At 46.6% G+C, this 141,053-nt stretch overlaps 5 protein-coding genes across 13 annotated transcripts; 3 read left to right on the plus strand and 2 right to left on the minus strand.

Moving 5' to 3' along the window:
- Positions 1-3,504: 3,504 nt before the first annotated feature.
- Foxo4 (forkhead box O4) lies at positions 3,505-11,522 on the plus strand. The gene is made up of 3 exons (XM_070040281.1): positions 3,505-4,350; positions 8,678-9,731; positions 10,031-11,522. Exons 1-3 carry the CDS (start codon positions 3,898-3,900, stop codon positions 10,036-10,038), a joined length of 1,515 nt encoding a protein of 504 aa, XP_069896382.1. The 5' UTR covers positions 3,505-3,897; the 3' UTR covers positions 10,039-11,522.
- Positions 11,523-12,005: 483 nt separating this feature from the next.
- CUNHXorf65 (chromosome unknown CXorf65 homolog) lies at positions 12,006-15,207 on the minus strand. The gene is made up of 7 exons (XM_070039127.1): positions 15,013-15,207; positions 14,827-14,913; positions 14,482-14,616; positions 13,340-13,408; positions 12,721-12,881; positions 12,453-12,568; positions 12,006-12,122 (listed from the first exon to the last, which is right to left on the minus strand). Exons 1-6 carry the CDS (start codon positions 15,050-15,052, stop codon positions 12,470-12,472), a joined length of 591 nt encoding a protein of 196 aa, XP_069895228.1. The 5' UTR covers positions 15,053-15,207; the 3' UTR covers positions 12,006-12,122; positions 12,453-12,469.
- A 383-nt stretch (positions 15,208-15,590) lies between these two features.
- On the minus strand, positions 15,591-20,113 carry Il2rg (interleukin 2 receptor subunit gamma). The gene is given in 9 exon segments (XM_070040282.1): positions 15,591-16,007; positions 16,010-16,165; positions 16,577-16,646; positions 16,875-16,971; positions 17,430-17,592; positions 18,527-18,666; positions 18,834-19,018; positions 19,224-19,377; positions 19,946-20,113. Coding segments are annotated over 9 exon segments (1,155 nt in total). The 5' UTR covers positions 20,061-20,113; the 3' UTR covers positions 15,591-15,932.
- Positions 20,114-26,913: 6,800 nt separating this feature from the next.
- Med12 (mediator complex subunit 12) lies at positions 26,914-56,825 on the plus strand. Of its 6 annotated transcripts, none has more exons than XM_070040288.1 (46): positions 26,914-27,217; positions 27,710-27,814; positions 28,009-28,197; positions 28,275-28,434; positions 29,780-29,961; positions 30,369-30,479; positions 30,588-30,842; positions 31,640-31,786; positions 32,351-32,450; positions 32,568-32,704; positions 33,597-33,725; positions 34,852-34,978; positions 35,422-35,651; positions 36,267-36,347; positions 36,816-36,986; positions 37,196-37,340; positions 37,509-37,559; positions 37,887-38,005; positions 38,216-38,359; positions 38,780-38,943; positions 39,233-39,364; positions 39,723-39,950; positions 40,126-40,270; positions 40,443-40,563; positions 42,777-42,878; positions 42,978-43,091; positions 43,335-43,510; positions 43,697-43,876; positions 45,162-45,233; positions 45,689-45,822; positions 45,963-46,124; positions 46,811-46,922; positions 47,193-47,282; positions 48,048-48,157; positions 48,410-48,545; positions 50,188-50,349; positions 51,414-51,788; positions 52,232-52,382; positions 52,517-52,719; positions 52,879-52,956; positions 53,046-53,100; positions 53,176-53,263; positions 55,288-55,528; positions 55,887-56,027; positions 56,226-56,307; positions 56,549-56,825. In XM_070040288.1, exons 1-46 carry the CDS (start codon positions 27,119-27,121, stop codon positions 56,590-56,592), a joined length of 6,480 nt encoding a protein of 2,159 aa, XP_069896389.1. In that variant the 5' UTR covers positions 26,914-27,118; the 3' UTR covers positions 56,593-56,825. The 6 variants fall into 6 exon arrangements, with proteins under 6 accessions (XP_069896389.1, XP_069896390.1, XP_069896385.1 ...); XM_070040289.1 differs by having other exon boundaries at positions 52,517-52,710; XM_070040284.1 differs by having other exon boundaries at positions 53,046-53,263.
- Positions 56,826-58,788: 1,963 nt separating this feature from the next.
- On the plus strand, positions 58,789-90,913 carry Nlgn3 (neuroligin 3). 4 transcript variants are annotated; one of them, XM_070040290.1, is made up of 8 exons: positions 58,811-58,905; positions 61,749-62,408; positions 63,072-63,131; positions 67,982-68,041; positions 69,890-70,039; positions 78,830-79,015; positions 82,677-83,466; positions 84,413-90,913. In XM_070040290.1, the coding sequence occupies exons 2-8, from the start codon at positions 61,952-61,954 to the stop codon at positions 85,254-85,256; spliced, it is 2,547 nt and encodes an 848-aa protein (XP_069896391.1). In that variant the 5' UTR covers positions 58,811-58,905; positions 61,749-61,951; the 3' UTR covers positions 85,257-90,913. The 4 variants fall into 4 exon arrangements, with proteins under 4 accessions (XP_069896393.1, XP_069896391.1, XP_069896394.1 ...); XM_070040291.1 differs by lacking the exon at positions 58,811-58,905 and adding an exon at positions 60,063-60,524; XM_070040292.1 differs by lacking the exon at positions 63,072-63,131 and having other exon boundaries at positions 58,789-58,905.
- Positions 90,914-141,053: the final 50,140 nt, after the last annotated feature.

Below are 141,053 nucleotides of genomic sequence, written 5' to 3' on the forward strand. Positions count from 1 at the left end.
TAGAATAGAGCTCTTTGGTACTTAGTGCCCACCAGACTCTCTCCTCTACCAAATTCACCACTCATGAAGCACTTAGCAGGTGCTCTAGGCTGGGTTGCAATAGGAAAGAGTATATGCAGATGTTTACAGGCATTGAAAACAACCATGTCCCACCTCTCTAACATGGAGCTCAGATAGAGTTGTATATGATCTTCTGTACATCATCTAGGTGGCCAGTAAAGGAAAATTGCCATATTGGAGTCAAAGGACAAAGACTATGGAAAATCAAGATGGTTATTTTTAATGAGCAGGTCAGTATCACTTTAAATCTCAATGTGTTTTAAATCCTGGTTTCATGGATGTCTTTCCACAGAACAAGTGCCAAGCAATATTTCAAATGATAGACAAACTTGCTCCAGAAGCTTGTTGTCTAGCAAGAAAACACCAAGTAGAGCAGCATTTATTTAAAAGTTGTTCAATGAAGGTGGGTACCAGCAACTTACACCTAATCCTTCGCTACTCAGAAGGCTGAGATCTGAGGACTGTGGTTCAAAGGCAGCCTGGTAAGGACATTCTGAGAGACTTTATCTCCAGTATACTACCAAAAAAAGCCAGAAATGGAGCTGTGACTCAAGTGGTAGACTACTAGCCTTGAACAAAAGAAGATTGGGGATAGCACCCAGGCCCTGAGTTCAAGGCTGAGGAGTGGCACAAAAAGGTTGTTATGTGAGTGTAATAACCATTCATTCATTCATTCAACCAGCATTTCCTGTGTATTATGAGACTAAGAGCAGAGGTCACAGAAATACATAAAACTTGTCTCTTCCCTCAAGGAGCTCTCATTTTGCTGGGAGAGACAGACAAGTAAACAAATATGGTATGCAGCTATCTAACATGAGCCTGCCTGAGGCACATTGGAAAAGGGACATCTGACTGTAACTAAGGGAAACAGGGAACACTAAATGGGAGTTTTTCAAAATAAGAGATTTGAGGAGGGGATGACAAGAGCGATGGCATCTCATGAAGCAGAGAAAAAGCTACTAAAAGGGCGTGGTATTTTGGGGTGGGGGGAGGAGAACATGGGAAACAATGACTACTTAGAATATAGTGTATCAGGGAAAGGTGAAGAGGGAAAAGTGTAAAGTGACATGAAGCTGAACAGTTTTGTCAGGGAGTTATTAGGATTTGTTTGTTTGGTTGTCTGATTGGTTGGCTTTGTGCAGGGATTTGTGTGTGTAGGGGTGTGTGTGTGTGTGTGTGTGTGTGTGTGTGTGTGTGTGTGTGTGTGTGTGTGTGTGTGTGTGTGTGTGTGTGCGCGCGCGCGTGCTGGTTCTGGGGCTTGAACTCAGGGCTTGGGCACTGTTGCTGAGCTCTTTTTGCTCAAATCTAGCTCTACCAATTGAACTATGGCTCCACTTTTTGGTAGTTTAGTGGAAATAAAAATCTCATGGACTTTCCTGCCTGGGCTGGCTTCAAACTGCAATCTTCAGTTATCACCTCCGGAGTGTGAGTCACTATCACCTGGCTTGTGGGGGGTTTGGGGCCATACTGGGCTTTGAAATCAAGACCAGGCATAGGCAATGTCCCTTAGCCTTTTTTTTTTAATCAAGTCTGGCCCCATACCAGTTGAACCACAGCTTCACTTCCAGCTGTGTGTGTGTGTGTGTGTGTGTGTGTGTGTGTGTGTGTGTGTGTGTTAAACTGGAGATAAGAGTATCTCAGATTTGCCTGCCCAGATGGGCTTTAATCCATGATCCTCATATCTCGCTTCCTGAGTAGCTAGGATTACAGGCATTAGCCAGTAGCAAGCACCCTGAATTTCATCACATAGGCAATGGACAAAATCAGAACAGGGAAATTAAATGATCACATGTGACAGTTCCCAGTTCTCCTGTTGCTTGATCTCTGAATATGTTTAGATTATTCATCCATAAAAATGCCAGTAGAGGCCCTGGGTTTGATTCCTCAGCACCACATAAACAGAAAAAGCCAGAAGTGGCACTGTGGATCAAGCACCGGTAGCTTTGAGCTGAAGAGCTGAGAGACAGTGTCCAGGCCCAGAGTTCAAGCCAACAAATAAAAAAGGTAGTTACCACAACTACCTTCAGATTTGAGGTAAGAAATAAATGAGTTAATACAGGCAAAATAATTAGCACATTGACTGACATACAATAGGAGCTCCATAAATTTAGCTGTAATTAGTAGGTGTGTTTCTTAGAAAGGTAGCTTTGTTGGCAGCATGGAATATAAACTGTAGTGGGGAAAAGATTGATGACAGAAGGTAGAATTAAGATATATTGTGGATTGGAGGTGTGGCTCAACTGGTAGATGACCAGAAATAAGTCCCGAAAAGACTAGCCAGGCAGAATGCAAGCCCCAGTACCGACACAGAAAATAAATAAATAAATAGCTATTTAAATCCATTTATAAGCAATGTCTTCAACTGGATTTTGGAAGTATAGCAAGTTAGGAGAAAGAGTGGTGAAGGTTAAGGGCATCTCTCGAGACCAGGAAAAGCAACAACTAAATTCATAGATTAAAAGTAGCAAAAGGAAAGGAGTGTGGGTGCAGAAACTGATAAAAAGTTCAGTTGGGGACCTGTTGAATGAGAAGTGAAGCCGTTTGAGGATAGGAACAGGGAGAATATCAGTATTTAAGGAGAGGTCAGTACATTTGGTGAGGGAAACTAAGTGAGAGACTAAGAGATCGGCTCACGTGGAGAGCGAAGAGGGGTCAGAGGGGTCGAGTGTGGGGGTGGGGGGACTACCTCCATCAACAAAGCTTGGTTTATATTGCACCAGCGCCCACATCCAACGCACCAGCGCCCACATCCAACGCACCAGCACCCACATCCACCTCCCAAACGTGCAGTTTCTATTTTCCAGTTAATTCCTTGCTTCTTGCCTCTAGGCTTCTGCTTTTTGTAAGGACAACATGTTTTCTTTTCTTTTTGCTTTCTTAACCAAAGGGAGGGAAAGGTCTGGAATCCGTCAACACAATGTCCTAGGCGATCCAGAATCATAAGGGAGTGGGTGGAAAGAGAGGTGGGTAAAAAATGATTTTTAACAAAAGAAAAAATAGTCCGCGACGACCTCTAATAATTAAAGTTCCACCTCCCCATATCCTGCCACGCCGTCTCCAGCCGCTGGTCTTGGACTCCTGGTCGTGAGGTAGGACGGGAGATGTAGTCTTCAAGACGGACCAGAGTGGCACGACTGAAGAACTCGGTTTCCCAACTGGCTCTCTAGGCGCGTGCGCAGATGGCTGCCCCAGCGAGTGGTAAACAGAGACGTCAGGCGGGGGCTGCTGCTTGGAGCAAAACAAAAGGGAAACCCGGGGGGCGGGGGGTGGGGGGGGTCGGATAGGGGCTTCGGTGCGGGAATCAGGGAGGCTGGGAGCGCGAGAACCTTGACCCTGTTACGCGGGACGGGAAGGGAAGAGGAGGGGGGAGGGAGAGTCAGGGGAGGGGCGAGTGACGCGGGGGAGCGGGGCGTGGGGGAGGGCAGTGATCCGGGTGGAGGAAATTTGGGAGGAGTGTCCGGGGGGCAGCAACTTAAAGGGGGTGGGAACTGCGGCTGAAAAGACGTTCGGTGATGGGAGCGCAATGTATGAGGGGATACCGTGCCTCAGGTTTAAAAGAGCAGGAAGCTGAGTGAGAGGTTGCAGAAAGTGTCTTCGCTAGGTGGAGGTTACAGGTGGTGTGTCGAGGAAGAGCTTAGAGGCTGCAAGCTGCAGTCGGGAAAGGGATCAGAGAACTGTTGGGGGCTAGCGTCTTGGCACTAGAGAGAAGTTCTTGACTTTGAGGACTAGAGGGGAATGTGCCTTCTGACCCTCGGTGCTTCCCCCGTGAGGGGAGGCATGGTGAGGGACTGTGGCAGACTCCTCTGAACGCCCAACTGCTGAGGTTCAGCTCCACGTATGGATCCAGGCAATACGAAATCAGCCACAGAGGCTGCCGCGATCATAGACCTCGATCCCGACTTCGAACCCCAGAGCCGTCCCCGCTCCTGCACCTGGCCCCTTCCTAGACCAGAGCTCGCTAACGAGCCGCCTGAACCGTCCGAGGTGGAGCCAGGTCTGGGAGAAACGGTACACACGGAGGGGCACTCCGAACCGATCCTGTTGCCCTCCCAGCTCCCAGAGCCGGCAGGGGGCCCCCAGCCGGGGATCCTGGGGGCTGTAACAGGTCCTCGGAAGGGAGGCTCCCGCCGGAATGCCTGGGGAAATCAGTCATATGCAGAACTCATCAGCCAAGCCATTGAAAGCGCCCCGGAGAAGCGGCTGACACTCGCCCAGATCTATGAGTGGATGGTCCGCACTGTGCCCTACTTCAAGGACAAGGGTGACAGCAACAGCTCAGCAGGATGGAAGGTAATAATGACCCCCTTACTTTCATCCCAACACCATCTACATCTGGGCCCTTTCTCCCTCTCCATACTTCTACTCCAGGACTCCCTTTATTGCCCTCACTCCTTTGAGAAGCCTTAGAGATCCACCTTCAATCTTCAGTTAGGCAAACATTTACTTAGTACATAGTATATGCCACACTCACTCCGAGCTTGATGCTGGAGGATCGCAGATGAATAAGATACTGTCCCAGTCCCGGAGAAAATTGAATTCTGCTGCTCGCTGCTCAGCACTCCCAGCACTTTGGCTTGGGCTTCCCCAAACACTTATTCCCACAGAGAAGTCTTTATCTTACGCACAGCAGGAGCTGTGGATTCCTTGCTTGAACCTAGCTGCTTCTCCTCCCCCACCTCCCACCCCAACACCTTTTCTCCCATTCCTGTGTGATTACTTGGATTCTCTGCTTGCCTTCGAATAACTCAGCGTAGAGGTACGGTTCTTGTATAATTCTTCTACCCAAGATGAAGGGTAGAAGCAAAAGATTTTTTTAAAGTGATGTTCATAGGGAAAGTAGTTGATTTTTTGCATCATGGAGAAAAAGAGCTGTGGGTGGCTGTCTCCGTTTACCCTCTTAATTACCAAGAGACTCTCCCTTGTAGGGCAATCCAAGCCTTGAGGAAGAGTCTTGATTTACTTTCGAGGAATATTACTCGTGAAAAAGGAGGTAGGGCTTTCATTTTAGAACACAGGTTGGGAGTTTCCTTGGCCTTCTGCAAATAAAAGTGGGAAAAGATCTTACAAGATCCTCTGAAAGGGGCTGAGAAGGTGGCTCAGTGGTAGAGCGCTTGCCTTGCATGCATGAGGCCCTGGGTTCAATTCCTCAGCACCACATAAGCAAAAAGAAAAAAAAAGCTGGAAGTGGTGTTGTGGCTCAAGTGGTAGAGTGCTAGCCTTGAGCTGAAGAGCTGAGGGACAGCGCCCAGGCCCAGAGTTCAGGCCCCGTGACCGAACCAAAAAAAAAAAAGATCCTCTGAAAAACTCAGTCAAGAGAAATCAATAACTAAAGACAAAATTAGGGAGCTTCAACTCATAAGAATGCCTTGTACTTTGGTAGGTGGTGTGGTTAGCATACAACAAAATGCTGAGGGCAGAATGAGCAGAGGGTCTTCCTTTTAAGTATCAGCATTTGAGGGATCAAATTTGCAGTATGTGTAGGGGCTGGACAGAACATAAGACAGGACAGCTGAGACCCTTGGCACTATTTCTGGGTAGACTGCCACGCCACAGTCTCAGCTCATAAAGAGAGCTCCACTCCTCGGACTCAGCCTACCCAGCTGTTTTTCTTTTTTCCTAGGTTGATTTTCCAGGGCAGAAGAAATAACTAGGAGTTGTTAGTTATGTTGTGGGAGTATGGCCCCTCTTTATGATTTACAGTTACATGGGGCTTTGTAATTTATGAAATCATCTAAATTGCCTTAATTTTATTAATCTCCACAGCAATTCTAAGATTCCACAATTTAGATATGAAGAAAGTAAGGCACAGACAGTAAGATTAGGAAACCTGCCTCCAATTAGAATGAAGGCTTGAACTGGTCTCACTAGAAATTTTACTTATCTAAAGAGAGCACATCCAATGAAATGATTGCAGAAATAAATGAAGCTGGGCCTAGGACTTGTGAAGCCGCCCCCCACACACATACACACACCTCTCCCAGAGGTTTCATGCCTGAGTTGGCTTCCCTGGTGCTATGCCAAAATCACTCCCACCCCACCAGGGGGCGGCACTCACTTAGAACCAGAAAGCTTAGGTTAGGTGTGTTAGGGAACAATTAGCAGCTAACCGCATTCCCCCCCCCCCCCAACACCTAAGAATTGCAGGTTCTTAGGGAACCAACCTCTCCGGCTTGGATTGCTCTAAAGCCTCAAGAAGAGAGGTTGTGAATGGGAGTAGAGCTCAGTGGTAAAGCACTTGGATGGCATGCTTTTGTGTAGCATGCTCAGTCCTAGGTTTGACATACAAGTACCACAAAGAAAAAAGCCAGTAGACCCAAAGATTGAGAATAAGGAAGGGGAAACTCATGGTGTCAGAAGTCACCTCAACTGTCGTCAGTTACTAAGAACTCAGGCTGGATGGACAAGTGTGATTTCTTGATGGAGCTACAAGCATTGATGCAACCTTATCAGGGTGATAAAGAGTTATATAGCCTGGGCACAAGTAGCTTCTCAAGCTATGCTCCCTAGGCAAAGGGTCTGCTTATCTGAAAGCACTATGCAGAGACACGAGTTGTTTCTGACTGTCCAGAGCTTCAATCTATTACTGGCTCCAAGCACTTTTTGCCTCTCCCTTAGTTTCTTAACTAAAGAACAATCTATGTAGAGGATCAAATGTCCCTAAAGGTAGAGAGAGATTATGCACAAATTCCTGAGAAATGGGAGGAAAGTACAGGGAAATAAGTAGGGAAGGGGCTGGGCACCAGTGGCTCACGTCTGTAATCCTAACTACTCAGGAGGCTGAGATCTGAGGATCACGGTTCAAAGCCACCCGGGCAAGGAAAGTCCGTGACACTCTTATCTCTAATAAAGCACTAGAAAACCAGAAGTGGCTCAAGAGGTAGAGTGCTCGCCTTGAGCTGAAGAGCTGAGGGACAGCACCCAAGCCCAGAGTTCAAGCCCCACGACCGACCAAAAAAAAAAAAGAAGAAGAAATAGGGAAGGAAAGGAAGATGGGTAAAATTGGTGTAACTACCCTACAGCTTGCAGTGGAAATAATCCACACTACAGGTTGAAGTGCTTGCTGATCTGTCTTTTTCTCTGGGTCCCTGGAAGAAAAGGTATTCCTAGTGTGGCTAGTGAAGGAGGAATGGTGCAATACCCACAGCACTCTAGAGCTGACAGAGCCTCAAAATGGAGCCACAGCATAGTCACCCTAGGCCACCCACCAATCGGGCAACATATATTGATCATGCACTGTAAGCTTGATGTGCTGTGGGCTTACTCCAAGGGGGCACTGTTGGGGACTATAGAACTGTCCTTTCCCTTCATGCTTACACTTAATGAGACTAACTATATGAACTATAAACCATACCACATAGCTTGGGTAAAATTAATGTAGAATCAATCGAAAATACTGTGCAAGAAATTTGTCAAGACAGGGGCTGGGAATTTGGCTCAGTGGTAGAGCACTTGCCTTGCATGCCTGAGGCCCTGGGTTCAATTCCTCAGCACCACATAAGCAAAAAGAAAAAAGCCAGAAGTGGCGCTGTGGCTCAAGTGGTAGAGCACTAGCCTTGAGCTGAAGAGCTGAGGGACAGCGCTTAGGCCCAGAGTTCAGGCCCCACCACCGGACCCAAAAAAAAAAAAAAAAAAAAAGAAATTTGTCAAGACAAGCAATTACAATACAAAAGAGGTCAGATTTAAGCTTGGACTGTAGTGGAATCTAGAGAGAGAACATCTTCTTCAGGCAAGAAAGGGAGAGATAAATTGTATCTCATGAAATGTGTGGAGGATTTGTATCCTGTTGGCAGAAATAAAACTGGGATTCAGCAGAGGTGGGGAATGGGGGTGGGGAGGAACCTTCTGCAGAGCTAGTTGGGCTGCCTGAATGCCCAGTGGGGAGTGGAGTACAAGCTGTACAAGGCTCCAGCCCCTCAGCCTATTCAGAGAAGAGGTTCAGGACAGGGGTCAATTCTGGGCTGATACGAGCACAGTCCTATAATCTCCACCCAAGCCTGCACTCAAGGAAAGGAGTAGAGCTATGCAACCATTTTCATTCCCATATCAACAGTAGTTCATGCTGAGTTAGGAGTACTGTTTCTCCATGCCCATATACCCCAGGATTTGGGAACTGAGTATGGTCTCTTCCCTCCCCCTTTTTTTTCCCTTTCTCTCCCCCCACCCCTGAGGGGTGTGTGTGTGTGTGTGTGTGTGTGTGTGTGTGTGTGTGTGTGTGTGTGTGTGTGTGTGTGTGTGTGTGTGTGTGTGTGTGTGTGTGTGTGTGTGTGTGTGTGTGTGTGTATGTACACATACTGGAGCTGGAACACAGGGCCTGGGTACCATCCCTTAGCTATTTCACTCAAGATGGATACTTTAACTACTTGGGCCCTGCCAGAGCTCCATGTTCAGCTTTTTGGCAGTAAGAGTCTTACAGACTTTCTTGGGCTGACTTTGAACCTTGATCCTCAAATTCCAGCCTCCTGAGTAGTTATACTTACAGAGGTGAACCACCATTGACTTTCCTTTGAGTTTCCAAGAATACCCCTGCTGTATCCTGGCCTCTCCTTAGACTTTGGCTAGTCACCTTCTCTTACATACCTGCCTCATGCCCCTTTCCTGCTGTTTCTGCCCTCTCTAGAACTCTATCCGCCACAACCTGTCCTTGCACAGCAAGTTCATCAAGGTTCACAATGAGGCCACCGGCAAGAGCTCCTGGTGGATGCTGAACCCTGAGGGAGGCAAGAGTGGCAAGGCACCTCGCCGCCGGGCTGCTTCCATGGATAGCAGTAGCAAGCTACTCCGGGGCCGCAGCAAAGCCCCCAAGAAGAAACCATCTGTGCTACCAGTTCCACCTGAAGGTGCCACTCCAAGGAGCCCCATGGGCCATTTTGCCAAGTGGTCAGGTAGTCCTTGCTCTCGAAATCGTGAAGAAGCTGACATGTGGACCACCTTCCGTCCACGAAGCAGTTCCAATGCTAGCACCGTCAGCACCCGGCTGTCTCCCATGAGGCCAGAGTCTGAAGTGCTAGCAGAAGAAGAAGTGCCAGCTTCAGTCAGCAGCTATGCAGGAGGCCTCCCTCCCACACTAAATGAAGATCTTGAGCTTCTGGATGGGCTCAATCTCACATCCCCCCATTCCTTGCTGTCTCGGGGCAGTCTCTCTGGCTTCCCTTTGCAGCATCCTGGGGTTAGTGGCCCCTTACACACCTATGGCGCCTCTCTCTTTGGCCCGGCAGAGGGGTCCCTGTCAGCAGAAGGGTGCTTCTCAGGCTCTCAGTCTCTAGAGGCCCTGCTCACCTCTGATACACCACCACCCCCTGCTGATGTCCTCATGACCCAGGTTGATCCCATTCTATCCCAGGCTCCCACACTTCTGTTGCTGGGGGGTATGCCTTCCTCCAGCAAGATGGCCTCAGGAGTTGGCCTATGTCCCAAACCCCTAGAGGCTCCAGGCCCCAGCAGTCTCGTTCCCAGCCTTTCTATGATGGCACCACCTCCAGTCATGGCAGGTGCTCCCATCCCCAAGGCCCTGGGAACTCCTTTACTCACACCTACTGAAGCTGCAAGCCAAGACCGAATGCCTCAAGATCTCGATCTCGATATGTATATGGAGAACCTGGAGTGTGACATGGATAACATCATCAGTGACCTCATGGATGGGGGTGAAGGACTAGATTTCAACTTTGAGCCAGGTACAGCAGCCCACCCCACCCCCCACCATCACTATAGCATTCCCAAAGCCACATCCGCTCCTAATTCCATGATCTGAGCCTAGGAGAGAGAACAAGGGGGTGGTCAGAACTCCTGAGGAATTGAAGGGAGGATGTCACATTAAAGCAGTCCAGTTTCGAATGAGGCCTTAGATAGCACAGAATTGGGAGGGGAGGGAGGAAAGGAAACTGTTTTTCTTGATGTGACTCTGGATGGTGGTGGGACATGAGCCTGTCCCATGTGAATCTCCTCTTACCTTGTTCTCTATTTTTTCCCACAGATCCTTGAGTCACAGCCGGAAGCTTTGCCCTCTGCTTCATAGGTGGAGCCAGGCGTGTCCATATGCAGTTTTTTTTCCCTTGAGCCCTCCCCAGGAATTTGGGACCCTGCATTAGAGCTAGGGTGGGGTCTGGTCACACACACACATACACACACACAGGTGTTGAAAAAATTATAAAGATAAACTGCACCATATGGGAAGTGTGGAGGGAGGGATATGGGAGGGAGAAATGGAAGAGGGTTTATTCTCACTGTGCCAATTAGGGGGTAATTATGGCCCTTTCTCAGGAGCCATTCTCTGCTTCCCCCATTTGTACCCCCTAGGCTTTTGTAGCAGGAACCAGCAATGCTGTTGGAAATGTGAAGTCACCAGTGGCCTTACCCCTGCCTTTAGGAGCAGGATTATTTTTTTTTCTCTTTCTTTCTCTTTCTCTCTCTCTTTCCTTTCTTTCTGTAGAGAGTCATAATCTGAGCTGAGCCAGGCTAGGTAGAGCCTGGGATTTTTATGCAGTGGCCCCTTAGGCCAGTGGGGGGGTGGGTTGGGGGGAATGTGGGACCTTAGAAGGGCCAAGGTCTGAGCACTGGAATAGCTCACCTGGCCAAATTACTTTTGGAAGGCTGCAGATAATGGAAAGGCTTTTATAAACTTTTAAAGAAATATAAACACAAATATCAAGATTTTTTTTAAGTGGCAAGTTGTTAGTGATGGAGAGATTTTCTTTTTCTGAAGGCTTTGTCATAATTAAATGATGTGATACAAACACTACAGACAATATTAAGGGAGATGGGACATGAGGGAAGAGGTGGGAAGCAATAGTGAACTTGGGGAAGAGCTCCTATTTGGACCAGGTCTAGAAAAAGGTCTTTGCATAAATGAGTTGGAGTTTCCCTAAGACAATACCCTGCATTCTGTGAATTTGTGCCTAGAAAAGTGTGGTATTGAGGTGCAGCCACATTCTTGTATAACCCAATGCAGGTTAGTGCTACTAGGGAAGAGTGCATTGAAGGCCTAGAATTAGCTCTGGGCCTGAGGGGGAAGGGAAGAAGAGGAGGAAAGGATTTAGAGTATTAAAGTTAGGTACAGAGACCTCCCTGTTCAGGCCCCTGACAGCTGTCTCTGCCCTTCTTCCCCTTCCCTGACTACAGAGGTTATGTGGAAGCCTGTGTGGTGGCAGGCAGTTGGGGGGAGGAGGAGAACTGGAAAGGGGGAGGTGGGGAGCTTTGGCTGAGGGTCTGGGAAATGAGCAGGGATGGGGGGAATGTGGATCAGGTTTACTAGCACCTGCCAGGGAGGCCATCTGGGGCTCTTCCACCCCAGTCCCCGAGGCAGCCCCTCCCCCAGTGCCCTTTGCATTGTCCCCTCCCCCACCCCTGCTGTGGGTTCCCATCATTTCCTGTGTCAGCGCCTGGCCTACCCAGATTGTATCATGTGCTAGATTGGAGTGGGGAAGTGTGTCAAATCAATAAATGAATAAATTCAATAAATGTCTATAACCAGCTCTGGTTTCTGCTGCCTTGCTGCCCCTCTCAGCTTAGGGGGAGGATGGGGAGGAAAGGCGAAGGGCAGTTGGTTGAAGGGCGGCTGGGGAGGGACTGCCCTGAGGCAGCGAGGTAGCAGGGCGGGGAATTTCAGCTTGGGAGGTAGTGGAGTGTGGTGGGGGAGGGACACCTAACCCCAGCAGGAGTTAGGCGGCTGCTAGATAGGCCTCTCTAGGGGAGGTAGTCTGGTTTGAGAAGACCCCACCCCCTACTCTGGCCCTCAAAGGCTCATTGTACTAGACTTCACAGCCTTTGCCTCACCCCCACCCATGTTCTGGCTTCAGCCTGGTCCCTTCGTTCTCCTGTTCACCCAGAGCCTCCCTGGTGCCTGGGGCCTACTTGAGCCTTTGTGTGGATTTTGGGAGAAGGAGTCTTAATGGAAAAAAGGAACTTCATGTTAAATTCCAAGAATTTCATACCCGAAGTTGCTGCTCTTACTTGGTCACTTTATTAACTTAGCGAAGTCTCTCCAACCTATCAAAGTCTGTTCTGGTCTTAAGGATTGATCTGGGTGGGAGAGGAGACCCATTTTCATCAGCCCGCACTATCTTGGACTAGAAAGGGAAAGCAAGTCAATTTACAAAGAGGTCCTGCTTGGACAGTTTTGTTGTCCGTTGTGGGGCTTGAACTCGGGGATTGGGCGCTGTCCCTCAGCTCTTCAGCTCAAGGCTAGCGCTCTACCACTTGAGCCACAGCGCCACTTCCGGTTTTCTAGTGGTTTATTGGAGATAAGAGTCTCACGGACTTTCCTGCCCAGGCTGGCTTTGAACCGTGATCCTCAGATCTTAGCCTCCCGAATAGCTAGGATTACAGGCGTGAGCCACCAGCGCCCGGCTTGGACAGTTTTTAAAATGTAATTTCATATCTGAATTTGCTGCACTTACTTGGTCACTTCATTAATTCAACGATGTCGATCCTTCCTGCCAAAGTCTGATCTGTTCTTAAGGATTGGTCTACGTGGGAGAGGAGTCCCATCTTCATCAGTCCGCACTATCTTGGACTAGAAAGGGAAAGTAAGTGAATTAACAAAGAGATCCTGCTTGGATAATCTCTAAAATGTCAAAGGAAGAAGCAAAAGGGTTAGAGGTACATCTTGGGTATACAAGTGGGATTCTGTAAGAAAATTTAGCCTGGGGAACCCGGTAGAGGTACCTTTTGCTGGCTGAGAGAAAAGTGCTGGGATGTGCTGCCTTTGAGGAGTCTTCCTGAGACGTTTGTGGAAGATTCAGCGGCAGCTAGTTTCTTGGCTTCCAAGGCTCTAAGCATCTTTAATCGGCTCTTCTCCAGTATGTCACATTGTGTTCGAAGAGCCTCTGAGAACAGGAAGAGGCCCCCAGTGCTCTGAGGAAGAGACATCTTCCCCATCTTGACCCTCCCATATTTCAAACAATCAATTGGAGTAACTTGGCATTAGGTAGAAATTATGGCTATACAGAGAAGATGGCAGAAAAATCGGGACACATGGTTTAAACTACCCATCCTCCCCACAGTGGACCTAGACCCTCCTAACTGTCTAAGGCTCCCATGATCCCACCTATCCTATATTTTGTTTCATTCTTTCCTTTCTTAATTTCTTAATTTCTCTTGATTTATTCCTGCCTTTTTTCCATTCTGTTTTTCTTTCAGATACTCTTGTTTTAGGTAGTCCAGACTGACATCAGATTCACAATCCTCCTGCCTTCTTAGCCTCCCAAGTACTGGCCTGTGTTGTCTATCATGTAGCTATGTACAATACTCTCCATGTTCTTCCTTACCCCATCACACTCCTTACCAAGCAGCTCAAGTTCCGGATGCTTCAGGAGAGGCACAACAACTTTGTAGGAATTCTCAATTCTGGTTCCTGTGAACATAACAGTATGATATCCCCAGTCCTCCCTTTGTTACCCAGACTCCACCCTACTGAAGCCCAAGATTTCAGAGCTTTTAAAACTAAACACTACCTGGAGCTAGTGTACCTTATTTCCTCCCCTTCACTTTGAACCCAAAGGTGAATAATGGACTCCAGGGGGGACATAGGATTCATGAACTTAATCCATTTTCATTGATGCAGTGCCCTTTTTCCTCTTTCTTTTCTTTCTTCTTTGTTTCTTGCTTTTTTTTTTTTTTGTTCCAGTACTGGGGATGCAACTCAGGGCCTCAAACATGTTAGACAAGTACTCTTATCACTTAAGTTATGCCAGTCCACAGGCAGTGTACTTTCAAAATTAGACTGACTAGATACGGACAATTGGGATATCTGGTTTAGTATGCTCTAGTTTACTTATACATCTGAGGGGGGATCGTTTTTCTTATTTGATTTGTTAATTTGTTTGTTTCATTATATAGCATAGACTATCCTCAAATTCAGGATCCTCCTGCCTCAGTCTTCTAAGTGCTAGTGAAGAGTATCTCTCTTTTTTTTTTTTTTTTTTTTTGCCCATCCTGGGGCTTGAACTCGGGGTCTGGGCACTGTCTCTGAGCTTCTTTGGCTCAAAGCTAGTGTTCTACAACTTGAGCTACAGTTCCACTTCCAACTTTTTTAGTGTTTAATTGGAGATCTAAGTCTCATGGACTTTCCTGCCCCGGGTGGCTTCAAACCATGATCCTCAGATCTCAGCCTCCTGAGTAGCTAGGATTACAGGCATAAGCCACAAGAGCCCACAAAGAATGTCTCATTTTTTAAAAAATTGTGGGCACCAGTGGCTTATGCCAGAATGGAGATGTGGCTCAAGTGGTAGAGTGCCAGCCATTAGTGAAAAAGCCAATTGAGAGTTCAAAGCCCTGAGTTCAGGTCCTATCACAGAGAGAGGCAGAGATAGAGACAGAGACAGACAGAGACAGACAGACAGACAGACAGACAGACAGACAGAACAATGTTTCTGACCCATCTTGGAGACCTGGTTCTGTCTCTGGGAAACATTCCCAATTTTGTACCTGGAGCCCCACGCTCCACCTTACAAACGTAGTAGGTGTTTCGAACTGTAAGGAATTTGCTGGCATATTCTGTAGGGGTCTTCGACAGGAAAAGCAGCTTCAAAGTTCCTGATTCATCACACAAATCGATGGTGTCTAGAGGGAGGCCACAGGATAATTGGGGCAGTTAAGGACAGAGAGTGAGAGCAAAAAGGGCCAGTGATCATAGGGTGGGTTGAAGAAAGCTTCCGAGATATGAGGAAGGAACTCCCTTCTTATCAGAAGGAGGGTTTGGAGACAAGAGGTGATGACCCTGGTTGGTTTTTTCCCCCCTTGGTTACTAATCCTCTCCCCCAAATTCCTCACCTGTTTTCCGTAACCCCATTTTAGTGCGAATATAATGGAGCAACAGGAGGATAGAACAATTGGTGTTGACCAAAAATTCCTGATTATCTGAGAAGAGAAGGGATGAGGTATTATATCATCTGAGTCATCTCTGCCTCAGCCCTCCCCATGCCCATACTCATATACCAGTTATATTCTGCTCCTCACCTCCATGTTTGATGACTATAAACATATTTTTCAAGATCATCTCCGTCTTCAGAGAGCCCCCTGATGAGTCATGTGGAAGGAATGTCTTCTACAGGCCCTGAACAACCAAAGGGGCCCATCCGGTTGGGGACTGGAGGGTCAGATGGATCTCATAGGTTGAAGAAACCCAGACTGGGCAGCCAGAAGAAAACTTATTGGCAGTTGTGGATAACCACCATCCCTAGGGGTGGGGCCTGAGGCTGCATATGAAGCATTATGAAGTCAGAAGTGGTGTATGTGGTAGAAAGTTGGAGTAATGATAAGGACAGAGGCAGTAGGCTGAAGTTTAAAAATTTGCTGGGAATAGGGGCAAAATGGCAAATCTAACTCTAAACTGACTCCTGGAATGAATGCAGAAACTAACGGGAGAAAAATAAATTTCTAGAGCATTACTCTTCTAGTCAGTTAATTTGTAATACAAATGTAGAAAAAGTAGCTTGTACAACATGGCTCTAATGCTCTTTTTTCCCCACCCTCACAATGCCTCCCACACTAATGATACCCCACTTTTCCCCTGCCTCCCACCCCCACAACAGACATTCTTGATGATTAGCAAGAGCAACTTTATTTCTTAATGATTCAGGAACAATCGGGGGTAGGCCAAATTCAGGGTTAGGTGGAAGAGGGTGATGAAGGGATGGAGGGAGAAAGAATCTTGTAAAAGGAAGGGCTAGACTGGGGGAGATAAGAAACTTGTACAGAGTAAAGGAACAGTACCTAAGTAGGGTGATATCTAATTAAGGTGCAATCACATTTGGGGTATAAAATTTACAATAAGGGCTGGGTACATGGCTCAAGTGGGAGGCTCTGGGTTGAATCTCCAGTACCATCAAAAAAAATCAAATTTAGCCAGAGAGGGAGGTAGGATGGGTGAGGGGAAGTTAATATAATTTAGGGCTACAGGACCCTGGGGTTCTAGCTGGAGATAGAAGCTCAGGCTTCAGGGTATAACATGGGAGGGGGGCCAGTAGAGGCTATGTTGGCTGCAGGGGGAGCCCCCAGGCCCCTCCACTAAGACTCCTCCTTTTGGGGGGATCTCACTGACATGGTAGAACCGTTCACTGTAGTCTGGCTGCAGACTCTCCGCCAGTCCTTTAGACACACCACTCCAGGCCTAAAAACAGATATCTCAAGGTCAGAGGTCAATTAGGAAAAAGGGAGCAAAAGACTCAGGCTCTGTGCCAAAGAATCTCTCACACTGTCTGCAAGCATTATGATTATAGAAGGGTCACTCATACTCCTGAGCCCCGATACCACTATTTCCATGGGCTTTGCATATCTATAGTCAATTTTTTTCTCTGTGTGTCTGCCTAGCCCATCCAACACTTATTTAACCAATATCCTTACAATACATACAGGTCCTGTCCTCCTTCACTCTGTTGTTTCCCCTGCCCAACACACACACACACACACACACACACACACACACACACACACACACACACACACACACACACACACAGAGTCTTGCTGGCTAACAGTTGGCAGTTTACAGACTGCAGTATGCTTATGACAATGTTCTCACCGAAAAGTTCCCATGGTATTCAGTAACCAGATCCTCTAGGTTCTTGAGAGTGGGAATTCGAGTCATTGTCCTGAGTGGGGAGAAAGGGAGATCACATAGGTTAAAATTCCTTCATTACCCCCTTCCCAGCTGTTCCATATGAAGCCAAGGAATTCCCTGTTTTCTGTGTCAGTGGCTTCCTCCCATCACCATGCTCTTCGGGGGTGATCATTCCTTACTGTCTTGCCCTCTATCTCTGGGAACCCTGGAATAACCCCAGCTACCCCACCTCATTTGGGGGTGGCTCATGAAATCTCACCTTTCCATCCAAAAATACACAAAGAAAAGGCAAATAATCACTCCCACAGAGCCAAGGGGGATAAGTGAAGCTTTCAATGCAAACCACAAAGGATTCTCTACAGGAAAAAAAAAAAGAAAGGAAAATAGACCTTACATTTGTGATACCCCTACGACGTGGGCACCAGGCACCATGCTAAACATACTCCCTATACTTATAATCTTTACAACAGCTTCTGAGAGGAAGAAATATTATCTATATTTTACAGATGAAGGAATAGGATCAAAGAGGTCAGTCCAGTTCCAAGGCCATCTTCACCATGCAGGTTCTCTGGAATGCTGCAGGGAAATCCTACACATTCCATATCTCCCTTGAGAACCCTTTGGCCTATTTCTCAATCTACTCTCTGACTCTGATAGCACACCCTCCCAACCCTTCTTCTCAGAGGATGACTAGGGAGGGGAGCTAGGCATCTAGTGTGGAGGCTTAGGATAGGGAAATAAAACAAAACACAGTGATGATGGAAAGGCTGATTGAGGGGTTTGTGATTGGAGTCATGGATTTGACTGGCTTTACCTTTTGAAGTACTGCCTCCCCAGTGGATTGGGTGGCTCCATTCACTCCAAACCTGAGCACTTCCACAAAGTGGGTTAAAGCGGCTCCGAACTCTGAATGTATACAATTTCTGCCCATCCACACTAGGCAGGGAGAAGTACCGTCTACGATCCACTATTTGTTCCTTGGAAACAAAAGGTAAGGCAAAGAAAAGGTGAGTGTGTATAAAAAGAAGAACAAATTAAAGAATATTCCTGCCTACAATTCAAGATCATCTTCTTTTTCCAAGTTCTGGTTCTGTTCCAGTTCTGAATAAAACTGGTTCTGGCCGGGCACCAGTGGCTCATGCCTGTAATCCTAGCTACTCAGGAGGCTGAGATCTCAGGATTGTGGTTCAAAGCCAGTCCTAGCAGGAAAAGTCCATGAGACTCTTATCTCCAATAAACCACTCAGAAAACCAGAAGTGGCGCTGTAGCTCAAGTGGTAGTGCACTAGCCTTGAGCTGAAGAGCTGAGGGACAGCTCCCAGACCCAGAGTTCAAGCCCCACGACTGACAAAAAAAAAACAAAGAAAGAAAGAAAGACAGACAGACAGACAGACAGACAGACAGACAGACAGACAGACAGAAAGAAAGAAAGACAGAAAGAAAGAAAGACAGAAAGAAAGAAAGAAAGAAAGAAAGAAAGAAAGAAAGAAAGAAAGAAAGAAAGAAAGAAAGAAAGAAAGAAAGAAAGAAAGAAAGAAAGAAAGAAAGAAAGAAAGGAAAGAAAGAAAGAAAGAAAGAAAACTGGTTCTGGTTCCTCCCAGTTAGTTTTCCCCCTCCTCTCTCAACCACTCAAACCACACTGCTTCCTTTACTCATGTGATTCCCCTCCCCTCCCCACCATCCCCTTATGGCTTTCTTTTGTTTCCTTGTCTGTCTGGTGTCAGGAAGAATCTGGACAGGAAAACCTAAATGAAAACTCTGGTGATGATAGACAAAGGAGTGGGGGAGGGGTGGTCAGAGAAGCTGGGAGGCAGAGAACAGAAGAGAAACTAGCAGGTCCTCCTATCTGACTGCATCCTTTCACCTACTTGCTTTGCCTTAGCTACTACATCCATTTCCCCAAGTCACTTACAGTCCAGCCACGATCCTGGTCACTCTGGTACTGCACCAAGTGTTGTAAACAGTGATCAAAATATCTGTTGTCCCACCTCAGTTCCAGCTGAGATTCACTCAGGTCGTGAAGTGTTAGATTCTCTGGAGCCCAAGGGATCACTGGAAATATGTGTGTATGTGTGGTTATTCCCTTGGCCTACACAAGTGGGGATCTTCAAGGTAGCACCTTTTATGCCTCCTCCTTTCCCCATCCATTTCCACGTGTACAACAATGGGGGAACACCACACCTTTCATCCCACAGGCCTCCCACTTATTTCCAGATTACCCAGATTTTGCAGTGCCAGCCTCCGTGTGACCAATCTCTTGGGTTTCTGAGGGTCCTGGAGCCGAACAACAAATGTTTCATAGAGATGGATTTCTTCTTTTTGAAACCAACAGCCAGAAGTGATGTCTTCTGCGAACAAATAGTGGCCACACTCCTGGAAGGTATTATTATCAGAGTTCTTGTACCTAGAGACAGATTGGAAGGAAGAGGCATCATGGGGTAAACTTCCCTAGCCTCACCTGGTCCGAACTGACATATAATTTATCCCATGAGAAACTAATGGGGTGCCTGGGAGACACACCTTTCTTGGTCCCCATGCTGTTTCTCTCATCTGGTTCACCTCCCCATTTGGTTTCCTTCCCTATGCAACCCCCTCTTCCCTTCACATACAAATAATGCAGAGTCAGGTTGGTAGGCTGGGGCTCAGAGCTGCTGTTCCAAGTGCAATTCATGTACTCCACATTGAACACAAAGCACTGAACTTCTGGGAGAGGCAAGGTGGAAACACTGAGGGATTCAGGAGCCATAGAATTCGAGGAGAGATCTAGCTTGGAGAGAGAATAAAGTAGGAGAGGAAAACAGAAGAAAATAATTGTCAGAAGAAGGAGCATGAAAAAAAAAGAAAGAAGAAGGAGCATGAAAGGTAACCCCTTTTTATAAATAGAGATAACAAAAAACAAAGATAATAAAAATAAGCTTGATGCAAGTGAGTCACACCCGTAATCCTAGCTACTCAGGAGGCTGAGAGCTGAGGATCATGGTTCGAAGCCAGCCATGGCAGAAAAGTCCATGAGACTCATTTCCAATTAACCACCAAACAAATCCAGAAATGGAGCTGTGGCTCTAGTGGTAGAGTGCTAGCCTTGAGCAAAAGAAGCTCAGGGACAGTGCCCAGGCCGTGAGTTCAATCCTCAGGACCAGCACCAAATATATAGATATAAATATAATTAAAAACAGAAATGAAGGAACAGTAGTGTAAGGCAATGAACCCTTCCCCTAGCCCTCCCTCTCTTCTCCAATTCTGCCCACATTGTTGTAATGACCAGATTTCTCTACAACCCCTCCCCATAGCTTCCCTCTCTCCAACCCCCTTCTGGCCTCAGATTTCCCACCAGCTGTGGCGTCTTCATTCCCACTAGGCTTGAGGACTGTGGAGTTCAGCCCCACCCCCAGCAGAGGCAGCTGCAGGAGTAAGAGGGGTTTCAGTAGCAGTGATGGCTTCAACATGGCGTTTGCAATTCTTTTCCTGGGTGTAGTCTGTGTCGGGAACCTAGGCCTCTCACCCACTACCCTTCCCCACCCACACATTTCCTTCTGTCATAATTTCCGGTGGAAAGAACCTTAGAAACCAGGCTTTTACAAGGGGTGTGGCAAAAAGGTTCAGTGATACAGTCAAATTCCTCTGGGGCACTGGGTGCTGCTGTAAGGTGGCTTTGAGACTAAGTTGATATGTCAAAGATTTAAGAATCCTCTGACCACAGGAGTTTAAGATCTAAGGTTCATGGTTCAAAGCTAGCCTGGGCAGGACAGACTGTGGGACTTTTTTCTCCAATAAACTACCAAAAAAACCTGGAAGTGGAGCTATGGCTCCAGTGGTAGTCTTGAGCAAAAAAGCAGCTTAGGGCCAGCGCACAGGCCCTGCATTCAAACTCCAGAACTGGAAAAAAAAAAAAAACAGCTGGAAGTGAAGCTGTGGCTCAACTGGTAGAGCACTAGCCTTGAGCAAAAAGCTCAGGGACAGTGCCCAGGCCCAGAGTTCAAGCTCCAGGACAAGCACAAAAAGAAAAGTAGGCCAGGTGCTGTTGGCTCAGGTCTGTAATCCTAGCTACTCAGGAGGCTGAGAACTGAGAATCGTGGTTCAAAGCCAGCCCAGGCAGGAAAGTCCATGAAACTTATCTCCAATTAGCCATCAGAAAACTGGAAGTGGTGCTGTGGCTCAAGTGGTAGAGCGCTATCCTTGAGCTGAAGAGCCCAGAGTTCAAGCCCCACCACCGACAAAAGAAAAAAAAATGGAAAGGGAAAAGGGAAGGGAAGGAAGAAAGAAAAGAAGAAAGAAAAGAATCTGCTGACCATTAAATTCTGACCATTAAATCCTGGGGAAGTGCTCTGTCGCTCTGTCTCTGTCTCTGTCTCTCTGTCTCTGTCTCTGTCTCTCTGTCTGTCTCTGTCTCTCTCTGTCTCTGTCTCTGTGTCTGTCTCTGTCTCTGTCTCTGTCTCTCTCTCTCTCTCTCACACACACACACACACACACACACACACACACACACACACACACACACACACACACACACACACACACACACACACACACACACACACACACACACACACACACACACACACACACTCTTGGGCTTAAATTTACGGCCAGGCACTGTCCCTTAGCTTTTTTTTTGCTCAAAGCTATAGTTCTAGTATTTGAGCCACAGCTCCCCTCCTGGCTTTTTGGCGATTAATTGGAAATAAAAGTCTCCCTTGGATTTGTTTACCTCAGCTGTCTTCTGGCTTTTAACCATGATCCTCATATCTCATCCTCTTGAGTAGCTAGGATTACAAGCATGAACCACTGACACTAGTTCAGAGCATCTTCTCCTCTAAATCATTATCTTTTATACTGGAGGATTTGGACACCCTTCCCACCCATTTTATGCTTCATTGGTTCAGTCACCATTAAATCTGTCAAAACCAGGTGCTGGCAGCTGACACCTGCAATCCTAGCTACTCAGGAGGCTGAGATCTGTGGATCAAAGTTCAAAGCCACCCCAGGCAATAAAGTCTGAGAGACTTTTATCTCCAATTAACCATCAGAAAACCAGAAGTAGCTCTCTAGCTCAAAATGGTAGAGCAGTAGCCTTGAGCAAAAAAGCTCAGGAACAGCTCCCAGGCCTTGAGTTCTCAAGCTTATCAACAAAAAATAAATCTCTTTTCAAGTTCAACTTTCTCAAAAGGGTGGAAAATACTAGGTTGGCTCATGTGGGCACATATATATCTATCTTTCCTCTAACCTAATCTGAACTGGAATACCTACATTAGCTGCTGTCTGAGCTAGGTCCTTGTTGACATAGGTGAGATCTGACTTCAAAATGGAGGACCAACAGTATTAGCTGAAATCTCCCCAACTTTTTTTTATTTTGGTCGGTCGTGGAGCTTGAACTCTGGGCCTGGGTGCTGTCCCCTCAGCTCTTCAGCTCAAGGCTAGCGCTCTACCACTTGAGCAACAGCGCCACTTCTGGTTTTCTGGTGGTTAATTGGGGATAAGAGTTTCATGGAGCTGGGAAGATAGCTCAGCGGTAAAGTGCATGCCTTGCAAGCATGAGGCCCTGGGTTCGATTCCTCAGCACCACATAAACAGAAAAAGCTGGAAGTGGCACTGTGGCACTAGCCTTGAGCTGAAGAGCTGAGGGACAGGGCCCAGACCCAGAGTTCAGGCCCCGTGACCGGCAAAAAAAAAAAAAAAAAAAAAAAAAAAAAGAGTCTCATGGACTTTCCTGCTCTGGCTGGCTTTGAAGCGTGATCCTCAGATCTTAGCCTTCTGAGTAGGTAGGATTACAGGAGTGAGCCACCGGCACCCGGCTGATCTCCCCATCTTTCCCCTCCTACTTCTCCCTCTTCTTTTTTGATCTCCCCATCTTTCCCCTCCTACTTCTCCCTCTTTTTTTTGGGGGGGGTCTGGTCATGGGGCCTCTGGGCCTGGGTGCTGTCCCTCAGCTCTTCAGCTCAAGGCTAGCACTCTACCACTTGAGCCACAGCACCACTTCCGGCTTTTTTCTTTTTGCTTATGTGGTGCTGAGGAATGGAATCCAGGGCCTCAGGCATGCAAGGCAAGTGCTCTACCACTGAGCCACCTTCCCAGCCCCCTCCCTCTTCTTTTATTGGACTGGTCCTACATCTTGAACTCAGTGCCTAGGCACTGTCCCTGTGCTTTTTTTTTTTGCTCAAGACTAGTACTCTACCACTTGAGCCACAGTGTCACTTCTGGGTTTTCTATTTACGTGGTACTGAGGAATTGAACCCAGGGCTTCATGCATGCTTGGCAAGCACTCTACCACTAAGACACATTCCTAGCCAACACTCTACCTTTTGAGCCACAGATCCACTTTGGGCATTTTTGGTAGGTTAGTGGAGATAAGAGTCTCACTGACTTTCCTACCTGGCTGGCTTTCACCCATTATCCTCATCTCAGCCTCCTGAGTAGCTAGGATTATGGCTGTGAGCCACTGGTGCCCTGCTCTGCCTTTCTTTTTGTCTTTCCAATCTCACTTCATGGCATCATCACCCTCTTAATTACCTAGACTTGAAATTTCAAGATCTTCACCACCCTCCCATACCCTGAGAATCCAATTGGCCTTGCTTCTGTGGCATTTCTCCCAGCAGTTTCCTCCTTTCCATTACCACAGCCACTGTGCTAAATCGGCCTTTCATTACCTCTAGTCATGAGTATTACCGGAACCCACGAATCTGTCTTCCTTTCTAAAGGCCTTGTGCTCTCTCTCTAATTCATTCTTCATTCTGTAGCTAGATTTACCTTCCCCTGAAACACAGATTATTGGAGAATCTATTTACAGAAATTGTTTATCCAGCCAACATTTATTGAGTCTTTCATATGTGCCGAGTACACTGTTTATGTTCTGGGAACATACAGACAAATAAGACATCCTCATCAATCCTAGATGTTCATAGATAAGCAGGGAACACATAAACAAATAATACAATATAATGTAATATGTTCCACAGAAGCGAGGTAGATATTCTCCAAAGTATATGAGCATCAAAGAGGAAGTAAACTAAATTGACTGAGATGGAGAGAAAAGCTTTACTGAAGAGGTGCTTTTTGAGCAGAATCTGAAAACAAACAAACCAGAAAACAGGGTAGGACATCAGGCAGAGCATTTGACTGAGATCTTGGAAAAAACTGTGTCTTATGGTCTAGGATGTATTAATTTGTGTTGCTATCATAATGGGTTATACCACAAACTGTATATTGTTTAAACAAAAATTCATTTTATCATAGTCCTAGAAGCCAGAAATCTGAAATTGAGGTGTTTTTGTTGTTGAGTTTTGTTTGTGTTTTCTTGAGGCAGGGTTGCACTTTATAATTCAGGCTGGACTTGAACTTGTGATTTTGCTACCTTAACCTCCCTAGTGCTGGGATTAATGACTTTCAACACCATACTCATCTCTGCTCCATGCCCAGCTATGTTTTGTTTTGTTGTTTTGTTTTGTTTGCCAGTCCTGGGACTTGAATTCAGGGCCTGGGCATTCTCCCTCAGCTTCTTTTGCTCAAGACTAGCACTATACCACTTGAGCCACAGCACCACTTCTAGATTTTTCTGTTTATGTGGTACTGAGGAATCAAACCCAGAGCTTCATGCATAGTAGGCAAGCACCTTACAACTGAGACACATTCCCAGCCCCCCAGCTATATTTGTTTGCTTGTTTTTCTTAGGTGCTTGCTGGCAGCTCAGATGCATAATCTAGAAGGCTGAAATCTGGAGAATAGAAGTTCAGGCCAACCCAGGTAGAAAAATTCAGTAGACTCAATTTCCAAAATAGCTAGCAAAAAGATGGCCGATTCGGTGCTGGTGGCTCACTTTTTTTGGGGGGGGGGCAGTCCGGTATTGGGGCCTGAACTCGGCCTGGGCGCTGTCCCTCAGCTCTTCAGCTCAAGGCTAGCACCCTACCACTTGAGCCACAGCACCACTTCCGGCTTTTTTCTTATGTGGTGCTGAGGAATCGAACCCAGGGCCTCAAGCATGCAAGGCAAGAGCTCTACCGCTGAGCCACCTTCCCAGCCCTCTATCTCTGTCTTTACATCATCTTTACCCTGGGTCTTCTTTACCCTTTTTTCTCTTCTAAGGAGATTTGTCATTTATAAATTTTCAGTGTATATAACTTTTTAGAAGCCACCATTTAACTCATGAGGAAGAAAATTTTCTAGCTTTAGATTGTTTAACATGTAAATAAATTGAAAAAAAAAAATAAAAAAAACTAGGGTTAGCCTTCCATTCCAGCCAGATTGGACACATCTTATGTTCTTACTCTGACTGGATTTAGCCTCTCCTTAACTTTCTGTGGTTTAAAATCCTTCAAGGCTACATACTCATTAGAATGGCTCAATTCAATAACACTGACAACACTAAAGCTGGCAAGGAAGTGGATTAGGAAGTGTCATTCCTTTTTTTTTTTTTTGTCAGTTGTGGGGCTTGAACTCTGGGCCCGGTGGCTGTCCCTCAGCTCTTCAGCTCAAGGTAAGTGCTCTACCACTTCAGCCATAGTGCCACTTCCAGTTTTCTGAGTGGTTTATTGGAGATAAGAGTCTAATGGCCTTTCCTGCCTAGGCTGGCTTTGAACCGTGATGCTCAGATCTCAGCCTCTTGAGTAGCTAGGATTACAGGCATGAGCCACTGGTGCCTGGCTGTCATTCTTTATTGGTGACAATGGAAGGCTCTGAGTTCATTCCCAGAAAGTGAAGAGGAGGAAGGATGTAGAGGGTAAGGGATAGAAAGGAGGTAGGGGAGAAGAAAGGAAGGGGAAAATATTTTCTGATGTATCAGTCAATCCCTCAGTTGTAATAAGTGCTCTGTTGTCAGTCAGAATGAAGTTTGCTTGGAGGGGAGAGGGATATTGGTGCTCAATAAAACAAATGTTACCACCTCCAATGTATTGCTCTCCGCAATGAAGCAATCAATTTTTCTCTCCCTTGTAATTCAATAGCACTTAGTTGTTCTCTTTGTTATTTTCTTCTTCTTCTTTTTCTTCTGGTTGTTATCTATTTGTTTATTGAAACAGTCTCACAATGTAGCATTGGCTGACATCAACTCTTTGATCCTCCTTCCTCAGCTCCTTCAGTACTGAGATTATAGAGTATAACACTACACCTAGTTTTGTTACTTTTATTAGGCCACCCGGGCTGTAGTTTCTCTCAAAAAAAAAAAAAACTACTAATACTATAAAATAGAACATTAGTTCTGAAATCAGGAAAGAAGCCTTAGCTCCAGCTCTCTTATTTGGTATGTGTATAAAATTAGCTGAGGGAATCTTCACTCTAAAAATCAGCTTCATGTATCTACAAAACAGTGATGGGGTGTTTGTGCAGATAAAGTCTGAAAAGTATGTTACTGTAGGTACCTCTTACACTAGTGCAATGGTTCTTTACTGGACTTCAAACACATTTTGGGGATCCATGGATGCCCTGCTCTGTGGCGTCTGTGAATCTCCCTGGAAAGTAATGCTTGTATAAATATTTTTCTGGAAAGATGGCCTATACTTTCCCTTGGCATTTTTTTGGGGGGGGGTTGGTTGTGGGGCCTGAACTCCGGGCTTGGGCGCTGTCCCTCAGCTCTTCAGCTCAAGGGTAGTGCTCTAGCACTTGAGCCACAGCGCCACTTCCGGATTTTTTTCTTTTTGCTTATATGGTGCTGAGGAATCGAACCCAGGGCCTCAGGCATGCAAGGCAAGCGCTTTACCACTGAGCCACCTTCCCAGCCCTCCCTTGGCATTTTTTTTTAAAAAAGATGGAATCTCCCTAGGTACCTCTCCAGGCTGGCAATCATTCTGTCTCAGTCTCCTAGGTGTAGTGATTATAAATGTCAGTCACAGGTTAACACCTCCTCTGAAGGTTTCCAAGATGCTTTAAAAGATTAGCAAAAGAAAAGGCGAAAAGGATTAGGAATCTTCAACTTCCAGACACTTCAAAAGGTACTTTCTCATGCATGCATGGTTTCTAATGTTTACAACCAACCTTACAAGTATTAACATACCCATTATTCAGATGCAGGAAGTAGTAAGTGTTTTGAAAAAAGTAGAGTTAGTAACCTATTCAAACATTACAACACATCTGCTCGCGGCCAATAACTGAGTTAGAGGTTGGGAACTTGGTTCTAGTCAAAGTTGGCTATCACAGCTGCATCCCCAATTACAGGTCTGGACCTCCAGCTCCAGTACAATACATCGATCAAAGAGGTCCCTAAATTCTCCTAGAGTGAAATTCACTTTCGGTTGGTAGGGCGGAAAGCTCCTGAGGCGCGGGACTCCGCCCCACGCCGGGGCAGACCACGCCCCCTCTGCAGTCAGTATTGTCCGAAGGTTCCCAGCGTCCCTCGGATGGCCTCGGTAGTTTCCGGTAAAAATCGAGAGTTTCTAACGTGTCCCCTAGTTGTCTCTCGGCCGCCGTCCTCTCAACTGCCACCTCCTTTTCCCTCCTCCTTTTCCTCCTCTTTTCCCCCTCCCCTCCCCCTCCCCAGGCCCGGCCCTGCTGGCGCCTTTGGCACTACGGGCTGGGCAAGATGGCGGCTTTCGGGATCTTAAGCTACGAACACCGGCCACTAAAGAGGCCACGGCTGGGGCCTCCCGATGTGTACCCTCAGGACCCCAAACAGAAAGAGGTGCGTTTAAAATGTCGGGCTCCGCTAGGGCTGGGAACCGGTGATTAGCCTGAGGGGAAGCATTGACAGTTGTACGGGGGAGGGGGGGGGTGTGGGGCGGGGCGATTAGGTGAGAGCAAAAGTCCCGGAAGGCAGGGGGAGTGTAAAGTGGGCCAGTGTGGAGGTGAGCCCGGGCCCAGCCCGGGAATCCCTTGGTATGACTAGGGAATGATGTCGAGGGCCGCGCCTGAGGCGCCCCCTTCTACACACAAACCTAAGAAAGTTATGTGAGGCTGCCCGCGAGGGAAGTGATGTTGAGGGTGTGCTGGGTGGTTGAGAATTTTAGTGATTATGGGGGTGAGGGTGGGGTCCAAATGAATATAAGGACCCAGCTTTAAATAACAACCTGTTCTTCTCTGAAGAAGTCTCCTCCCTTTCTCCCTTGTTCCTATCTCTTCTACCCTCTTCCCACGGAAGGGAAAAAAAAGCTAAAATGCTGTTTTCCTTCCTCAGGATGAACTGACGGCCTTGAATGTAAAACAAGGTTTCAATAATCAGCCTGCTGTCTCTGGGGATGAACATGGTAGCGCCAAGAATGTCAACTTCAATCCTGCCAAGGTGAGATCACCCCTGCCAGGCTGAAAGAAAAGACTGAAGAAGCTCAAAGGCCCTGGGTTGGGAAAACTTCAAGGGAAAACCTAAATGGCTGAGTTTGACTTCATAATCCATTACTACCATATTAACATTTACCCATCAAAAGCAAAATCATCTGTCCATTCTTCCCACCCTGAGGTGCAAATTTCTTCCCTCAGATCAGTTCCAACTTCAGCAGCATTATTGCAGAGAAGTTACGTTGTAACACCCTCCCTGACACTGGTCGCAGGAAGCTCCAAGTGAACCAGAAAGACAACTTCTGGCTGGTGACTCCAAGATCCCAGAGTGCTATTAACACCTGGTTCACTGATCTGGCTGGCACCAAACCACTCACACAGCTAGCTAAGGTGAGGAACTGTCTCCTGTTCTCTAGATCAAGGAGAGAGTGTGGGTGAGATCTCACTCTTTGTGATGTCCAATCCAGGTCCCCATTTTCAGTAAGAAGGACGAAGTATTTGGGTACTTAGCCAAATACACAGTGCCTGTGATGCGAGCTGCCTGGCTCATTAAGATGACCTGTGCCTACTATGCAGCAATCTCTGAGACGAAGGTTAAGAAAAGAAATGCCCTTGGCCCCTTCATTGGTGAGTAACCCCTAACATCAGGAATACCACTGCTGACCTTAAGGAGGGACAGAAAAATCCTTAGAATCATTCTCTTTCCTAATCTGTATTTCTTGCTTCTGTTTGTGTCTTGGATTTACCCAAATAATAAACATCAAGTCAGTTGATTACCTCAGTGTATTCACGTACTGTGTTACAAACATGACCAGCACATGGACTCTGCCCTTAGGATCTCAATAGGAATATACCAAGATATATGTTCAAGTAGTATAATTAAATGTAGAAAGCAGTAAGTATCCAAAGAGGATTCAAGAGATTCTTTGAGACTTTGGTGGACAGAAAGATTACTTTCTCTTGTGAATACCTGGAAGACTTTGGAAAGATGATGGCATTACTTTGTTTTATTTTTACTATTTATTATTTTAATTTTTGTCTGTCATACGTCTTGAACTCAGTACTTCAGCACTGTCCCTGAGCCTTTTTGCTCAAGTCTAGCACTTTACCACTTTGAGCCACAGGACCACTTCCAGTTTTCTGGTAGTTAATTGGGGGTGTCTCTCACAGACTTTCTTACCTAGGCTGGTTTCAAACTGTGATCCTCAGATCTCAGCCTCCTGAATAGCTAGGATTATAGGTGTGAGTCACCAGCACCCACTATATTTGTTTATTTTTTAATTTTTATTGTTATAAAGCTTATGTACCGAGTGTTACTGTTTCATTTATGTATTTTAGAAATTATCTTTTGTATAAGTAGTTGAATATATTCAACAAAGCATTTTATGAACACAATGTATCTCGAACAATGTAATCACTTTCCTCACTCTCCCCCACCCCTCTCAACTGCGCCCCTTGCGGGAGATGATGGCATTTACCCCGAGGCTAAGAAGAAGAGTAGAATTCAGAACTTTGATAAGGGCTGAGTGAGTACAAGGCCCAGATGGTAGGTAGAGCACCTAGGCAGCAAATGTGAGGCCCTGCCTGTGTTCAAACCTCAAAATGCCAAAAACTAAAAATTTAAAAATAGTCTTTTAAAGGCTGGGGTATGGCTTAAGTAGTAGAGTACCTGTCTAGAATTGTGGTGGTTATACATAGAGATAGAGGACAGAAGGGTAGTATCAAAAAGGCCACCTTTCAGGTTTTTTTTTTTTGGGTCCAGTCATGGGGCCTGAACTCTGGGCCTGGGCGCTGTCCCTCAGCTCTTCAGCTCAAGGCTAGCGTTCTAGCACTTGAGCCACAGCGCCACTTCCGGCTTTTTTCTTTTTGCTTATGTGGTGCTGAGGAATCGAACCCAGGGTCTCATGCATGCAAGGCAAGTGCTCTACCACTGAGCCACCTTCCCAGCCCTACCTTTCCGTTTTTCATTTAGAATGGACTCAGATCATCACCAAGTATTTATGGGAACAGCTACAGAAGATGGCTGAATACTACCGACCAGGGCCTGCAGGAAGTGGAGGATGCAGTTCTACTATAGGGCCCTTGCCCCATGATGTAGAGGTGGCAATCAGGCAGTGGGACTACAATGAGAAGCTCGCCATGTTCATGTTTCAGGTAGGGAGGAGGGCAGGTTGTTTGAAGCACTGGAATGGGCCTAATTTTACGCTCTGCCTATGTAGAATAGCATCTACCTGTTACTCTGCTCTGGTTGTGGTTCTCTTTACCATTTCATTTACTTTTTTAAAATTTTTGTCGGTGGTGGGGCCTTAAATCGGGGCCTGGGCACTGTCCCTCTGCTCTTCAGCTCAAGGCTAGTGCTCTACCACTTGAACCACAGTACCACTTCTGGTTTTTTTTTTCTGCATATGTGGTACTGAGGAATTGGACCCAGGGCCTCATGCATGTGAGGCAAGCACTCTACCACTGAGCCACCTTCCCAGCCCCTTTATTTACATTTATATGCCTCAGCTCTGACAGTCCCTGGGCTGAACTAATACTTTTCCTGTCCCTGATACCCATAGGATGGAATGCTGGATAGACATGAGTTCCTGACCTGGGTGCTTGAATGTTTTGAGAAAATCCGCCCTGGAGAGGATGAATTGCTTAAACTGTTGCTGCCCTTACTGCTTCGAGTAAGACCTAGGATTTTGGAGGGCCTAAGGAGGATTTGAGGTAGAGTAAGATGCTAGAGTGGTGGTCCTTGCAGAGAATCAGGAGGTCTGTTGGCCATGTTTTCACAGTACTCTGGAGAATTCGTTCAATCTGCATACCTGTCCCGCCGCCTTGCTTACTTCTGTACCCGGAGACTGGCACTGCAGCTGGATGGTGTGAGCAGCCATTCATCTCATGTTATATCTGCTCAGTCAACAAGCACACTGCCCACCACCCCTGCCCCTCAGCCTCCAACTAGCAACACACCATCAACCCCCTTTAGTGACCTACTTATGTGCCCTCAACACCGGCCTCTTGTTTTTGGCCTCAGCTGTATCCTACAGGTAGGTATTGCGTAGATCCAAGAAATATTAAGAAGTAGCTTGAGAAAGACTAGCGTGCTCATCTGGAGAATGAGGGTGATATCAACATGGAGGTGGGACAAGGCACTGAGTACATTTTCTTGGAGATTATTGCTTCCCAATGATGTGTTAATCCTGATTTGGGGGGATTTTTGTCAGCCTCTCATAGAACTAAATAGTAGAATCAAAGCCTCTCAGGGTAAGATGCTGAGTATGGTGAGGCATGCTTTCAATACCAGCACTTGGGACACTGAGGCAAGATGATCATGGATTTGAGGCCAGCATGGGCTAAATAGTGAGATCCCTCCAAAGGAAAAAAAAAGGAGAGAAAGGGAAAGAGGAGGGAGGGAAAGAACAAAGGTAAAAGGAAGGAAGGAAGAAAGAAGAAAGCAGGTGAATAGAGGGAATCAGTGATGGGCAATATATGCCTTAGGATAACCTAAGGGTTAGATCTTTTTTTTCTTTTTGCCAGTCCTGGAGCTTAAACTCAGGGCCTGGGTGATGTCACTGACCTTTTTGCTCAAGACTAGAACTATATCACTTGAGCCTCTGACTCCAATGCTGGCTTTTTTAGTAGTTAATTGGAGATAAGAATCTCACAGATTTTCATGTTCAGGCTGGTTTCGAGCTGCAGTCTTCAGATCTCAGCCTCCTGAGTAACTAGGTTTCTATGTATGAGCCACTACTACTCGGCCCTAAGGGTTAGATCTTTTAATGGGATTCTAGAAAAATCACCATGGTAACTTACTTTGACTTACTTAGCTGTTTCTATTTGGCAGACCATTCTCCTGTGTTGTCCTAGTGCCCTGGTTTGGCACTACTCACTAACTGACAGCCGAATTAAGACTGGCTCACCACTTGACCACCTGCCTATTGCCCCTTCCAACCTGCCCATGCCAGAGGGCAACAGTGCCTTTACTCAGCAAGTAAGTCTGACCACTATCCTGATCCTCTCAGATTGAGATATGAAAAACAAATTACTTTTCCAGACATAGTTATTCTGGTTTTGTTTTTATTTTTGGTTGGTTGTGGGGCCTGAACTCTGGGCCTGGGCACTGTCCTTCAGCTTTTCAGCTCAAGACTAGCACTCTACCACTTGAGCCACAGCGCCACTTCCGGTTTTCTAGTGGTTATTGGAGATAAGAGTTTTATGTAGGGGCTGGGAATGTGGCTCAGTGGTAGAGTGCTTGCCTAGGATGCATGAAACCCTGGGTTCGATACCTCAGTACCACATTCACAAAAAAAGGCCAGAAGTGGCGCTGCGGCTCAAGTGGTAGGGCACTAGCCTTGAGCACAAGAAGCTCAGGGACAATGCCCAGGCCCTGAGTTCAAGTCCCAGGACTGGCAAAAAAAAAAAAAAAGAGTTTCATGCACTTTTCCTGCTTGGGCTGGCTTTGAACTGTGATCTTCAGTTCTCAGCCTTCTGAGTAGCTAGGATTACAGGCATGAGCCACCAGTGCCTGGCTAAGCCTTCTTTTTTGATATTGCAGGTCCGTGCAAAGTTGCGTGAGATTGAGCAGCAGATCAAGGAGCGAGGACAGGCAGTTGAGGTTCGCTGGTCTTTTGATAAGTGTCAGGAAGCCACTGCAGGTGGGTGTCGGAGGACGTATGTTTGAGGAAAGGATGGGGTGATAAGGACATAGACTTCTGAGAGTTGGAATGTGTGAGTTCTCTAGTTAAATCTTCTTTACTGTTTGTGTTCCTTAGGCTTCACCATTGGACGGGTGCTCCATACTTTGGAAGTGCTGGACAGCCATAGTTTTGAGCGCTCTGACTTTAGTAATTCACTTGACTCTCTTTGTAACCGAATCTTTGGGTTAGGGTCTAGTAAGGATGGACATGAGGTGAGCAGAATTTTACTCATCCATTAGAAAGAATGATATTATATCATTTGCATAGAAATGGAAGGTCTTGTAAAAAATCATATTAAATGAATTAAGTCAGGCCCAGAGAGACAAAGGTTGCATTTTTCCATCATATGTAGAAGCTAGAATTAGTTTATAAACATGTAAGTAAATACATTGGGTGGTACACAAGTGTATACAGATGTATTAACTGAAATATTGCAGTATTAAGGGAGAGCTCAAATAATGTAATTTCTTAGAGAAGCAAAGTAAATGTTCAACAAAATAAATACCAGGAAATGGGTGTTTGAAAGGAGTAGGGCCAAGGGGAGGGGAGTATATGAATGAAGAAGAGAAGTAGGAGGGGAGAGAATACAGCCAAGAATTCAGCGTGGGAAGGTGGCTCAGTGGTGCTTGCCTCTCATGCATGAGGCCCTGGGTTTCACGTTCCATTCCTCAGCACCACATAAGCAGAAAAAGCCACAAGAGGCACTGTGGCTCAAGTGATAGAGCGCTAGCCTTGAGCTGAAGAGCTGAGGGACAGTGCCCAGGCCCAGAGTTCAGGCCCCATGACCAACAACAACAACAAAAAAGAATTCAATGTGTATTCTACAAAATTAAGAAAAGTAAGGGAAGGTGTGGGTTCGTAGGGACAGGTAAGAATGTTAAAAGAGTGATATTGATCAAGACACACTATATTCATAAACTGCCTTGTTAAGAGGCAACTACTTAAAGATAACTTTAGAAGAAGAAAGCACAAAAACATTGCAAGGGCAGTAGTATGTATGATGAGGCATGGAAGCCAGAGAATTTCTGTACATAATGGGGCTCAGCCTTGAAGAAATTGGAGTTCAATTCTTTGTCCCTTGTCCCTATCTTCCTCTGGTTACAGATCTCTGATGATGATGCTGTGGTATCCTTGCTATGTGAATGGGCTGTCAGCTGCAAGCGCTCTGGACGGCATCGTGCTATGGTGGTAGCCAAGCTCCTGGAGAAGAGACAGGCAGAAATTGAGGCTGAGGTCTGGGACAGAGAAAGGGGAATAAGATTGGCCAATGGGAAGGAGTTTAACTGAGTTTTGAGAGCTCAAAGATTATTGAGGTGGTAGTGGGACTGAAGTTGAATGTGGGAGAACAGGTTAAAGAAGTGGTAGGGAGCCAAGCATGGTGGTACATACCTGTAACCTGGGAGACCGAGAAAGGAGGATCATGAATTCAAGGCCAGTTTGAGCTAGAAAGCAAGACCTTGTCTCAAAAATAACTCAAAACAATGACAACAACAAAAGACACGGGAAGAGAAAACAACAGAGAGTGTTGTGTGTGTCTGAAATACCATAGTAAAATATCTTGGTGTAATTAATATACCATAAAAATGAACAACAGGCTGGGTGCCAGTGGCTCACACCTGTAATCCTAGCTACTCAGGAGGCTGAGATCTGAGGATTGCAGTTCAAAGCCAGCCCAGGCAGGAAAGTCCGTGAAACTCTTATCTCCAATAAGCCACCAGAAAACCGGAAGTGGCTGTAGCTCAAGTGGTAGAGCACTAGCGTTGAGCTGAATTGCTGAGGGACAGAGCTCAGGCCCAGAGTTCAAGCCCCATGACTGACAAAAAAAAAAAGAACAACAGGAAAGCAAAACAGGCTGTGATGGGGTTGGTGATACTAACAGAAGGTGGGGAGGACTAACTAGGAGGGTGAACAAAGGTAAGTATGGCCATAATTTATTTGCATACATGGAAATAGATTAAACCTGTTGAAATTGTTTTAAGGAAGAGAGAGGATAAGGGAGAGTGAAGTCAATTTGGACTGATAGTGAAATCAATTCCCATGGATAAGGGATACATTGTATACATGTGCAGAAATGTTACAACTGTACAAGGAATGTATGCTACAAAAAAGAAACAAATAAAAGAAAGTGATAGGGAACCTACAGGCAATGTTAAGGCCCTGAATTAGATAGGTGCTGAACAGTTTCTGGCTTGAAAAGAGATCCAAGGCTCTAGTTGGGAGGTGACAAAGAAAATGGCGTTCAGAGGGGGAATAGATGTAAAAGGTGTGTCTTGGAGACGACACAACTTATACTTCAAGGGTTACACCTCAAGGAGTGAAGAAATGGGGAAAAGTCAATCATGAATTTGTTCTCTTGTAGCGTTGTGGAGAATCTGAAGCAGCAGATGAGAAGGGGTCCATTGCCTCTGGTTCCCTTTCTGCTCCCAGTGCTCCCATTTTCCAGGATGTCCTCCTGCAGTTTCTGGATACCCAGGCTCCTATGCTGAGTATGAGCACCTGCCGCCTTCTAGTTCTTTTGCTTAGATTCATTTACTACAACCACTGCTATAACAAATGATAGAAATATGTTTTCTATCTTGGACTCAATGTAGAATGATTTGTAGACTTGAGTCTAGTTCCAGATGATTTTACAGTGTAGCAGAAAAGAATAAAAACAAGGACATGTGATTGTAATGTTTTCTCTGTATAATAACAGAGATGCTGTGTTCCTTATTGAGATGTTGTGTGGGGTGGGGCATAAGGTGAGGTAGGCAACCCTACAGTGTTGCCCTCAACAGTTTCTAGAATTTAGGGGGATTATTCCTAAAATTGACTCAAGGAGGTTCTTCTCGGAGATATATGCTCGGGAAACACTGAGCCTCAGATATGTGTCTTTCTCTGTCCCCTTTTGTGCCCTGCTAATTTATCTCTTCTCATTCCCTCTTTCCAGCCGATCCTCGAAGTGAGAGTGAACGGGTAGAATTCTTTAATTTGGTACTGCTGTTCTGTGAACTGATTCGACATGATGTTTTCTCCCACAACATGTACACTTGCACTCTCATCTCCCGGGGTGACCTTGCCTTTGGAGCTCCTGGTCCCCGGCCTCCATCTCCCTTTGATGATCCTACAGATGACCCAGAGCGTAAGGAGGCAGAAGGTAGCAGCAGTAGCAAGCTGGAGGTGTGTGGCCTTTCCCTTTCCCTTCATTATTCTGTGTGTGTGTGTGTGTGTGTGTGTGTGTGTGTGTGCGCCTGTGTATCTGTACACACACATACATACTAATGCACACAGCTAAACTGGTAATAATAGGGCTTGAACTCAAGGGTTGGGCTCTCGTAGCTTTTTGAACGTAAGGCTTAAGGCTGATGTTCTACCAGTTAATTGAAGATAAGAATCTCTTGGACTTTTTATTTTTTTGTCAAGGCTGCTTCAAACTTTGATTCTCGGATCTCAGCATTTGAGAAGCTAGGATTACAGGCATGAGCCACCAGCACCCAACTTCACTGTTCATTTTGACATTCCCATCTTCATGGCCCCCAGAAGCCTCTGAGTCTCTTGCCCAAGAAGGATAATATTTCTTAGCACTTCACAGTTTTTCCACAATCACTCTCATGTGAGATTTTTCACTTGGTCTTCATATCAGCCTTATGAAATACTCTTATCTTGCAAGTGACTGAACAAGGCTTAAATCCAGCATCCAGGCCTTCTCTAGTCTCCTCTTTCCAGTAGTTTGTAGATTGTGAAGAGTAGATACCTGAGACTAAAACAACTTTGCTTACGTTTTTTTGCCCTCAGGACCCTGGGCTCTCCGAATCTATGGACATTGACCCTAGTTCCAGTGTGCTCTTTGAAGACATGGAAAAGCCTGATTTCTCAGTAAGTTAGATCCTGAGCATAGAAGAATTCAACTCCTAGACCCTTCCATTCTGTCTATTTTACATTATGTTATTATTTTTTTGGTCGGTCCTGGGGCTTGAACTCTGGGCTTGGGTGCTGTCCCTGTGCTTGAGCCACATCGCCACTTCAGTTTTCTAGTGGTTTATTGGAGATGAGTCTCACGGACTTTCCTGCCTGGGCTGGCTTTGAACCGAAATCCTCAGATCTCAACCTCCTGAGTAGCTAGGATTACAGCCATGAGCCACCGGTGCCCGGCTTATATTATTTTTTGTTTATGTGGTACAGAGGAATTAAACCCAGGGGCCTCATGCATGTTAGGTGAACAATCTACCACTAAGCCACATACATTCCCAGCCCCTATTGCACCTCTTTTTGGAATCTCTTTATGCTCCCTCATCCCCTGTTTTTTTTTTTTTTCTAAATGTTCTGCTCTTTCAAATCTCTTAGCTCTTCTCTCCTACTATGCCATGTGAGGGGAAAGGCAGCCCATCCCCTGAGAAACCTGATGTTGAAAAGGAGGTGAAACCTCCACCCAAGGAGAAGATAGAAGGGACCCTTGGAGTTCTTTATGACCAGCCACGACACGTGCAGTATGCCACACATTTTCCAATCCCCCAGGTATTGTTCCCTAATAGCTTTCTGACCATCTCTTTTGAACCCAGATAGCTATCTAAGGAATTTGCTGAGGGACTGGAAACAATTCCTGAGGGTGCTGCAGGGTGTGTTGGGAAGGGGCTTGAGCATGGTGGTGCTGCGGGATATGAAACATGCTCTTAGGAGGGCAAGTAGACCTGTACTAGAGTCTGACAAGTGCCACTGGGACACAGGAGGAGTCATGCAGCCATGAGTGCAACCAGCGGTTGGTCGTATTGTTTGGGGTGGGAAAGCAGCGAGATGATGCCCGCCATGCCATCAAGAAAATTACCAAGGATATCTTGAAGGTTCTGAACCGCAAGGGGACAGCAGAAACTGGTGGGTTTGAGACTCTTTGAACAGTTATCCCCCAGAGAATTGCCCTAGTCAGTCTTCCCATGCCCAGTGTAGGGAACTCCTCAGTCGTGTCCCAATATCCTGTCTCTTGGAGTCTCCTGAGAGCTCTAGTCCTTTTGAAACTTCCCCCCTCATTCCCCCCCTCTACAGACCAGCTTGCTCCTATTGTGCCTCTGAATCCTGGAGACCTGACATTCTTAGGTACCTCACAGTAAGCCCCATATTGCCCTCTTGCCCTCCCTCCCTCCCTGGGCCCTCTCCTCCCCTCCCTTCCATCCCTGTATATAATCCTCTAAGGTCCACATAGTCTGTGGCCCTCTAATCCTTTGTTTCATTGTCCCTTCCCTTCATCCCCCAGCCCTTCCCCAACCTCCCTTCCCTTTTCCCTTCTTCCTTTCCTCCATCCTTCCCTCTCCCTCCCCCTCTCCCCCCTCCTAAAACCTCCTGTCCATATCCACCCCCTCCCCAGTCCCCAGTCAACTAGTTGTCTTTTTGATTTTGACTCAACTCTTTCAACTGTCCCCTTAGGTGGGGAGGATGGGCAGAAACGCCGACGCAACCGGCCTGAAGCCTTCCCCACTGCTGAAGACATCTTTGCTAAATTCCAGCACCTTTCACATTATGACCAACACCAGGTCACAGCTCAGGTGTGGGCCTAAGTTAGCCCCCATTCCCACATTCTGGTCTTCTGTCCTGTTTTCCTTTCTCTCTTATCTTTTTTTTTTAGTCCTCTGGGCAGGCTAAAGCCTATTGGTCTTATCCCCTCCTACCATCATCCTTTCCTGCTTCTTGGGTTCTTCCCTCCTTCCATTCTCGTCTCATTCTCACTGCCGTTCATTCCCACTGCCCCTTATCAGGTCTCCCGGAATGTTCTGGAGCAGATCACGAGCTTTGCCCTTGGTATGTCATACCACTTGCCTCTGGTACAGCATGTGCAGTTCATCTTCGACCTCATGGAATATTCACTCAGCATCAGTGGCCTCATCGACTTTGCCATTCAGGTGGGAATGTTAGGGGAGATAAGGGTGGAGAAAGGAATTCACAAGGGAAGGAATAGAACTTCCAGCCATTTTTCCTGGCTATTTGGAAGGGCTAAAAGACGAAGCACAGGTGAAATGGAATATCAGTTTTAAGAGTGCAAGGATAAGAGACCTAAGTGTTCCCTGGGGAGACCCAAGAGACAGATTGGAAACTTGGGCACAAACTGCCCTCTCCCCTGTGGAGTTAGTTCATAAAACTCTGTCCTGGAGATTGGTTTGAGTCAAGGACAGTGGCACATGGTAACAAGGCCCTTATGTCCTGAGTGGGCTCTAGCAGGAAGGGATTCAGGCCTGTCCTTTGCCAGGTTTCTCACAGAAAGGCAAAGTTGTGGATAATGTAAGGATCCTCTTCTCATGTCTTGCTTCCATCCACCCTGCTAGCTGCTGAATGAGCTGAGTGTAGTTGAGGCTGAGCTGCTCCTCAAATCCTCCGATCTGGTGGGCAGCTACACTACCAGCCTGTGCCTGTGCATTGTGGCTGTCCTGCGGCACTACCACGCCTGCCTCATTCTCAACCAGGACCAGATGGCCCAAGTCTTTGAGGGGTAAGCCAGAGCTTCAAAGTAACTGCAACACGGGGTTCTGACAAATGCTGATTGGCCTGCTTGTTACTGAGGTGGGGAAGGTTATCAAGGGCCTTTGTGTCCTGGTCCCTATGTGCCACCAATTGATCCAACCCTAACCGCCCCCCCCCCCGGCCCATCTCTGTTTTTTGTTTTTTGTTTTTGTCTAAGACCGGGACTCGAACTCGGTACCTGACACTTTTGCTCATTGGCTAGTGCTCTACCAACTGAGCCACGCCACCAACCCCCCAACCCTGCCCTCTCATGATAGGCTATGTGGCGTAGTGAAGCATGGGATGAACCGATCTGATGGCTCGTCTGCAGAACGCTGTATCCTTGCTTATCTCTATGATCTGTACACCTCCTGTAGCCATTTAAAGAGCAAATTTGGGGAACTCTTCAGGTAAGAGAGGTAGGAGGTAAGGGATAGAGAGTGGGACCTCCTCCCATCTCCTTCCCATTACCACCCACCTCAGGAGCAGAACACAGCCCATGACCTGCCATCTGTGCAGGGCACTTATGGACTGTGTCCTCCATGTGGCTGCCTAAGAGTGGGCCTTCTTCCTTGCCTTCAAAGGCCCCTCTCTCTTATTCTCACATGGTTCCTTTCCTGCCCAGTCTGCTGTGGCCCAGTGCCCTTTTCTTGTCCCAGTCCCAACGTCCCTACATCCTTCACTCTTTTTTTTTCTTTTTCCCCCTTTTTGGCCATCCCTTACCTCACCAGAATTTCTTTATCACTGTTATTTCCCCAACCCCTGCAGTGACTTTTGCTCAAAGGTGAAGAACACCATCTACTGCAATGTGGAGCCATCAGAATCCAATATGCGTTGGGCACCTGAGTTTATGATTGATACCTTAGAGAACCCGTCAGCTCACACCTTCACCTACACAGGGCTGGGCAAGAGTCTTAGTGAGAACCCTGCTAATCGCTACAGCTTTGTCTGCAATGCTCTTATGCATGTCTGTGTGGGGCACCATGACCCTGACAGGTATGGGATGTTCTTAATGAGGAATAGACATCATGCTCCTGACAGATATTGGGAGGGATAACATACCTGGGAGGTATTATACCCTTGATTATTACTTAGGCAGAGCTGAAAAATGAATGACTCTAAGGTTTTGTGGAGAAAGGCTTTTCCTAAGAGCATTTGTACTTTTCTCTAGGGTGAATGACATCGCAATCTTGTGTGCAGAGCTGACTGGCTACTGCAAGTCACTGAGTGCAGAGTGGCTAGGAGTACTAAAGGCCTTGTGCTGTTCCTCGAACAATGGCACTTGTGGTTTCAACGATCTCCTGTGCAATGTAGATGTGAGCCTTGGGGTGGGGTTTTTCTGGGGAGTGGAGTAGTTAATGGGCAGAGGTCTGGCAATGATCATCAAAATCATTGTGGAGGGTCAAAGTTGAGTAGAGTGGTGACAGGGTACATTGAGTGGGGGCCCATTCTCCACACCCAGCCATGGTATCTTACTCTTCCTTCTAGGTCAGTGACCTGTCTTTTCATGATTCTCTGGCTACTTTTGTTGCCATCCTCATTGCTCGCCAGTGTTTGCTCCTAGAAGATCTGATTCGCTGTGCTGCCATCCCTTCACTCCTCAATGCCGGTAAACTACCAATCTGCAATCTCTAGAATGTTAGGACCCCACATTTCAGTATGTACCTCATGGCCATCCCTTTTGTGGAATATCCTGCTGAGTCTCTGACCATCACCAGAAAGTCAGTACTTTGGTGCCTCTCAGGCAGGAAGGGGCCTATTTTCTTTCTTACCTTCCTTGCTTGCTTGCTTGCTTGCTTGCTTTGTCAGTCATGGGGTTTGAGCCCTGAGACTGGGCGCTGTCCCTCGGCTCTTCAGCTCAAGGCTAGCGCTTTACCACTTGAGCCACAGCACCACTTCCGGTTCTGGTTTTCTAGTGGTTTATTGGAGGTAAGAGTCTCACAGACTTTTCCTCGACTTTCCTGCCCAGGCAGGCTTTGAACCAAGATCCTTAGATCTCAGCCTCCTGAGTAGCTAGGATTAAAGGCGTGAGCCACCCGGTGCCTGGCTTAATATATATATATATATATATATATATATATATATATATATATATATATTTTTTTTTTTTTTTTTTTTTTTTTTTTTTTTTTTTTTGCCAGTCCTGGGCTTGAACTGTGGGCCTGGGCCCTGTCCCTCAGCTCTTCAGATCAAGGCAAGCGCTCTACCACTTGAACCACAATGCACTTCCAGTTTTCTGGTGGTTTATTGGACATAAGAATCTCACAGATGGGGCTGGGAAGGTGGCTTATTGGTAGAGCGCTTGCCTTGCATGCATGAGGCCCTGGGTTCGATTCCTCAGCACCACATAAGCAGAAAAAAAAAGCCGGGAGTGGCACTGTGGCTCAAGTGGTAGAGTGTTAGCTTTGAGCTGAAAAGTTGAAGGACAGCACCCAGGCCCAGAGTTCAGGCCCACGACTGGACCAAAAAAAAAACAAAACAAAACAAAAAAAAGAATCTCACAGATGCCTGGTGCTGGTGGCTCATTAGAAAACTAGAAGTGGGCCGGGCGCTGGTGGCTCACGCCTGTAATCCTAGCTACTCAGGAGGCTGAGATCTGAGGATCGCGGTTCAAAGCCAGCCCGGGCAGGAGAGACCGTGAGACTCCTATCTCCAATAAACCACCAGAAAACCGGAAGTGGCGCTGTAGCTCAAGTGGTAGAGCACTCGCCTTGAGCTGAAGAGCTGAGGGACAGCGCTCAGGCCCAGAGTTCAAGCCCCACGACCGACAAAAAAAAAAAAAAAAGAAAACTAGAAGTGGTGCTGTGGCTCAAGCGGTAGAGCTGGCTCAAGCGGTAGAGCGCTTGCCTTGAGCTGAAGAGCCCAGGCCCAGAGTTCAAGACCCATGACCAAAAAAAAAAAAAGGACAAACAAAAAAAGAATCTCACAGACTTTCCTGCCCTGGCTGGCTTTGAACCATGATCCTCAAATCTTAGCCTCATGAGTAGCTAGGATTACAGGGGTGAGCCACCCACACCCAGCAGGGGGCCTATTTTCTAACACTACTTTTGTAGCCGTGAGCTTTACATTTGTTTTTTTTTTTTGTTTTTTTTTGTTGTTTTTTTTTGCCAGTCATGGTGCCTGAACTCTTGGCCTGGGCACTGTTCCTCAGCTCTTCAGCTCAAGGCTGGTGCTCTACCACTTGAGCCACAGCACCACTTCCAGCTTTTTCTGCTTATGTGGTGCTGAGGAATCGAACCCAGGGCCTCATGCATGCAAGGCAAGCACTCTACCACTGAGCCACCTTCCCAGCCCTGAGCTTTACATTTGTGTGCATGTGCATGTTTGTACAGTGCTGGAGATTGAACTTATGCTTGCCACTGAGCCAATGCCCCAGTCCCAATGGCCCTTCCATTTTTTGACCTTTCAACTACATGACAATTCTTTGCTCTACCTCTCAGTATTATATTGCCTTTTCTCTTTTCATCTTACTGGTATTCCTCCTTTATGCTCTTTTTCAACATACACACACAGACACACACACATACACACAGAGATGGTGTTAGTTCATTAATTCAGTTCCTCCTTTCCTCTTTACAGGACTGCTTTTTCCATTGCTGGTGCTTCAACACAGGCCCATGCACTCTCCCTAAGCTTTTTCCCCCAAAGCTGGCACTCTACCACTTGAGCCATACCTCTATTTAGCTTTTGGTGGTTAGTTGGAGATAAGAGTATTGTAGATCTTCAAACCAGGATTCTTAGATCTCATCCTCCTGAGTAGCTAGGATTATAGGTGTGGGTCACCAGCAGCTGGCTAGATCTGCTTGTTTTTCTTCCTTTTAGCTTGTAGTGAACAGGACTCTGAGCCAGGAGCTCGGCTTACGTGCCGCATCCTCCTCCACCTTTTCAAGACACCACAACTCAATCCTTGCCAGTCTGATGGAAGTAAGTGACCCTGATTGGAGCTAGGAAGCAGTAGAAAGTGAGGCTTTTCTGTCCCACTGTTTCTATTCTTGCTTCCCCTAACTTCAGCTCCCTCTCCAGACAAGCCTGCAGTCGGAATCCGTTCCTCCTGTGACCGCCACCTGCTGGCTGCCTCCCAGAACCGCATTGTGGATGGAGCTGTGTTTGCTGTTCTCAAGGCTGTGTTTGTACTTGGTAAGGGGGTAGGAAGGGAGTGGTGCCAGAAGTGTGTATAGGGTGGAGTGCCAGCTAAACTACAAGGGGCAGTCTTTTTCCCTCCCGAAGGTGGTCTCTCTGACCTTTGGGGGGGAGAGAGAAGTATTTCTGTCCCATAGAGCATCATTTGGGGGAGTTTCTGCCTCTGTGGGCCAGGGTGGGTTCTCCACACAGTGTTCTGATCTCATTCTGCTCTCCCTATCTCCCACCCGTGAACCACAGGGGATGCGGAACTGAAGGGTTCAGGCTTCACTGTGACAGGAGGAACAGAAGAACTTCCAGAAGAGGAGGGAGGGGGTGGCAGTGGTGGTCGGAGGCAGGGTGGCCGCAACATCTCTGTGGAGACAGCCAGTCTGGATGTCTATGCCAAGTACGTGCTGCGCAGCATCTGCCAACAGGTCAGTCTCACCTTCCTTCCCCCCCACCTCCTAAATGCCTCTGTATAATATAGTCTTGTTTCCCAGCCCATGATCACACCACCTCTCTACTATACATCAGATCCCTTATTCACCCCTCAGCACATCCCTTTTTTCCTGCCTACATGCTGTTTTCCCCCAGTCTCCCTGATTTATCATCTTCCTCAGGAATGGGTAGGAGAACGTTGCCTTAAGTCATTATGTGAAGACAGCAATGACCTGCAAGATCCAGTGTTGAGTAGCGCCCAGGCCCAGCGTCTCATGCAGCTCATCTGTTATCCACATCGACTGCTGGACAATGAGGATGGTGAAAATCCCCAGCGACAGCGCATTAAGCGTATTCTTCAGGTAGGCCAAAGTGATAGGGGTCCTGAAGGAGGCAATGGGTCCCCATTTGGGGAGAAACACTAGGAAATGAGAAGAAGAGAGAAGAGTCAGGAAGAACAACAAAGATGTAGGAGAAAGGGAAGAGGAGAAACAGCTGCAGCATTGTTTCTAGTAAATCCAATATAGCCTATCCTTGAAACTAATGGTTAGGTAACATGCAGCTATCAGGAGGGAGTGCAGCTCAGCAGTGGGAGGCATAGCAAATAGGAGGCCTACTTTTTGGCTTTATATGTTTGACACTTGGGCTGTGATTGAGTAATGGAGTAGTAATAGTGATTACTTATTGAGGATATACTTTGAGCACAGATGCTGCACAGTGCATACATTTTACCATTTGGTCTTTAAAAACCTAGAAGGTGGCTCTGAGTATCTCTGTTTGACCAATGAGGAAATAGGTTTGAAGAGATTAATTAGCTTGTTCAAGGTCACATAGCTAGTAAATTTAGATTCAGTCTGTGAACCTCAGTATGCCTGTACCACCGTGTGTGTGAGTGGGGGGTGTGTGCATGGTCCTGGGGCTTGAACTCAGGGCCTGGGCACATCCTTGAGCTTCTTTTGCTCAGGGCTAGCACTCTACTACTTGAACTCTATAGCTCCATTTCTAGACTTTTTGGTAGGTAATTGGAGATGAGTCTCACAGATTTTCCTGCCCAGGCTGGCTTTGAACTACTATTGTCAGCTTTCAGCCTCTTGAGTAGCTAGAATTATAAGCATGAGCTGCTGACACACGGCTGTACCCTCCCCCCTTTTAAACTTAATCACACTGCTGGCTCAGTATTTTTCGGGTGAAAAACTAAGGCAATGGAGGAAAAAGTAAAGGAATGAGGTCTCTTTAGCCCAGAGGACATAGTGCTGAAGGCAGATTGGCTAACAGTAGCTTCATAGGACTTTGAAAGATTTTCCTGTAAGGGACTTTGAGCAGCTGATCTAAAACAACAGAGGCAGGCTTCAACCTTTAACGTCAAGGATTTAAAGGTTAAGCATTAAGTAGAACTTTAGGAATCAAAGAGAAAAATCAAGAGAAATCTTTCTTGAATCATATTTAAAATAGGCCAAGTTTTAAAGAATTCTGAATTATTTCAATGTGGTCTTTCCTAAAGAGAGGAGTATAGAGGTCCCTTTTAGGCCTCTGGGATCTTGTGATTCAAGGTCATGGGAGGTAGGGAATTGGCCACAGGATGTTTGTAACTGGAAGTGATACAGTGATGACTGACCTGAGGATGGGTGGTGGGGGATTCTACAACAGAACTTGGACCAGTGGACCATGCGCCAGTCTTCGTTGGAGCTGCAGCTTATGATCAAGCAGACACCTAACAATGTGAGTAGTGCCTTCCAAGGCCTTCATTTTCCCCTGCCCACTTCCAGCTCCGTGTGTTAATGTGGGTAGCTACTATATAAGAATCTAGGTCCTACACTTGCACTCTTGACTAAGTGAAATAACAAGGGCTGGGAAATGGCAGACATGTGGAATGGATGATAAGAAAAATGGGTTGGGAGTGTTAGAGTTATGAGCTATGGGGTAGCTTGGTTGTGGTGGTGGAAGAAACTGTTTCTATGGTCATAGACATAAAGAGGTGTGCAGAAGGGAAGACAGTGGGGAAATATGGAGGTGCTGGAGGACATAACTTCCCACAGTGTGATCCCTACCTTCTTGTCAACCTCCCTAGATTGCTTTTCTTTTTCTTAATCTCCCATCTCTCCTACCATCTATTTTTCTTTTCCCCCAGCTATTTATTTATTTTTTATCACCTCCATGACTTTTATTCTTTCCAGGAGATGAACTCCCTCTTAGAGAACATTGCCAAGGCCACAATTGAAGTTTTCCAACAGTCAGCTGAGACAGGGTCATCTTCTGGAAGCACTGCAAACAACATGCCCAGCAACAGCAAAACCAAACCTGTGCTCAGGTTGGGCAGAAACATGTCCAGATTCATCCTTTTAGAATGCTAGTATGACTGATGTCTCTGTGTAAAGAAGATGCTGGGGGATGAAAGGAGAGAATAAATTGTTCAAACTCCTCTCTAACCCCATATCTTCTGTCTTCCAGCTCTCTAGAACGCTCTGGTGTATGGCTGGTGGCCCCCCTCATTGCCAAACTGCCTACTTCAGTCCAGGGGCATGTATTAAAGGCTGCTGGGGAGGAATTGGAGAAGGGTCAGCATCTAGGTTCCTCTTCCCGCAAAGAACGTGATCGACAAAAGCAGAAGAGGTAAAGGGGCTTAAGAGCCTAGGATTGAGGAGTAGGAAGGAAACAAGGCTGGACTAGGGAAGAATAAAATTTGGGGTTGAGGACTGAGAGTAGACATTCCAGAGAAGTGGAAAAATCAGAGGATAAGAGTGGCATAGATAAGAATAATAGGTCACATCTTAAGAGAATAGTCTGAGCCTGCTGATGGTTCACTTCTGCACTCCTACCTACTCAGGGGATGGAGTTTGGGAGCAGAGCAATTTAAGACCACCCAGGCAAAAAGCTCACAAGACCCCATCTCAGACAATAGCTGGGTGCTGTGGCACAAGCCTATTATCCTAGCTATGTGGGAGAATTCAAGAGGATCATGGTTCTAGGTCATCCTGGGCAAGCAATGTTCATGGGACATGCCTGTCATCTCAGTTATGGTGGAAAGCATAAATTAGGGGATTACAATCCAGACCAGCCTAGGCAAAAAGTGAGATCCTATCTCACAAATAACTAGAGCAAATAGGGCTTAGTGGTATAGCTTAAGTCAGTCATGGAGTGCCTGTCTAACAAGTGCAAAGCCCTAAGTTCAAATATGAATACTGAAAGAAATAAACATAGACTCTAGGACATGGAGAAATGAGGTCAGAAATTGCTTGACCCACTGTCTCCTCTCCTCCTCCTTCCCCTCCCATTTTCTATTTTTCTTTTCCTTTTAGCATGTCCCTGTTAAGCCAGCAGCCCTTTTTATCCCTGGTGCTGACATGTCTAAAAGGGCAGGATGAACAACGTGAAGGACTCCTTGCCTCCCTTCATAGCCAGGTGCACCAGGTATGGATCTGTGGGTCATGGAGGTAGCAGCATAATGAGGAAGGACACACCTAAGAAGCCACTGTGTACTTGAAACTCTCATTACTTTCTGATCAACACACACTGAGTGCTTTGGAATAGAAATGAGAAAATCCCTGAGATGCATGATAAACGTTTCAATTCTATTTTTTTTTTTGAGACTGGGATTCATACTCAATATCTTACACTTTCACTCATTGGCTGTCATTCTACCACCTGAACCATGCCTCCAACCCCTTGCTTCAATTCTAGATTGTGACTAATTGGCGAGAGAACCAGTACTTAGATGATTGCAAACCAAAACAGCTAATGCATGAGGCACTCAAACTGCGGCTCAATCTGGTGAGGAGGAGCTGGGGAGAAACAAGGGGTAGGGCTGGAAGTCAGTAAAGAAGCCCAGACTGGGGAGGGCAGGGTTGAGGATGGAGGTCCCAGATTTTGGAGGGGGGTCTTTGAATATGAACTCTGTTCTCCTAAAGGATGTAAAGACTAAAAGTGGATGAAGGGACCAAATCCCTGTGGTCTGGGTCCAATAGGTTGCATACAATGGATCCTTGCAGAGATTCTGCCTCAATAGTGGAGATTTTTTTTGTCAGTCCTGAGGCTTGAACTTGGGGCCTGGGCACTGTCCCTGAGCCTTATTGCTCAAGGCTAGGACTCAACCACTTGAGCCACAGCTCCACGTCTGCTTTTTTGGTAGTTTAGTTGGAGATGCGAGTCTCATAGGCTTTCTTGCCTAGGTTGGCTTTGAACTGTGATCCTCAGATCTCAGTATCTTGAAGAGCTAGGATCACAGACTTGAACCACCAATGCCTGGCTCAGTATCTGATAGTCTAACGGGGCCCTAGAAATACTAGGAATCCATTATGGGATGTCAAGTGGAATGTTGGAAATCATTTAGTTCAACTCCTAACTCTTTATAAGGAAATAGTGGCTCAGAGGTATCGAATTCAGCTGCTGGCCTAAGAATTATGTTGCAAATCATAGGCACAAATGATGGGACATAGCCTTGGGTTCCAACTCCCACCCATTCAGGTTCTAACTTAACTTTCCTTAAGCACTGGCTGTTTGCCTGTGAGCCATCTGACTGACTTGTGGCCCTGGCAGGTGGGGGGTATGTTTGACACAGTGCAGCGCAGCACCCAGCAGACCACAGAGTGGGCCGTGCTCCTCCTGGAGATCATCATCAGTGGCACTGTAGACATGCAGTCCAACAAGTACGCACCCTGCCTTGCCCTGCCCTGCCCTGCTCTGCCCTGCAGTACTGGACTCTGGAGAAGCCCCCTACACCCATGCTAGCTGCATAAGCCACTCAAATCAGGGTGGCTCTATGTCTCTAGATTCCCCCAGGGTCTTGGTGTCCTTGGGGTAACATAGCAAGCACCTCTCCCCTACCTGCTTATGACCTTCCCCAGTCCCTTTTTTCTTTTGACTTCTCTGGTTCTCTTCCTGGCTTTCCACTCACACAGTGAACTCTTTACTACTGTGCTGGACATGCTGAGTGTGCTCATCAATGGGACATTGGCTGCAGACATGTCTAGCATCTCACAAGGCAGCATGGAAGAAAACAAACGTGCATACATGAACCTGGTGAAGAAGCTGCAGGTGAGCAGAAGAGACAAGGGCATGGTTTTGGGGTACTTGAGTATTTGGTTGTCAGCTCCTGCTGCCCTGGCTTTGCATTTGCTAGCCAGCCTCATGGACTTATTCTGTCGTAAGCCAAAAGAGGACTGGGAATGTGACTTAGTGGTGGAGTGCTTGCCTAGCATGCATGAATCCCTGGGTTCAATTCCTCAGCACTACATAAACAGAAAAAGCTGGAAGTGGTCTTGTGGCTCAAGTGGTAGAGTGCTAGCCTTTAGCAAAAGCAACTCAGGGACAGTGCCCAGGCCCTTAGTTCAAGTTTTGTGTGTCTGCTCTTGGTTAGCAGGTGCGTGCGTGTGTGCGTGCGTGCGTGCGTGCGTGTGTGTGTGTGTGTGTGTGTGTGTGTTGGTCCTGGGCTTGAGTTCAGAGCCTGGGTCTTGTCCCTCAGCTGATCAAGGCTACCACTCTACCATTTGAGCCTCAGTTCTACTTCTAGCTTTTGGTTTCTCATTTCTAGATTTTTTGGTGGTTAATTGGAAACAAGGGTTTCTTTTCTTTGTTTTTTTGGGGGGGTCTGGTCTTGGGGCCTGAACTCTGGGCCTGGGCACTGTCCCTCAGCTCTTAAGCTCAAGGCTAGCACTCTACCACTTGAGCTACAGCGCCACTTCCGGCTTTTTTCTTTTTGCTTATGTGGTGCTGAGGAATTGGACCCAGGGCCTCTGGCATACAAGGCAAGCGCTCTACCACTGAGCCGTCTTCCCAGCCCGGAAACAAGGGTTTTGCTAGCATTGCTATCCAGGCTGGCTTTAAACTATGATCCTCAGATCTCAGCATCCTAAATAGCTAGGATTATAGGCACAAGCTACCAGTGGCTAGCTTCCTTTTTTTTTTCTTTTTAAACCAATCCTGGGGCTTGAACTAAGGGCCTGGGCACTGTCCCTGAGTTGCTTTTGCTAAAGGCTAGCACTCTACCACTTGAGCCACAAGACCACTTCCAGCTTTTTCTGTTTATGTAGTGCTGAGGAATTGAACCCAGGGATTCATGCATGCTAGGCAAGCACTCCACCACTAAGTCACATTCCCAGTCCTCCTTTGGTTTTCTTTTTTCTCTTTTTCTTTTTTTGTTGGTCATGGGACTTGAACTCTAGGCCTGGGCACTGTTCCTGAGGTCTTCAGCTCAAGGCTAGTGTTCTACCACTTGAGCCACTTCTGGTTTTCTGGTGGTGAATTGGAGATAAGAGTCTCATGGACTTTCCTGTCCTGGTTGGCTTTGAACCACCATCCTCAGATCTCAGCCTCTTGAGTAGCTAGGGTTACAGGCGTGAGCCACCAGGGCCCGGCTCCTCCTTTTGGTTTTTGAGGCAGGTTGTCAGTATATAGCTCAAGTTGGGGCCTCTCTCTATCCTTCTGTTTCAGTCTCCCAAGTGCTAGGATTACAGGCATGTACCACCATGCCTGGCTCTGAGTATCTTCTTTATGCCAGGTTCTGTGCTACTTGAGACATGCCAGCCTTCTTTTTGTCTATCTGAACTTTTTTGTCTGAGACTGAGACTTGAACCCAGTACCTGATGCTTTCACTCATTGGCTAGAGTCCTACCAACTAAGTGAACCACACCTCCAACCACTATCTTTGAACTCTTGTCCTGTCTTCTTGTGCCTGCAGAAGGAGTTGGGGGAATGCCAGTCAGACAGTCTGGAAAAGGTTCACCAACTTCTGCCACTGCCCAAGCAGACGCGAGATGTCATCACTTGTGAGCCACAGGGTTCCCTTATCGACACCAAGGGCAACAAAATTGCTGGCTTCGATTCCATCTTCAAGAAGGAGGCATGTTCTGCTATCTTCCCTTGTTCTCTGCTTCTTTTCTCTTTTGTGAGGGAACTTCCAGCTCACATAGATTCAGGGTTCATTAGGCTCAGTCCATGGAAATCTGCAAACTTTCTCTGAGCTTTCAGAATCTCCTAGCTTTCCTTTCGTCTCCCTCTCTTTGAAGTTCCATCTTCTTTCCTTGGTCTCTCCCTTCACCTCCCACCTTTTCACATGCCACCACTCTTGGCACCTTGCACCCCTTCTTTCCTTTTCCCCCATCTGCCTCCTCTCCTATCCCATCCATCAGTCCACTTACACCATATCTCTTTTCTCTGTGTGTATGTCTCTGTCCTCCACCTACCCATCTCTGCTCAGTTTTCTTTTTTCCCCATCTGTCAGTTGCAGTATTTGTTGAGTTAACTGTTTTCTTTGTGTACAGTAGAGAGGGGACAGACAGGGTGTAGACTTTAAAACCCAAAGTGCATTTCCTTCATATATACATTCTCTCCCTTTCTTTCCTCTCCCATGTGTGTCTGCCTCTGTCTCTGCCTCATTCTCTTTTGGCTTTTCTATCTTTCTCCACTTGCCTCTCTTTCCAAACTCTTTTTATTTCTGTTTCTGACTCTGCCTTTCTCTGCCAGTCTTTAGTCTTTCCCCGTCTTCTCTCCCTCTCCCTGCCTTCTCTTTCCCTTTCTCTCTTTTCTCTCTGTCCTTTCCTATTTTTGTCTTATGTGAATGTCAGTTCTCTCCTTTCCTGCTCTCTTCCTTTGTCTATTCTCACCTTGTTCTGTGCCTCTGTCTCTGCTTCTTCCCCCTCTGCCTCTGCTGCATCTTTCTCTACTGGCTTCATTTCTCCCTTCCATATCTCTCCTCTCTGGCCTTGCTTTCTTTCCACATAATGCTCTTTCCTGCAGGTAAGTGTATCAATGTGCTGGAGTATGTCTTTTCTCTATCACCCCTGTCTGAAACTTTTTCCTGTATTAAAATGGTCATCAGATATTTTGCTCCCTTTACAAGTTCTTATGGCCTACCTTCTGTGTTCAGAGTGTTCATAGCTCATTGTCTCTCATTTTCTGGAGCAGGGTCTACAGGTTTCTACCAAACAAAAGATCTCTCCCTGGGACCTATTCGAGGGCTTGAAGCCATCAGCACCACTTTCCTGGGGCTGGTTTGGCACTGTCCGGGTGGACCGGCGAGTGGCTCGGGGAGAGGAGCAGCAGAGACTGTTGCTCTACCATACACACCTGCGGCCTCGGCCTCGAGCTTATTACCTAGAGCCACTGCCACTGCCTCCAGAAGATGAAGAGCCACCAGCTCCCACACTGCTAGAACCTGAGAAAAAGGCTCCTGAGCCCCCCAAAACTGACAAACCAGGGACAGCTCCACCCAGCACTGAGGAACGCAAGAAGAAGTCCACCAAGGGCAAGAAACGCAGCCAGCCAGCCATCAAGACAGAGGCCAGTGCCACCTCCACCACAGTTCTCCCCCAGTCCTCACTCATGATGGTTTTGTTCACAGTAGAAAAGGGAGGGTTTCTGGTTTACTAGAGGCATGGTAGCACGTGGGAAGTGGGTGCCAGTAGAATCAGGATAAAAATTAATCATATAGTTGGGTGTCTGGTGGCTCAGGAGGCTGAGATCTGAGGATTGCAGTTGGAAGCCAGCCCAGGCAGATTTTTATCTTCAGTTAACCACCAAAAGCAGCCAGAAATGGAACTCTGGCTCGAGTAGTAGAGTGCTAGTCCTGAGCAATAAAACTCAGAGGCAGCCCCAGGCCTTGAGTTGAAGCCCCAGGACAACATTTAAAAATGACCATATAACTGTAGTTCCTTCACCCCATTCTCCCCCACCCACCCCCACTCTTCTACAACCCAGTCACTTCTTTCTGTATACTCATGTAGGACTATGGCATGGGCTCAGGTCGAAGTGGCCCCTATGGTGTGACAGTGCCTCCAGACCTTCTGCACCATGCAAATCCTGGCTCCATATCCCACCTCAGCTACAGGCAGGGCTCCATAGGCCTGTACACCCAGAACCAGCCACTACCTGCAGGTGAGTACCTGCCACAAGCAGAGGTGGAGTCACGTGATCATTCCTCCCTCCTTTGGGGAATGTGGATGAATAGGATTCTGATAAGGGCTGAAAGGATGAGGAACCCAGAGAGGCCAATCTGCTTTCCTTTCCAGGTGGGCCTCGTGTCGACCCATACCGCCCTATGCGATTACCAATGCAGAAGCTGCCAACACGACCAACTTACCCTGGAGTGCTGCCCACAACTATGACTGGCGTCATGGGCCTAGAACCCTCTTATAAGGCCTCTGTGTACCGGCAGCAGCAACCTACAGTGCCCCAGGGACAGCGCCTTCGTCAACAGCTCCAGGCAAAGATAGTGAGAGGGGCAATAGGGAGGGCTGTCAGGGAGAGGGGCTTTGGTGGGTCCCAGGACTGAGGAGACACTTGGGATTTTTCACAAGAACACCCAGGGTGGGAGATACAAGAGAAGAAAGTATTTCCTGAGTTTGAGTTTTCTCTCCTTTTCTTCCTTTAGCAGAGTCAGGGGATGTTGGGTCAGTCATCTGTCCATCAGATGACTCCCAGCTCTTCCTATGGTTTGCAGACCTCCCAGGTAAGAGCCTGGAACTGTGATCCTCAGGGATAAGGAAACAGGCAGCTGCACACACTCATAACCCTGACTCCTCCCTTCCTTCCCTCCAGGGCTATACTTCTTATGTTTCTCATGTGGGACTACAGCAACACACAGGCCCTGCAGGTACCATGGTGCCCCCCAGCTACTCCAGCCAGCCTTATCAGAGCACCCACCCTTCTACCAATCCTACTCTTGTAGATCCTACCCGCCATCTGCAACAGCGGCCCAGTGGCTATGTGCACCAGCAAGCCCCAACCTATGGACATGGACTGACCTCCACTCAAAGGTACTCATAGTAGTGAAGGCCTGGGAAGGAACACTAAGGTATGAGAGAGTATCTGATTTAGGAAAATCTGTGCCTGAAGGTGATCGGACTGGTCTAGACTTTTAGAGACATCAGGAACACTTGCCTGGTCACGTAACCTGAAACCACAAAAGGCTGACATTGGAAAGGACCCTGGAGACTGATAGCCTCACATTTACTATCCTAACATTTCTTTGAGGCTCAGAGAGAAGAAATCATTTATTCAATTCTGATAAGAAAAGATCTGGGATTTATAGATAGAATACATGATAAAGAGTCATCAAAATGTTATTAAGCAGTTCAACTCCAGGGTAGTTAATGTTAGCCAAACCTTAGTTATGACTTGGTAACTGTCATGAGGCTCTGCAGCCTCAAATTCACTGCCAACATGCTAGCACCAAGGTGAAGAGAAATAGCAAAGAAAAACCAGAGTCCCTTACCACAAAGAACTTTTACTAGAGTTCACAAGTAAAACGATTACACAGAGAACTATTTATACAATACAGTGAGTGTAAATAAAATAAATCTATATGGGCACTGGTAACTCACACCTGTAATCATAGCTACTCAGAAGGCTGAGCAGTTCAAAGCAAAAAGCTGGAAATAGAGCAGTGGCTCAAGTGATAGAGCATTAGCCTTGAGCAGAAAAGCTAAATCCAGGCCCTGAGTTCAAACCCCAGTACTGGTACGTATGCACACGCGTGCATGTGCGCACATGCTCGTGCGCACACACAGACACGCAGACACACACACACACACACACACACACACACACACAAACTGGAATACTGTTATACTGTCAGTGTGGACCTGAGTCACCTGAGAAAGGTTCATGAAGGAAGTAAGGCTTGATTTGGCCTTTGATGGATAGTTTTGATGAATATTGTAAAGAGGAGAAAGAAGGACAAGAAGAAGCAATAGGGGAGGGGCTGGGAAGGGTGCTCAGTGGTAGAGTGCTTGCCTTGCATCCATGAGGCCCTGGATTCAATTCCTCAGCACCACATAAGCAGAAAAAGCTGGAAGTGGCGCCGTGGCTCAAATGGTAGAGCACTAGCCTTGGGCTGAAGACCTGGGGACAGTGTCCAGGCCCAGAGTTCAAGCCCCACGACCGACAAAAAAAAAAAAATTATCTTTGCCAGGCGTCGGTGGCTCACTCCTGTAATCCTAGCTACTCAGGAGGCCAAGATCTGAGGATCGAGGTTCAAGCCAGCCTGGGCAGGAAAGACCATGAGACTCCTATCTCCAATAAACCACCAGAAAACCAGAAGTGGCGCTGTAGCTCAAGTGGTAGAGTGCTTGCCTTGAGCTGAAGAGCTGAGGGATAGTGCCCAGGCCCAGAGTTCAGGCCCCACAACTGACCAAAAAAAAAAACCAAACAGAAGCAATAGGGAGCCCAGCTGTCACAGGAGTATGTAGATTCCAGTAGAGATGGCATAAGGAATAGGAGAAAAATTTGAAATGTTACTGGGGAGACAACAAAAAACTTTTTTTGGTTGTGGGGTTTGAACTCTGGGCTCTTCAGCCCAAGGCAAACACTATAGCACTTGAGCCACAGCACCATTTCGGGTTTTCTGGTGGTTAATTGGAGATAAGAGTGTCATGGACTTTCCTGCCTGGGCTGGCTTTGAACCGTGCTCTTCAGATCTCAACCTCCTGAGTAGCTAGGATTACAGGCGTGAGCCACTGGCACCCGGCAACAAAAAACTTTCGATGAGTGTTTACTGAATGACTGTCCTGTGTCGAGACTGTTTTTCATAGGAGAGAAATAGCTAAAACAGAATTGAAAAATTCCTAACTATTAAGGTTATGAGACACTGAAATGGGGTATTGTCTTTGTGCCTTATTCCCTGACCTACAAGTCTGTTCGACTCCAGAAGAACTCCTGGTTAGTGCCAAGAGGAATGAATGCAATGATTTGTTAGTTTCTCTCAGGTCAGGGACCCAGAGTTTGTACCGCCCCCTTTCCCTGCCCTGTGCCTTGACCTTTGGACTTCTTCTCTTTGGAGGTTTTCACACCAGACATTGCAGCAGACATCCATGATAGGTACCATGGCTCCACTGAATGCCCAGGGCGTCCAGGCAGGCGTCCGTTCAGCTTCCATACTGCCTGAGCAGCAACAACAGCAGCAACAGCAGCAGCAGCAACAGCAGCAGCAGCAACAGCAGCAGCAGCAACAGCAGCAACAGCAACAGCAGCAACAGCAGCAACAGTACCACATCCGGCAGCAGCAGCAACAGATCCTGAGGGTGAGGCCTTGGCATTGCATCCAGAACTTAGGAGCCCAAGGAGGGAGGGAAGGACAAATTCTTTCTCCATTATCACCAAGATTAAATGAGGTAGTATGCTGAGTACCCAGCCATGTGGTTGGCCCGTGGTGGTACTGTTTTTGTTGTTGTTTCCTGAGGAACAGAGTGTGCGAATGGACACTGCTGGGTATATAGTAGGTTTACTTTCTTCCTCTGTAGTAATCTGACAAAGGTAGATGGGGATCCAGAGTTTCCTCCTTGTCCTCTTGGGCCCAGCTTACTCTCCCTTCCTGCCCTCATCCTTCCAAGGGAGTCACAGCTCCCTTACTCTCATTAGAAGTATCTTGTATCCTCATAGCAGCAGCAACAGCAGCAGCAGCAACAGCAGCAGCAGCAACAGCAGCAGCAGCAACAACCACCACCACCACAACAACCACACCAGCAGCAGCAACAACAACAGGCGGCACCTCCTCAACCTCAGCCCCAGTCACAGCCCCAGGTAGCTGCTGGATTACAGCTCCAGACTCAGGGACAGCTTGCCCAGACTGGGCATACAGCCAATGAGCTAGGTTGGGGATAGTGTGCGATGGAATAATAGTGAAATGCTACGCATGGTAGTTTATAAAGGATTGGGAGGTAAGGATCAGGAAGGCGATGAAAGGGTAAGAATCCCATCATCTACATTTCTCTGCCTCAGTTCCAGCGCCAGGGGCTTCAACAGACTCAACAGCAGCAACAAACAGCAGCTTTGGTCCGGCAACTCCAACAACAGCTCTCCAGTAAGCCTTGTCTTCCTTTCCAAGGAAAACCGTGGGGAATAAGTGGAGCATGGGGTAACAAATGTAGCAGAGGTGCTGGCTTCAGGCCTAGGTTGTAAGAGAAGATGTTTCCCTTCCTCTTTTTCCCTTTCCCCTTCTCCTTCCCTTCCCTCTGCTTCCCTTCCCACCTAACTAGCTTTTCTCTTGCATAGCCATAAGCATATTTGATCTGCCACCCCTGATGATCTCTGATTTTCCACAGATACCCAGCCACAACCCAGTACCAACATATTTGGACGCTACTGAGCCACGTGGAGGAACTACTTGTGCACTGGATGTAGCCCTAAATACCCTTTTCCTCTTAATTCCCAGTCCTTTTCGTGGGCTAGCACCAGTAGTGGTTGGGGCTCTTCCCTCAGGCTCCATTTTTAATGAATTTTTAGTATTTTTGTTAATGTGAAATATTGAGCTGTTGGGTTTTTGTATATTATTTATAGAGACTCCAGAGCTGTTGCACCCAATACACAGAGCTTTGCAAAGGGAGTGTGTGAGTCTGCGTGTTGGGGAAGGGTCGTCTCTTGGGAGATACTGGGAGCTGTACCAACAAGTCAGAGCCTTCATGCTTCCAGATCATCTTCCCTACTTATCTTCTACCCCCTACAGTTATTTATTTTTTAATGCTACTAACTGAGGCTTGAACTCAGGGCCTCACACTCTCACTTGGCTCACATCCGCTTATGGATGGCAGTATACTGTTTGAACCACACCTCTGCTTCTGGCATTTTTCTGATTGGAGATAAATCTCTCAAGAGTTGTCTGCTTGGGAAGGCATCAACCACTGTCCTCAGATCTTAGCCTCCTGAGTAGCAAGGATTATAAGTGTGAGCCACCAGCACTAGGCTCCCCTACATATCTTAGGTCTGATTGGATTGCTATGCTCTCTTCCCTGCTCCCAGGCAACATCTCTTAGGGGCACAGCTTACCTCCCAGCTAAACTGTTCAGCTCCTTTACTGTCTTCTCCATGGGAGACTTACTGATGGGATTGGGGATGGGCCATTAAGCCTGGGGGAGGGGGAGGAATCAATGGAATCCCATTTTCCTCTACAACAGCCCAGAAGATGGGCCTGGAACAGGCTGGGGTGGGGAAATGACTGACATCCAGCCTACCATTTGTTTGCTGTCTCATGTGATCCTAGTAAGGCAATGAGTGGCATCCTTTCATAAGCTAGAGGACTTCCAGAGAGTCATTTCTGGGTTGAGAAATTGCACTCCATTGGTACTTGCCATCATAGAATAGGTGGCTGTAGGAGGAACTGTTTCCTTTCACATGACCCACCTTGGCAGTTACCCAGGGTGACTGTTGCTCACTCCCATTTTACAGTAGAGAAACTTCCAAACTTCCTCCAGAGTCATATTTGGACCTGGGGCTAGGTCATTCTCATCCTCCTTTGCATTCTGCCTTGGGCCCTAGATCCAAGATTATGAAGAAGAGCCAACTGCTCATAAAGCAGTGGAGTCTCCTGGTCTGCCTAGCTGGGGCTGGAAGAAGCCCAGTTCCAGCCCAATGGCTGCATGGTACAGGAAGATTTGACAACTTAGAGGCATTGTCCAAACAATAGTTGCACTCTTATCATGAAGTACCACATGTGCTGATAAAACTAGGAGTACCAATCAATCAATACCCAAGTTATAAAAATAAAAATCCTTCAAGGTCCATCGATAAAACCCTCCTGTGTGTCTGGGATTTACCAAGTTCCTGAGTTGCAATATGAGGAAGAGCTCCCTGACATGGCAAATGCCAACACAACTCAAATATTTTCTCACTTGACTGTGGCCTGACATACTCAGTGGATCATGGGGGTAAAAGCTTGACTGGGATAAAGGGTGTTTGGAGGAGGTTGGAAGGTACTGTGCTAACCAGATAGGCACACTACATATGGAAGCAGACAATGACACCAGGTTTGAGTGCAGGACAGGTAGAGGCTAAAATGGGCAGACAGCTTGGCATCATGCTGAAGTCTCAAATCTGACCTGCCCCAACAGACATGGCAAGAGAAAGAAACAACATTGACCTTTGGGAGATTGACAGGATCAGGGGACAGTGGCCCCATTGGTGGTTGGTTGCTGCCTGGGTAGTGCTGCAGCTGAAGAGAGGTGAGGGACGCTGGATGAGCTGGAGACATCTATTGCGTGTGACTGGGGGATTCTGCATGCAGTGCCTCAGTTTCTTCCTTTGTGTCAAGGTCTCCTGCTTTGTGAGAAACATTTAGATTAGCTGCCCTGGAAGAACACCTGTCTGATAGCTTGCAATTTGAGGTGTGTTCACTTATAAGGGAGAGGAAGAGTGTGAGCAGAGCCTGCCTGAGCATGAGGTGGGGGGGGGGGGGAAATTGGGCCATGCCCCAGGACTTGAGCCATCTTTGGCACAAAAGGAGTTAATGGCAGGGACCGCGCCCCCCCTGTGTCCGGGCACGCGCAGCGCGCCCCCTCAGTGCGCGGGCACAGCAGCCAGGCTGCCGGAGAGCTGATCTCGGGATTCGGGTGCGGAGCCCTTGGCCTGGAGGCGATATGGGTGGTCCGTGGCGCGGTTCAGTCCCTCACAGCAGCCCAGGGAACAGGTGAGGCCGCCTGCCCCCACCCCCAGTCTCTCATTTTCTAGCTGGCCATCCCTTGCCCCCCATCCTGTCCCCTCCCAATCCCGGACTCCACCATCCTCCAACCAGTAGCTCCCATTCCTTTCAACACTGCGTTCTCCATAGGCACCCCTGACCCTCCAATGTCTCTTTGCTTCGTTTCCCTCTTCTACCTCCTTCCTAAATCCCGCATCTCTATTATCCTCCCATCCGTGGTCCCTCTGTTTCTACAGCCCAGCCCGCATGCTCACCAAAATACCCTTATCCAGGCCCCTAGCCCCATTCCTGTATTGCATGTTGCCAGTCCCCCCTCCCCTGCAGTGCAGCCCCATCCCCCTTCCCTCATAGCATCTCCTAGCCAGGTTCCTTCCCCCACACTCTGCAGCCCCCCCACCCAATGGAGGCCTTTATTCTATCCTCCCCATTCCGGTGCAACTCCATCCCCCAATACAGTTCCGATTCCTCATAGTCCCCAACACTGCAGTTCTCAATAGTACTCCATTCCTACACAATGCCCCTTGCCTGGTGCTCCCAATACCAGCTCCTGCCCCCCCCAAGTGCCCCCCAGATGTCATTTTCATCCCAGCATTGCTATTTCCCGTTGTCTTTTCCCAAATGCTAGTTGGACTGGAACGGAGATCTTGGCCTTGGGATCCTACAGTGGGTTTTAGGGTACAGAGGGCATTTGGGGGTCGGTCCGCTTGTCTAGGTATTTATGGGGGAAGGGCTGCAGGAAATTGACTCAAAGGGGAATTTGGCATTTGGCGCCGAAGGGTTACTGGAGAGGGAGGCATCTTGAAAGGGTTAATGGAATTTGTGAGGTGGGAGCAGCACCGAGGGGGTTAATTGGGGGGGGGGGTTGCTGGCAGGGAAGCCGTGTGAATGAGCGGTCTGTGCCCCAGGGTTGCCATGGAGATGGTGAATGGGGGGATTGTGTGAACTCAGCTGCGGACTATCCCCCCCCATATACACACCCACCCACTCCCTCCTGCCCCACCTCCCTACTCCTACCCCTTCCTTCCCCTTCCCCTCCTCCCCTCCAGCAGGATGCATTCTGGGCAGTGTCTGGGATCTTCCCCCCCATGCTTAGCTCCCCATTTCCTCTGATCTCCCACCCTTTTAGTCACTTTGTCCACCCTCCTCTTCTCTCTTTCTTCTTCCTCCTCCTCTGTCGCCACCACTGCTGCCGCCGTTGCTGCTGCTTCTCCTCCTCCTCCTCGTCCTCCTCCTCCTCATCCTCCTCCTCTTCTTTTCTTCTTCTTCTTCTTCTTCTTCTTCTTCTTCTTCTTCTTCTTCTTCTTCTTCTTCTTCTTCTTCTTCTTCTTCTTCTTCTTCTTCTTCTTCTTCTTCTCCTTCCTCTTCCTCTTCCTCCTCCTCCTTCCTCTTCCTCTTCCCCTCCTCCTCCTTTCTCTTTCTCTCTGTCTCTCTCTCCCCTTTTTCTTCCTCCTCCTCCTCCTCTTCCATTGTCACTCATACACACACATGCACACACACATACACATATTCTCATTCCCCTCTTGTGGTGGCCGATTGCCGGGCGTTCCCATCTCCCTCCCCCACCCCTTCAGCTACTTCTTAAAGGAGCAGGCCTGCAATCTCAGAAGGTGGGAGAAATGGGGTGAAAAGGAAATGTGTGTGTGTGTGTGTGTGTGTGTGTGTGTGTGTGTGTGTGTGCGCGCGCGCGCACATGTGCATGCGTGGATGTCCATGCAGGACTGTCTGTGTGTACCTGTGTGTATGTGTTGACTGTTTAACTGTGTCAGAAGGCCTGTGTGTCTGTGTTGCTATTTCTGTTTCTGTCTCCACCTATGTGTCACCATTATGCTGCATGTGTCTGGATATTTACCTATGCGGGTATGAGTGATTTTTTTTTTGAGTAAGTCTCTGTATGTGTGTCTGAATATTTCACTCTGTGAAGCTTTGGCTGTGTGGGGTGCTGTCTCAGAATGTGGGACTATATCAAGGGATCTCTGTGGGTTTGGAATGCATGTCTGTGTGCGTGAATATGGTAGTGTCCACGATGCTGGCTTGGTCTCTCTCACTGCCTTTTTGAGTCTTTGTGAGTTTTCCCCCACTATGAGTCTTTGAGTGTGTATGCCCACAGTCCGTTGTTTATTTTACACTGGACTAGCATCCAAAATGCCTAGCATGCTCCACAGAATGGGTTCTGGCATTGGGTATGAATGAAGAGAGAGGCAGCAGAAAGGACCAGGGCTTAAGGGTTTGGATGAAGACTTAGGAGCAATGTCCATAAAGGATATGGGTATTCTAGTAGATGGCTGTCATACCCTGTTCTTGCCTGAGGATGAAGGGGTCTCAGTGGCATCTACCACTTATCTGCTGCCTCTCCTTATGAGTTCATGTCCTAGAATGAGTTGACCATCTTCCCATCTTCTGATGTGGAGATCCCTGTGTGGGGTTACCAGGTCTCAAGGGCTAGACAGTTCAGTGTTCACACAGCATGTCCAGGGACCTGAGTTCCATTTCCAGCTCTCTCCAACACCACCATGCCTTGCTACTATAGCTCCAGCAGTCCCTGGCAAACTCCATTGGCTGTGGAGTTGAACCTGACTGTGAACTTGGAGTAGTGACAACTGTCACTCTGTTCATCTCCTTAGAATTTCTACCTATGCCATGCATATAGAATGGTTCTGACAGGCTGTGGATCACCTGGGAGTCCCCTGGAACATGGTTCGTGATACCTCTTCAATTATAGGAGCATAGGCCAAGCTCAGTAGAGCTGCCCCCACTTGCCCACCCACCCACCCAAGACCCACTCTGCAGCCCTCAGACACTCTCGGATGACACATGCCTCCCTCTTTCCACAGGCCTGTCTGGCCCTGAGGGAGTCCCCTTTGGAAGCGGTGGTGCTTGGACGACCTGCTCTCTACGTTGCTGGGCACCTGTAGGTGTCCCCCGAGAGCTCAGTTTTGAGGTTCAAGTCAGTGTGGCCATGAAGGGGCTGCCTATTGGGCTGATGCTGTGACTGACCCTGGAGTCTGCCTCTCCTGCCAGTCCCCCTGCCCGGAACATGTGGCTGCGGCTTGGCCCGCCCTCGCTGTCCCTGAGCCCCACGCCCACAGTTGGCCGGAGCCTGTGCCTCAGTCTGTGGTTTCTCAGTTTAGTGCTGAGGGCCAGTACCCAGACCCCAGCACCCACGGTCAATACTCACTTTGGGAAGCTAAGGGGTGCCCGGGTGCCATTGCCCAGTGAGATCCTGGGGCCTGTGGATCAATACTTGGGGGTGCCCTACGCAGCTCCCCCAATCGGCGAGAAACGTTTCCTGCCCCCTGAACCACCCCCATCGTGGTCAGGCATTCGGAACGCCACACACTTTCCCCCAGTGTGCCCCCAGAACATCCACACAGCTGTGCCCGAAGTCATGCTGCCAGTGTGGTTCACTGCCAACCTGGATATCGTCGCCACTTACATCCAGGAGCCTAATGAAGACTGCCTCTACCTGAATGTCTATGTGCCCACGGAGGATGGTGAGTGCTATGGCCAGGCATTGTACCCTCCCTGCCTCCCGCCTGCCCTGCTGTGTTTGTGGCTTGCATGTGGTTGTGTGCCCTGCAGCATGAGTCTGTCTGTCTGTGAAACTGCTTCTAACCATCACTCTGCTCGGCCTCCCCTCTCCCCTCCCTGTTCTTCCCTCTCCCAGCATTGTCCGAGCTCCCATGTGTGAGTGACACTGTTGCCAGGAGGGGACTGGCCAGGCCTGGGAGCTTTGACAGGTCTAGGTCCAGTGCTGGAAGGGGGTGCCCTGGGGAGTATGGGTCTCTGCTGGCAGCTGCCCCGCGGGAGGATGCTGGCTCCACCAGGCCCCACCCCCCACCCCATTGCCACGCCACCTGCTTCAAAAGGTGGTAGGTGTGTGTGGCTGAGCAAGCTGGGTGTGTGTGGTGGGGGACTTGGGGGGGCAAGACAAGTGGGCAAAGCTTAGGTGCCTCCTCTTCACTAGCTGATGCCTCCTCCCGCGGGGGCGGGGGTCACATTAAGGTAAGTGACAAACAAAGGAGATGGTGGGACAGGCTCTCTGCCATGTGCCGACTGCAGAGCAGCTCAGCTCTTGGGGCCTGGGGGTGGGGGTGGGGTGCATGCCCCTGGGCAGAGGCCTCCTGTTATTTTTTAGTTTTTTATTCATTTTACAGTAAAGCGGATTTCCAAGGAATGCGCCCGAAAGCCCAACAAGAAAATTTGTAGGAAAGGAGGTAGGTAGCGAGCTGGCGGGGAGGGAGAGAGAGAGAGAGGGAGGGCTGCCTGCCCACCTGCCCTTACCCCTGAAGACCCAGCCTTCCTTCAAGAAGCCCAGGTTCAGGGGGCGGTGAGCAAGCATAACGTTCACCTCATCAGAGGGCCTTGGCTGCTTTATAGGGAAGTTTCAGTGGCCTAAGTCAGGTTCAGAGCAGAAGCAGCAACTCTATTGCCTCCAATCTTACCAGCTCCAAATTCCATCCTAATGTGTGGGCCAAAATCAGAGCCAGTGGCTCTCCTGATGACACCTCAGGAAAAACTTTAGGCAACCAAAGCAGAGTCAGAGGCTCTGTTCTCTCCCTCAGGGAGCAATACCACAAGACACTGCCCTGTCCTAGGTTGACAGTCTAGACTCAACTCTCCCAGGAACCTTAGAACAAACACATGTACAGAGTCTGTTTTTCCTTCCACATGTACACCCAGTCCCTGCCTCTGGCCAGATCCTAGCTGCTCTGGTGGCAGAATTCATGGATCTCTGGTGGCAAATTTTAAATTTATCCTCTTGCCAAGAGGAATTTATTCCTCTGTATAGTGGTACTTCCTGCCTGAATATCTTTTTTTTTTCCTGCAAAACATTCTTATATCTATCTCCAAATCCGTCCCATACCTTTAGAAGCAAATAAGGCAGGGATCAGTATCCCAAATTTACAAATAAGGAAATGGGCCTAGGGGAGTTACTTGTTGCTGCTCAAGGCCCTATTGCTACTGTGTAGCAGATCTGGGGCCAAAGCCTGGGCCCCTTGACCCTCAGGGCATGTTCTTTCCACTGTAGCTCATGCAGGCAATTCCCATATGGCCATTCCCACCTCCCAGCTGTGGAAGAAAAATGGTGACATGGGGCTGGAGTGGGCCGACTTGAAACCATTAATAGCTTACGGAACAGGTGGACAATCACAACCTGATCCCTACAACCCTTTGGCAAGCTTGGAGTTTGTTTTCCTTTGATGTTGTCAGAGTGGGGCCATCAACATTCCTGGGACAGAATGCTCCCTACTAATCTTGCCAGGGGCCAGGGGCTCACACCTGTAATTCTAACTACTTAGGAGACTGAGAACCTGAGGATTGGGGTTCAAAGCTAGCCTGGGCAGAAAAATCCATGGGACTCTTTATCTCCAGTGGAGCAGTAAAAAGGCAGGAGTGAAGCTGTGGCTCAAGTGGTAGAGCATCAGCCTTGAGTGTGTGTGGGGGAAAGCCAATCTAAGAGCACAAGAACCTGAGTTCAAGCCCCAGTATCAGGACAGGGTGGGAGGCGGAATAATCTCTGGGGGAAGAATAGGGAATCTATGTGTTAAACACATGCCTTGAGAACTTTTGATGCACATTGGAGCATGGACTGATACATGATGCCCTAAGGACAATGTTTTGTCCTCTCCTACACAGTCCCACCTTCAAACACAGTAGACAGCCCATGCATGACTTTCACTCCAATGCAAGGTGCTGTGGTGCTTCCAGAAGAGTGCAGGTCTGGGAGCATGAAGCTTGATGGAGTCCTAACTCAGCTTCCAACTCACAGTAGGACATGAGGCCAGTCTTTTAAGAACTTCTGTTTCCACATCAGAAGGTAGAAGGAGGCAACTGTGGTCTGAAAATTCCATTAGCCTATAAATATATTCAAGAACAGTATCTCTTAAATGTGCTCCCATGAGTTTTGTGATGTCTTGGGGTGAAGAGAGTAGATGCCATTACCATTAACAACATCCCAGGGCTCCAGTAAGAGTCTAGAGCAGCCCTGATACTCCAGCCAGAGAGCTGACTGGAAGCTGCCTCTCAGTATGAGTGTTTACCAGTCACAGTTGTGAATAATGACTGAAGTCATGGGCTAGGTGCTGTTGGGATGTGGAGGGATGTGAGGCAGAGGAAGAATTTAGAAATTACAGCGAATCCCAGTATTGGAGAAGCTCCAAGTCTATTAAAACTCATGTGGGAGCCAAGCTCCAGTGGCTCATGCCTATAATCCTAGCTAACTCAGGTGGCTGAGATCTGAAGGTCCCAGTTCAAAGCCAGCCTGGGTAGGAAAGTTTGTGAGACCTCCAATTATCCAGCAAAAACCTGGAATTGAAGCTGTGGGTCAAGTGGTAGAGCACCAGCCTGGGAGTGAGGGAGGAGGCTAAGGAACAGTACCTAGGCCCAGAGTTTAAGCCCTAGTTCTAGCACAAAGCAAAACAAACAAAAAAACTTCATGTGGAGTCAGGTATGCTGGCCTGTGCCTATAATCAGCTAGACCAGATGCAAAGGTAGGAGGATCACAGTCTGAGGTTCACTCAGGCAAAGTTAATTTGAGACTCTACCCAGAAAAAAAAATAGCTCGGCACCAGTGGCTCAGGCCTGTAATCGTAGCTACTCAGAAGGCTGAGATCTGAGGTTCAAAGCCAGCCTTGGCAGGAAAGTCCATGAGACTCTTATCTCCAATTAATCATCAGAAAACTGGAAATGGCACTGTGGCTCAAGTGGTAGAGCGCTCTCCTGGAGCTGAAGAGCTCAGGGACAGCGTCCAGGCCCAAAGTTCAAGCCCCACAAAAAAACAAAAAAACAAAAAACAAACAAACAAAAACCCTAAAAACAAAAGGAGTAGGAGTGTGGCTCTAGCAGTAGAGCACTTGCTTAGAGAGTGCAAAACCCTGGTTTCTATCTACAGCACTGCAAAACTATCAAACAAACACCAGCAGCAGCTAGTTTCCCTAAGCCCCACAAGGCTAGTGTGGGAAATGGGGACAGGATTGGAAGAAGGCATTTGGTCATTTAGCTATTCAATTGAGTTCCCTCTTCTGGGCCTGTTGGCCATTTGGAACAGTTACAAATCTTAATCTCTTTTGGGGAGACCCATACCCAGAGGTCATTAGGGCTTTTGTATGCATAGGTCTGGAGAGATGGCCCTTGGCAGCTTTGCATAGTGTCTGCCAATGGTGCCTGGTGAGGCCCAGATCAGCAAGGAATTGTTCAACAGGGCCATGCTAAAGGCATCTGTGCAAGGGAGGTTGGGCCAGTGCAGCCATGAAGGAAGGACAGGAAGCAAAAACTTTCCTGGAGGAAGATCTGCTCTCTCCCCACCCTCATCAAGGTGGAAGAAATCAGTGTGTAGGGACAAGTAATTCTTTTCAGTTCAGTGGGCTGTCCACTATGTAGGTAATGATGTCTGGGTCCCATCAGGGTTCTGAAGGTACCACTGGCAGGTGTTGAACTAACCTGTTAAAGACGGTGAGTGCCACTGCAAGTTCAGGAAGCTGGAGGCGTTTCTACTGCGAAGCTGAGCTCTTGCTTTAGATGAAAAGCCATTTTGTAGTAGGAGAGTAGTTCCTGTTTTGATTAAGAGCTAGAAGGATATCCAGTCATCAGAGCTCAAGACAGCTGAGACACAGGGCTATTTGCTTCCTACAGGCTGGGGGGTATCTGGTGTCCTGGATGCCAGAGGGTAATGCTTGGGATGCCAGCAGAATTACCTCCATTACCACACATGATCTGATCCAGCATCCAGGCAGTAGGCCCTCTCTCTCCACAGACATTCTAAATACTTCTAGTCTCCTCAGAACAGGAAGAATTGATGCCAGCCTACCCCAGGTCTTGAATGTCTCTCTTCTTTCTAATCTCTCTTCTTTCTAATCTCTCTTCTCTCCTCCCCTCTGCTTTCCTCTCTACTCCTCCCCTACATCCACACTCCTCTTTCTTCTCTCATTGACTTGTTCCCCTCCCCTTCCTTTCCCCCCTTCCCAAAAGGTGGCATGGTACAGTGGAAAGACCATAGACTTTGAAGTCAAGCAGACCTGGGTTTGCTTCTTACCTTTAGCACTTCCTAGCTATGTGATCTTGAGCAAGTCACTTGACCTCTCTGAACCTCAGTTTCCCCATCAGTGAAACAGGAATAAAGATAATACCTACCTCCCTGGGGTGTAAGGATCAAACAATATGGGCAGAAGCAGAATACCTGGCACATGGTAAATATTCAGTATATGGTAGGAACTATTGCCATTATCCCTATCTCTTTCTCTCCTCTCTGTCTCTTCTCTGTCTCTCTCTGTGTCTCTGTGTCTGTCTCTCTCTCTCTCTTTCTCTCTCTCTCTTCCCTCCTCCCTGTCTCCCCTTTCTTCCTTCCCTCCCTTCCCCCTGGCTCTCTACATCTCAGAGCAATGCTTGCTGCTCTCAAGACTGGTTCCTGTGGGCAGGAACCCCATTTGCCATTAATCAGAGCAGGGGTCCCCAATGAAGGCCAGAGAGTAAACTTCATCTCCCATTTTCTCCTGTGGGAATCAGGGTCAGCTGAGGCCTAGCTCAAGTCTGTGCATTGGGTCCCAGTAGCTCAGGCCTGGGGCCCCTGGTACGTGTCTCTGCTCTAAGTTATCTCATATTGATATCCACATGTGCTGGCAATGTCACTTCTCATCTTCAGAATCTGCCCCTGCTCTCCAGCTCAACTTGCCTGTGTCCACCTGCGCAGTCCCTCTCCCCACCCCCCCCCACTGCCCAGAATGAATCCTTGCTGAGTGGGTCTCTGGCCCTGTGCCCTAGCCCACCTGCTGCTACCTCCTTCCTACCTGGGAAGGGAGTTGATTGAGAGGGGCTGCTGGGGACATGGAGGTTGGGGCAGGGAGGTGCAGGGAGGCCAGCACAGCAGAGGCCTGCAACACCGTCATCCTGATGAAGGTCTGAGCCTCAGCCCACCCATTCCCTCAGTTCTTGCCATCCCTCCTGCCTGTCCTGGGCCCAGGCCCAGAGCTGGCTTGCTGGGCCACACTGCAGTCATGCTGTTTTTGAATTCTCTCTCTGTTTTGTTCTCTGTTCTGTGCTGTTGTGTCTCCCCGTGTCTGGTCCCCAGGATCCGGCGCTAAGAAACAGGGCGAGGACTTAGCGGATAATGACGGGGATGAAGATGAAGGTATTTGGGGGCTGCAGGGCGCGGCGGCTGGTGCATGGCACAGAGCCCCTCCCCTTTCTCGATGGGGAGAAGCCCCGTCTGTCTGTCTGTCCGTCCGTCCGTTGGTGTGTTTCTGTTCCTGTACAAGGCCGTTGGGCTGTTCCTCCGTCTTTGGTCCGTTGGCCACTGGGAGTTCCAGGGTGATGGAAACGGCTGGCAGGAGCAGGGATCACAAGCAGAGCTATGGGGAGGGCATCTCCCTTGCCCCGAGCCCCCTCCCTCCCCCCGTCTTCTACGGTTCATGGGCACCTGCCTGTGCTGAGCAGCAGGGAGTGTGGAGAGGAAACAGGGCAGGGGAGGGTCTGGAGAAGTACAAAGGAAACTGGACGGTGTTTCGTTAAGGAGACCTCTGTGTCTCTTGGAGAGGCCCAGCTGGACGGCGCATGGAGGAACAAGACAGTGACAGAGGCTAGAACCTCCCCAGCCATCTCCCAGAAAGAGAGATGGTCCCAAGGTCAGGGACTGCAGTAGATTTAGGACAAGACCAGAAAGGCTGTGGGCTAATGTGCCAGGCTAAAGCCATCAGTAGATGGCCTAAGCTCCTTGGGTGATGGTTGGACCAGCCTTCTTCCTTGGAGTAACAGGTTCGTTTGTTCCACAGAGAGCACACCCCCTTCTACCTCCACACGCTGGTCCTACTCCACCCTGGAGGGGCCAGCCAACTCAGGGGGCCCATTGGTGATGGGGAGAACTATGTTGGTGTGACAGTCCAGCTTACAGACTGACAGACTACAGGCAGAGCCTGTAGATCAGGCTGAGAGCCTTGTCTGGACTGCCCCAGGCCTGACACCAGACACTAGGCTGCCTGAGCGTGGGAGCAGTCACTTGATGGGCCCTCCTTGAATGGCCCCTGGGGAGGATCCATCTTCTCTTAATGCTGACTGGGAGCAAGCTGTGTTGTTTTTTTTAATGAGGGGGGACATCCCCAGTGTTTCTGCTTAAGTCCACCCTAGGGAGAATGGGGCAAATGGGCACACGTGGCTGAGACACTACATCAGTAAGGCTCCCCTACCCCACCTCTGCCATTCACTTCCCTTTTCCCGCCTCCTTCCTCGTTCTCTCCCTGTGCCATTCCTTATTCCCACCCCTCTTGTCTCTGTCTGCACTGGGGGGCAGGGGGGAGGCAGCTCCTGCCAATGGCCATTTTTTCCATGTAACTGGTCTAGTCTTGGAGGTTTCAGGGCTCCCCAGACCCTGCTCTCAAAAGCCATGTCAGGTCCCAGGACTCCTGGGTGCCCAGGGCAGGGACTCACCTGATGCCATTAAGAAACCACCAGTTCATGCTCTTCTTGCTGCCCCCTCCAGAGCCCAGCTGTGGACCACCTAGACCTAATTATATTAGGCCCACCTGGTTACTTTCAGTTGGGAGGCAATCAAAACCTGAGTCTTTAAAAATACCATTGAAAGGGTGAACAAATGCAGTCATGGTATTCAATATACACTATGTAAAAAATAACTTTGCAACTTATGGGCAGGGATGAGAGGAGGGAAAACAAAGGAAGGGGTACCATTGTCCAAAAAAATTGTTCTCATTACCTGCCTTATGCCATGGTAACCCCTCCAAATATCACTTTAATCATAATAATAAATTTATATTAAAAATTTTCTATATCATTGGAATTCAACTGACTCTGGCCAAAGCTTGAGCTCTGGGCTAAGTAACCTCATGAGTCCTTCCCTCAGATGGCAGTGGTGTCCTGGCACCTGGGATAGCTTTACTGCTTGCAACCACCCCCCCCCCCAGGGCTGGCGGGGGTGGGGGAGGAAGGGCATTCTATCCAGCCTGTGTCTCACCCCTTCTCCTTACAGACATCCGGGACAGCGGTGCTAAGCCTGTCATGGTTTACATCCACGGAGGCTCTTACATGGAAGGGACAGGCAACATGATTGATGGCAGTGTCCTCGCCAGCTATGGCAACGTCATCGTCATCACCCTCAACTATCGAGTTGGGGTGCTAGGTACGATTCCCTGCCAGGTGCCTAGAAGAAGGCCTGGTTTCTCAAGTTGGGAGGAAAAAATGCTGGAGAATTCAAAGCAAGTTACTTCGATTCTCTAGCTATTGTTAAGGACCATAGCCATAGCTTGTATCTCACCACCCCTACCCAGCTGATGAGGGATTCCTCATATTCCTAGGCCCTTTCTTTGGACCCAAGTACATGCCACTGAAAATTCAGTTTAAATTGCACATATTTGTTTAAGTCCCAAGCCAAGTCTCTCCTCCCACACTTTGTCTTGACTGAGTTTTGTAGGGTTCATTAATTTTTGTTTTTGGTGTCTTTATTCTTACCCCTATCCCCAACCTCACATGCCTAAGCACTCCATACCTATACACTATGCCTACTGATCCACCCATGACCACTTACCCTTAAGCCCACATACATCCACTCTCCATGCATACAGTTCTTTCTCACTCACCCTCACGGAGCAAATGTGTGTCACTCCAGGTCCGCACTACAGACCCCTCACACATGAACACATTCTTCTGCCAGTTCATAGACACATATAACCCTCCTCACATCCACATACTGTATACTTCCCATCCACACCCCATTTTTCATCTTCCATATACATGCATATATATAATATGTACACACATTCTCGTATACTCCCCACAGCTCTGTACTCACATCTATACCCATGTACACAGAGTGTACATCACACTTTTCCTCTATCCCCATACTGACATCTCCCACAAAGACCTATACCCTGGACAGCCATGGCTACACTCAAACTCCACATCATTTACATGTACATAAATATCCTTCCACCCACCCCACACATACACACTCCTATCCTTCTTCACTCCTTCTCCACTTCTGCTGCCACTCCACACACCCACATAACTGCATACATGCACACATCTGCCCCTTGCTTTCCTCACATAAGCACAAACCAATATGCTCCCTCCCTTGATGCAAAACTCCCTACTCATCCATCTGACATGTGAACCAATACTAAACCCCCACACCTATCCCTGCCTCTACATCTACAAATATCCATCCACTATGCACATCTACACACACACCTATAGGCTCCCATCTATATGCATATACATGTATGCATAAACACACATACATGCTTCCCATACATGCTCTGAATATATACATCCCACTCGTACACATGTGCTTCTTTCATCACTCCACAAATCTCTACTCATCCATGGATCTAGAGCTGCATCTGTATACACACACACACACACACACACACACACACACACACACACACACACACACACACACATCTCCCTATCCTGAGAATACCCTTACTTCTCCCTATACTTGCATGCCACAAGTACATATACATGTACACATTCTACTCTCTCCATACATACATCTCCATTCATACCCAGTGATACTCTTATTCACACATTTATTTCCCAATTGCCTCTGCACACGCGCGTGCGCGCGCACACACACACACACACACAAGCACTTCTCCCTGCAATACACATGCTCATTTGAGTGATTAGGCTCCCTCTCTCTGCCCTGTACCTTTCTTAGTTTCTTAGTGAATTCCAGGGCCTATCTATGACCAAGGTCTCCTGGAAAACAAGTGCCTCAGGGAAGGTGACAAAGCACATAGGGCCTTGCTCCCTTCCAGACAGCTCACCCAGGCTCCACACCTCTGTAGAGACCTGAAGAAGCTAACTTGTTTGCTGGAGGGTTTGTGTCCTCAGAATTCCAGCAGGAGTCTAAGGTGTTTGTCAGGTCTGTGGGCCTGAAGGCTGAACCCGCAGTTATATCTTGCTTACTCCCTGACTAGTTGAAGGGCAGAACTTTATTTTTAATTTGCTCTGGAGTATATTGCTTTGCCAGTTCCAATCCCAGAGGTCTTGGCACTACATTTCACTTCCAGGTGGCAATCCCCTCTTGACTTACCTTAATATTATGTAGGATAGGAAAAAACTTATTGTGAGTTCAAACTGGAGATATGATATTCTTCTGAGAAAAGATGAGTCAGCCTGCATCCCCTTCAGTCTCTCCCCGGACACACAGAGTGTGCTGGTCGTGACCCTGATCCCTCCACAGGCTAGTGGACTTTACATTTCTGTCCTTCTTTCTTATTACACGCCTCAGACACCATATCAAAGCTCTTGTAAGCTCCTTTGTCTTGTTAAGAAAGGGGATCTGGAGGTCAAGGTACCATGAAGGTGACTGTAAGTCCACACACTAAGGCCACACAATTCCTAAACAGCAATGATTATGCATAGACATGATCCGATGCAGATATCCAGCCACTATGCACATTACTTGATGGATGGTTACAAGTACATCTGCTAATTTCTTAGAGTAATAGAAAATACTCAACTTAGCTGCTTTTGTAAATTATCAACACAAAGTGCCATCTATAAGGTTTACTAGAACATACAGAGAATTCTAATATGTACCACTTCCATATTGTCAGGCCAGCTAGGAATGAAGGGAAAGCATAGAACAGAGAAAAAAAAAACCAAGGGAAAGTAAGGAAGAAAAGAAAAGGGGCAAGTACTGGTGGCTCATGCCTGGAATCCTAGCTACTCAGGAGAATGAGCTCTGAAGATCATGGTTCAAAGCCAGACAGGCCAAGAAAGTCCCTGAGACCCTTCTCTCCAATTAACCATCAGAAAACCAGAAATAGAGCTGTAGCTCAAAGTGTTAGAGTGCTAGCCTTCAGTGAAAGTGCTCAAGGACAGCACCTAGGGCCTAAATTCAAGCCTTATGACCAACCAAAGGAAAAAAAAGAAAGAAAGAAACAGACCTGGGAGAGCAAAAATGCTAAGGTACTATTGGGGAAATGACTAAGTGAAGAGACAGAAGGAAAGAGTTGGAATTTCAGTAGGTTGTGAGGACTGCAGTGTCCTTTGAGAGTTGTAGGCAAGGGCTGGGAAGGTGGCTCAGTGGTAGAGCATATGCCTTGCATGCCAGAGGCCCTGGGTTCGATTCCTCAGCACCACATAAGCAAAAAGAAAAATGCCAGAAGTGGCGCTGTGGCTCAAGTGGTAGAGCGCTAGCCTTGAGCTGAAGAGCTGAGGGACAGCGCCCAGGCCCAGAGTTCAGGCCCCACGACCGGACCCAAAAAAAAAAAAAAGAGAGTTGTAGGCAATACAGAAGGTTGTTGCACAGGATCACCGTAAATGATATCTTCCTTTGCTAGCTACTTCACAACTCTTCAGCTCCTCCTCTTCTCCTTCTTCTCTTTCTTCTCCTTCTTCTTCTTTTGTCGGTCATGGGGCCTGAACTCTGGGCCTAGGTGCTGTCCCTCAGCTCTTCAGCTCAAGGCTAGCATTCTACCACTTGAGCCACAGCACCATTTCCGGCTTTTTCTGCTTATGTGGTGCTGAGGAATCGAACCCAGGGCCTCATGCATGCAAGGCAAGCACTCTACCACTGAGCCACCTTCCCAGCCCCTGCTCTGATTCTTAAGTTTCATTTTTTTTTTTTTGGGTCCGGTCATAGGGCCTGAACTCTGGGCCGGGGCGCTGTCCTTCAGCTCTTCAGCTCAAGGCTAGCGCTCTACCACTTGAGCCACAGCACCACTTCCAGCTTTTTTCTTTTTGCTTATGTGGTGCTGAGGAATCGAACCCAGGGCCTCAGGCATGCAAGACAAGTGCTCTACCACTGAGCCACCTTCCCAGCTGATTCTTAAGTTTCTATATTAATAGTTCTTAACATTCTGGGGACTCTTATGAGATTCCAATGAAAGCTATGAACTGTCCCACAGAATCAAACACACACACACACACACACACACACACACACACACACACACACACACACACACACACCATATAGAAAGTACTTCACAGGGATGGGAATGTAGCTTAGTGGTAGAGCACTTGTCTAGCATGAGCAAGGCCCAGGGTTCTAGCCCTAGCACCACACACATACAAAAGAAAACTTCATGGAAGTGGAAGTGTAGCAGAGTGCCAGCCTTGAGTGAAAAAGCCAAGCAGGAGCTTCAAGGCTGAGTTCAAGCCTCCGTACTGGCTCACACACACTCAAAAGCAAAATTTCAAGCCAGGTACTGGTGGCTCACACTTGTAATCCTAGCTATTCAGGAGGCTGAGATATGAGGATCACAGTTTGAAGCCAGCTTGGGCAGAAGAGACCATGAGACCCTGATCTCCAATTAACTACCAGAAAATCCTGGGGTTGGTTCAGTTGGTAGAGTGCTAGATAATAAGCAAAAGTGTTAGGCATTGAGTTTGAGTCCCAGTCTCAGATTAAAAAAAAAAAAAAACAAGAAAAAGCCAGGAGTGGAGCTGTGGCTCAAGGGGTAGAGCACTAACCTAGATCAGAAAAGCTCAGGGACAGTACCTAGGCCCTGAGTTTAAGCCCCAGGACACAGAAAAATTTAAAAAGAATTTCACGATACCCTTGAAGTTCATCCATGGAGCTCGTACTAAGAAAATTCATTTACAACCTCCTCTCATTTGGGTAATCAGAACAGTGCCTTGGGGAAGAAGGGGTGTGACCAGAATATTATTCTTGAGGCTTAGGCATTCTTTGATGATTCAAATATCATTATCCCATGCTTAGAAGGAGTTATAAACTAAGATTTGGTCTGAAGTTCTCCACTACTTCCTGTGTACCTTTCAGTTCCTGTTCTGGCACAGAAATATAATCAGTAAGCCATTGATTGCATCTGGGTACATGTAAAATATATATTTTTTGTCTCTTGGCACCAGACATAGAACATGGGTTTGTCCATGATGCTTGAGGATTTTGCTGTGTGGCAGAGGCTCAGTCATTTTGTTTTCCAAGACATCACAGAACAGGTGGCCAATTTTGGACCAAAATGGCATGCATGTACCCTCACCCCCATCAGCTTCTCCTGAGTAGTGAAACAATGTAGCTTAGTGGTAGAGTGCTTGCCTAGCATGCATGAAGCCCTGGGTTCAATTCCTCAGTACCACACACACAGAAAAAGCCAGAAGTGGTGCTGTGGCTCAAGTGGTAGAGATAGCTTTGAGCAAAATAAGCTCAGGGACAGTGCCCAGGGCTTGAGTTCAAGCCCCAGGACTGGCAAAAAACAAAGGAAGAAAAAAAGGAGCTTTTCTAGACATCTTGGTTGATTCATGTATATGGAGAACATCACAGTCTTGTCCAGGGAAGAAGGGTAGCTATTATTTCACTGCACTTGAGGCCAACAAAAGAAAAAGACTCCAGCAGGATATAGGATATTCCTGGGCTAAGGAGCTAGGGACTTGCCTCCTTTTATTCTAAGTTCCAAAATTAACAATACTACATCCCTGATTGGGTACCCTCCAGGTAAACCAAAAACCTGGTCAATATCAAGCCTTGAGTGATTTAGGTACAATCTGTCAAATCATCCCATCTTCTTTTTGATAAGCAGCTTACTAGGTACCACAGTATCAACTTGGGTCCAGGGAAGCTGGCTTAGATTTAGTTAGACAGTTTATGCCTAGCATTGGGTATTTTAGCCTCTCTTGTCTTGTGGTTTTTAGGGGTGGCCAGGATACTTGGAAACAAAAATAAGTGGCTGATATCCCAAACCACCAGATTGTGTGTGCTCCTGATGGATCACACTCACCAAGTCTTTTTTTTTTTTTTTTTTGCCAGTCATGGGGCCTGAACTCTGGGCCTGGGTGCTGTCCCTCAGCTCTTCAGCTCAAGGCTAGTGCTCTACCACTGGAGCCACAGCGCCATTTCCGGCTTTTTCTGTTTATGTGGTGCTGAGGAATCGAACCCAGGGCCTCATGCTTGCAAGGCATGCACTCTACCGCTGAGCTACCTTCCCAGCCCTCACCAAGTCTTCTTGACCCCATTTGGATGTAGTTCTTTTTTGTGTATGCCAGAATTAAGGCTTGAACTTAGGGCCAAGGAACTTTCCCTTAGCTTTTTTTTTTTTTTTTAATTAAGGCTGCTGCTCTACCATTTGAGCTATAGCCCCACTTACAGCTTTTTTTTTACTGGTTAATTGGAGATAAGAATCTCATGGACTTTTCTGCCTGGGTTGGTTTTGAACCATGATAATTAGATTTCAGTCTCCTGAGTAGCTAGGATTAGAGGCATGAGCCACTGGTGCCCAGCTGGATAATAGTTTGTTTTTTTGTCGGTCATGGGGACTGAACTCTGGGCTTGGGCACCCCTCAGCTCTTCAGTTCAAGGCTAGTGCTCTACCACTTGAGCCACAGTGCCACTTCCAGCTTTTTCTGCTTATGTGGTACTGAGGAATTGAACCCAGGGCCTCATGCATGCAAGGCAAGCACTCTACCACTGAGCCACCTTCCCAGCCCCAGGATAATAGTTCTGGAAGCAGAATTCTTCTTGTAATAGGGATCACTGACAGGGCACCATCCACATGCTTCAGTGCTCCCTTTCTGGAAGGTCAAACCATCCACCCAGTTTTCAGTCCTTTGTTCCCTAGCCCAGGAAATTGGTTCATGTTGGAGAAATCTACCACATCCAACTGCAGACTTTGCTGCTGATTAAGACCGACATCTTTGACATATTTCACTGAATGTGAAATGAAACTGGTGAAGGCTGAAGCCAAGTCTGCTATTGCCTAAGTAAGAGAAAAGGAAAAGAGAGTATGAGGGAAGGAGACAGAAGGGAAGGAAGGTTAAGAGAAAGACATAGTGATTTTTGCCACAGGGTTTCAAGGGGTAGTAGGCAACCGAATTGGGTCTTGAGCTCCATAATTTTTTTTAAAGACTTATAGGTATGGCTTTAGTTTTCTTAAGGAACATGGCAATTTTGAGTTGAATTTTTCCACTCATCCTTGATCTAATCTCTTTTCCTTTCCTCATCTGGAACCTGGGGCTAAAGAGGACTTTTGATGAGGTCCTGGGAGGAATAACTAAGTACTTTACATACTTAATTGTACCAAAGGTAAATTAATAACACACTTGAAGAGGCCAAGAGGATACAGAAAGATTCAAAAGGCAGTGATCAGGTCTTGGGCCTGCTTGAGTGTATTTGAATTCAGCCTCTGCCCAAGGACCGCCAGGACTGCAGGAGAGCTCTCTGAACTGTGAGCACCTTCTCCAACATGGTTTTGCACTAAGTTGATTCCAGGTGCTGTGAATGAGCTTTTAATGGTGGACTCAAAGGATACTAATCCATATGTGAGTTTTCAGTGTGCTGGAGCACTGCAATTACCCACCTGAAAAGGACCCTTCCAAAAACCTAGTACAGAAGAACACAGTCTTCTAAGGATCAGGGAAAAGAGATGAAACAAGGCAGCCAGATAAGTCTAAAATGGAAGCAGGTGGTGATGGGGAATATAGGACATCTCTGTGGGATAGCCAGCAGGTGGGCGGGAAGGTAGTCTCCATGGTAACAAGTCTCTGTAGCAGTAAATCCCAGCAGGTGGGTGGGAAGGTAGTCTCCATGGTGACATGTCTCCTCAGCAGCAAATCCCAGTGGGTGGGCGGGAAGACCTGTTTCTGTGGTAACGCACTGCACTGACTTCATTTCTCCACCAGATGAAAAAGATGGTCTAACCCAGTGGCTTCTCAACTTTAGCAGGCATCAGCATCACCTGGAGAGCTTGTTAAAATCATAGATTGCTGGAACCCACCCTCAGAGTTTCTGATTAATTAGGTGTTGGAGGAAGGGAAATGAGGACCTACTCTGAGGATGAAGGGAAGGGGGCCATCCAAGGTCCTGCAAAAATGTGGGGATGAAGTAATTTGTATGGGAAGGACTAGGAGAGGTTAGATATTATTACCTTTTAGAACTTTCACGTCCTGCTGGGTGCTGGTGGCTCACACCTGTAATCCTAGTGACTTAGGAGGCTAACATCTGGTGATTGTAGTTCGAAGCCAGCCTGGGCAGGAAAGTTCATGAGACCCTTATCTTCAGTTACCCATGTAAAAGCTGCAAATGGAGCTGTGGCTCAAGTTGATAGAGTGCTAGCCTTAAGCAGAAAAAAAAAAGTTCAGAGACAGCCCCTAGGCCCTGAGTTCAAGCCCCATGACTGGCACAAAAAGAAAAAGGTAAAAAGAAGCCGGGCGCCAATGGTTGGTCATGCCTGGAAGTTGAGATCTGAGGATCAAGGTTCAAAGCCAGCCCAGGCAGGAAAGTCCATGAAACTCTTATCTCCAATAAGCCATCAGAAAACTGGAAGTGGCACTGTAGCTCAAGTGGTAGAGTGCTAGCCTTGAGCTGAAATGCTAAGGGACAGCGCTCAGCCCCAGAGTTCAAGTTCAGGGAAAAAAAATAAAAAAGGAATCTTCCTTTACAGAGAAGGAAGGGGAAAGGAGTAACTATATTGGGTTTGTACCCATTTTATCCTTCTTACAACTCTATATTTTTAATATAATTGTACAGGAGCAAAAACTGTGGCCCAGAGATTTTAAATAAGTTTTCCAAGGCCATGTGACTTGGATCCAAATCAAGGACCATTTGACTCCAGTGTCTTTTGCTTTTTCCACTATACCTTGCCAGATGTTTAGTACCATGTCCCTTGAAAGCATGTCTGGGCAGAAGATTCAGAGTTCTGACCTCTTGCTGGTTCTGGAGTTTAACTCTCCCACCTAAAGGAAGCAGCCACTTCCAATGTTCTGTTTGGCCTCCTTCCAAACTGGATCAGGGATGGAAGGCAGGGAGCCAACACTGCCTATATTAATGAGGCTAGACCTCCCAGGAAGAAGTGGTTTAGGTTAGCAAGATGGGAAGAACTGCATGGCCATGTGCTCATCCTCTGTCGCAACTCCCCCCACCCCCAACTCCTACCTGCATCCTCAGCCAAATCCTCCATCCCTTTGCCTTTACTGTGTTCATGCTCTTTGTTTAATCTAGGTTTCCTGAGTACTGGAGATCAGGCTGCCAAGGGAAACTATGGGCTTCTTGACCAAATCCAAGCCCTCCGGTGGGTGAGCGAGAATATTGCCTTCTTTGGAGGAGATCCCCGCCGTATTACTGTCTTTGGCTCGGGCATCGGTGCGTCTTGTGTCAGCCTCCTCACACTGTCACATCATTCTGAGGGTGAGTAGCTCCTGGAGTGAAACAGACTAGTCCCATGCTGGCTGAAAACCTTGAGCCCCAGGGCCTTCTAGGCTCTAGAATGCCTATTTCCATGTCCCAGGAACAGAACAAGGAATCCACCAGTCCTCTTCCACCAGCTAGCTAGCCCTTCAGGAAGAAATGGAAGAGAATTGTTTCTTTGGGGGAAGAAGTATGTCTCCAACTGTGAGAGAGAGAGAAGGAGAGAATCTCATTTACACCCTAGAAGAGTAAGGTACTCCTTCGGGCATGGGAGTCTTTATTGGCAGAATGAGAGTACAATGTTTCTCTCTGAAGGGACAATAGTTCTTTTTGTTTTCTTTCTTTTTTTGCCAGTTGTGGGACCTGAACTCTGGGTCTGGGCGCTGTCCCTCAGCTCTTCAGCTCAAGGCTAGCACTCTACCACTTGAGCCACAGCACCACTTCTGGCTTTTTCTGCTTATGTGGTGCTGAGGAATCGAACCCAGTGCAAGGCAAGCACTCTACCACTGAGCCACCTTCCCAGCCCTGGGACACTAGTTCTTTTTGGCAGAGAAAATATTTCAGTATGGGATGGACATGTTACTTCTGAGATGAAATCTAAAGGTAGAGATTAGTTCCTAGGTATAAGAAACACTCATTGTCTGCCTTTCTCTCAAAGAACAAGTCTGTACAAGAGAGAAAATGAACTTGAGCAGAAGATGAGCCCAAAGTGAGAATCTCTGGCCTGGGATTTCTTCTGAGGGACAGTGGTCTGTTATTGAGTGACCTATTCCTGGGATATACAACCCACAGAAGGAAGGCTTATTTTTAGCCTCTCTCCAGTGGTGGGTCTCTGAGCCACTTCTAAGAGGTGGAACACAATCTTTGTCCTTTGGCAAGGGAATGTTCTCTCCATCTTGAGAATGTACAGAATATTCTGTCTCTGATAGGCAAAGCTGAGTGTGTGTTTGGGGGAGAGAGAGAGACAGACAGACAGAAAGAGACAGAGAAAGACAGAGACAGAAACAGAGAGGGAGTAATGGGAACTACTAAGGTGAAAATTTTTTCTTATGTGCAGGTTCTAGGGCTTGAACTTAGGGCCTGGGTGCTATACTTGAGCTCTTTTGCTTAAGACTAGTGCTCTATCACTTGAACCACAGTTCTACCTCTGGCTTTTTGAGTGGTTAATTGGACATAAGAGTCTCACAAGATGGCTGGGAAGTTGGCTCAGTGGTAGAGCGCTTGCCTTGCATGACTGAGGCCCTGAGTTCGATTCCTCAGCACCACATAAGCAAAAAGAAAAAAGCCAGAAGTGGCGCTGTGACTCAAGTGGTAGAGCGCTAGCCTTGAGCTGAAGAGCTGAGGGACAGCGCCCAGGCCCAGAGTTCAGGCCCCATGACCGGACCCAAAAAAAAAAAAAGAGTCTCACAAGATTTCCTGCCCAGGCTGGTTTTAAACCATAATCATTAGATGTCAGCCTCCTGAGTAGTTAGGATTACAAGCATAAACCACTAGTACCAGGCTACAGTTGAGCTTCGTGTGCGCGCGCGCTTATCCTGGGACTTGAACCCAGGGTCTGGATGCTATCCCTGAGATATTTTTGCTTGAAACAAATGCTCTACCACTTGAGCTACAGCTTCAGTTCCAGCTTCTTGGTGATTAAGAGTCTCATAGACTTTCCTACTTGGGCTGGCTTTGAACCATGATCCTCAGATTCAGCCTCCTAAATAACCAGGATTATAGGCATGAGCCACAAGCACCTAGCTAAAGCTGAGTTTCTAATGAAGAAAAGATCTTCCTGAAATAAGTGTCCCTTTTCTGAAGTAAGGAAATCTGAACGAATTAAATTGAAATTGCAGTGGAATTGAAATTGACTCTATGGGGGCTGGGAAGGTGGCTCAGTGGTAGAGTGCTTGCCTTGCATGCATGAGGCCCTGGGTTCAATTCCTCAGCACCACATAAGCAAAGAGTATAAATAACAAATAAATAAGACCTTAATTGTCAAAAAAAAAAAAGAAAGAAAAGAAATTGACTCTATGGTTAGTGTTATTCTGGCATGCTCTCTCTTTTTTTTTTTTTTTGGTCCAGTTGTGGGGCCTGAACTCTGGGCCTGGGCACTGTCCCTCACCTCTTCAGCTCAAGGGTAGCGCTCTACCACTTGAGCCACAGCACCACTTCCGGCTTTTTTCTTTTTGCTTATGTGGTGCTGAGGAATCGAACCCAGGGCCTCAGGCATGCAAGGCAAGCACTCTACCACTGAGCCACCTTCCCAGCCCTGGCATGCTCTCTTTAAAGGTCTGTCTTTCTTAGAGAGGAGAATCACCTTCTCTGGCCTAGAACTTCTGTCTCTGCCTCTCTAGAGACTACCCTGGTGAAGGGAGATTAAGGTGGGATTTGTACGCGCTAAAGAGAGGGAATGGGGGGCTAGGGTATAGCTCAGTGGTAGTACTTGCCTAGCATCCCTACCTAAGGCCCTGAGTTCCATCTCCAGCAGAGAGAAACAGAGAATGTATTTCTAGTTGGCAGTAGTGGGAGTATAGATCCCTCTCTTTTTTCCCCAAAGTAGGGCACAATAACTGACTGTGAGGGTCCTTGTGTCTGAAGACAGACTAGGGGCCTCTTCTCGTTGGGGACTCTTGTAAGAGGAAATGACCTTACCTGGAATGGTACTTGTGTCTCTGAAGGACTGTCTTGTTTAACGAGTTGTTTTCTTGGGCTAGGGGTATAGCTTAATAGCAGAACACTTGCCTAGCATGTGTGAGGCCCCAAGTTCCATCCCCAGCACTGCAAAAAAAAATTCGTTTTCTGTGCCTTTCTATAATTGTCTCATGGAGAATAATCTAGAAAAATTAGGTTCTCTTAAGTAGTAATCTGCATTTCCGTCCCTTCCCTTCTGCTCACATAAACTGGCTTTCTGCTAGAGCAGTGACATTGTGTTCCTAAGGGCCAAATTATCTTTGGAATATCAGTTTTCTGATATTCAAGTCCATGTACACAGAACTCCCTTGAATATTAAGGCTATGGAGAATGGTAGACTTTTTTAAGAAGGGGAAGAAGCTGCTTCATTTTTAGCTTAGAGGGTAGGAATCCTTTCTGCTTGAGAGAAATTTAGATGTGTTGTTAATGGCTTCTGCAAAAGGGAAGTCTCGGCAGTCTCGGGGAGAACATGTGCCTGGGAGACTTTCAGACCTTAAGGCCTTTGCCCTGGAGATCCTTCCCCAAAACTCCCAGAATATGGGGCTGTCTCCTGCCTGCATTTCTCATCTCTCATGAAAAAGACCCCTTTGTGGTGTCAGCGCCAGCTCCCTGGTGGTGTGCTGGCACAGAGCTGGGCCCAGCTGGGCAGGAAGCAAGAGGGAAAGACAAGGGATGATAAAGAGAGGGAGCATAAGGAGGCTCATGTCTGGGACCCAAAGGGTTACTTTTCACTGTCATTTCCTTAACCCCCACGTTACTGATCATTGCACCAGAATAGGGAAGCAGTAGAGGAATGGAGGTAGAGAGAAGTCAAGAAAGGGGCCTGGCAGTTGTGGTCCTAGCCAGTCATCCCCGCCTGCTAAAGACTTGTTTTTCTTTCCTAGCCTGTTCATGACATAGGGCAGCCTTAGTGACAAAGGAATAAGATGTTTTATGGCCACGTGTGACAGAACAGACCTGACCCACTGTCACTTACCTTCTATAGGGCTTTTTCAGAGGGCCATCATCCAAAGTGGTTCTGCTCTGTCCAGCTGGGCTGTGAACTACCAGCCAGTGAAGTACACCAGCCTGCTGGCAGACAAAGTGGGCTGTAATGTGTTGGACACCGTGGATATGGTGGACTGTCTTCGGCAAAAGAGTGCCAAGGAGCTGGTAGAGCAAGACATCCAGCCAGCTCGCTACCATGTGGCCTTTGGCCCTGTGATTGATGGTGATGTCATTCCTGATGATCCTGAGATTCTGATGGAACAGGGAGAGTTCCTCAACTATGATATCATGCTTGGTGTCAACCAGGGTGAGGGTCTCAAGTTTGTGGAAGGGGTGGTTGACCCTGAGGATGGTGTCTCTGGCACTGACTTTGACTATTCTGTCTCCAACTTTGTGGACAATCTATATGGCTATCCTGAGGGTAAGGATACCCTGAGGGAGACCATCAAGTTCATGTACACAGACTGGGCAGACCGTGACAACCCTGAGACTCGTCGTAAAACACTGGTGGCACTCTTTACTGATCACCAGTGGGTGGAGCCCTCTGTGGTAACAGCTGATCTGCATGCCCGCTATGGCTCACCTACCTACTTCTACGCCTTCTACCATCACTGCCAGAGCCTCATGAAGCCAGCTTGGTCAGATGCAGCTCATGGGGATGAAGTACCCTACGTTTTTGGTGTCCCTATGGTAGGCCCTACTGACCTCTTCCCCTGCAACTTCTCCAAGAATGATGTGATGCTTAGTGCTGTCGTCATGACCTACTGGACCAACTTTGCCAAGACTGGGTAAGGAGAAAATGGGTGTTTTCTTCTTTGGAACCCCAGCATGACCTTCTTTTTCCTCTGTCTAACCTTTTCCATCATATCCCTTCCTATGATATCCTCCAAAGCTTGTTTCTTAACCACGCCCCCCTCTCCCTGCCATCCCTTTTGGAGATTTCCTGCCATTTTCCTTCCTTCAAATTCTTCTTGAAGGAGCTAAGAGTGTAGCTTAGTGCTAGAGCACCTGTTCATGTGCCCAAGGCCTTGTTGCCTAGTACCATAAAGGAAAAAAAAAAAAAAAAAGAAAAGTAAGGTTGTGTTGAGGATCCAAACGAGCATCAAGTGTGAGCAGGTGCTGGGTGCTGGTGTCTCACAATTGTAATCCTACTCAGGAAGTTGAGATCTGAGGATCAAGGTTTGAAGTCAGCACAAGCAGGAAATTCCATGAAACTCTTGTCTCCGATTAACCACTAAAAAGCTGGAATTGAAGCTATGGCCAAAGTGGTAGAGTGCTAGCCTTGAACAAGAAAACTCGGGGACAGTGCCCAGGCCTTGAGTTCAAGCCCAGCACTGGTACAAAAATCAGAGACCATGTGAGATACGAATGAAGTCCAGAAAAAAATCTTTAGAGTGTTCTTAGCAAAAGTAAGCAGCTGAAAAGTTTGCTAGATGCCCAGTAGTATGTGAAAAGACATAGCATCTGCATAGGCCAAGCTCAGGGGATGAGCACTGTTCTGGTGATGCGTGTGCCCACCAAGGGGAGTAGGAGATCAATCAGATCAATCCATTCCTTTCTTCAGGGTATGGCTTCGGGGTGTGTACAGAGGGCCAGACTCTGAGAAAAAATGGGAATAGTGGGAAAATTTGGACTGGGGAAGAGAGTTTTATAGGAGGGTGTGAGAGGAAAGTGGCCAGGTGGTCCTTTCCTTAACCAAGTAGAGTAACCCAGAATTTCCATGTGATATTTCAGAGATCCCAACAAGCCCGTCCCCCAAGACACCAAGTTCATTCACACCAAGGCCAATCGTTTTGAAGAAGTGGCCTGGTCCAAATACAACCCCCGGGACCAGCTCTACCTTCACATTGGGCTCAAACCCAGGGTCCGTGATCACTACCGAGCCACTAAGGTGGCCTTTTGGAAACACCTGGTGCCCCACCTGTACAACCTCCATGACATGTTCCACTATACATCCACAACCACCAAAGTGCCGCCTCCGGATACCACCCACAGCTCCCACATCACGCGAAGGCCCAATGGTAAGACCTGGAGCACCAAGCGGCCAGCCATCTCCCCTGCCTACAGCAATGAGAATGCCCAAGGGTCCTGGAATGGGGAACAGGATGCAGGGCCACTCCTGGTGGAGAACCCTCGAGACTACTCCACCGAATTAAGTGTCACCATTGCTGTGGGAGCCTCGCTCCTGTTCCTCAATGTTCTGGCCTTTGCTGCCCTCTACTACAGGAAGGACAAACGGCGTCAGGAGCCCCTAAGGCAGCCTAGCCCTCAAAGGGGAGCTGGGGCCCCTGAATTGGGAGCCGCTCCTGAGGAGGAGCTAGCAGCACTCCAGCTGGGTCCCACTCACCATGAGTGTGAGGCCGGTCCCCCCCATGACGCCCTACGCCTCACAGCATTGCCCGACTACACCCTGACCCTGCGGCGCTCCCCTGATGACATTCCACTCATGACCCCCAACACTATCACGATGATTCCCAACTCCCTAGTTGGGCTGCAGACATTGCACCCCTATAACACCTTTGCCGCAGGGTTCAACAGTACCGGGCTGCCCCACTCACATTCCACTACCCGGGTATAGCTCCAATCCAGAGCACAGCTCATCTCCTGGCTCCTTCCCTCCCAGATACACACACACACACACACACACACACACACACACACACACCATGTGCGTACACACACTGACACACACATGCATCCATACACACCACATATGTATACGCACGCACCTGCACCCTACAGCAGACCCATCTGCACAGACACAGATGTGGACATGCACCCGCATGTATAAAACCACCAAGACAGAAGTCAATCTGAGCAAACCCTTCCAATGGGGGGCGCAAAGGAGTCCTCATAAACTGAGGACCCACAGCAGCTGAAACCAGCTCCCTGAGCCTGACCACAGACACTCCTGGGGGGCCCTGAAAGCAACCGCTGAACACCCCCTTGGTGCTCGCCTTCGGCCTCTTGGAACTGCACCATCAACCAACTCCAGACTTGGGAGCTTTAAAGAGCAGAATAGCTCTTCCTCCCCCAGACTTGGTCGTTTTTCTGGGTCTTGTTTTTTTGTTGTTGTTGTTGTTGTTTTGTTTTTTTTTTTTTTTAAGAAAACTGGAAACAAATGCTTTTTCCAATCCATGACTGTGAAGAGGCTCCAGAAAGGAGACTCCAGGTCCAGGTCTGTCTGGTTCTGGAATCCCTATGTTCACACATCAGACCAAGGAAAAGGAACCCCTACTCACCCCTCCCCCCCCAAAAAAGAAACCGATTTGAGCAAGACCATCTGGGAGAGTTCTCTTGGGGAGAGTTCTCCTGCCTTTCATGTGTCCCCGAAGAGGGCTGCAGAGCTGTTAGCATGACTCGCTTCTTCTAAAGGCTAGCAGCCTTGGCCTGGCTAGGCCAGGGGACCCTAAACCTGGTGAATAAGGTACTGTGGAGGCTGTGTTATTCTTGGGACCCCAGGTACATAATCTCGGTTCTGCCTCTGCCCTAGGGGAAATGCTATTGGAATTTGCCCCATTTTCTTTAGTCTCTTTTTGTGTCTGTCATTTCTATTTCCAAAAAGGCAGTGTTTTTTTCCCCCTTCTTTCGTTATTGTTGTTGTTGGCTCTTTTTTTTTTTTTTTTTAAAGAAAAGTTCTTAAAACACTAACGGAAAACCCATGGAGTTTGTCCTTTGTAAAAATTTTAAACAGTGTCTTGATATAAAAATAAAAAATCCAGTTAGCACTCCCAACCTGCCTCCCTTGCACCGGGCATTTGCCCTGACAGCCTCAGAGCAGGGCACCTCCACTGGCCAGGAATCTGGCAATCGCAGCCTGGTTGCCTTGGAACTCAAACAAGTCTGGGCTATGCTCTGGGCTGTGCTCTGCCGGCCCCCAGGGCCCCTTGCATGAACGTCTCTCCAGATCGTTATCAGGTTGCTGTCTCCATCCCTCTGGCCCCCAGCACTCCTGGTTCCTGCAGCTGAAGCCTCCTAATGAAACAGCAAAAATAATACTTCCTTCCTCCTCTGTTACCACTGCTGTTGTCTTCTCCTCTTTCTCTTACTGTTGTCTCCTCCTCCTCCTCCTCTTCCTCTTCTTCCTCCTCCTCTTTTTCCTCCTCCTCTTGCTCCTCCTCCTTCTCCTCCTCCTCCTCATGCTTTTTTCCTCCTCTTCTTTTTCATCTTCCTCTTTTTCCACTCCCACCTCCAACACCACCCTGCCCTCATCTTGGGGCTGGGAGGAGGCTTGATCTCTTCCGTGCTGAAATTGTTTCTGTTCCTATCTAAATCCACTGTCTGTGCCATTAGCCACGTGGACTCCCTGGCCTTGGGTGACTGACAGAGCAGAAACCCCTCTTTCCCTGGGGATGCTTCTTTCCTGTTTTGTGAATTCCAATTGGAGAAGTCACCAGAGCCCTGGGAGCAATTTCCCTCAGGATTGTGATCAGTAGCTTCCTGGCAATTCTGAGGCTTGGACTTCATGGGGATCCACAGGGTTAGCATTGTGGGATGGATTCTCAGTGACCTGAATGACTAAACTTGGAATCTGCTCATTGGGCATGACAGTTGGGCAGGGTTGCTGCTGATACTTTGAAAGCCAGGAATAGAATTCTGCAAAGTGCCCCTGACAAAATGAGAAAGTTGAGCCATCATAACCAGGATAATATGCGCAAGGGATGAATATAAGGTAGCATGGACAAAGTCCCAAAGCCAGAGCTTTGGAAATGGACATACTAGTTGATGACAGATGTATAGTTAAAAGAAGAACTGGGGCTAATGGCTCACAATCGTAATCCTAACTACTCAAGGGCTGAGATCTGAGGATGGCAGTTGAAAGCCAGCCTGGACAGAAAAATCAGACTCATCGCCAACCAGCAAAAAGAAATGGAGCCGCAGCTCAAGTGGTAGAGCACTAGCCTTAAACAAAAAAGCTAAGGGACAGTGCCCTGGCTCTGAATTCAAGCCACAGTATGGGCATACACACACACAACAACAACAACAACAACAACAACAATTGAGGAGAGGTTGCACAGGAGGAATGGATTCACAGTTGTAGAGCTGTTGTACTCCCTCTTTCCCTCCCTGCCTCTCTCCCTTGTTTCCAAAACGCACATGCGTACTAGGGTATAGTAACAAAAAACCAGCACCAAGGAGCCATGAGTGTTAGAACCTTCTATTTTTATTTTTATTTTTATTTTTTTGTTAGTTGTGAGGCTTGAACTCTGGGTCTGGGCACTGTCCCTGAGCTTTTTTTGCTTAAGGTGAGTACTCTACCACTTGAGCCACAGCAACACTTCTGGTTTCTGGTGTTAATTGGAGATAAGAGTCTCACAGGACCTTCCTGCCCAGGCTGGCTTTGAACCGAGATCCTCAGATCTCAACCTCCTGAGTAACTAGGATTCCAGGCATGAACCACTAGCGCTCAGCCCCAACCCTCCTAAATTATAGTTGGGGAAAAGGGCCCACAAAGCCTATTATAGTAGTGGTAGGAACAGCTCAGTAATATATGACATTTGCCACCATCCTCCTCCACTTTTTTCTCTCTACTTACTATTGGTTATGCCTTCCAAAGCATGCACAGGCCAATCCTAGGCTGACAGGTCTCTAACATAGGTGGAAAAGTGAAGAAAGTCTAGTGAAGCGCAAGACCAATTGTGCCAAAGGACTGAGTGTTGGGATTTTCTTCTTTTAATTTAGAAAGAAGGAGGCTGATGAGGAGACATTCAAGGTTGCTGAGTACCTACTATGTGACAAGTATGTTCCATTTCTATTAAGGATGTGAGAAGGGAGATGAGATTAAAAGAAAATCCAAGGGAAGGCATTGCTGTGGATAGGAGACATTCATAGGCCCTTAGGAAGTCCTCAATAGAAGTTGCTGAATGAAATGAATGGCTACAAAAGAAAAACACCACTATCCTTCACCCACCCAAAAGCCAGGGGCTGGATTACATCACCTTTTTGGGTCAATTCAGAATATTTTCATCTTCCAACTTTTGATTGCACCATTTCAGGTATTTCCAAACTGGGTCTCTCATATAGTTTGAGGGGGCGGATAAGCCTCCCAATCAGAAAACTCAAGATACTATAACAAAGCCAGGCTTAAACCTATTAAAAGCTCATCAGGGGTACTGGTGGCTCATACCTGTAATCGTAGCTACTCAGGAGGTTGAGATCTGAGGATCAAGGCTAAAAGCCAGCCTGGGCAGAAAAGTCCATGAAACTCTTATTTCCAATTAATCACCAAAGACCCAGAAATGGAGCTTGGCTTAAGAACAACAGCTCAAGGATAATGCCCAAGGCCATGATGGCACGCGCGCGCGCGCGCGCGCGCACACACACACACACACACACACACACACACACAACTGGTCCTCACAACTTTGAAAGGTCTGAATGGAAGAGGTAAGTAACCTGCAAGATATGGTAGGATTGCAGTGTAATTAGCAATTCATTTTGTGCCCATGTAGATTGACATTTTTGATCCTGTTTGCAGACCACCAGCCTCCAATCCCCAATTCTTTGTTTGAAGAGAAGTATAGGATATACTTGGATTTTCTTCCATATTGTCCAAGTCATTACTGCCGCATCCCTAGGTTGATCTGCTTTCTATTTTAGTCCTTTGGGAAGCTGAACACAGATCTCCGGATCTGAATTTGTGCTGTGTGTGAGGGGTCAGAGGTTGGTCAATGTAGAAATCTCCATAGAAGAATAGTTCAGGACTGATCCTGGGCTAGTTGAGCTATACTATGACGGATAGAAGAGTAAACACTGGCAGGAAGACAAAACTGAACTATGATCAAATTAATGAAATACCTAATCCAATACATCTTATGGATGAGAGAAATTGCAGGAAAGAGGCCATGGAGGGAAAGGGCAGAGCATAGAGGTGAGATGTAGGCATGCTTGAGGAGCAGGGAGGGGGAGGGGAGTGGCCTGATGGGGTGGGAGGGCTCAAAATTATCATGGGACATCAGATTGGCCAGGTGGGCTGTCAAGCTCTTCACCAAAGAAAACTTTGTTGGATGAGTGATATGGAGGCCATGACCCAACTCTTGGACTAATGGTTTTATATTGAAACAACAACAACAACAACAAAAACACCCTCCGTCTGCTCCACATTCACTCCTCCTCTACAAGGAGAAGACCTTTCTTTCAGAGTAGAGAGGACAAGGTGAGCACTAGAGAGAAGCTGCTGAAGGCAGTCTAGTCCCAGAGAGTTTTCAGCTGCTCTGAGAAACTCCATCTCATGATCTGGGTCAATAACAGCCTGGAGCACTTGGACGCCGTGCTGTTTAGTTGCAGGACAACCCTACAGAGAATGAAAGAATTGCATGCTACAACCCAGACATGGGCAAACATGGCCCATCATTTTGTAACTGAGAAAAGGTGAATTCCGCAGTTAAACATCAATACATAAGAATATGGATAGAGGACAGATAATTAAAAGAATCAAAGAAAGTGATTGTCTAGTCCCTATATGGATTAAAAAAATATATCTTTCCCTACCCAGATCATTGCTTTTGCTCAGTAGACTGGCTAGGTCGATAGATGAGGGATTACTAAGCCTACAATGTACCTGGGAGTTCAATTAAACATTCTCTACAGACTTTTGGGACAATACAGAGAAATGTACATGTGTAAAGGTAAACCAAGGAGAATTCTGAACTCTGAAGTGAATACACATGAAAGGATTCTGTTTTAATGTCACTAAGTCAGACTTACAAATGCTATGAAGCTGGTAAACTCTTATTTGAACTCCAAAATGGAATGGCACATGGGTAGCACACAAGAGAGGTGGCATACAGAGTCTTTAGAGTAAATAAAACGTTATTATCAGTTATAAGTTGAAAGCATAGTTTGGCTGCTACAAAAACAGTTGTGATCTTGGGTCATGTTAATAAGGGTATAACATTCAAAATAAAGGAGATTGTGTTACTCTGCACTGATCAGACCACACCTGATGCCCTCTGTTCAGCTATGGGAACCAGAATTCAAGGGACATATTAACAAAGTATGTCCAGAGAAGAGTGATGAGTCCAGTGAAAGAAATTTGTCTACTGATGGACAATCATTCTGGGCTTATAAGGGAGAGGAAGCTGGAGATTTGTTCTATGTAACTCCAAACATTCTGGGACCTAATGGATAGAAGTTATAAAAATGTAGATTTGGGTTCAACATAAGAAAGTTGCTCTTTTTCCTTTCCTTTTTTTTTCTAATGAAAAAAATTGTAATAAAAGTTTTAGCTCATGATTGCAGCCTCTTGAAGTCCTTTAAAGTTTATTTTAAAGTCAGAGAAGAAACAAATTCCCTAAACCCTTAACACCCTAACACAAATGCTTGGCTGTGTATAAAACGAACTTTCTAAAGCTTAGTAATACTGTGTAATTAGAGTGGATGGCCTAAAGGGCAGGAGATAGCCAAGCTATGACAGAACAACCACCAGTCTATGTGGCTGATGCAAAGACAATGAAAGTGGCTGATAAAGGCTGAGATGGATGACTTGTAGGCTTACTGAGATCTTATGATACTTGAGCTGGAAGGTCTCATGATAAAGTATTCAGGCACATATTTCTGGATCAGAGGTCCAAAGTGGGCCTGAGGAGAGACTGGAAGCAGAGATAACAACTGGTTTAAGAGGTGCCTGCTCTAAGGGCTACCTCTATTGTCACAGCCATCACCACCCCCCCCCCAGTTGAATTTCGAAATTTCAGTATCAGAAGCAGCTCTACTGGTTGCCTAGTTCCCCTTATTTATGACCTGATGATCTTATGATTGATTCCCTTATGCAACTTCTTTGTAGTTATCTTGCCTCTGTTGAAATACCTCCTGTAATGGGGAAAATATCATCCTCTGAAGACCAACCATTGTATACTGGATCATCTGGAACCACTATCAAGCTTAAATTTAAGATTGAGTCAAAGTTGGTTTTCCCATAGTCCTTACCATTTGCTCCTGTCTATGCCCTATTCCAAGACAAAACAAGGTTACTTCCTCTAATATATATTTGAAAACTGGATTCCAAGCTACTAGTAGCACCTCGTTCATCTCTCCTCCATGTTCAACAGCTACAATAAGTAGTTCATACACAATAGTTTTTATATCCTTTCATATTTAAGGTCTCCTTTCTGTGCTCGCTCCAAATTGCTAAAATCCCTGATAGTGTTTCATGTTCAAGGCTAAAGGTAGCCAAACTGGATGTCAGTGGCTCACACCTTTAATAATCCTAGCTACTCAGGAGTTTGAGATTTGACAGTTGTGGTTCGAAGCCAACCCAGGAAGGAAAGTCCCTGATACTCTATCTCCAGTTAGTCAACAAAAAGCTGGAAGTGGACCTGTGGCTCAAATGGTAGAGAACTAGCCTTGAGCAAAAAAGCTAAAGGACATCAACCAGGCCCTGAGTTTAACCCCCAGTATTGGCACACAAAAATAAAGGACAGCTGTGGGCTGGGAAGGTGGCTCAGTGGTAGAGCGCTTGCCTTGCATGCCTGAGGCCCTGGGTTAGATTCCTCAGCACCACATAAGCAGAAAAAGCCGGAAGTGGTGCTATGGCTCAAGTGGTAGAACGCTAGCCTTGAGCTGAAGAGCTGAGGGACAGCGCCCAGGCCCAGAGTTCAGGCCCCACGACCGGACCAAAAAAAAAAAAAAAAGATTAAAAAATAAAGGACAGCTGAGCACTGGCAGCTCACACCTATAATCCTAGCTTCTCAGGAGGCTGAGATCTGAGGATCGTGGTTCAAAGCTAGCCTGTGCAGGAAAGTCTATGACACTCTTATCCCCAATTAATCACCAGAAAACTGGAGGTGGCACTGTGGCTCAAAGTGGTACAGTGCTAGCCTTGAGCAAAAAAATTGTTCATGGAGCACCTAGACCCCAAGTTCAAACCCCATGACGGACAAGAAAATAAAATTTTTTTAAAAGCAATCTCTCACAGTGGTCCATGAGCAGAGTAGAAAGCAGAGCCACGAACTCTCTTCTAGATTCAACAACATTAGCACGTGAGCAGTAATTAACATGTCAAAAGTAATGATCCTGCAGTCTCCTTGATGGAAATCTAGTTGGTCCTTATAACTCAACGTTGCTCCTATGGCATGCCCACCGACTACCCTCCCCTGCAGGGGACCTTCCCAAAATTCCTTTTTTTTTTTTTTCCAAGCCTGGGGCTTGATTGAACTCAAGGCCTGGGTACTGTCCCTGAGCTTCTCTGTGCTCAAGGCAAGCACTCTACCACTTGTGCCACAACTCCACTTCTGGATTTTTCTGTGTATGTGATACTGAGGAATCAAACCCTGGGCTTCATGAATGCTAGGCCAAGCACTCTACCACTAAGCTCCCTTCCCAAAATTCTCCAACCGGAAATCTTTTTTTTTGTTTGTTTCTTCTTTTTTTCGGTTGTGGGGCTTGAACTCAGGGCCTGAGCACTGTTCCTGAGCTTTTGCTCAAGAAACTCACTCTACCACTTGAGCCACAGCACTACTTCCGGCTTTTTCTGTGTATGTGGTGCTGAGGAATTGAACCCAGGGCTTCATGCACACTAGGCAAGCACTCTACCACTGAGCCACCTTCCCAGCCCTCCAACCTGAAATCTTAATCTAATGTGAAAGCCCGCTTCTCCATCCCTACCCCTTGTAAGCCAGTAACCTACACAATCAGTTCCCAGAAGCAAGCCATTTCAGGTCATTACCTTGAACTCTCAAGGCAAGTCCTGAAACTCCTTGCAATTCTCCAGCTACCTTTGACTCTGACCCCAGCTAGGACACCACTTAAGTCCTTCCACCCCTGTCTCCATTACACCTCTCATCTCCTGACTCTCCTCAGGTCACCATGGCATCCCTCTTCAACTTGTATTAAAGTTGATCGGGTCTGTTGAGGTCGGTGTCTCTGTCTGCCTTCATTCCAATCCACTTTTGAATCCGTCCTTTTCCCTAACACTCCTCACCCACCTAAAACCTCTTTGCAGCTCACCTACCTTGAATTTACACACTTAGATTTGATACACTGAGCTCTTAAACTTTATCTTTCATCTTCCTAGTTCATTATGAGCTCTTGGGATCTTTCTAGCTTCATATCATTTACAAATTTGATCAGTATGCTATCAATGTCTTTGTCTAAGTCATTAATTAAATTATTAAATGGAACCAGGAAGTCTGTAATCTTGGTACTCAGGAGTCTGTGACAAAAGGATCTAGTCCAGCCTGGACTACATAGTGATACCCTATCTCAAAAAAAAAAAGGGGGGAGGATTGGCTGGGCACCAGTAGCTCACACCTGTAATCCTACCTAGCTACTCAGGAGGCTGAGATCTGAGGATAACAGTTCAAAGCCAGCCCCAGCAGAAAAGTCCGTGAGACTCTTATCTCCAATAAGCCACTAAGAAAACTGGAAGTGGCACTGTGGCTCAAGTGGTAGAGCACTAACCTTGAGCTGAAGAGCTGAGGAACAGCACCCAGTCCCAGAGTTCAAGCCCCACGACCAACAAAAGAAAGGGACCGACAGGCCAGAGACTACAGTGCAGGCTCACACAGATTTATTAGTCACCAGCTGTGAACATACCTTCTTGTCGTGTGTGTGTGTGTGTGTGTGTGTGTGTGTGTGTGTGTGTGTGTGTGTGTGTACTGATTCTAAGGCTTGAACTCAGAGCCTAGGCACTGTCTCTGAACTTTTCCACTTAAGGCTACTGCTCTACTACTTGAGCTACAGCTCCACTTCGAGATTTTTTTGATGTTTTATTGGAGATAAGAGTCTCATGAGGGCTGGGAAGGTGGCTCAGTGGTAGAGCAAGCCTGAGGCCCTGGGTTTGATTCCTCAGCACCACATAAGCAAAAAGAAAAAAGCCGGAAGTGGCACTGTGGCTCAAGTGGTAGAGCGCTAGCCTTGAGCTGAAGAGCTGAGGGATAGCGCCCAGGCCCAGAGTTCAGACCCCATGACCGGACCCAAAAAAAAAAAGTCTCATGAACTTTCCTGCCTGGGCTGACTTCAAACTGTGATCTTCAGCCTCCTAATCCTAGGATTACAGACATGAACCACTGGCACTCAGCTTTTTGTCTTCTGTTTACCTGTTTTCCCTCTTATTCACAAGCACATCTCACACTAGTAATTCTTAAAATAAGACTACATTCTGAAATCTTCTTTGAAAACAGGATAGGGGAAGAGAAGGGAGCCAAAAGAAAGGAAGAGAGTTGGCCTTTAGCTATTCACCTCCCACCTCCTCCTCCCCAATCTCCAGCAGACTTCAGTCTTCAAGAAAGAATTTCCAGACATCTCAGGTACAGAAAGTTGAAAGAAGTAGATAGTTAGCAATGTTGAGTCAAGCTGAGTGCTGGTGGCTCATATCTGTATCTAGCTACTCAGGAGGCTGAGACTAAGGATCACAGTTCAAAGATAGCCCAAGAGAAAAGTCTGTGAGACTCATCTCCAATTTATCAGCAAAAAGCCAGAGTGAAGGCGTGGTTCAAAGTGGTAGAGCACCAGCATTGAGTACAAAAGTAAAGGGAGAACACAAGGCTCTCTGAGTTCAAGCCCCAGTACTAGCACGCACACACACACACACACACACACACACACACACACACACACACACACACACACAATAGGAAAAAAAGATGAAGTTCAGATCCATCTTTCCCTTTTCCTAACTATATGTCCCTGGGCAAGTTGCTTAACTTGTTTGTTCATCTGTAGCATAGAAAGCATCTACTTCACGGGGTTGTTGAGAGGGTCAAGTGAGAAATTGTACGTGAATGTGCTTTGGAAACATAAGACACTATTATGATGATTTATTGAGCCCTAACTATGTACAATAGGATAAATACAATATAGTCCTTGCCCTTGGAAACCTAACATTATTATATTATCTGTTCACAAACAAACAACCATGATATAAAGTGGAATAACAGGGAAAATGACACCCTCTTATGACAATTTGGAGGAAGGGTGGTCCCTCAGACTGGGGAACAGCAACAATGGCTTCATTGACAAAGATCTGTACTTCAACTAATGAGACAGATCTGACAGAAACAGCATAGGCTGAGCACAAGTAGCTCATGCCTGTAATCCTAGTTACTTAGAAGGCTAAAATCAGAGGATTCTGGTTTGAAGCTAGCCCATGCAGAAAAGTCCATGAGACCCTTATTTCCAATTAACCAGAAAAAAAATACTGGAAGTGGAGCTGTGGCTCAAGTGTTAGAATGCTAGCCTTGAGCAAAAAATAGCTCAGGGACAGCATCTAGGCCCTGAGTTCAAGCCCCACAACGGACACCAAAAAAAAGGAGAAAGAAATGGCAGAGAGGACAGTATTCCAGGTGGCACAGTCCCAGAATGGGAGCTTGGATTTTGTTCATGACACTGGATATAGTCATGCTTGATCAGAAGCAACAATGAGACCAGTTGGCCACATCACAGCTTTTTTTTAGTGCTGGTCCTGGGGCTTGAACCCAGGGCCTATGCACTGTACTTTAGGCCTGAGCCACCAGCACCCAGGTCACATCACAACTTTTTAAGACAAGGTCACTCTCAGAATGTACAGAACAAGAACATTCAGCCCTTCACAGGAGACTAGAATTGGCTCAAACTCCTAGGTCTCATGTTAGGGGTTATTCAACTGACCTTTCTGAAGAAAAACAACTCTTCTGGGGGGTAAAGGCATCTAGAAAGATTCCAGGAAGATCACCTTTTCTCTTATCTGAAGTTGAGAAATAGCTCTCCAGGAAAGGCAGGGGCAAAGGCTATATTTAAGTCCCAGGAATCTGTAGCTACAAGTGGCTCTAGCTTAAGGATGTAAGCTAGAAGGATTGTTATCCACCATATAGTCTAATTCCATGTGGGGAACAGGGAGGGAGAGGAAAATAGTTGAAGGGCTCTCAAGGTCCATTTCCAGACAGTTTGTTTGGTCCTACAGTTATGATTTGCTGCCACCTGGTGTCCAAAAATAACTATAGCAGTCTCATTTCCCCTCTTAAAATTGGAGCTTTGTACTGCCACGCAGCACCTAACACTGGACCAGCTTCCTTCTAAAAGGGTAGAACCAGCCCTTTAGACATCTACTGGGGTCTGTGGAATGAAAAAGAAGTGGGATAAAGGAAAAGTACTGTTCCAAGACTCATGGATGTCTATTCCTGTTACCAAATTTTCTATTCCCCCCCCCCCCAGGGTTCTGCTGGGAATGTATATTTTCTAGAACACTACAGAATTGAATTTGCTACATCCCCCATTCCTCCACCAGCACTCCCTTCACACTTGAGCATCTGTAATAAATGATACAAGAGACAGGTACCAGTAGCCCTCACCTGTAATTCTAGCTACTCAGAAGACTGAGAGATGAGGATCATGGTACAAAGCTAGCTTGTGAAGGAAGGTCTGTGAAACTCTCATCTCCAATTAACCAACAAAACAGAAAGCCAAAACTGGGCACTGCTGGCTCATGCCTCTAATCCCAGCTACTGAGGATCACAATTCAAATCCAGCCAGGCCAGAAACTAATTTCCAATAAATTACCATAAAGCCAGAAGTAGAATTACAGCTCAAGTAGTAAAATGCTATCCTTGAGCAAAAGAAGCTGAGTGACAGTGTCCAGACCATAAGTTCAAGCCCTAAGACTGGCACAAAGAAAAATCTGGGCATAGAGCTATGTATAGCAATAATAGAGTTAGCACCCAAATCTGGGTTCAAGCCCCAGTATCTGCACAAAAAGAAAATACAGCCGGGCACTGGTGGCTTATGCCTGTAATCCTGGCTACTCAAGAAGCTGAGATCTGAGGATTACGGTTCAAAGTCAGCCCGGGCAGTTAAGTCTGTGAGATTTTCATCTCAATAAACCACCAGAAAATTGCAAGTGGTGCTGTGGTTCAACTGGTAGAGTGCTTGCCTTGAGCTGAAGAGCTGAGGGACAGCACCCAGGCCCAGAGTTCAAGCCCAACAGACCAAAAAAAGAAAAAAGAAAAAAAAAGAAAAGAAAATACAAAATCTTCCCCTCAGATTTAACTATTAAAGTTATGAGGGCTGGGAAGGTGGCTCAGTGGTAGAGCGCCTGCCTTGAATGCATGAGGCCCTGGGTTCGATTCCTCAGCACCACATAAGCAATAAAAGAAAAAAGCCGGAAGTGGCACTGTGGCTCAAGTGGTAGAGCGCTAGCCTTGAGCTGAAGAGTGAGGGACAGCGCCCAGGCCCAGAGTTCAGGCCCCACGGCCAGACCCCCCCCCCAAAAAAAAGTTAATGTTATCATGAGCCTCTTAAGTGTGGCCAAAGGAGCTAAAGGTCTGCCTCGTCCACAAGCTAAGGCTTACATATTCTTTCCTCCTAAATAAGGTAGACTCTTCTAGAATGACTGGGCTAGGATGACTCCTCCACAAAATATAAATAAATAAAACCTATTCTCTTGAGGAGGCAGAAGCAGCACCTTAGGGAATTGAGCAGATTGGCAGTGCCTGCATTTCCTCTCAAAGCTTATCCCAAGTAGATTCAAAGTAAACAATAAAACTAAGCCTGGAAGGCAGGCACTGTTGGCTCATGTCTGTAATTCTAGCTACTCAGGAGGCTGAGATCTGAGGATAAGGGTTTGAAGCCAGCTCGGGCAGGAAAGTCCGTGAAACTCTTATCTCCAATTAATCACCAGAAAATCAGAAGTGGTGCTGTGGCTCAAAGTGGTAGAGTACTAGCCTTGAACAAAAGAATTGAGGGGCAGTGCTCAGGCCCTGAGGGAAAAAAAAAAACCCCACCAAACAATCAAACAAACACCTAAGCTTGGCAGGCTCCAGATATGGCTCCATTGGCAAGCACAATGGTTCTCAGTTCAAACCCCAATACCACACACAAAAAAGCTAAATTTAGGCTAGGGCACCCTACAATCCCAACTACATAAGAGGTTGAGGCAGGAGGATCATGTGTTAAAGACCAGTCTTGACAGTGAAACCCTATCTCAAAGGTACAGGCTCAAGTGTTAAGGGCTCCTGCCTAGCAAGCTATATAATCTGAGTTCAAACTTCTGTACCATCAAAAAAACAAACCTAAGCCGGGTGCTGGTGGCTCATGCCTGTAATCCTAGCTACACAGGAGGCTGAGATCTGAGGATCTCAGTTCAAAGTGAGCCTGGGCAGGAAAGTCCTTGAGACTCTTATCTCCAATAAACCAGAAGTGGCGCTGTGGCTCAAGTGGTAGAGTGCTAGCCTTGAGCTGAAGAGCTGAGAGACAGAGCCCAGGCCCAGAGTTCAAGTCCCACAACCTACAAAAAAAAAATCTAACCATGCAGTAATCTGGGTGATGCTTCATAATATGCTGGTAAAGGGTAAAAGGGCTATGGCTTGAGCTGGAATGACAATGATGAGTAAGATAAGACTGAACTAAGTGAAAAGGTTAATTCTCTACCATTGTCTGAATTTCTAGGTACCCTTTAATTGTGCTTTTTTGGGGGAGGGGGTCCGCTCATGGGGCCTGAACGCTGGGCCTGGGTGCTGTCCCTCAGCTCTTCAGCTCAAAGCTAGTGCTCTACCACTTGAGCCAGAGCACCACTTCCAATTTTTTTCTTTTTGCTTATGTGGTGCTGAGGAATCAAACCCAGGGCCTCATGCATGCAAAGCAAGTGCTCTCCCACTGAGCCACCTTCCCAGCCCCAAATTGTGCATTTCTGTTGTAACCTCTCAGGCACAGCCTTTTCAGGCTCTTCTGATGTGTTTGTTTTGGCATTAGTCCTGGAGCTTGAGCTCAGGGCCTGGACATTGTCACTTAGCTTTTTCACTCAAAACTGGCACTCTACCACTTGAGACACAGCTCCATTTCTGCTTTTAAAACTGGCACTCTACCACTTGAGACACAGCTCCATTTCTGCTTTTTACTGGTTGAATGGAGACAAAAGTCTCCAGAACTTTACCTACCCAAGCTAGCTTTGAACCATGATCCTGAGATCTCAGGCTCCTCTGTTTGCTTGTGACTCCTGCAATAGTTCAGTTTGGAGAATGATTGTAGGAGGCATTTGACAGTGGGGGAGGAACATGAAAATGATTGATGTACACAAGAAAGGAATCACGAGACTGTCCATTCTTGTATCTCTACTTTTTTTTTTTTTGACTGGTCCTGGGACAAACTCAGGGCCTGGGTGAAAAGATCCATCACATCCATCCCAGGGGACTACGCAGAGGCAGGCAGGGACAGGAGAAAGATTATTACAAGGTTTATTAGAGCCATATTTCTCCTGGAGAGAGAGCACATGGAAGCCTCTGCTATCTAGCTAGCAGCAGGGTCTGGGGGGTAGGAAGTGAGGTAGGTGGGAGTTCAGGTGGGTCTGGGCAGAGAGAGGGAGGGGCCAGATGTAGGTTGGGACCTCCAGGGCAGGGAGGAGCTCAAGTCTGGGTGGAGCTGAGGAGCAAAGGTGGGCAAAATGCTTTCACTGGGTTCTGCTCAAGGCTAGCATTCTACCATTTGAGCCACAGTGCCACTTCTGGCTTTTTCTGAGTAGTTTATTGGAGATAAGAGTGTCTCCAGAGGTTTCCTGCCTGGACTGGCTTTGAACAGTGATCCTGAGATCTCAACATCCTGAATAGTTAGGATTGCAGGCGTAAGCCACCAGCGACCGACTGGATTCCTACTTTTATATTTTTCAACTCTTCCCTGTTTCCCCAGTTACAAGAGGGCATGAGTGGAGGTCTAAACGAGCCAAGAAGTGAACTTTGAAAAAAATCATTTTGCTAAGACAAGGTTGAAACTGTTAAAGTAATATGTTAGTAACAAAGGGATATATAAACAATGAGTTCCAGAAGTTCATATTTCTTATCTGGAATCAACCAGTTTCAACTTAAACTTAGGTGACGCCCTCACCAGTAGCTCGTGCCTGTGATCCTAGCTACTCAGGAGGCTGAGATCTGGTTCAAAGCTAGCCTAGGCAGGAAAGTCCGTGAGACTGTTATCTCCAATTAATTACCCAAATGCTAGAAGTGGTACAGCAGTAGCCTTGTACGAAAAAACCTCAGGGACAATGCTCAGGCTTTCAGTTCAAGCCCCAGTATGGGGGAGGGGGGCGGGGAGATGAGAGGGAGAGAGGGAAGAGAAAAGAGAAGGGAGGGAGGAGAGAGGCAGGATAGAGGAGGGGAAAGAGAAAAGAGACAATAAAGAAACCAATGTGATAGTATATTAAGAGGGGCACCTAACCACGCTGATCGTTTCAGCTACAGTCACCTTTCCGGGCAGGTGGGGGTCTGACGTTATACCACGCAGCTGAAAAACCCACTCTCTAGCTGTTCTCAGAAGCCTGCAAGGAACAGGATGGATGCCTGTCTCCTGTTTCAGCCATCGTCTCGGCCCTTGGCTTTCTCCACCCCTTTCAGGTTTCCAGAGATTGAACCGCGCGAGAAACTCCACCCCTTCACATGGTTGCAAAGACCTGTGTTTAGGACACGAGTTCTGACAAATACAAATGTACTGTTTGTTTTTTTTTAATCATCTGGAATTGAGGTTTCTGAGAATCTCGCCCCTTGGCCGTTCCTATTGTTCTCAGCTAGTATTTTAGTCCCCTAAAGTGGCCATGTGACCTTGATGGCAAACGCCATCTTCTAGCCAGGCGGGCCTTCACAGTATCAGGTTTCTCCCAGAGTTCGCTTGCGCTCGGTATTTTCCGATTTCAAAGGCTTGGATCCGCCTCTAAAGATGCTTCTTCCGGTCTGAAGGCCTTGGGAGGCTCGCAGGTCATTTGCGAAACAGACTTTGATTGGCACGTTCTGCGTCGAATGAACGCCCGTCTCTTTCTTAGCTTAGATGACTAGTTCCGTTCCCTCTCCCAGCTTCTTTTTGATGACTCATCGCTCGTATTCTCCGCACGCTCCCGTTCCTTAGTCCCGCCCCGCAGCCCCGCCCCACCCCACCCGGGCTTTGCGCTCTGCTCCTAGTTTCACATACCCCCGCCCCCACCTTAAGGGAATGGTTTGGTTGACTCGAGCATGAATTTTTACAGTGTATCTTGAACATCTATGGGAGAGAAAAAAAAAAAAGCACAATTTCGACAGTGCAAAAAAAAAAAAAAAAGGCTCTTTACCATATAAGGAGCTTAACCCCTAACCGTTCTTTCTGTTCTTTACCGAAGAAGCTAGTAGATGACAGACAGCGGGCCTTCTGCCTCAGTTTCCAATTCAAGTTCTGATCACAGGCTGGTCTGAGTCCCTGGTAAAGGTCAAGCTGGCCGGGCCGCAGCCGTTGACCGAACTACGGAGGAGTCCAGGAAGGTACAGCTAGCAAGGCAAATTTACAAACATTTCTGTAGGGGTGAGGGGACGCCTGCCTAAAGCATCTGGGACGATTTTGCCAAGAGGAAATCGCCCTTATTGTTGGGGGCGGGGAAGGGGGGAGATAGGATCAAGGAGCCCACACTAAACTAAACAGCTGTCCAGGACCCAGAAGAAGAATGGACTTTGGCCTGGGTTAGGAACCCTACTCCAGTCACGGCTCTGCCAATCTCCCTGGATTGGATCTAGTGAAGCAGTATCTGTAACAGCAAGTGGACAAGGAGCTGGCTAAATCTGCCCCCTTTGGGCTGCTTCTTGAAGTGCCATTTGCTCTTTTATGCTCAGCCATCTGCTGTCTCTCATCTCACAACTACAGCATGTCATCGAAAGCTTCCATTTCAATCTAGGTTTAGTACAGCCTCGGTTGGGTCTTTGTGCACTGTAGATGAACCCGTGAATTACCCCTCCCCGGGTGGTCTCCTAAAACAGTCTATTAAATGCTCTCTGACTCAAGCACACATGGTGAGGGGGATTTTGTACTTGGGTATTGATTGGTCATTGATTGGTCTCAGGCTGAGAAGGCTGGTAGTTCATGGCTTGGAAAAACAAAGAAAGTGCCAGGCACTGGTAGCTCATGCCAATAATCGTTACTAAGGGGACTGAGATGTGAGGATTGCAGTTCGAAACCAGTTTGAGCAGCAAAGTCCATGAGACCTCTTACCTCCATTTTAACCACCAAAAGGCTAAATAAAACTAGAAGCTCAAGGGGTATGACTTCACCCTTGAAGGAAAAAGCTAAGGCACAGCACCCAGGCCTAGAGTTCAAGCTCCAGGACCTAAGCACAGAGATGCATACACACACACACACACACACACACACACACACACACACACACACACACACACACACACACACACACACACACACACACACACACACACACACACACACACACACACACACACACACACACACACACATCAAACACACCTTCCTCTTCCAGTCCCTTTCTAACCAGCATCCCCCACCCCATACTCTCCCTTTGGAGGCCCCTTAGCTAAGTAAAGGCTTGAATTGTCCAGGCTTGCCCCTCTGGCCTAGGAGAGGAATGTAGGCAGTCAACAGCTAAGAAATCAACAGCTTTCTTGCCCCTGCTGGAGTGAAGAGTAAGTGCAGACCCAGATCTTTTTCCCTCCCCAGCTTCTGCTTCTGGCTTCTCTCCTTCATCTTCATTATTTCTGAAGAATTCCTCTCAGTAAGCCAAGCATTCCTCTACGCAAGGCTCAGTCTGTCCTCTTTAGTTGACAAGCAGTACTTGCCCTGACAATCAGACAGCAAAGGTTAGTGACCCTGAAAATGCTAAAATGTCAAATATGTAAATTCAAACATTTCATACTAGTCACCAATCTAGCAGTCAGTGTGACTGGGGATATAAGATGGTGGTGAAAAACTAAATGGCCTTAAGATATTTGCATCCTGAGTGAGGTATGTATGTGGGGGGATCCACTTTGATCCAGAAACGGAATAACCAAGGATTATTATTCCTTCTCTTCCCCTCTCAACACACCTTTGTTGAATGCCAATGCTGGAAATGTAAAAATAATAACAATAGCAAATAGTTACTTGGCATTTACTGTGTGCCAGCCACTGGAGCTTGAACTCAGAGTATAGGAGCTGTCCCTTAGCTTTTGTTTTCCCCTCAGGCTGGTGCTCTTTCACTTGAGCCACACCTCCACTTCTGGCTTTTTGCTGATTCATTGGACTTTCTCTCTCTCTCTCTCTCTTTCTTTCTTTTTTTTTTTTTTGGTCAGTCATGGGGATTGAACTCTAGACCTGGGCTCTGTCCCTGAGCTCTTCAGCTCAAAGCTAACGCTCTTTCACTTGAGCCACAGTGCCACCTCCAGCTTTTTCTGTTTATGTGGTGCTGAGGAATGAAACCCAGGGCCTCATGCATGCAGGGCAAGCACTCTACCACTGAGCCACCTTCCCAGCCCATTATTGGACTTTCTTGCCCAGACTTAATCCTCAGACCTCAACCTCCTCAGTAGCTAGAATTAACAGGTGTGAGCCACCTGCACCCTGCTGTGTGCTTCATTTTGAATTGTGACTTTTTCCTAGCTGATGATACTCTTTCAGGATGCCAGCCAGAGGCAGAGGGCCACAACTCCAAGTCACTACCTGGTCACAAGGAGAAACCAGTATGATCCTACAGTGTACTGAGTTATAGTATCTGCTAGGTTAGCTATATTCAATGTATTTTCACCTTAAGGACATTTCCAATATATGAAGGAACCCCAAAGTAACTCCTGATACTCACCAAGACATAACCCCATCTATAAATTGAGGACTAGTTTCTCCCTCTCTCTCCCTCGCTCTCTATTGGTCTCTTTTCTTTCTTCAGGGTCTCAAAATGTAACCAAGGCTTACCTTGAACTCATTATCTTCCTGCCTCTACCTCTTGAATGTTGACATTTTAGGTGTATACCATTACACCTGTCTATATCTTATTTAAATCTCACAGTAGGGTTAGGGATGTAGGTCAGTGGTATAGCAGTTGCTTAGCATGTGGGAGGACCTGGGTTCATTCCCCAGCACCACAACAGCAATCAATCTATGAGTCAGTAAGTAGAATAGCACTCTCTAGACACTATGTCGAAAATGAACTATATAATTTGTGGGTGGAGGATGGAAGGGAAAAACTGGGAGAGAATAAGGGAAGGGATGACGTTGTCCAAAGAGAAATGTGCTCTTTACTCGATTTATGTAACTGTAACCCCCTTTGTACATCACCTTTATAATAAAAATAACAAATTTTAAACAATAAAAATATTTTTTAAAAATAGAATAGTGATTTTATAATAAAGGCATTTCTATTATACCCATTTTGCAGATGAGCGAATTGTGGGTCAGAGTGATAAAGTGACTTGCCCCAAGATCATACAACAGGCTTGAAGTAGAAGAATTGGTCCTCAAATCTTGGCAATTTAATTAATTAATATTCTCTACCCAGTTTCCTATTTGGACAGTTAAAGAAATGGGACTTCTTTGATGGCAGGAGAAACTAGAAGAAGAAAAGTCAGAATTTTTTAAAGTTTACTTACTGTTATCATAAAGATGATATACAGAGGGGTTACAGTTACATAAGTCAGGTAAAAGGTATATTTCTTTTGGGACAATCTTATCCTTTCCTTCACTCTTTCCTAGTGGAAGATCAGGATTTTAAGGGCAGACAGATTGGCCAGGGTAAAGCATGCAATCCCACAAGTAGCAGCAAACCCCCAGCCAGCTTTTTCCACCAGAAGGCAGAGCAAGCATCTCGGTAACCAGGATGCAGCAAAAGCCCAGACCAGCAGGTGGTTGGCAGCCAGAGTGTCTGGCAGCCAGTGACTAAGACCTTGCCATGGGGCCTGGGCTTCCAGAACAGGATGCCAGGTGTGAAAAGGTCTGGCAAAAGCACTGTTCCTGTTAAGACCAAGATGCCAGGCAGAGCACCAAGGTAGAACTCTGGCATAGAGAGTGCCAGAATAGTTGCTTAAAGCAGGGGATTTTATCCACCAAAGCAGAAAAGAGCCAAGTTATTAAAGCTAGGCATCAGCTCCATTCATTTCTCCTTCTATCTACTCTTGTCTTTTTTTTGGGGGGGGGGGTCCGGTCGTGGGGCCTGGGAGCTGTCCCTCAGCTCTTCAGCTCAAGGCTAGCACTCTACCACTTGAGCCACAGCGCCACTTCCAGCTTTTTTTCTTTTTGCTTATGTGGTGCTGAGGAATCGAATCCAGGGCCTCATGCATGCAAGGCAAGCACTCTACCACTGAGCCACCTTCCCAGCCCCTCTATCTACTCTTTCGATAACTTTGTTTTGGTTCTTACTATGTTCCAAGGGATATGCTAGTCTCTGGGTTAGTAGAGACTCCTATGCCAGTAGAGGGGATCCAGGCCTGTAAAACAGGTATGTATAATACTGTGTCATAAACTTTCTATTAGACTCATGAACAGACTGCATGCGGTGGGGGTAGGGGAAGGAGACTAACTTCTTGAGGGAGTTCATGAAGAATACTTATTCTAGCTGGGTGTCTTGACACATGGCTGTGATCTCAGCACTCAATAAGTAGAGACAAGAGGATCTTAAGTTCAAGGCCAGCTTAGGTTAAGGCTTAGAGCCTCAGAAAATGAAGGAAAAAAAGAAAAGAAAATTAATTCTGCTCAAGAGGCTGAGATCTGAGGATTGAAGAGCCCAGGCAGACAAATTCATGATACTTATCCCCAATTAACCACCAAAAAGCCAGAAGTGGAGCTGTGCATCAAGTGGTAAAGCACTAGCTTTGATTGAAAAAGCTAAGGGAGAGTACAAGGCCCTGAGTTCAAGTCCCAATACCAGCATACACATAAAAGAAAAGAAAAGAAAATTAATTCTACAGTATGTACTGAAAAAAGAGCCCAAGAAATCAGGCTGAGAGTAGTGTAGTAACATGAGCCAAATCACAAAGTTGTGAAAGAACACGTACAAGTTGGAGAACAGTAAGTAATTCATATTGGACAATTGGTATATAGGAGGGAGAAGTCAGGAATATAAGCATGAAGAACACCTGAGGCTAACCTATGAAGGCTTTTGTAGGTGTTGCTTAAAGATGTTGAATGCTCTTCCAAATGTAGGGGAGACCCAGGTGTCAGCAAATGATTGGATTGCATCCGGGTATTTTAGGAAGACCACATGGGAAACTGTAACCAGAATAACTGGAAGCAAGCAGGTCACTCGGGAGATTGTTGCAATTGTTCAGGTGAACACTAATGAGAACATAAACTAAGACTGTGACAGGAGAGAATTAATTCAGGAAAACATTACTGAGGGAGAACTGATGTAATGTGGTGATTGATACGGTCAGTGAGAAAGAGCACAGAGTTAGATCAACTGGCAAGTTTTCTTGTGTGAGAAACAGAGACTATTGTGATATTATTCACATAGATTAGGACTCTAGAATGGGGCGAGGGTGTATGTGTGTGTGTGTGTGTGTGTGTGTGTGTGTGTGTGTGTGTGTGTGTACATGTGCCAATCCTGGGGCTTGAACTCAGGGCCTGGACGTGTGTGTGTGTGTGTGTGTGTGTGTGTGTGTGTGTACATGTGCCAATCCTGGGGCTTGAACTCAGGGCCTGGACATGTGTGTGTGTGTGTGTGTGTGTGTGTGTGTGTGTGTGTGTGTGTGTGTGTGTGTGTACATGTGCCAATCCTGGGGCTTGAACTCAGGGCCTGGACACTGTCACTGAGCTTTTTCACTCAAGGATAGCACTCCACCATTTGAACCACAGCTCCACTTCCAACTTTTTTTGTGTGCGTTTAGTGGGAGGTAAGAGTTTCATGGACTTTCATGCCTGGGCTTTCTTTAAACCATGATCCTCAGTTCTCAGCATCTGAGTAGCTAGCATTAATCTTGAGCCAACAGAATCTGGAAGGAGAGGATTTTTGAGGACTTAGATGAGGAATCCATTTTGGAAATGTGGATTTGGAGATGCCTAGAGCTGTGTTGGAAATACTGAAGAGAACCTTTACTTATGACTTTGTGTAGTATAATATTCCCACTATGGCCAATTTCAAGCTGTCAAAGGAGCATCAATACATTCACAAAAACCATGAAAAGTTAACATTTGATCTCAGAGGTCTATAAAAGGGACTGTATCCGGGTGGGGGCAGGCAAAGCTTCTAATACCATTAGTTAAATAACTTCAGAGGTTGGGGATATTGCTTATGTGGGAGACTGACTACCCAGCATGCTTGAGGCCCTGAGTTCAAACCCCTGAACTATAAATAAATCAATAAATAACTTTGGAGCCATACTATTGGACTAAGTCAAGATTTCCAGAACCTTAATGAAGAAGCTAATGGATTCATAAAACATGACTGTAAGATCATATTCAGAATGAGAATTAATTGAAGCTGGGAATGTAGCTCAGTAGTAGAGTGTTTCTCTAACATTCACAAGACAACTGTAAAAAAAGAAAAAGAAAAGTGCCACAGGTGGCTCACATTTTTTTGGGAGGGGGGGTCCGGTCGTGGGGCCTAAACTCTGGGCCTGGGCGCTGTCTCTCAGCTCTTCAGCTCAAGGCTAGCGCTCTACCACTTGAGCCACAGCGCCACTTTGGGCTTTTTTTTTCTGCTTATGTGGTGTTGAGGAATCCAACCCAGGGCCTCAGGCATGCAAGGCAAGCGCTCTACCACTGAGCCACCTTCCCAGCACAGGTGGCTCACATTTGTAATCTTAGCTACTCAGGAGGCTGAATATCTGAGGATCACACCTCAAAGCCAGCCTGGGCAGGGACACCCATGAGAATCTTATGTCCAATTAAGTAGCAAGAAGCTGTAAGTGGTGTTATGGCTCAAGTGGTAAAGTACCAGCCTTGAGCAAAACAACTATGGGACAATGCCCAGGCCCTGAGTTCAAGCCCCAGTATCCACAAATGCGTGTGTGTGTGTGTGTGTGTGTGTGTGTGCGCGCACACACACACACACAGAATTAAATACACAGAACTGAGAGAATAGAATTTAAGTAATTTTTTTCTCTTTTTTCTTGTTATATCAGTTATATATACACTTACCTAATAGATTACACTATTTTGACAGCACTGGAGTTTGAATTCAGAGCCTTGTATTTGCTTGTCTTCCTTGTTCAACTGGTTCTCTACCACTTGAGCCATGCTTCCAGCTCAGCTTTATGCTAGTTATTTAGAAATGTAATCCCACCCACTTTTCTAACTAGACTGAACTCAGAGCTCAGTCCTCTGGATCTTAGCCTCCTGAGTAGCTAAGATAACAGATGTGAACAACCAGCATCTGGCTTTAAATTACACTTTCATAAAAAGAAATACAACATTTATCTTTTCTCCATGCCCAGTCTCTCCAGAATTTAGAAACTCTTATTGAATATTCTTATTTCCATGGCAATATAATTACTTGCATAAGTTTAATAAGGATCTGTCCTCCTAGTAACAAGACATAATTGGAAACATTGCTTCAATAACTGAGATTTTAACTGGAATGTCATATTCGATAATGTCGTACAAAAAATCTGATACAGGGGCTGGGAAGGTGGCTCAGTGGTAGAGTGCTTGCCTTGCATGCCTGAGCCCCTGGGTTCGATTCCTCAGCACCACGTAAGCAAAAAGAAAAAAGCCGGAAGTGGCACTGTGGCTCAAGTGGTAGAGCGCTCGCCTTGGGCTGAAGAAGCTGAGGGACAGCGCCCAGACCAAGTTCAGTTCCCATGACTGGCCCAAAAATAAAATAAAATAAAAGACAATTATAGGCTGGGAATGTGGCTTAGTGGTAGAGTGCTTACCTACTATGCATGAAGCCCTGGGTTCAATTCCTCAGTACCACATATATAGGAAAAGCCAGAAGTGGTGCTGTGGCTCAAGTGATAGAGTTCTAACCTTGAGCACAAAAAGCTCAGGGACAGTGCACAGGCCCTGAGTTCAGGCACCAAGACTGGCAAAAAAAAAAAAAAAAGACAACTATATCTACAAATGGCCACTGTCCAAATACATGCAAAGTCATGTCCTTTGCCACAGAACAGCATATTAACGAGTTAAAAATCTCAACCAGGTACTGGTGGCTCATGCCTGTAATCCTAGCTTCTCAGGAGACTGAGATCTGAGGATTGTGGTTCTAAGCCAGCCCTAGCAAGAAAACCCACAAGACTCCTATCTCCAATCAACTGGTAAAAAGCCAGAAGTGGGAGTGTGGCTCAAATGGTAAAGCACTAGCCTTGGGCAAAAACAAAAATGCTGGGCTGGGAAGGTGGCTCAGTGGTAGAGTGCTTGCCTTGCATGCCTGAGGCCCTGGGTTCAATTCCTCAGCACCATATAAGAAAAAAGAAAAAAGCCGGAAGTGGCGCTGTGGATCAAATGGTAGAGTGCTAACCTTGAGCTGAAGAGCTGAGGGACAGCGCCCAGGCCCAGAGTTCAGGCCCCACAACTGGACCAAAACAAAACAAAACAAAACAAAAATGCTAAGGGACAGCACCCAAGCCCTGAGTTCAAGCCCTATTAACAGTATACATACATACATACAGCCAACCAGCCAGCCACACACACACACACACACACACACACACACACACACACACACACATACACACACACAGAATTAAAATTTTCTTTAGCTGTGTAGTGGAGACTACTAAAGAGTCAATGGCTTCACGCAGATTGCAGGGAAGAGAAGTCTACATACCAATGGATTTTCTCACTGTGAACAGCTGGAATGGCTGGAGGATTGGAGAGGTAAAGAAACTCTAGAGCTTATGTAAAACTGTAGGAATCATCAGCTACACATGATCCTTAAACTCAAGAGTTGTGATCACTCAGAACACTGGAGTAAGAAGACATGAAGGCTGGGAAGTATGGGGTATCTACAAAGGAGGAAAACCAGAGGAGAAGAAGCAAGAAAATCAGCATGATAGCATACAAGCGAGAGGAGGCAAGCCTTTCTTTATTTTCTCTCTTTTTTCCCTATTTTTCCTCATTTTTAGGGCCAGTACAAGGGCTTGAACTAAGAACTTCATGTTTACTAGGCTCTTGCTCACAGCAGGCACTCCACCACTTGTGCCATATATACCTCTGGCCTAGCTTTGTTGCCAGTTAATTGGAGGTGGAGTCCTGCAGACTTTTCTGCCTAGGCTGAGTTTGAACTGACCCTCCAAATAACAGACCCTTGAGTTGCTAGGATTACAAGTGAGCCACTAGTGCCTGGTTCTTTCCCTTCCTTTCTTTCTTTCCTTCCTTTTCTCATTTTTTCTGTAGTATTTCACTATGGTACCCAGGATGACTTTGAATTCAGTCCCCCTGCCTCTTCCTCCCAAGTGCCTGGATTATAGACTAGTGCTACAGTAACCAGCTTATGTAGTTTTCCAATTCATGCAAACATTTAATGGGTGCCTTAGCTTTAGTTTGGGGTATGAACAAGACACTAAGAGATCACTCACAAGAGTGCTCTTGTGTAGTAGGAGACAGATACACAGAAGCCTAGGAGTGCTAAAAAAAAAAAAAAAATCAAGCCGGCACTGGTGGCCCACACCTATAATCCTAGCTACTCAGGAGGCTGAGATCTGAGGATCACAGTTCAAAGCCATCTGGGGCAGAAAAGTCCCCATGAGACTCTTATCTCCAATTAACCACTCAAAAACAGAAGTGGCACTGTGACTCAAGTGGTAGAGTGCTAGCCTTGAGCACAAAGATGCTCAGGGACAGTGCCCAGGCCCTGAGTTCAAGCCCTACAATTGACAAAAACAAACAAAAGCATTTATATCAGAAAAAGATCCTGGGAATCTGAGAAATCTTCACAGAGGAACTGACTTTTAGACCTCAGATTTGGAAGAGGAGTAGACATTCTCCTGATGGGGTGGGAGGCGTGGCTTAGTTGTTAGAGTGTAAGCCAATGAACCAAAACATCAGGTACCAAGTTCAAGTCTCAGTCTTGGAGCAAAAAAAAAAAAGATGTTCTACTGATGAAGGGAGAGAAGAACATTCCAGGTAAGAGGGACACTTAAACAAAGGCATGTCTATGTCTATGGGCTACTCTGGGCTAGATGTGAAGAAATGGACAATCTGTTATGTAATGTAGATCATGGAAAGCTTCCAGTCATATCTCTAAAATTGGAAAGGTAAAAGTCTAGAAGGCAAGATCATGAAAGAGACACATGTAGTTGTCTGGGCACAAAAGGACCAAGGTCAGCTGAATGGAGAAAGGTCTGGGGGTATGGCTTAGTGGTAGAGTACTGGCCTTGCAGGTATGAGGCCCTGGGTTCAGTTTCAAGCAATGCAATCAAACAATGATATTGGGGAGGATGAAACAGAAATAGGGAAGTAAGGGATGTAAGCTGATTTAGGAAATAAAGATAATGACATAGCCAAGTGCTTGGTTCATGTCTGTGGTCCTAGCTATTCAGGAGGCTGAGATCTGAGGATCATGGTTCAGAGCCAGCTGGGACAAAAAGAGTTCATGCAACTTTTATCTCCAATTAACCACAAAAAGCCAAAAGTGGATATGTGGGGCTGGGAAGGTGGCTCAGTGGTAGAGCGCTTGCCTTGCATGCCTGAGGCCCTGGGTTCGATTCCTCAACACCACATAAGCAAAAAGAAAAAAGCTGGAGGTGGCGCTGTGGCTCAAGTGGTAGAGCGCTAGCCTTGAGCTGAAGAGCTGAGGGACAGCGGCCAGGCCCAGAGTTCAGGCCCCACGACGGGACCCCAAAAATAAAATGGATATGTGGCTGGAGTGGTAAAACACCAGCCTGAAGCAAAAAAAATAAATATGTAAATAAAGCTAAGGGACAGTGCCAAGGTCCAGAGTTTGAGCACTGGTACTAAAACACACACACACACACACACACACACACACACACACACACACACACACACACACACAAAATGCTGACTCAATTTTAGAGTGACCACAATGAAATTATTAGGCTCTATGCTGTCAGGGTCTGGAATGGGGAAGAACCTTGCCTATGGAACTTCACAGCTGTGTGATCATAGACAAATGATTTAACATTTCTGAACCTCAACATCCCTACCTGCAAAATGGGGATAATAAAATACCTACCTTGTAGCATTATTATTATAAGCATAGGAGATAATTTTATGTGTTTAGCACAAGACCAAGAACAGAGTATATGTTCAATAAATGTCAAATATTATTTAAGTTATTCATTTTAGTCAGTGCTGATAGCTCACACCTGTAATCCTAGCAACTCAGGAGGTTAAGATCTGAGGATCACACATGGCCAGTCTGGAGCAGACCAATCTGAGAGATGCTTATTTCTAATTAACTAGCAATAAACCATTAGTAGAGGTATGGATCAAATGATAGAGCTCCAGCCTTGAGCAGAAAAAAATCAAGCTGGATCACAAGGCCATGAGTTCAAGCTCTAGTACCACACACACACACACACACACACACACACACACACACACACACACAAACACACGTTATTCATTTCAGAAAAAAAAGATTATTCATTTTACTGCACACTTTATAAATGTCAGCAACTAGGAGAAATGTCCAGTGCACTGCGGGGAAGAATGCTATGGCCCTCAGGCTTGGCTTCTCACTCAGCCTTACACAGATAGCAGCTGACATGGGAGAGAGTGGCTGAGACCCCAGATCAGGCAGAGATATGAATTCTGCAAAACATTTACATGGGGAGGTGTAGAAGAGGGAGGGGGAGGCTCCACCCTTGGAGAGCATCTTTACATAGCTAAATGAAGTCTGAAGTGCTCAGTCCCTGCCGCCCCTGTAGCAGCGCATGCAAGTGACCTCTTCAAGCCTTCTTTTAGAAACTCTTCTTCAGTTTCCATGGTGTTGTGCTCTCTTCGATCTTCCCTGATTATGCATAGATGCCACAGCTGAAAGCCTTTTTCAAGCACTTACCTCTTCCAAGCTCCTCATTTTCCAAATGACAAGACTGAGGAGCCAGAAAATGGAAGTCACTTTATCAAGGTTCTCAGCCAGTAGCTCTTCCCCCTTGGCTCCCCCTTCTTGGCTCTTTGTTTTCCTAAAGTAGCTTCCTCTTTCTCTAAACTCATCTGTTTGCAGAGCTTCTGGTGTAGATTTTAGGCTTTGGATTGTCAGATTGAAATCCGCCCTTCCCTCTCTTCAGAGGCGCCCAGCTCGTAGTTCCTGCAGCCAGTGAGGAGATCCACCAAGATACTTTACACTGGGCTGTCAGAACCTTATCTTCCCCCACAGCTAAGCTTCTCTCACTGACTCCACTATCCAATCAATAGAACCTACTTTTCCAGTCAGCTAATTCCTTAACAAATCCAGTTGATTAGACACATAGAAATGTTCATACAACAGCTAGGGATGTGGTTCAGTAGTAGAGCACCTGTTTACTATGTTTTCTATGCTCAAAATTCATCTCCAGCACCATACACATGCACAAAGAAGCAAAATATCCATGCAGACCAGGTGTGATTGTGCATGCCTCTCATCCTAGCATTAGGGGAGACTGAAGTAGAAGGATCTCAAGTTCAAAGCCTCCTGAGCTAGATCCTGTGGCAGGCCTGGGCTACTTAGAAAGATTTTATCTCAACAAAAGAAAAGGGAGGATGGACACGGTGGTTGATAATTGTAATTCCAGCTTCTCAGGAAATGGAGATGGGGGAGGAATCACAATTCAGGGCCAGATCAGACAAAAAGTTAATGAGACCTCATCTCAATCAATAAACCAGGCATGGTTTGATTCCAGCTATTCAGAACAAATAGGTAGGAGGATTTCAGTTTTAGGCAGGCCCTAGGCAACAAAATGAGAACCTATCTGAAAAATAATTAAAGCATGAAAGGGTGCCGCAATAAGAAAAAAAAAGAGGAAATGACCATGCAGTGTAGTGGCTGAACACACAGTGAAATGGTTAGGCATGATCGAACTGTAACAGACATTAAAGATACTTATTTACTTATTTGCCAAGTTTCATCTTTTATTTTTGGGGCCGGTCCTGGGTACTTGAACTCAGGCCTTGAGCACCTGACCTCAGGCCCTGGGCTCCATCTCAGACCTTTTGAGCTGAAATTTAGCCCTCTAACACTTGAGCCACAGATCCATTTCCAACTTTTTGGTGGTTAATTGGAGATTAAGAGTCTCATGGATATGCTTTCCCTGGCTGGCTTTGAACCACAATCCTCAGATTTCAGCCTCCTGCAAAGCTAGGATTATAGGCATGAGCCACCTGAACCCAGCACCAAGTTTCATCTTTTTCAAAAGGCAGTCACAGAACCTGTCAATGAACATCTAAATGAGAAGCAAGGGCTATTGGAGCTCGATGCAGTGTTTTACACTGCTTTCTGCTGCTATCTGGCATCTTTCCTGATGTGTCACTCATCACTGTTATCACTTCCCAAAATGTAATCATTTTTGTACCAGTACTGGAGTTTCAAGGTCTCATACTCTTACCAAACTTTTTTTTTACTCAAGGCTGGTGCTCTACCACTTGAGCCATAGCTCCACTTCCAGTTTTTTGCTAGTTAAGTGTAGATAGAGTCTTGAGGATTTGTCTGTTTAGGCTGACTTCAAACCAAAATTCTTAGAGCTCAGAAGCATAAGTGACTAGGATTATAGAGGTGAGTCACACCACCAGCTCTAGGTCAACTATTTTTTTTTTGTCATCATGGATCTTGAACTCTGGGCCTGGGTCCTGTTCTTGAGCTCTTCAGCTCAAATCTAGCACTCTACCACTTGAGCCACAGTGCCACTTCCGGTTTTCTAGTGGTTAATTGGAGATAAGAGTCTCATGAACTTTCCTGTCCAGGCTGGCTTTGAACTGTGATTCTCAGACCTCATCCTCCTGAGTAGCTTAGATTACAAGTGTGAGCCACCAACACCTGGCATTCTAGATCAACTCTTTATAACCTTCGGCTAGGGTGGTTGAAGTAGCCTATTTTGCAACCTCTAGACTTCTCCAGCTCCAGTTTACCTGCCAGATTAATATCTCTAACCACATTTCCATCTTGCCATTCATCTGGTGAGATGCTTATCAATAAAATTCAAATTGCTTTGTTGTTGTTTTGGGGGTCATTTGTTGTGACATTTCCATGCATGCATACAATGTACCAAACCAACCTACACCCTGTATCATTCTCCTTTATCTTCTTTTTTCTTTTTAAAACAATTTCAACAGAAGCCTGTCAGCCAAGGCTCAGCCAATAATCCTGGCAGCTTAGTTTCAAAGCTAGTGCAGGCAGGAAAGACTGTGAGGCTTCAATCTCCACTCTCCTATCTCCAACCAGCAAAAAGCCAGAAGTGGAGTTGTGGCTCAACTGGTAAAGTACCAACCTTGAGTGAAAAAGCTAAGGGACAGTGCTCAGGCCCCAAGTTCAAGCCCCAAGACTGGCACAAAAAATAAGTTTGATAGGTTTCATTGTACTTTTTTCATTCATATATATAATATATAGTATATGCATATATTTAAATATTTCAGCCATATTTAAAATTCAGTTTTCAAAAACAGCCATTACAACTTCTCTAGAGGGACTGAGAAGGTGGCTCAGTGGTAGAGTGCTTGCCTCACATGCATGAGGCCCTGGGTTCGATTCCTCAGTACCATATAAACAGAAAAGGCCGGAAGTGGCGCTGTGCTAGAGCACTAGCCTTGAGCTGAAGAGCCAAGGGACAGCGCTCAGGCCCAGAATTCAAGCCTTAGGACCAACACACACACACACACACACACACACACACACACACACACACACACACACACACACACACACACACACACACACACACACACACACACACACACACACACACACACTTCTCTACAGAGTCAGGCACCAGTGGCTTACACTTGTAATCCTATTTAGGAGGGTGAGATCTGAGGAACTTGGTTCAAATCCAGCCTACGCAGGAAAGTCTATGAGACTGTTATGTCCAACTAGCTATCAAAAAGCTGAAAGTAGAGCTGAAAGTGGCTCAAGTGGTAGATGTTAGTCTTGAGCATAAAAGCTCAGGGACTGTCCCGACCCGCAGGACTTCAACGAGGGCAGTGAACCTAAGCAAGAAGGAATGAAGGGACAAGAGACACGAAGAATGACAGCAAGACAAGGATTCTGATCAAGCTGCCAAATTTTATTTTTCACACAAGGGTATTTATATGCTTGGACTTAGGGCGTGGTAAAAAGGTGGTCGCTAGTAGACTTAGGGCGGGGTGAAAAGGTGGGATTCTGTAAACTCATCCTCAGGTTGTTCCAGTGAGATAGTTAAGCCTATTATGTTTGAGAGACTTAACTTTTGGCTCCCAACAGGGACAGCACCCAAACTCTGAATTCAAGGCCCAGGACCAACACACATGAAAAAAATGGAGATAAGAGTCTCAGATATTTTTCTGCATGGGGTTGACTTTGAACCTCAGTCCTAAGATCTCAACCTCCTGAGCATCTAGGATTACAAGCATGAGCCACTGGTGCCCAACTTCTACCTCCAAGTAAGCACCAAAAAAAAAGTGAGATATGGAGCTGTGGTTTAAGTGATAGAGCACTAGCCTTGAGTGAAAGAGCTCAGGGATAGTGCCCAGGACCTGAGTTCAAACCCTAGGATCAGAACACAGGCAAGTGTGCACCCCCCCAACACCTCCACAATCTGGTGCCAGTCCATCTTTTCCTGCCTAGTTGCCTCCCCCTTCCCTTTCAGCTTTTTCTGCCCTGTGGCCAGCTATTACCAATGTTCTTATGTTCCTCAAACACCTCATGCACTTTCATGCCCTGTTTCCTTTTTACATACTGTTCTTTCCTCTACATGTTGTTCTTTGTATTTTGTTTCTATTGGTTTTTTTCTTTTTTTTTTTTTGGCAGTACTGAACTTTTTGGTTTGAACTCAGAGCCAAGCATTTGCTAGTTATGCCCTCTGATACTGGAAGCATGCCCCAATCCTCAAATTCTTTTTTTTTGGGGGGGGGGTCCGGTCGTGGGGCCTGAACTCTGGGCCTGGGCGCTGTCCCTCAGCTCCTCAGCTCAAGGCTAGCGCTCTACCACTTGAGCCACAGCACCACTTCTGGTTTTTTTTTTCTTTATGCTTATGTGGTGCTGAGGAATTGAACCCAGGGCCTCAGGCATGCAAGGCAAGCGCTCTACCACTGAGCCACCTTCCCAGCCGTCAAATTCTTTTTTTGTGCCAGTCATGGGCCTTGAACTTGGGGCCTGGGCACTCTCCCTGAGCTTCTTCTTTTTTGTTTGTTTTTTGTTTGTTTTGGTCGATTGGGGTGGGGCTTGAACTCTGGGCGTGGGCGCTGTCCCTGAGCTCTTCAGCTCAAGGCAAGCGCTCTATCGCTTAAGCCACAGCACCACTTCTGGTTTTCCAGTGGTTTATTGGAGATAAGATTCTTAAGAACTTTTCTGCCCCGGCTGGCTTTGAACCTCGATCCTCAGATCTCAGCCTCCTGAGTAGCTAGGATTACAGGTGTGAGCCACCGGCACCCAGCTCAGCTCCCTGAGCTTCTTTTGCTTAATACTGGTGATCTACCATTTAATCCAGAACTCTACTTCTGGCTATTTGGGAGTTTATTGGAGATAAGTTTCTTAAGAACTTTCCTGCCCAGGCTGGCTTTTACCTCAATCCCCAGATCTCAGCCTCCTAAGTGCCTGGCTTTCAATCCTCAAATACTTGCTTCTCTCTCAAGGCCCAACTCTAAACACTTGTCAGATTCCACTAGTCAGAAGTGATCTCTGTGATGACAGATGTGACCTGGCTTGCCATCGCAGGTACACAGCTCAGCATACTGGAGCTAGCATTCCCCTCCACTGCCTTTTCCTCCTGTGTTCCTACAACATTCTGTTAACACCTCTGGATGACACTTGCCTCTAGTTGGTGAGACAACCAACCATTGAGACTTGTCTCCCTTCCTGTTTGTATCCCCACAACCCTTCACAGGCTTCCTGGCACACTGTACTCATATTAGAGCTACACAGCCAAGTCTTGAAATATCTCATTAGTAATTCAGCAAGACCAACTTCAATTGCTGAACATGGGTGGCATGCTGAGAAAAGAAGAATCTGGGAAATTATGTTGGCCAATCTCCAAAAGTATGTTTTGAAGCAGCCTCAGTAACTCTCAAACTGACAGTTTGCTCAAGGGTGATGAGGTAGGATGGGTGACAGCATGGATAAGCTTCTTTTTTTTAGAGGGGGAGTGTAAAAATTCAGTAATGGAGTGATCTGAGATCTAGTTTGATTAAATCATTCAATTTAATTTTAATCCAAGTTTTCCTTTTTTTCTAGTTCTTTTTTTGTGCTGGTACTGAAGTTTGAACTCAGGACTTCACACTGTTACTTGACTTTTTGCTCAAGGCTGGTGCTCTGTCATTTCTGGCCTTTTGCTGGTTAACTGGAGGTAAGAGTCTTATGGGCTGGCTTTGATCTGCAATCCTCAGATCTCAATCTACTCAGTAGCTAGGATTAGAGGAATAAGCCACTGGTACCAAGCTTTTTTTTTTCTTTACTCTTTTTTTGTGTGAAGGTTCTAAGGCTTGAACTCAGGGTCTGGGTGCTGACTCAAGTCTGATACTCTACCACTTGAGCCACAGGTCCACTTCTGGCTTTTTAGCTCTACTTCTGGCTTTTTGGTGGTTAATTGGAGATAAGAGTCTCATAGACTTTCCTGCCCAGTCTTGCTTCGAATTATGGTCCTCAGGCCTTAGCCTCCTGAGTAGCTAGGATTATAAGAGTAGGCCACCAGTGCCTGGCTTCATCTCATGTTTTTAAGTCACAATTTTCTGTCAGCATTTATTGATTATATAAAAAATAATGAATTTCATTATGACTGTTTTTGTGGTACTGGGGATTGACTTGAGGGCCATACACTTGCATTGGCACTCTATCACCAGCACTTTTTCATGTTGTTTTGCCAGTCCTGGGGCTTGAACTCAGGGCTTGGGCACTGTCCCTGAGCTTCTTTTGGTCAAGGCTAGCACTCTACCACTTGAGACACAGCGTCACTTCCAGCTTTTTCTGTTTATATGGTATTGAGGAATTGAACCCAAGGCTTCATAGATGGTAGAGTAAGCAATCTACCACTAAGCCACCTTCCTAGCCCTCTCATGTTGGTTATTTTTGAGGCAGGATCTTGATTTATGCCTCTGCATTCTACCTATCTGTGTTTCCCTTTGTTGGTAAGATAACAGGTACACATCACCGCACCTAGCTTCTGTATTTCTCCAGTAGCTTGGAATGACAGACATGTGCCATCACACCCAGCCATTGGTTGAGATGTAGTCTTGTAAACTTCTATACCCAGACTTGGCCTCAAACCATGATCCCCTGATTTCTACCTCCCAAGTAGCTACAATTACAGGCTTGAGCCACTACACGCAACTCATTATAGCACTTTCATTTTGATAAGCTTCTTTTTTGTTTGATTTGAGAAAAAGTCTTGGTATAAAGTCCAGATTGGCCTAGAACTCACTCCATCTCCTGCATAACCTCAACTTTGCCATCCTAGCCACATGCCAGTTGCTCATGCGTCCATTTGGAGGATTGTGATTCAAAGCTAGCCCAGACAGAAAAGTCAAAGAGATTCCATTGCCACTTAACCAGGAAAAAGCTGGGCTGAGCCAGGAGCTGGTAGCTCATGCTTGTAATCCTAACTACTCAGGAGTCTGGGATCTTAGGATCACAGTTTAAAGCCAGCCTGGACAGAAATGGCTAAGAATCTAATCTCCAATTAACCACCAGAAAACCTAAAGTAGAGCTCTGGCTCCAAGTGGTAGAGTGCTAGCCTTGAACAAAAGAGCTCAGGAACAGCACTCAAGCCCTGAGTTCAAATACCATGACCTACAGAACAACCGGGCTAAAGGTCTGGATCAAGTAATAGAACACCAGGTCTTTTGCAAGAATGCCTAGTCATGGGGCTGGGAAGGTGGCTCAGTGGTAGAGTGCTTGCCTTGCATGCTTGAGGCCCTGGGTTCAATTCCTCAGCACCACATAAGCAAAAAGAAAAAAGCCGGAAGTGGTGCTGTGGCTCAAGTGGTAGAGCGCTAGCCTTGAGCTGAAGAGCTGAGGGACAGCGCCCAGGCCCAGAGTTCAGGCCCCACGACCGGACCAAAAAAAAAAAAAAAAAAAGAATGCCTAGTGAGCATGAAGTCCTCAGTTCAAACCCCAATACTTAAACAAAAAAAATTTCAGGGGCTGGGAAGGTGGCTCAGTGGTAGAGCGCTTGCCTTGCAAGCCTGAGGCCCTGGGTTCGATTCCTCAGCACCATATAAGCAAAAAGAAAAAAGCTGGAAGTGGCGCTGTGGCTCAAGTGGTAGAGCGCTAGCCTTGAGCTGAAGAGCTGAGGGACAGGGCCCAGGCCCAGAGTTTAGGCCCCACAACCGGACCCAAAAAAAAAAAAAAAAAATTTCAATCTACCAACCTCAGCCTCCCAAATTCTGGGAATGTAGGCATGTTCCACCACACCTTATTTCCACACTGTGGGGGGAGGGAGGTGCATGTGCCCACACACGCACCAGTGCTAGAGCTTGAACTCAGGGCCTGAGCACTGCTCCTTAGCTTCTTTTACTCAAGGCTGGTGCCCTACCACCTGAGCCAGAGTTTCACTTCCAGCTTTTGGGTGGTTAACTGAAGTAAGAGTCTTATGAACTTTCCTGCCTGGACTGACTTCAAGTGTGATCCTAAGATCACAACCTCCTGAGTAGCTAGAATTACAGGTACAAGCTACTAGCACCCAGCTATGGTTTCTACAATTTTTATAAAATAAACTGAGGTTTATGCAATCATCTTCTGCAGGAGCTAGAGAGAGCAGCGACTGGTATTGAAGGTGAGGGAGTGGAAGCAGAAGTTCCCTTGAACTTTTCATAAAAGGAGTCTATTAGGGTGCAGAAATTAATCTTTTCCTAGAAAGAGATCGATAACTGAGTTCCCTGGATCATGTCCGTTGGAAGAGTAGATAATAGTGACAGGTGACACAGGCCAAATAGTTGGTATATATGACACACCTTTATGGTCTCTCCGCAGCAAGGTTGTTTCAGGCCATCCTGGACATAGCCTTTAGCTCAGGCCACTGTGGGCCATTCCAACTCCAGAAGTGCTGCCTGGTATGTGGCCAAGATGAAAAGATTACTGTAGTCTCCTGCTGACAGCTTAATGACAGCTGAAAGCCTTCAAGGCCCTTCTCGGTTGGCCACCGCCATTCACCCACTTATCCAATCATAATTCATCAAAGTTTTTCTTTTTTGTGTGCCAGTACTGGGGCTTGAACTCAGAGCCTCATGCTCTTACTGTTTAGGAGTTATTTATTTATTTATTTATTTATTTATTTATTTATTTATTTATTTATTTTACCCCAGGTTGGTGTTCTACCACTTGAGCCACAGCTCCACTGCCAGTTTCTTGTTGGTTAGTTGATGGTAAGAGTTTGCTGCCCAGGCTAGATTCAAACTTTGATCCTCAAATCTCAGCCTTCTGTATAGCTAAGTTTACAGGTGTTGACCACTAGTACCTATATTCATCAAAATTATTTTAAATACCTATTATGTGGTAAATACACAGGTACTGATAGAGATAAATGGCCCTTGCCCTTTAAAAGTATTTCATCTAGGCTGGGAATGTGGCTTAGAGTGCTTACCTAGCATACATGAAGCCTTGGGTTCAATTCCTCAGTACAACATAAACAGAAAAGGCTGGAACTGGAGCTGTGGCTTAAGTGGTAGAGTGCAAGCCTTGAGTGAAAAAGCTCAGGGACAGTGCCCAGGCCCTGAGTTCAAGCACCAGGACTGGCAAAAAAAACGAAAAAGAAAAAGTATTTCATCTAATGGAGAAGACGCTAATAAGCAGACAATAAAAGTGCTATCATAGAAATCTATAGGGAGAACAGAAAGGTCTAGAGAAAATGATGTTAGAAATAGCTCACGATGTTGGGTGTCTCATAGGAACATGGACACTCACTCAAAAGGAGCTTGGTAAAGCAGTTTACTCCGGTAGAAGTAAAAACCTATCAAGCAAGCACATAGCTAGCATAGGCAGGCTGCTTCCTTTTATCCCTAACCCAGAAGGCCCTGCCCCTCTTCTCACATTGACTTAGCTCAAGTTCACTACCTGTGAAAGGAGGTGGCTTAATAAACAGGATACAACTAGAATTCAAGGAGCTTCTAACAGGGTGCCTTAATTAAAGTGCCCACTAAAAGATGTATGTAACTAAAATGTAATTAACAAGGGCCAAACCACCTGGTCAAAGCAGAAAAACAATTTCAGAAAAACAATTCTTGAGGCTGGGAAGGTGGCTCAGTGGTAGAGTGCTTGCCTTGCATGTGTGAGGCCCTGGGTTTGATTCTCAGCACCACATAAGCAGAAAAAGCCAGAAGTGGTGCTGTAGCCCAAATGGTAGAGCTCTATCCTTGAGCTGAAGAGCTGAGGGACAGCATCCAGACCCAGAGTTCAGGCCCCACGACTGACAAAAAAAGAAAAAGAAAAACAATACCCTCAAGATTAACAGAAGTTACTTTAAAAGAAAATTGTTGTACCGTGTCCTTCATGTCCCCATGTCCCCCATGGTACAACAATTTTCTTTTAAGTAGCTTTCTTGCTTGCTTTCTTTCTGTTAATCTTGAGGGAATTGTTTTTCTTTTTCTTTTTTTTTCTTTTTCTTTTTGGTTGGTCGTGGGGCCTAAACTCTGGGCCTGGGTGCTGTACCTCAGCTCTGAGATATACAAGACACTATGTTGAAAATGAACTTTACACCTTTGTGGGCGGTGGGGAGGGGGAGATAGGGGGAAAACAAAGTAAAGAATAACAATGCTAGATAGGAAATGGACTCATTACCATGCTCATGTAACTATACAGTATCTTTACAATAAATATATATATATATTTTTTTTAAAGAAAATTGTTTTTTCTCAAAATGGTGAAAACAAAACCTAACTCCAACACCAGGCACATTGGCTCATGGTCTGTAATTCCAGCTACTTAGGATGCAGACACTAAACAGAGGTTGGGAGAATCAGTTTGATATCAACCTAAGCAAAATTTCTGAGACTTCACCTCAAGCAATAAAAAGCTAGATGCTGTGGAGCACACATGTCATCCCAGGTATATGGGAAGCATAAATAGGATTGCAGTCTAGGCTGACCCTAGCATAAATGCTAGATCCTATATATGTTACACACACACACACACACACACACACACACACACACACACACATCAAAAGAATCCAGGAGCTGGTGGCTCATACCTATAATCCTAACTACTCAGGAGGCTGAGATCTGAGGATCACAGTTTGAAGCCAGTGCAGGCAAGAAAGTATGAGACTCTATCTCCAATAAATTATTCACAAAGAGCTGGAAGTGGCACTGTGGCTCAAGTGGTAGAACTCTAGTCTTGAGCACAAAGAGGCTCAGAGATAGCGCCCGGTCCCCGAGTTCAAGCCTCTGGACCAGCAAAAAAAAAAAAAAAAACCAAAAGAGGGCTGGGAAAGTGGCTCAGTGGTAGAGTGCTTGCCTTACATGCATGAGACCCTGGGTTCGATTCCTTAGCACCAAATAAGCAGAAAAAGCTAGAAGTGGGGCTGTGGCTCAGGTGGTAGAGCACTAGCCTGGAGCTGAAGAGCTCTGGCACAGCGCCCAGGCACAGAGTTCAGGCCCATGACCACCACAAAATACCAAAAGGGCAGGAAAACCCATGACACACTTACCTCCAATTAGCCACTGAAAAGCCTGAAGTGGAGCTGTGGCTCAAAGAGGTAGAGCTCTATCATTGAGTGAAAAAGCTCAGGGACAGTGCCAAGACCCCGAGTTTAAGCCCCATGACTGGGAGAGAATGAAGTAACAGAAGATACTGTATGAAAGGAAATGTACTCATTACCTGACTCATAATTATAATCCCTTTGTACATCACCTCTATAATAAAGTAAATTAATATAAATAAATAAGCAAACACCAGGAAGCAGATGCTTGAAAGGGATAGGGTAGGATCAAGAGGAAAGAGGTAGATGAATGAAGAGGTGAAAAGGGTGAGAATGCAGTCAAGAATTCAATGTATGTCCTATAAAATTAAGAAAAGTAAGAGAAGGGGTGGGTAAGAGAATAATGGATGAGAATGTTGAAAGGGGTGACACTGACCAAAATGTATTGTATTCATAATTTGCTTTGTTAAATGGCAACTCCTTTGTACAGCTACTTAGAGATAATTTAGAAAAATCAAAATAAATATTTAAAATATTTTTTAAAAATGAATATTATGTTTTTGTCAGTCCTGGGCTTGAACTCAGGGCCTGGGCACTGTCCCTGAGCCTCTTTTTTTTTTTTTTTTTTTTGGTTGGTCGTGGGGCTTGAACTCTGGGCTTGGGTGCTGTCCCTCAGCTCTTCAGCTCAAGGCGAGCACTCTACCGCTTGAACCACAGCGCCACTTCTGGTTTTCTAGCGGTTTATTGGAGATAAGAATCTCACAGACTGGGCTGGGAAGGTGGCTCAGTGGTAGAGCGCTTGCCTTGCATGCTCAAGGCCCTGGGTTCGATTCCTCAGCACCACACAAGCAAAAAGAAAAAAGCCGGAAGTGGCGCTGTGGCTCAAGTGGTAGAGCACTAGCCTTGAGCTGAATTGCTGAGGGACAGTGCCCAGGCCCAGAGTTCAGGCCCCACGACCGGACCCAAAAAAAAAAAAAAAAAAAAAAAAAAAATCTCACAGACTTTCCTGCCTGGGCTGGATTTGAACCAAGATCCTCAGAGCTCAGCCTCCTGAGTAGCTAGGATTACAGGCGTGAGCCACCAGCACCCGGCCCTGAGCCTCTTTTGCTCAAGGTTAGCACTCTAGCACTTAAGCCACAGTGCCATTTCAAGTTTTTTCTGTGTATGTGGTGTTGAGGAATTGAACCCAGGGCTTCACGCATGCTAGGCAAACACTCTACCACTAAGACACATTCTCAGCCCAATATTCATTTTTTAAATGAACAATTTTTTAAAGCCCATTGGCTTATCCCTGTAATCTTAGCTACTTGGTTTTTGTTTTTGTTTGTTTTTTTTGGGGTCCAGTCGTGGGCCTGAACTGTGGGCTTGGGCGCTGTCCCTCAGCTCTTCAGCTCAAGGCTAGCTCTCTACCATTTGAGCTACAGTGCCACTTCCGGCTTTTTTCTTTTTGCTTATGTGGTGCTGAGGAATCGAACCCAGGGCCTCATGCATGTAAGGCAAGCGCTCTACCACTGAGCCACCTTCCCAGCTGATTCTTAGCTACTTGGGAGACAGAACTTTGGAGTAGAGTTATTGCAGTTTCAGACCAGTCCAGGGAGAAAATCTTTGAACAACTCCATCTCAACAGAAAAAGCTGGAAATGGTGGTAGGAACCTGTCATCCCAGCTACAGGGAGAACCTTAACTAAGAGGACTGACATTCAGGAAGCCTCCTGCAAAAGAGGAAACCCTATTTTTTTTCATAGTGGGACTTGAACTCTGGGCCTGGGAACTGTCCCTCAGCTCTCTCACTGAAGGCTAGCGCTCTACCACTTGAGCCACAGTGCCACTTCCTGTTTTCTGGTGGTTTATTGGAGATAACAGTCTCACAGACTTTCCTGCCTGGGCTGGCTTTGAACCGAGATCCTCAAATCTCAGCCTCCTGTAGCTAGGATTACAGGCGTGGGCCACCGAGCCCAGCTGATTATTTTGCTGGTGGCTCACACCTGAAATCCTAGCTACTCAGAAGATTACTACCTACCTGCCCCACCAGCAACCTATGGCACCCAGTTAATCCCTCTGCCATCCCACTGTGCATGTGTAGAACCAGAGGTAGAATCTGAGATGCTGCAAATACCCCAGAGCCCTCAGAGCAGCCCCCATACCCTACCAGGAAGTTGTGCAGGCCGAGGAGCATGGACATCAGCCTTCCACTTCAGCACCTAATGCAGCGCTGCCAGCCACGCAATACTGGGCCAGGAAGGGCCAACTGGAGGTGCAGCTCAGCCCCACACAGACCCACGTAGAGATCTGGTTTCTGGACTAATACTCCAAACACAAGCTCCTGAAGCAGAAGTGGGGTTAGTAGGGAGGGAATTTCCCCACAAGACCTCCCTCCCTGTTCCCCTGCTTCCCTGCTACCCTGATTCCCCACCCCTTCCATCCCTCTGGGATCTCTCTAAGACAAGCACATGCCCGCTGGTGGCTATGGCAACAGCTGTGGATCCTGGTATAGCATCACTTCCCAGATGTTCTGGCTCTACCTCAGAGGATACAAATCTATGAAGGCTGGTCACATCCCAACCCTCCTGCCAAGCCCAGGACCCAGCACATCTGCACGCTTTCTAGGATGAGGTGAAACCAGTTCCAGATAAGGTTTAGGATTAGGAGATAAAGGAGAAAAATGGATGGTGGAGTCTGGCCCCCAGACTTAACCAAACAGTAGACTTCAACCTTCACCTCTATCCTGTCTACCATGGACAGGACACCTTCCCTCCAGCTGCACAGAGTTTTTAGAGACAGATTCCTGAGGACCCATGGGCTTCTCACTCCCCTAACCTCTTTATCTATTTATTTATTTATCCATGTAGTACCACTCTGTGGGGTGGGGGGGGAGGGGATGTGAACTCAGGCCTGGGCACTGACCCTGAACTTTTGTGCTCAAATATAGCACTCTATCACTTGAGCCACAGTGTCTGGCTTTTTGATAGTTAATTGCAGATAAGAGTCTCATGGACTTCTATGCCTGGGCTGGCTTTGAACTGCTATCCATAGATCTCAGCCTCCTAAATAGCTAGGACTATAGGCATGAGCCACCAGAGCCCAACGTGTGTGTGTGTGTGTGTGTGTGTGTGTGTGTGTGTGTGTGTGTGTGTGTGTGTGTGTGTGTGTGTGTGTGTGTGTGTGTGTGTGTTGGTCCTGGGGCTTGCACTCAGGGACTAAGCACTGTTCCTGACCTTCGTTTTGTTCATGTCAAGTACTCTACCATCTGAGCCACAGTTCTGGCTTTTTGGTGGTTAATTGGAGATAAGAGTCTCATGGACATTCTTGCCAGGGCTGGCTTTGAACCATGATCCTCAAATCTCAGCCTCCTGAGTAGCTAGAATTACAGATATAAGCCACTGCCACCTGGGTCTCCTTCTCCCATCAAATAACTGCAGCTCCAATACAACTTGGGTCTCTGAATGTGCCTTGGACCCTGTTTTCTCCATTTGTGAAAGAAAACAAAAGCAGACACCCACTTTCTCCAAAGTTCTTCATAAGGTCCCACCTACCCACAGATTTTTCTTTAGTGGTCAGGCCATTACTTCTTTTTTTCTCCTGTATCAGGATTTGAACTCAGATCCCTGTGTTATCTCCACTTCTTTGATTGATTGACACTGTATTACCTGAGTCATATCTCCAGCCTGTTTTTTGCTAGTTGTTTTGGAAATGAAAGTCTAGAAAACTTTTTGGCCTTAACTAGCTTCAAACCATAATCTTTCAGACCTCAGCCTCCTGAGTAGCTAGGATTAAAGGCATGAGCCATAGATGTTCAGTACCCCATATGTGGAAGTAGTGAAGATGTATTTCAGTGACAGTGTAAGAGCTTAACATGCATGAGACTTCCTGAGATACACTGTGATGTGTATATTGACCTGTGGATAATTTATGCTCCTTGCCTTTATTATTTTTTGTTATTTTCAAACAACATTTTTTGCAATGGATTACACTTAAACATACACAGTTTTAAGTGAAACAGTAAATATTTCCAGTCTATTGGAAATCAGTTTTTTTTAAAGACTTAAACCAAAGGCACAAGTACTTTTCTAGAATACAACAATAAGAATTTCTGAGGCTGGGAAGGTAACAGTGGTAGAGTGTTTGCCTTGCATGCATGAGGTTCTGGGTTTGATTCCTTAGCACCACACAAACAGAAAAAGCCAAAGTGGCACTGTGGCTCAAGTGGTAGAGTGCTAGCCTTGAGCTGAAGAGCTCAGGGACAATGTCCAGGCCCAGAGTTCAAGCCCCACAGCCAACAAAAAAGAAAGAAAGAAAGAATTTCTGTCTTCCCACATGAAGAAATGCTCAACATCTCTGGCCATAAAGGAAATTCAAGTAAAAACAACACAGATTTCAGTATTCTAACCCGTTAGAATGGCCATCATCAAGGAAACAAACAACAAATTCTGGCAGGAATGTGGACAAAAGGGAACACTAATACACTATTGGTGGGAATGTAAACTTACTCCACCACACTGGAAAGTAGTATGAAGTTTCCTCAAAAAACTAAACATAGCTGGGCGCTGGTGGCTCATGCCTATAATCCTAGATACTCAGGAGGCTGAGATCTGAGGATTGCAGTTGAAAGACAGCCCAGGCAGGAAAAGTTGTAAGACTCTTTATCTCCAATTAACCACCAGAAAACCGGAAATGGCACTGTGGCTCAAGTGGTAGAGTGCTGCCCTTGAGCTGAAGAGCTGAGGGACAGTGCCCAAGCCCAGAGTTCAAGCCCCATGACCAGAAAAAAAAGCCAAAAACAAATAAAAAGCTAAACATAGAACTACCTTATGACCCAGAAATTCCACTCCTGGGCATCTGTCCAATAGAACACAAACAAGTTTACAATCAGCACAGGGGCTAGGAATGAGGCTTAGTGTTTTCCTTGCAAGTGTGAGGTCTTGGGTTCAATTCCTTGATACACCATAAACAAAAATAAATACAATTCATTTTTTTTAATCCATCAGCATAACTATGTTCATTACAGCAATGTCCAAGATATGGAATCAGCCCAGATGCCTATCAATGGTTGAATGAATCAAGAAAATGTTGGGTGGGGAATGTGGCTTAGTGGTAGAGTCCTTGCCTAGCATGCATGAAGTCCTGGGTTCAATTCCTCAGTACCACATAAACAGAAAAAGCCAGTATTATCACTGTGGCTCAAGTGGTAGAGTGCTAGCCTTGACCAAAAGAAGCTCAGGGACAGAACTCAGGCCTTGACAGGGCTGGGAAGGTGGCTCAGTGATAGAGCACTTGCCTTGCATGCATGAGGCCCTGGGTTCGATTCCTCAGCACCACATAAGCAAAAAGAAAAAAGCCGGAAGTGGTGCTGTGGCTCAAGTTGTAGAGTGCTAGCTTTGAGCTGAAGAGCTGAGGGACAGTGCCCAGGCCCAGAGTTCAGACCCCATGACTGGACCCCCTCCCCCCCAAAAAAAGAACTCAGGCCTTGACTTCAGGCCCCACAACTGGCAATAAACAAGAAAATGTGGCCGGGCACCGGTGGCTTATGCCTGTAATCCTAGGTACTCAGGAGGCTGAAATCTGAGCATCGTGGTTGAAAGCCAGGTGGGGCAGGAAAAGTCCGTGAGACTCTTATCTCCAATAAACCACTAGAAAACTAGAAGTTGCGCTGTGGCTCAAGAGGTAGAGTGCTTGCCTTGTGCTGAAGAGAGCAGGGACAGTGCCCAGGCCCAGAGTTCAAGCCTCATGACCAACAAATGAAAAAAAAAAAGAAAATGTGATATTTATGCACAATGGAATTTTATTCACCCATTAGAAAGAATGATATTGTACCATTCATAAGGAAATTGAAGGATTTAGAAAAAGATTACATTAAGCCAGACTCAGTAAAACAAAGAATGCATAATTTCCCTCCTTGTGGTAGCTAGAATGTGCCTATAAATCTGTAAGTAAACACTTGGTTGGTATGCAAGGGGTTACAAATGAATTAACAAGTATAGTAGATTATCCAGAGTGCAAATAGTATAATCTTTTAGCAAGACTAGGTCAAAGCCCAACAAAATCAACAGCAGGAAATGGGTACACCCAAGAAGAGGGATGGGACCAAGGGGAGAAGAGAAGATGAATAAAAGGGAGTATGAGGGGCTGGGAATGTGGCTTAGTGGTAGAGTGCTCAGGTACATCAGTGTTTACCACTGCTTACACATGAGCTTGTGTGTGGGGGTGCTGGTACTAGAACTTGAACTCAGGGCCTGGGTGTTGTCCCTTAGTTTTTCCACTCACGGCTAGTGCTCTACTTGTAGAGCCATATCTCCACTTCTGGCTTTTTGCTGGCTAGTTGGAGATAAGAATTTTATGAACTTTCCTGCCTAGCCTTGCTTCAAATCATGATCCTTAGATCTCAGGCTCCTGAGTCACTAGAATTACAGGTGTGAGTTACTAGCACCTAGTACAACTTCAGAGACAAAAATTTGTACAGGGGCTCGGAAAGTGGTTCAGTGGTAGAGTGCTTGCCTTGCATACATGAGGCCCTGAGTTCCATTCCTCAGCACCACATAAGCAGAAAAAGCTGGAAGTGGTGCTGTGGCTCAAGAGCTAGAGTGCTAGACTTGAGCTGAAGAGCTGAGGGACAGTCCCCAGGCCCGGAGTTCAGGCCCCACGACTGACAAAAAAAAAAGTACAAAAACTCTGGGGGAAAGCCAGGTGCCAATGGCTCACGCCTGTAATCCTAGCTACTCAGGAGGCTGAGATCTAAGGATCGTGGTTCAAAGCCAGCCCAGGCAGCAAACTCTGTGAAACTCTTATCTCCAATTAACCACCAGAAAACCAGAAGTAGCACTGTGACCCAAGTGGTAGAGTGCTAGCCTTGAGCTGAAGAGCTCAAGTACAGTGCCCAGGACTAGAGTTCAGGCCCCATGACTGACAAAAAAAAATGTACAAAAACTTCAGCAGAAAGCTGGGTGCCAGTGGCTCACACCTGTAATCCTAGCTACTCAGGAGGCTGAGATCTGAGGATCATGGTTCAAAGCCAAGAAAACCAGAAGTGGTGCTGTGGCTCAAGTGGTAGAGCACTTACCTTCAGATGAAGAGCTCAGGGACAGCACCCAGGCCCAGAGTTCAAGCCTCATGACCAACCAAAAAAAATGTTGAAGCCAGGTGCCAGTGGCTCATGCTTATAATTCTAAGCTACGCAGAAAGTTGAGATTGGAGAACAGAAGTTCAAGCCAGCTTGGGAAGGAAAGTCCATGAGACCCCCAATCTCTAATTAACTAGCAAAAAGCCAGAGTGGAACATTTCCAATGTGAAGAGCACAGCACAGGGTAGAACTGGAAGTGGAGCCAATTCAGAGTATCAGCATCAGAAAAGATTCTTCTAGCCATGGGCTCATACCTATAATCCTAGCTACTCAGAGAGCTGAGAGCTGAGGATCATAGTTCAAAGCCAGTCCAGGTAGGTATGTTTGTGAGACTCTTATTTTATTTTTTGTCAGTTGTGGGACTTGAACTCAGGGCCTAGGCCCTGTCTCTGAGCTTTTTCACTCATGGTTAGCACTCTATCACTTTGAGCCACAGCACCACTTACAGTATTCTGGTGGTTAATTGTAGATAAGAGTCTCATGGAGTTTCCTGCTTGGGCTGGCTTCAAACAAAATTATAAGATCTCAGCCTCCTGAATAGGAGGATTGTAAGTGTGAGCCACTAGGACCCGGCTATCTGTAAGACTCTTATCTCCAATTAACCACCAAAAAAGCTAGAAGTAGAGTTGTAGTTCAAGTGGTAGAGCACCAGCCCTGAGTAAATAGTTCAATTAGGCTCTGAGTTAAAGCTCCAGTATGAGCACAAAAAAAGTCTCTTCCAGGGACTGGGAATGTGGCTTAGTGATAGAGTGCTTGCCTAGCAATTCCACATAAAAAAAAACCAGAAGTGACGCTGTGGCTCAAGCAGCTGGCAGAGGGAAGGATTGCGGAAGAGGGAAAGTGGGAGAAAAATAAGGTAAGGGGTAACAAGTTTGACAAGAAATGTACTTATTGCCTTACTTATGTAACTGTAACCCCTCTGTACATCAAATCAACAATAAAAATATAAATGCCGGGCCCTGGTGGCTCATACCTGTAATCCTAGCTACTCAGAGGACTGAGATCTGAGGAACGGTTCAAAGCCAGCCCAGGCAGGAGAGTCCATGAGACTCTTATCTCCAACAAACTACCAGAAAACCAGAAGTGGTGATGTGACTCAAGTGCTAGAGTGCTAGCCTTGAGTTGAAGAGGTGAGGGACAGTGCCCAGGCCCAGAGTTCATGACCGACAAAAAAATAAAAAATAAATAAATAAATAAGAAGCAGCTCAGGGACAGTCCCCAGGCCCTGAGTTCAAGCCCCAGGACTAGCAAAAAAAATGTTATCTAAGAATGTAGATGTAGATTTCTCAGGAGTTAACTAACTACTATGTGATAATCTTAAAAAAAAAAAAAAGTTCAGACTCAGAAGTATTACCACAAAACTGAACAAAAAAGTTCCATGCTGAAGATACTACAGATACAGATAAATCACTCAGAGTGGGGGGGATAATCTTTGGAAAAGAGACCCCAAAAGAGCCTGCAATGAGGGACAAGGAAAGAGTCATAGAATGGATTGTCTGATTAGCATATACTAACATGTATCCATAAATGATCATAGTGAAAATCTTTGGCAAGCGCTCTACCACTGAGCCACCTTCCCTCCCAGCCCCTAGTGAAAACCTTTGGAACAAAGGGTTAATTTATAGTTTAAACACAAGGAAACACAGCTTGAGGTGGGTACAGAGTAGCCCTGGGAATACTTGTGACTGGGTGGTTTGCAAGGGCTTCCTTATCAGTAAGGGTAGCTCAGCTCTGCAGATAATATTGTTTTTCTAGGAATGAGCCAAACAGTGCTTTCTATAACTCAGTCCAGCCCCAACACTCTGAAGTGAAATGTCAGTAAAAAGCAGTGGATGTTTATTGTAAAGCACTCACTCACATTCAGAAATCAGTAACTACTTGGCATTCTGTGATGCACCCTTATGCTGGCAAATCCAGGGCCACTGGCCACCCATTTCCTAGGAGATAATGAAGTAGCTTGATTGTCTTTCTTTTGTGCAAGGAAAGCAACCAAAATGGAGGCCTCTTTGGCAAGGCCAAACAAAGCCCTTCTTTTATACCCCCAAAAACCAGGCCCCCAAACATTGTGGAAACCTTATTCTGAATGTGTTGTTTCTAGGGTGAGAAGAGGGAGGAGAATCCCAGGACATCCAACTAGAATAGGATTTCACCTAGGGAGGCCCCAAGCAGCAAACGCATACAAGAAAAACATAATCTATTACCAAATGGCAAGGCAAAGATGAGAAAGAAAGGAGAAGGATGTGGTGGTACATGCTTATAATCTCAGCATTCAGGAGGCTGGGAAATGAAGATCCTGAGTATGAGACTAGTCTGTGCTGCATAACAAGATCCTGTTTCAAAATTAAACATTAGGGCTGGGAATGTGGCTTAGTGGTAGAGTGCTTGCCTAGTATGCATGAAGCCCTGGGTTCAATTCCTCTGTATCACATAAACAGAAAAAGCCAGAAGTGGCACTGTGGCTCAAGTGGAAGAGTACTAGCCTTGAGCAAAAGAAGCTCAGGGACAGAACTCAGGCCCTGGGTTCAAGCCCCAGGATTGGCAAAAAATAAATAAATAAATAACATTAGCTAGTAGCTGGTGGTTTATGTCTGTAATCCTAGCTACTTAGGAGGCTGAGTTCTGAAGATTGTGGTTCAAAGCTAGCCCAGGCAAAAAAGTCTTTAAGACTCATTTCCAGTTAGCCACCAAAAAGCCAGAATTGGAGCTATGGCCCCAGAAGAAGAAGAAGGAAGAAGAAGGAGGAGGAGGAGGAGGAGGAGGAGGAGGAGGAGGAGGAGGAGGAGGAGGAGGAGGAGGAGGAGGAGGAGGAGGAGGAGGAGGAGGAGGAGGAGGAGGAGGAGGAGGAGAAGAAGGAGAAGAAGGAGAAGAAGGAGAAGAAGGAGAAGGAGAAGGAGAAGGAGAAGGAGAAGGAGAAGAAGAAGAAGAAGAAGAAGAAGAAGAAGAGAAGCTGCTCAAGGACAGTGCCCAGGCCTAGTTCAAGCCTCAGTACTGGTATCAGCCACCCCACCCCCCAGTCCAAAAAAAAAAAAAAAAGCTGAGCACAAGTAAGAGGCCCTGAGTTCGAGCCCCAGTACCAGTCTTCCCAAAGCCCAAAGGCATTCTGGTGGAGTAAATGTTGAATGCAAGCTCTTCTAAGTGCCTCTTAGGCCCACAGTTTTCTCCAGGATACCAGAATCCCACTGGGTGAAGTTATCCAGGAGTCTTTGTAACCACATGCTTTGATTTCCTATCCAGGCAATGGATGGATATAGTCACATGAATGTGGAGAGGGGGCCCTCAGGCAAAGACAATGGAGCTTATGGTTTCAGAGAGCTGGATCAACCTAAGAGTATGTCCTTAAATTTGCTGCAGGGTTGATTGTAACTGGTGGAACAGGAGAAAAACTTAACTGAGTTTCCTGTCTGGATATGTCACTATTCCTCCCACGAGTCATGTTTCAAGTCAGCAAAAGCCTTGGACTACACTATGCTGCCATCAGCCTGCTGCTGCCTGAGGTATTGATCTGGTAGTGATGGTGACTTGTAGAAGTAGCCTGGTAGTGCTGATAATTACTGAGGCAGGAGCCAGGCACAGGTGGCTCTCGCCTGTAATCCTATCAACTCAGGAAGCTGAGATATGAGGATCAAAGTTTGAAGCCAACATGGGGAGGAAAGTCTGTGAGATTCTTATCTCCAGTTAACCTCCATAAAGCCAGAAGTGGTGCTGAGGCTCAAAGTGATAGAGCACCAGGCCTACCTAGCCTGGAGCAAAAAAGCTCATGGACAACACCCTGGCCTGGAGTTCAAGCACTGAGACCTACAAAAAAAAAACAAACTTTGGAACAGCACTGAGGCCTTGAGTTTAAGCCTCAGGACACACACACACACACACACACACACACACACACACACACACACACACACACACACACACACACACACACACACACACACACACACACACACACACACACACACACACACACACACACACACACACACACACACACACACACACACACACACACACACACACACACACACTCCCTTGAGATCTGAGGATTATAATTGGAAACCAGTCCAGGTAGGAAAGCTTGAGAGGTAAAGGAGTGGCTCAAATAGTAGAGTGCCTGAGGGAAAAAACTAAGGGACAGACAGGCACCAGTGACTCACACCTGTAATCCTAGCTACAAAGGAGACTGAGATCTGAGGATCAAAGTTTGAAGCCAGCTCAGGCAGGAAATGTACTCTTGGAGCTGGGAAGGTGGCTCAGTGGTGGAGTGCTTGCCTCCTGTGCATGAGGCCCCGGGTTCCATTCCTCACCACCACATAAGCAGAAAAAGCTAGATGTGGTGCTGTGGCTCAAGTGGTAGAGCGCTCACCTTGAGCCGAAGAGCTGAGGGACAATGCCCAGGCCCTCCATTCAAGCCCCTGTACTTGCACACAAAAAAGTCAAGCAAGAGAGGGAAGTTGCTGGGCACCCGTGGCTCACACCTGTAATCCTAGCTACTCAGGAGGCTGAGATCTAAGGATCACAGTCCAAAGCCAGCCCAGGCAGGAATATCTGTGAGACTCTTATCTACAATAAAGCACTATAAAACCGGAAGTGGCACTGGGGTTAAAGTGGTAGAGCACTCGCCTTGAGCTGAAGAGCGCAGGGACAGCATCCAGGCCCAGAGTTCAAGCATCACAACCGACAAAGGTGGGGGGGGGGGTTGTTATGGTATGAGCATACACACACACACTCACACAGATGTGGAACTTTCTCCACTCTTTTGCAAGTACAGTCTCTGATTGATCCAGTGATCAGATACCAGTGAAACATGATACCACTCCTCAAATCTCAGAATTTCAAGGCTTCACAAAATATAAAAACAAGGGCAGAATGAATTACAAATTAGAGGAAGTAGACAAGGTACTGTTTGTCTTCATTCTCAGTAAATCTATAGTCTCAAGAATTACCTTTTACTTTTAGGCTTTAGTAACTATCTGAATGAGCACCCTATCTCCAGTGTGGAGGTACTGGCTTAAGGATAGTTCATGCAAGAATGTTTTGGGGCGGGGAGGAATGAAAGAACTTTGCTTTTGTTCCCAATTTGCCTTAACTTTCAGTCACTGTGGCCAATTACTAAGATCTAAACTGCAACATAGCTCCAAACTTCTTGGAGCAAAAGGTATGTGACTGTCAAGTGAATTAGCATACTGTACTAATTCATTATTCATTTGCTTTCATTTGGATCTGACCTTTCCTCCAGAGGCCCATGTGTTGAAAGTTTGGCTTTAGCTTTGCAGCATCTTCGGGAAGTAGAAAAACCTTTAGGAGGTGGAGGCAAGAGGAAAGAATTTAGATAATTGAGGATGTGTCTATAAGAGGATATTAGGACCTTGGCTTCTTCCTGTGACTTTTATTTCCCAGCTGCCATGAAGTGAACAGCTTCACTACACCATGAGCTCCTCACTTCGATAAGCTCCCTCATCACAGACCCAAAAGCAGTAGACCAATTGATCATGGACTGAAACCTCTGAAACTGTGAGACAAAATAAACCTTTCTTCTTCTTTTTTTTTTTTTGGGGGGGGGAGGTCGGGTCATGGGGCCTGAACTCTGGGCCTGGGCACTGTCCCTCAGCTCTTCAGCTCAAGGCTAGCATTCTACCACTTGAGCCACAGCGCCACAGCCGGCTTTTTTCTTTTTTGCTTATGTGGTGCTGAGGAATCAAACCCAGGCCCTCATGCATGCAAGGCAAGCGCTCTACCACTGAGCCACCTTCCCAGTCCAAACCTTTCTCCTTATAGATTGAATAGCTCATGGATTTTGTCACTGAGATGGAGAGCAGATTAACACAGTTCTTCAAAAATTCCTTTGGAAAAATATTGATAATGACCTCCAGTAATCCTCTTCTAAGAATATGGATTCGTTAGTCGGGCACTAGTGGCTTAAGTGTGTAATCCTAGCTATTCAAAAGTCTGAGAGAAGAAGATCAAGGTTCAAGACCATACCAAGCAGGAAAGGTCACTAAGTTCATCTTCAAAATAGAAAAAAAAGAAAAACAGCTAGGCTGGAGGTAGGTCTCAAGTGGTAGCATGCCAACCTAGATTTGTTCATATAATTGTGTAACCTCTTGAGAAAGATTTGTGAAAAACAACAGCAATTGTGAATACATGACTACTTCCCTCTTTCCCTAGCCCCCCTTATTGGGAATGATTTGCATAACCTTGCACAGCCTGAGCTGGAGTAAGGCCTTTGAACCTTTCTGCAGATTTTCTGCATTAACCACATACTTAATCCTATGGACCCATTTGGGAACCGTTTTTGCTTGTGTGTCATAAGCAACGTTTATATTGGAAGCTGTCCCTTTTGATTTCTGAGCCATACAGTAATGCTGTCTCATTGATCAAAGTCATCCAAAATGCCACATTTTGTTTGCTAATAAAGCCCAGGGACAGGCACATGATGGACTCCACATGCAATGTAACTCTGCTGCCTGCCACCCCAGAATGCCTCAAGATTGCTGTTGCCTGGGCAGCCAACCCTGCTCTTGTAATGATGTCGACAGCCAGCCTCTCACCAGGCCACTGATTCCCTTTATGAAATCTGCTGCCCTGAACTCTGATGGAAACTGTGGCCAGATATACTCTTAAATAACATGACCAGTTTCCTCCATCCATTTTCCTGGTGTTAAGTGGGACAGGAATGGGCAGACACTTGTTTGGGCTGCTGTTTGAGCCCTCCTGGAGATAGCAGGCTTATTATGTCTAAGGTCTTTTACCTTGTATGTATCAGGAGCTACTCAAGATCTCCTTGAATTAATTGCAAGAAATAAGCAGCCTGATCCGAAATGGTTAAATATTACCTGATACTATTCATGGCAAGAAAAAAAAGTCTGCTTAGGAATCAAGATAGCAACTAAAATCAGCTGCTTTGCAGGAGCAAATCCATCAACATTGTTCACTCCTCTCATTGTTGACTCCTTTCCTCTCTCCTCTCTTCTCTCCTCCTCTTCTCTCCTCATTTCCCCTCTCCTCCTCTTTCCTCTTCTTTCCTCCTCTCCCATTCTTTTCCCTTTCCTCCCCTCCATTCTCCTCTCCTCCTCTGTCTTCCTCTTCTGTCCTCTTCCATCTCCCTCACCTTCTCTCTTCCCCTCCCCTTTTCTCCCTCCCTTCTCACCTTACCCTCTCTTCTCTCCTCCCCTCCCCTCTTCTCTCCTGTCTTCCCCTTTCCTCCTTCACCTTTCTTCTTTCCTCCCCTCCACTCTCCTCTCCCCTCTTCTTTCCTCCCCTCCTCTTCCCTCTCTTTCTCACCCTTCCTCTCCTCAATATTCTCCTCTTCTCCAGTCCCTCTCCTCTCCACTCTCCTCCCCTTCCCTTCATTCTTCTTTCCTCTTCTCTCTCTTGCCAATTTCTCTTCCTAGGTGGACAGCAGCACCCAGCCATAGATGTGCTCAAGGAGGAGTAAACAGGTCATGCATAATGCCATCCTGGTAACAGTATCTCAGACTTCCTGTAGGCCCAAGGACTACACGCACCTTAAAGACAGTCTGCCAGGACTACCAGGAACAATAAGTGCCCGCCAATATTGACCTGAACTTTCTTGCCTAGGACTTTGGCTATAGGAGCTCTCTCTTCTGGTCAAACAGGTCTGCCCACCAGTCCTTGAACACACTGCACAGCTCCCTGTCACCTGGAATGCTTGGTCCCTCCATCTCTCCTTTTTCCATAAAACCTACTCTTCCCTCAGACCTCAACTGCTCCAGCACGTCATATGTGCCTATCTACTTATGGCAATTAGTGCTGCTCCCTGAGTGTAGAGACTCGGGTATCTGGCTCATCTCTCCTGTTAGCTTTGAACTTTCTGCAGTCAGGGATTACTGCTTAGCTAACAAGTTCTGGAGCCAGACTGCCTGGGTTCAAATATAGCTTTGTTATTTACTAGGCTGTGTGCTTCAATTCTCCCTTACCATGGAAATATTAAGAGTGCACATTTCTTAGGACATTTATTTATTTGTTTGTTTGTTTAGTGTCAGTACTGGGGTTTGAACTCAAGGCTTCTCACTTGCTTGGCTTTGCTTGCTTAAGGTTGGCACTCTACCATTTGAGCAACACCTTCAGCCTAGCTTTCTGCTTGTTAAACAAATAAGAATCTCAGACTTTGCTGCCTGGGCTGGCTTTGAACTTGAGACCTCCCATCTTAGCTTCTTTAATACCTAGGATTATAAGTATGAGCACTGGTGCCAGGCTTCATAGTTATTTTGCGCTGTAAAAAATAACACTTGTAAAGCACTTTGGTCATTTCCTTCCATGCATTAAGGACTCAAGAAATGCTAGTCCTTTCCATCCACTTCAACCTCTACTCAAGCAGAGATCACCAAGTACCAAAGAAGAGCATTCAGCCAGGGCCCCACAATTCCCATCCTCCATCTCCTGTGAATTCTGGCTGCTTCGCCTCATACCAAGTTTACTATTCTCACTACAGGGATTCTCTATTTGACTTAAAATGCTCCTTCTTGCTCTGAGCCCCTTAGCTGACATTATTTCTTCCATAGCCACCCAACAGTTTTGTGTCCGTACTACTTCTTAGACAAGCTTTGCTCATCCCAACTCTGCCTTTATTCATACTGTTCCTCTTATAATATTTTTATTTCCATCTCCTTTTTATTTCCATCTCCTTTTACTTTTCTGCTTAAATCTCACCTCCTCCAAGAAACCTTCCATGATTGCTTCAATTTATTCCTCTCTCTCTCTCTCTCCTTTGAACTTTCTCAGCCATCAAAGTGAGAACCATAGAATTGAATACACATAGCATTTTCTTGGATGTTGGTCATGTGTCCCCAAGAATCTTTGTGTTTTTTTGGGTGGGGGAAGGCTGGGAAGGGATGTGAAGGGTAAACAAAGGAGGAGGCTGCAATGCTTGATAAGAAATGTACTCATTATCTTGCCCATGTAATTGTAACCCCTCTGTACAGTATGTTCACAATAAAAAAAATTTTTTTTAAAGAATTTTTGTGTTTTTTGTTTGTTTGCAGCTGCTGAGGATTGAACCCAAAGCTAGGCAAGCCCTGTACCATGGAGCCACACCCCAGCCCAATAAATTCATTTTGGGGTTTTTCGGGGGGGGGGGGTCAGTCGTGGGGCCTGAACTCTGGGCCTGGGCGCTGTCCCTCAGCTCTTCAGCTCAAGGCTAGCGCTCTACCACTTGAGCCACAGCGCCACTTCTGGCTTTTTTCTTTTTGCTTATGTGTTGCTGAGGAATCGAACCCAGGGCCTCAGGCATGCAAGGCAAGTGCTCTACCACTGAGCCAACTTCCCAGCCCCCCCCCCCAATAAATTCTTTAAGGGCTACTAGGATATCCATTCTTCCTCTACCCCCTGATCCCAGCACACAGCAGGGTTCCCAGTAAGTGTCCAGTGAAGATATGTGGTAAGGTGAGGCCTGGTTTCTTCCTGGGGGAGAGTTTAAGCTTGGTTAATAGCAGAAAGTAAGGGATTACTTTCAGCTGGCTTCACATCTTCCTTCACTGTCAATGAAGCTGCACAATTAGCAGGGTCCTGAGTGGTGGAGACCTTGAAACTAGACAGGTCCTTGGGTTAATGGTTGACATTCTCTGTTTACCTAATGATTGCCAAGATTTACTTTGCAATTCAACTGTCCTGAGATTGTAGACAATTCCTTTGAAGGCTTCAAAGGTTCTGGGATGGGACTGGAAACACTTTGGTCTGTCCGTGTGCTGTGATGTACTGCCATATGGATGGGAAGCACTGCCATCCCCTACCGTGACCTCACGATCACCTACCAGCCATGGGATTCATCTTCCCTTCTGCATGCCCATATAGTTTAGAGGATAGGATTGGAAAGGGATGACACCCAATATTCTAGCCACATTTCCACAAAGCAGATGCACCTAGGGCCAGAGGTGGGGGAAGACTGAAGGACATAGAGGAGCCAGGTCCAGCTC

Source organism: Dipodomys merriami, unplaced genomic scaffold (genome assembly GCF_024711535.1).
Source record: "Dipodomys merriami isolate MVZ:Mamm:240054 unplaced genomic scaffold, mDipMer1.0.p SCAF_3, whole genome shotgun sequence".
Classification (NCBI taxonomy): Eukaryota; Metazoa; Chordata; class Mammalia; order Rodentia; family Heteromyidae; genus Dipodomys; species Dipodomys merriami.

Excerpts from the sequence above, each read along its gene's own strand:
- CUNHXorf65 (XM_070039127.1), bottom strand. The coding sequence starts at position 15,052 with ATGATCTTGAAAAATATGTTTATAGTCATCAAACATGGAG. Across the intron at positions 13,409-14,481 it reads GGTGGAGCGTGGGGCTCCAG|GAACCAGAATTGAGAATTCC; the intron begins GTACAAAATTGG and ends TTATGTTCACAG. Across the intron at positions 12,882-13,339 it reads TCCGGAACTTGAGCTGCTTG|AGGCTCTTCGAACACAATGT; the intron begins GTAAGGAGTGTG and ends TCCTGTTCTCAG.
- Med12 (XM_070040284.1), top strand. The coding sequence starts at position 27,119 with ATGGCGGCTTTCGGGATCTTAAGCTACGAACACCGGCCACTAAAGAGG. Across the intron at positions 52,720-52,878 it reads AACAGCTCCAGGCAAAGATA|CAGAGTCAGGGGATGTTGGG; the intron begins GTGAGAGGGGCA and ends TTCTTCCTTTAG. Across the intron at positions 52,957-53,045 it reads ATGGTTTGCAGACCTCCCAG|GGCTATACTTCTTATGTTTC; the intron begins GTAAGAGCCTGG and ends CCTTCCCTCCAG.
- Foxo4 (XM_070040281.1), top strand. The coding sequence starts at position 3,898 with ATGGATCCAGGCAATACGAAATCAGCCACAGAGGCTGCCGCGATCATA. Across the intron at positions 4,351-8,677 it reads ACAGCTCAGCAGGATGGAAG|AACTCTATCCGCCACAACCT; the intron begins GTAATAATGACC and ends TGCCCTCTCTAG.
- Nlgn3 (XM_070040290.1), top strand. The coding sequence starts at position 61,952 with ATGTGGCTGCGGCTTGGCCCGCCCTCGCTGTCCCTGAGCCCCACGCCC. Across the intron at positions 62,409-63,071 it reads CTATGTGCCCACGGAGGATG|TAAAGCGGATTTCCAAGGAA; the intron begins GTGAGTGCTATG and ends TTCATTTTACAG. Across the intron at positions 83,467-84,412 it reads ACCAACTTTGCCAAGACTGG|AGATCCCAACAAGCCCGTCC; the intron begins GTAAGGAGAAAA and ends GTGATATTTCAG.